This window comes from Beta vulgaris, chromosome 9, assembly GCF_026745355.1.
Source record: "Beta vulgaris subsp. vulgaris cultivar EL10 chromosome 9, EL10.2, whole genome shotgun sequence".
Taxonomy (NCBI): Eukaryota; Viridiplantae; Streptophyta; class Magnoliopsida; order Caryophyllales; family Amaranthaceae; genus Beta; species Beta vulgaris.
The window spans coordinates 47,241,488-47,363,959 of record NC_079210.1 but is presented as its reverse complement, the minus strand read 5'-3'; the positions used below and the strand labels follow the sequence as shown (position 1 = coordinate 47,363,959).

The 122,472-nt window shown below is 34.0% G+C and overlaps 9 protein-coding genes and 4 non-coding genes across 19 annotated transcripts; 10 read left to right on the top strand and 3 right to left on the bottom strand.

Annotated features, from left to right (window-relative positions):
- The first annotated feature begins 9,592 nt into the window (after positions 1-9,592).
- TRNAE-CUC (transfer RNA glutamic acid (anticodon CUC)) lies at positions 9,593-9,665 on the top strand. The gene has a single exon. It is a non-coding gene; the product is annotated as a tRNA-Glu (tRNA).
- Positions 9,666-9,674: 9 nt separating this feature from the next.
- On the top strand, positions 9,675-13,034 carry LOC104904259 (hypothetical protein). Of its 2 annotated transcripts, XR_007269466.2 has the most exons (4): positions 9,675-9,879; positions 10,966-11,860; positions 12,151-12,262; positions 12,749-13,034. XR_007269466.2 is itself a non-coding variant. In XM_010692462.4 (2 exons), exon 2 carries the CDS (start codon positions 11,037-11,039, stop codon positions 11,778-11,780), a length of 744 nt encoding a protein of 247 aa, XP_010690764.1. In that variant the 5' UTR covers positions 9,676-9,879; positions 10,966-11,036; the 3' UTR covers positions 11,781-12,003. The 2 variants fall into 2 exon arrangements, 1 of the variants encoding a protein (XP_010690764.1); XM_010692462.4 differs by lacking the exons at positions 12,151-12,262; positions 12,749-13,034 and having other exon boundaries at positions 9,676-9,879; positions 10,966-12,003.
- On the top strand, positions 12,913-16,940 carry LOC104904258 (fructose-bisphosphate aldolase 1, chloroplastic). Its single transcript, XM_010692461.4, has 6 exons — positions 12,913-13,214; positions 14,420-14,689; positions 14,795-14,904; positions 15,345-15,435; positions 15,537-15,806; positions 16,440-16,940. Exons 1-6 carry the CDS (start codon positions 13,047-13,049, stop codon positions 16,716-16,718), a joined length of 1,188 nt encoding a protein of 395 aa, XP_010690763.1. The 5' UTR covers positions 12,913-13,046; the 3' UTR covers positions 16,719-16,940.
- A 1,538-nt stretch (positions 16,941-18,478) lies between these two features.
- Positions 18,479-18,550, top strand: TRNAG-UCC (transfer RNA glycine (anticodon UCC)). The gene has a single exon. It is a non-coding gene; the product is annotated as a tRNA-Gly (tRNA).
- A 981-nt stretch (positions 18,551-19,531) lies between these two features.
- On the top strand, positions 19,532-19,603 carry TRNAG-UCC (transfer RNA glycine (anticodon UCC)). Its single transcript has one exon. It is a non-coding gene; the product is annotated as a tRNA-Gly (tRNA).
- A 1,051-nt stretch (positions 19,604-20,654) lies between these two features.
- TRNAG-UCC (transfer RNA glycine (anticodon UCC)) lies at positions 20,655-20,726 on the top strand. The gene has a single exon. It is a non-coding gene; the product is annotated as a tRNA-Gly (tRNA).
- A 32,897-nt stretch (positions 20,727-53,623) lies between these two features.
- LOC104904254 (B-box zinc finger protein 19) lies at positions 53,624-61,600 on the bottom strand. 3 transcript variants are annotated; one of them, XM_048635988.2, is made up of 6 exons: positions 61,041-61,600; positions 59,797-59,844; positions 57,003-57,099; positions 56,797-56,912; positions 56,427-56,713; positions 53,624-53,951 (listed from the first exon to the last, which is right to left on the bottom strand). In XM_048635988.2, the coding sequence occupies exons 1-5, from the start codon at positions 61,131-61,133 to the stop codon at positions 56,432-56,434; spliced, it is 636 nt and encodes a 211-aa protein (XP_048491945.1). In that variant the 5' UTR covers positions 61,134-61,600; the 3' UTR covers positions 53,624-53,951; positions 56,427-56,431. The 3 variants fall into 3 exon arrangements, with proteins under 3 accessions (XP_048491945.1, XP_019107108.1, XP_010690759.1); XM_019251563.3 differs by having other exon boundaries at positions 53,624-53,944; positions 61,041-61,592; XM_010692457.4 differs by lacking the exon at positions 59,797-59,844 and having other exon boundaries at positions 53,624-53,944; positions 61,041-61,586.
- An 8,752-nt stretch (positions 61,601-70,352) lies between these two features.
- Positions 70,353-76,546, top strand: LOC104904253 (kinesin-like protein KIN-7F). 3 transcript variants are annotated; one of them, XM_010692455.4, is made up of 15 exons: positions 70,354-70,538; positions 71,371-71,501; positions 71,612-71,835; positions 72,097-72,186; positions 72,266-72,366; positions 72,458-72,571; positions 72,644-72,725; positions 72,843-72,910; positions 73,003-73,068; positions 73,200-73,324; positions 73,583-73,919; positions 74,317-74,421; positions 74,603-75,355; positions 75,528-75,829; positions 75,979-76,546. In XM_010692455.4, the coding sequence occupies exons 3-15, from the start codon at positions 71,625-71,627 to the stop codon at positions 76,307-76,309; spliced, it is 2,685 nt and encodes an 894-aa protein (XP_010690757.2). In that variant the 5' UTR covers positions 70,354-70,538; positions 71,371-71,501; positions 71,612-71,624; the 3' UTR covers positions 76,310-76,546. The 3 variants fall into 3 exon arrangements, with proteins under 3 accessions (XP_010690758.2, XP_010690757.2, XP_048492337.1); XM_010692456.4 differs by lacking the exon at positions 71,371-71,501 and having other exon boundaries at positions 70,353-70,538; XM_048636380.2 differs by lacking the exon at positions 70,354-70,538 and having other exon boundaries at positions 70,863-71,501.
- A 1,176-nt stretch (positions 76,547-77,722) lies between these two features.
- On the top strand, positions 77,723-83,066 carry LOC104904252 (NADH dehydrogenase [ubiquinone] 1 beta subcomplex subunit 9). Its single transcript, XM_010692454.4, has 6 exons — positions 77,723-77,954; positions 78,058-78,099; positions 78,530-78,611; positions 79,401-79,456; positions 82,614-82,688; positions 82,861-83,066. The coding sequence occupies exons 1-5, from the start codon at positions 77,826-77,828 to the stop codon at positions 82,659-82,661; spliced, it is 357 nt and encodes a 118-aa protein (XP_010690756.1). The 5' UTR covers positions 77,723-77,825; the 3' UTR covers positions 82,662-82,688; positions 82,861-83,066.
- A 227-nt stretch (positions 83,067-83,293) lies between these two features.
- On the top strand, positions 83,294-88,012 carry LOC104904251 (hypothetical protein). The gene is made up of 2 exons (XM_010692453.4): positions 83,294-86,614; positions 87,148-88,012. The coding sequence occupies exons 1-2, from the start codon at positions 86,314-86,316 to the stop codon at positions 87,453-87,455; spliced, it is 609 nt and encodes a 202-aa protein (XP_010690755.1). The 5' UTR covers positions 83,294-86,313; the 3' UTR covers positions 87,456-88,012.
- Positions 88,013-88,826: 814 nt separating this feature from the next.
- Positions 88,827-89,329, bottom strand: LOC104904250 (30S ribosomal protein S31, mitochondrial). The gene has a single exon (XM_010692452.4). It carries the CDS (start codon positions 89,226-89,228, stop codon positions 88,947-88,949), a length of 282 nt encoding a protein of 93 aa, XP_010690754.1. The 5' UTR covers positions 89,229-89,329; the 3' UTR covers positions 88,827-88,946.
- A 5,818-nt stretch (positions 89,330-95,147) lies between these two features.
- On the bottom strand, positions 95,148-95,558 carry LOC104904997 (glutaredoxin-C9). The gene has a single exon (XM_010693438.2). It carries the CDS (start codon positions 95,556-95,558, stop codon positions 95,148-95,150), a length of 411 nt encoding a protein of 136 aa, XP_010691740.2.
- A 5,915-nt stretch (positions 95,559-101,473) lies between these two features.
- Positions 101,474-107,382, top strand: LOC104904249 (epimerase family protein SDR39U1 homolog, chloroplastic). Of its 2 annotated transcripts, none has more exons than XM_010692450.4 (14): positions 101,474-101,721; positions 101,804-101,872; positions 102,391-102,466; positions 103,213-103,272; positions 103,456-103,574; positions 104,489-104,533; positions 104,691-104,769; positions 104,877-104,938; positions 105,821-105,923; positions 106,308-106,368; positions 106,467-106,537; positions 106,633-106,772; positions 107,023-107,129; positions 107,233-107,382. In XM_010692450.4, the coding sequence occupies exons 1-13, from the start codon at positions 101,635-101,637 to the stop codon at positions 107,125-107,127; spliced, it is 1,077 nt and encodes a 358-aa protein (XP_010690752.1). In that variant the 5' UTR covers positions 101,474-101,634; the 3' UTR covers positions 107,128-107,129; positions 107,233-107,382. The 2 variants fall into 2 exon arrangements, with proteins under 2 accessions (XP_010690752.1, XP_019107102.1); XM_019251557.3 differs by having other exon boundaries at positions 107,228-107,382.
- The last annotated feature ends 15,090 nt before the right edge of the window (positions 107,383-122,472 follow it).

Here is a 122,472-nt window from a genome sequence, read left to right as displayed (position 1 = left end):
AAATTGATACATTATTCATGACATTTAAGTTCAAAGACGTGCGTTGGAAGATGTGTACAGGAAAGTGAGAAAGATAAAAAAAAAAACTAAGGGTATATCTTTTAATATTTTACTATATCAATTACAACTACTGTAACAACTGATCTACTAATTGCTGGTCGAATACAATAAAGTAATAAACCATATAAAGCGGTGATTATATTTATGTCTATTTATGATTATGGGCTACGGGCCAATGCAACTTTATGCTATTGCTATCTTTCGTACACATTTCATTGTAGTAGGCCATGGTAAGATTATCTTCCAGCAAGTTTTCCTACTTAAAGTGAGAGATTGCTAGTTTATGATTTTGGACAATGGAGCCACTAAAGTCATACATTGATCATATAAAAGAGATAAGTGGGACATTTCTAATAATATTATGTTCATAGAATTCAGAAAGCATGCATATTAAATGAGAAGTGAAGCGATTAAATGAGCGAAAAATTGACAAATAGGTCTACTAATTACATCGGTGGCCGGGGGTTTCTGTGTAGATATATGGATCAACAAATAAGCATCAATGGACCATTCAAGTCCTAGTAAGACAATATTTTAAGATGATTGAATATGACCCAATAAATAGTAATTCTAGATACCATCAAAAGAATGGTATTAGATGTATCCGTCATTATTAAGTAAAAAAAATTATATTAACCTAGTTCACACTAAATTAGCGTGGATTTAATGTTAATTCATTTGATATATGAAAAAAAAAGGTTTACTATGTCAAAAGAATGACTATATTAAAAAAGAATGATCCTATAGACTATATATAGTAGATCGTAACGTCTTGAGTGGGCGCGATTAATAGTAATTTATTGTGTACTCAAATTAACTTTATCACACAAAACTGACTATTAAAAAAAAAACAACTATATCATACAAAACATTATACGTTAAAAAATTTGACTATATCATACAAAAAATGACTAATATAAGAGGTGATTGTATCAGGAGTCGTTTGGTTACCGTTGAAACTTAATTTTCATGGGAAGTAAATTCCCTTGTCTATTTCTTAGGAAGTGGCTTTGGGTGTTTAGTTAAGCATAAAAATTTGTAATTGATACAGGAATTTATAATCACCAGGGGGGTGGTGATTAATTTTCTACACTTCATAGGAATTTCCATTTCCTTGAAAATTCTATTTTCCATGAATCCCCTATTTCCTGCCTACCAAACAACTACCCTACTTTTATAATTTCTAGGAAATCCAAATTCTAGTAGAATTTAAGGTTAACCAAACGACCTTTGAATATACATATATTTTTGTTGTACAATAAGTTATTGTGCACGCATTCTATTTAATTTTTTTTCCATTTGTATAGGCAGGCATAGTGACACGTGGCTTATGACCACACCAACAAAATAACAATTCAAACAATTTACCAACTTTATAATGAAGTGAGTAAGTTACCAACTCTATTAATGAAGGGAATATTATTAAGTTAGAAAAAAGATGAGTAATTAAATGCATTGCTAAACATTAGAGTGAGAAAATGAAGTCACATGATAACGCTTCATTTGCCAGCCCAAATCTATAACTTGAGACGCGTTTAAATTGCAGTTTGCCAGCCCAATAGTCCAAGATATTGCGTGAGATATCAAATTCTCAAAGATCCTATACATAATAAAAAGGTAACACACTAACACGTGGTCCAATCAGATTACTTAAAAGTGATTACCTGTTTAGATGACTCAGCTGTTAATACAGGTAAGCTACCACTTATCCTACGTGGACAAATCAAAATTAGCCAAATTTGCTTCATGTAAGCATCATAGTTTAACTGAAAAATCTCATAAATGAAAGAAGAACAAGAAAATCTTGTAAATGAGGGAAATTTCTTCTCACCTTAATAATGAGTTGTTAGTTATTTTTGTTAGTTAAGTGTCATCTCTTATAATTGTTATCTGTAACATATCTTTTACTTAATTGTCATCAATATCTTTGAAATATGTTAGATACTTCGACTAGATCTAGATGTCAAGAATCTAAGCATTTGAGTTTGGGTTGACTCAACAAGTTTGTGATATACTTCTATAGTCAAAGCATACAACTAACTACTCCCTCCGTCTTTTATTAGTTTACCTCTTTCTTTGGGGCACATTTGCCGAGATACTAATTTGAACCTTAATATCTCTAATTTTCGATAAGCAAAAATTACAAAAAGTTGATATTTGGATAATACACATTGAGACGAATCCAACAAGATCTCACATGACTATATTTTTACTTAAATACAAATTACAAAAGATAGTCAAAGTCATGTATGTGAATAGTGTCAAAAGTCAAAAGGGGTAAACTAATAAAAGACGGAGGAAGTATGTCTCAAAAAAATCTAGGTTTATTATATAATACAACTAACTATGTCTCAATTTTTTTTAGGTATGTAGATGAAATTTAAGTTTATTATGCATAGTCATAATAAGAATTATCATGCAACTATAGTAAAGCCAATTGCATATTTTTTTTTAAATTCAAAAACAAAAACTTCTTAAAATCCAACGATAGTAAAAACTTCATTTTTTTAGAGATCAGTGAACATATTTCTAAATACAATGGTTTCTGGGTTAGGCGGGTTTAAAAACAGGTCAAGTTTGATCCCAAAATCTATTAGTTTTTTAGTCAGATAAAGACGAGTTTTAAATTACAAAAAATCGATCCTTACTTCTCCAGGTCAAAATGAAGAAAGATTTTGGTCTAGCCAATTTGACACGTTTAATTCTACGTACATTTTCATCCCATTTCACTAGATCTACAATTAGCTTGACAATTGACAAAGAGTTTTGTGATACTTTTTTTTTCACTTTTGTAATAAGTTACAATTTTTTTTACGTCTTTAAAAATAATAGATATCTAGTGAAATAATGAAATCTTTTTCTAGAGTTTGAATGATTCATCTACGGAAATAAATTAGCTTACAAACGAAGATTGACAAGTTGTTTATGAGAGTTTACGTCCAAATAGAACCAATCAAATATAAAAGTGTTTGAGTTCAGTTAATCTGTTATGTTTAACGTTTTCTTTATATATCTAATTAACGAGTTTCGACAACTTCCATCTCTAAATTGTACGTTCGTTCGCAAACATAATAGCGGATTTACATTTCAATCTTAGGTAAGACCCTTTCAATTGAATGAAAATGTCAAATATCTCAATTAATTGATCTACCATGCATGGCTCAATTTCAAAGACGTTGACAAAACAAATTAAACTTAGAGAGTGGGGGTGGGATATTTGTAGGAATAGTATTAAGAGTGACTCATAGTAATGGAAAACACGGGCAAGATCTTGTCTACGTTGTCAAAAAAGCTAAACTTAGATCTACCTTACTTTCACTCACCAACTATCGCAAGTAGTAAGTATAGTACGTACTAGATCTATTAGTGACTCTGCATGCTTTACTCAGTCAAGTTATGACTTATGAGCTGGTGTTTTGTTGTAACTCACAGGTCTATTTAAGTCCCTTTTTCTTATCTTCACCCTCTTAAAAAGGTTACACACATTAACATTTAACACAATACAATATAGGAAAAATTCACATGAATAATCCGAACTATGAGCGATCTTCCAATAATAATCCCAACTATGGATTATTATAGTATAATCTAAACTAATTGCAACTCTTCCAATTTTGATCCCACTTGACCTGCAACCTGTTAATCAAGTTAATCAAATGATTAAACTTAAGTTTTTTTTATTATTATATTTAACAAATTTAATTTAGTAAAAATTAAAAAATCAGAAATTAAAAATAAAAACAAAAATCAGAAAAAAAAGATCAAAATCTAATTAAACCCCAACCCTCTTCCCCCTCACTCTTTCTCCTCACCGTCTCTCTTTCCCCCAACCCCTCCGCCACCACCACCAAACCGGCAGTCCTCCCACTCTCTCTCCTCCCTCGCGTCACCACCGGCACCACCACAGACCTCCTCTCTTCTTCTTCTTTTTTTTTCTGGATGGGTTTGAATGGGTTTTGGGGTTGGGGTTCGAATGGGTTTTTGAATGGGTTCGACGGTGGGCGGATCGGGGTTCGAATGGGTTCGACGGTGGGCGGGGTGGGGGTGCGATTTGACGGATGAGGTGGCGGTTTGTGGGTTCGATGCGGGTGTGGTGGTTTGAAGGTGGAGGTGGTGCAATTTGAATGGGTTGGTTGTTTGGGGTTGATTTGGGTCGATTAGAGGTGGTGGTTCAAAATCGCCGGAAACCGCTACCCAAAAACCCACTCAGAACCCCTGCTTTTTTTTCGCAACCCTCTCTCTCACCCCTCTGCTTTCGTTCACCACCACAGCACCACCACCCTACACCGACGTCCATCACCACTACCACCTGTGATGCCGCCTGCTTCTGTGCTAACCAACAACCACCGACCGCCAACCAAGTCGTGTTCCTTCTCGTCGCTCAGCCTCCTCTCTCTCTCGCCCAGTTCTTTCTCTTCCTCTGCTTGGCCTGCGCTACCCGCGTGCACCGCCGACCATCGCCGTCGCCACCCTCGCCTCGCCTTCTGTCGCCGGAGCTCCGAATCCTCCGCCACTGTCTGCTCCTTGGTATGAAGCAGAGGTATGTTAAAACATACTCTACCCTTTATATACTTAATCCTTAGTTTGATGGTGCTAGGGGGTTCGAAGGGTTGGCGGCGGGTGGTGTCGTGTGTGTTCTGGTGGTGTCGGTGTGTGGTGTGCGGTGGTTGCGTGTGTGGTGTTGTGTGCTAGTGGTGGTGTTGGTGCGGGTTGGTGTGTGATGCGGTGGTGGTGCTGGTGCGTGCATGGTGTTGGTTGGGGTGGAGCCGTGGTGTGGTGGTGGTGACTGGTGATGATGATTTATGATTGATGATGATGATTTATGATGATTGAATAATTAGATAAAAAGAAAAGAAAAAAAAAGGAAAATGAATTTAACCTGTTATAACAAGTTACAATAGGTAAATGGAGTGATATGGGAAGGTAAATGCTTTAGTTAGGATTATACTAGAATAACTCATAGTTAGGATTATTATTGGAAGATGCTCAATAGTTAGGATTATTCATGTGAATTTTTCCTACAATATATAAACACTAAAACACACATACTAAAATCCTTCATCTCTCATTTTTTTTGCCACTCTTTTAACAAACACCAATTCCTCCCTTCAACCTCCCAACAAAAATGACAATAACATTTCTCATCCTATTCCTCCTCCTCTCCTCTCCTTCTTCGCCAAATTCGAGGCTTGTCGCGGCCACAAGGCCGCTTGGCTCGAGTTTTAAGGACGATTTCGTGTCATTAATTCCTCGTCCGATTGGGCTACCGGGGCCAACAACTCGATACACGGGTAAGGAGTTGGATGATTGTCTACCGAAGCGATTTCGACGTAATTCGGCCCCTAGCCGTTACATCAATTACCACACCTTGGATGAAACATTGTGTACAAATGATAGGAGGATAGCACCAAGTACTCCATGAAGATGTATGTGATTGCTCAAAGTGATCGATGACATTATTAATTCCACCAGAAACCATGCAATAGATAGACAAATTAAATGTTGTTTATAATTGACTAATCGTTCATATATTTATACAACCAACAAATATATATATTCACATATATATGCATAATATTCTATATGTTCTGAGTTTTTAATGGAACGATATATGAAGCTTTAGTATCTGTTGTACATAGTTATATTAATGTGACTTTTTACGTAATGATTCAATTATACATACGTAAATATTACAATTCTATATGAATATTCTTTTTATTACCTTTGAATTAGGAATTTTGCTTTTGGTACAACATTGAGATAGATTTGAGTTAACCATGTCTGATGGAGAGGGTGATGATTGATCAATAACTGCATTAGATAGATAGAACATAGTGGATAAGATTGAGATACTGTGAATCATAGGTTATAGATTCGAATCCCCTTCTTTTTTTTTTTATACTTTGCACTTTCGTGGTTAATATGGATTAAAAAAAAGAGAGAGGTCAACAAAAGAAAGAAGCTTTGAAAAGTTTACTTCTTTAGTCAATCTCCCTCAAAGAAAGCCAATCTCGCAATGTACAATAGTTATTCGATTGATTTTCTATATTGAGGTTGTTAATTAATCATAATTAGTTTAGATAGGTAGAATGTTAAGTGTAAAAGATTTATATTTAGAGTTGGGGTAATTTTCTTAATTATCATTTTAAATGTGTTCATTATTTTTAATGTCTTACAAGAATTTAACATCATAAATTCGCCTCATATTTTCTCATATAAAAAGCTGTACGTTTCAAATTTAAGGGGATTATTGTAATTTGGACCACTTTGTCCATTCCTAGAGGCTAGAAGCATCAATTAATCAAGAGATTGTTACTACAAATTAGACCATGATGAGGCTTCTCCGGTTCTCCCACAAAAGCATGACCCAATAGCAATACGAGACAGTTATAAGCTAATTATATTAGTTGATAGTTGATTATATAAGATGATTTATATAAAAGGTGTGTTTGGTATGTAGTTGATAGTTGATTGCTACTTAATTGTGTAAAATGACCAATAATGACATGAAAATCACTTATTATTGTGTTTATTAATGTAATTTTCAAAAAATTTAGTGCATAAATTTATTTTACACGCACCAATCTCTTCAATTTTTTGTGGCCGATAAGCTATTTCAAACCTCTCTTTTACAAACACTCAAACTAGAAGATTGGCTAGTTAAATTCTCTAATATGAGTTCAATCCTCTAATTTTTCCCGTAAACAATATAAAAAATAAGGACATTGTTAATGAGATAGCCGTGAGTTAAAATGTTCCATTCTTTGAACATAAGACTAGTATCTACCAGGACCGGGCGATTCCCCAGAGTTTCTTTGTGCTACAATTTAGTACTCCCTCCATTTCATTTTAATCTACACATTTACACTTTTTACGCATGTCAATGCAAAACTTTGAGGACATATATCTTTAGTTTTGTATATGTAAAAATTATAAAAAGTAAATATTAATAAAATACTTGTTATGATGAATCTAACAAGATCCCACATGACTATATTTTCATTCGCGTATAAATTACAAATGATGGTCAAAGTGACATTTGTGAATAGTGTAAAATATCAAAGTGTATGTATTAACAATTAAAATGAAATGGAGGGAGTAGTATTTAAATAAACCATCTCAAACTCATTTAAAAAAGTCATCTAATTCATTATATGGATTTCAAAAATTTTCCATTCATATATCATTATTAATTCTGATTAAATAAGAAATAATAATAGTGAAAGTATTGGGTCAGACCGTCTGACCCAATATTCTCGTCAGACGGGCTGAGCCCAGTTCTCTCCTCTCATCCTGCTACTTACTCTTTTTTTACGGGCATCCTGCTACTACCTTACTCCCACAATCAATTCAATTTCCACTTTCTTTGACGGCCATGGAAATATCCACTTTCTTTGCAATTCCTGGGTTTATCCTGCTGATGTTTATCAGAAAGATCGCATATTCTTCACCAATAAGGTTATTTCCTATGATTGTCAATCTTTTTTTGTTAATAAAAGAGCTGTAAAGCCAAGCTACATCATTTATATGCTTCAGTCTTAATATGAATGATTATAGTAGCTTCCTTAGTAGTTGTGAATGTTTAACATGGCAGACGTATCTCCCTCATGAAACACCTGCACCATTAAGCAAGTACCGAGAAGAAGAGCTAGAGATCTTGAGAGGAAAAGGAAAAGAAAATAAAATGCTAGAGGAATGATAGAGAATCCATAATCCCATGATGATTGATGCTATCATGCTATCATGCTACTTTGTTACTTTTCATAATCCGAAGCATGCGATGCGATGCTACTATTGCTGGGGTATTTGGACGTTCTCAGGGACGCGTCGAACACTCAGACCAACAGACGATGATAGATGAAAGTGAGTGAGCATATGAAAACACTAAATTTGGAGGAAAACCAGGGCTTTGAATTTTTCCAGTTCTAAGAGGAATGAAGAAGAAGGAGAAAGTGAGAGAAAGCAGAGGTTAGTTTTTGTTTTCTTTTCAGTTGGTCTTTATTTTCTTTCAGTTGGACTTTCTTTTCTTTCAGTTAGACTTTCTTTTCTTTCAGTTAGACCTTTCTTTTCTTTCAGTTAGACTTTGTTTTCTTTCAGTTGGACTTTTTCTTTCAGTTAGACTTTCTTTTCTTTCAGTTAGACTTTCTTTTCTTTCAGTTGGACCAACTGTAAGAAATAATGGACTAACTGAAACAAAATGAAGACTACCCGAAGAAAAATGTAGACTACCTGAAAAAGAATAAAGACCAACTGAAACCCAAGTAAGTCTAACTGAAGCACAAAAACCCACTGAAAAACAAAGAAGACTAACTGAAAACAAAATGAAGACTACCTGAAAAAAATTGGAACCACCTGAAAAAAAATGAAGACTACCTGAAAAAAAATTGGAACCACCTGAAAGTCGTCCGACCAAGATTATGGTCGGACGAGTCCGACACAATACGTTCTCATAATAATATGGTGGAGTCATACTTATTGAGGTTGTGGGTTCAAATCTTCACGTAAGCCATGCTTCTTTTTTTTTACTATATGAAAAAGAAATGTGACACACGATTTTGAATACGAAGAGAAATTTCAAGAAATGGCAGATCTACTCACTCTAGAGATGGCAATATCCAGTGGACCACCCGGTCACCCGGTCCATCCGTCTTAATGGACGGGTGAAAAACCCGGTTTAAACGGATGGTTAACGGGTGACGGATTAACGGATGCGGGTGATGGATCGGATTCGGGTTGACACTTTTCATCCATCACCCGACCCGTTAATCCGACCCATCACCCGTTTATTAAAAAAAAAACTTTTTTTTAGGTCCAATCCTCAAGGCCCAACTAAATGTCCAAATCTAAAAGCCCAATGCCCAACCTAATTTTCCTAATATCTGTATGCGAATTATTGTGGTTTTGAACTTAAGTTGAATTGTGGTTGTGGATCTATGGTTTTATTGTTGAAACTTTATTTTTCTGAAATTTTATGGTTAGCATTATTTTGAGGTAATTTCACCCGATTATAACCCGATCCATCCGTTCACCCGAAAGTAAATGGATGGACGGATTCGGGTGGTGATTTTTCCGGGTGATGGATGGATCGGGTGGTGTGGATGGTAGCGGGTGATGGATGCGGGTGATGCTCCACCCGCCCCGAACCCGATCCATTTACATCTCTAACTCACTCTATCAATAACCGAGTCGGATCTAGTGTATCATAAGGTATTTGCCTTTTCTATTGATTCAAATACGGTTTTAGGGTGCGTTCTCTTCTCCTTAATAAATTAAGTTTCAGGTCCAATAAGTTCAAATAATTTCAGATAAGTTTCAATCAAGGCAATAAGTTTCAATCAGATCTAATAAGGTCCAATAAGTTTCAATCAGGTGCAATAAGTTCCAAATAAGTGAAATAAGTTTCAATCAATTCTAATAAGGTCTAATTGCTAAAAGTTAATAAGGTCTAATAAATTTCAATTAAATCCAATAAGGTTTATAAGAACGCACCCGTAACTATTTTAAAATATTAGTATAGAGATTTATCAACAACTCCGTTGTAGTCTAGTTGGTCAGGATACTCGGCTCTCACCCGAGAGACCCGGGTTCAAGTCCCGGCAACGGAAAACTTTTAGGTCACTTTTTAATTTTATCATCTTCCCCATTTACGCCTCTAAACCCCCCCTTTTTCTTTCCCATAACAAATCCCTAGCGTAATAGAAAAGTCTCGAATCCAACAATTTTCTATTCATCTATTTTTTTTCTTCTTTCAGTCTTCAACAATCTTTAATAATTCACAAATTCAGCAGATTTTTCACTTTCTCGTCCACAAATTCAAAGGTTAATGCTCAATCTTTTCTTTTCGTTTTTTTAGTTTGATAATATTCTCTGTTTAGCTTAGATTTATCTCAAATTTAAGCTATTATTTTAGTTCATTAATTGATCATTTTGATGTAATATCTTTTTGTTAAACTGAAATTGTATGATTGAAGGTTTTAATTTAAGTTGTTGACTTACTTTAGAATTGATGATGATGATCATTTTCATGTATAAAATCATGTGTTGCTGTTGCATGATTTTGTGCTATATATCGTAGAAATATCCATCAACTAGTTAAAGTAGAGTTATGTATTGAATGTTCAATGATTGAACTGAATTTAGTAAATAGAGGTTCAAGCTAAGCTTTCTTTACTGTGTGCTGGCACATTGCGGATTGATGAATTTCATGGAAAAAACATTGTTTCTTAGATACGTGCTGCGCTGCGATTGCGTCTGAATTCGTGCAGGATGAGTAGTCTAATTCGTTTATGGAGAATCGGAGATTAGAATGTGTTATGGTTTTGATGTTGAAATGAGGTTCTTAAAAGATTTTATAAGCTTTGTTGTGTTTGTAGCTACTAGCTAGTATCACTACTGTTGTGGAATCGATCCATTCGATTTGTCATCTATGCAGTTGATGTGTTTTTCGTTTGGAAGCGATCATATGGGAATGATATTGTGAACAATGTACATTGTTGTCTTATTGATCTTTCTGGTAATCGGTTCTTTTGTTATTGTTCTTCATGGTGGCAAAGAGCGTTTTCAGGCTCAGAGAATTTGAGCTTTAAGTCTTTGTGGTTTGAACTGGTTGTGGTGGCAATTACTGCTAGGTTCTTCATATGTTACGAGTGTCGGTCCTGGTCGTGATATTTTCAATATTTGTAAGGAACTTTAGTGGGAGGATTGGGAGAGATCAATTGTGTATTTCACTTCATACTTAATCTACCATGAATTAATGCCACATTGCTGGATGTTTTGCTTTCATGTCCTGTGTGTTTCCCCAGAGCCGTTCATATCTGCGTCTACTTCCTGAGATCCTGGGTTTTGATTCACTTGACTAAGTGATTGAACTTGTTACTCATTTTTTATTGCGACTGTTTGTTTCAGGAGTGACAGTTCTGTTCTTAATACTTTCACGTACTGTTGCCGGACTTTGTACAAGGCTTATTTTGTAGCCAATGGCCACAGTAAATTATGACATGAAGGAAGACTCAATGCATTCTGTCTTTCTAGATTCCGTAATATCCAACCTGGATGATGATGCTCTGTCTCCTGAAGATTTAGCATGGGCTGATTCTTGCCTGAACAAAGAGGTGGATGCTTCTGATGCCGACTGGAGTTCTATTAAAGATGCCTTGCTGGAGATTATTAGCTCTCAATCAGAATCACCGGCTAATTTTTCTGCAGCGCAGAGCAGTATGGAAGTGATTGCTAATGAGGCTTTTCGTTCTAGAGAAAATCTGAGTAGTGGTGAATTTGGCAGAGGATCTGATGAAGATGAGGATCTCTTGGATGAAGATGATGATTTTGGAGAAGTTGAAAGCATTGATATATCTGAAGATGATGGGGACGATTTTGTATCTAGAAATATGAGACTTCGGATGAGAGGAAAAAACCTTAATAATGTTTTCCGGCCAAATTATTCTGAAGATGTGAAAGTGGAGGACCTTGATTCTGGTTTGAGCTCGAGTTTATATGAGGTGGATACTTCACTGCAATCCATCTTCCAAGTTTGGGATCTCGGGGTTTCTGACGAACAAGACGATTTTACCAAACAATTGAACAAAGCCATTGATGATGGTCCTTCACAGATTCAATCAATTTCTTTTGATTCAGCAGCGTCGAAAGATCAAATGCATGTGTCCATGGATGATCTCATTGCTGGCATTGATGGTCTTTCTCTGAAGCAAAATACAAAATGAGTCATTTGTTTGCTGTAATATTCTCATTTAGTTCCTGGTCATTTATAAAATTTTCATTCTCGCCTTCTAGCCTCTGAAAGGTGAGTTTATGTAAAGTTGTATTTGGATTCTAATTTTCCTAGATACTAAAACATGTGTCATTTGAATTTGCTCATCTCTAGAAGTTACAATTAGTTTCAATGAAGTGTAGAACTCTTTGTTAAGTAATCATGTTAGTTTGATATGTTTGCAAGGATATGAATTAGATATAGTATATAGTATAACCGAATTTATTTTCTTCACTTGAATTTCACATATATGAACTTATTGGACCTTGTATAAATCTTACATGAATTTATTCACCCTTATCCGAACTTATTGGCCTTGATAGGAACTTATCCTACCTTAATCCAGCAGCAATAACAGAAGCGGCAGAAATCAGAGAGCCTTAACTCTCAGCTCATCAAATGGCATTGAATGACAGATTTCGACATCAAAATCGTGTGAGGAATCATATGATTACTTCAACATTTTACTTTATGTCATGTTTCTGTGCTTTTAAAGCTTGTATTTCTTGAATGGCTTTTGATATGAGTGTAAATATGTATGTCACAACCTAGACATGCATTTTATTGTGATAATAATGCTGCTGATATCATTTTTAGTCTCTATTCTTCAATTGGAAAGAAAAAGACGAGGATAATGTGGCTTATAAGGGTGGGTCCCTTAGCCATTGATGAACGAAGATACTTCATCCACATAGCATTTAAGCATATTCTCTAATTTGACCTGGCATTTTATTAACCGTCAAATGAAGGAAATCACACCATACCCTCAAAATCCAGTGATTAACCATAACCATTAATTCATAACATACTAAAAGACAATACAAAGAAGATAACAGCCTCATATTCACCTTTCATAAAAACACAACAAATTCTTCTTCATTTGTCAAGATTTATCTTCTTTTAATTTATATTTTTCTTAAGGTGGGCAGAAACCAGACCTCGTTTACCGAGCCGGGGCCATGCCAAGTCAGCAGGTTATCATCCACATGGCGAAACGTGAGTGGATGAAGCATAAGAGCCTCAAGTGAGACATCTTATGATAACATGCATAAAACTAGAGTTATATATATTTGAAGTACTGATGCATTGGTTGTATAGCCTGTGTGTGTGGTAGAGCTTGCTAAGAGGAAGGATAAGACTTATAGAGCTATTCAGCTTCTTAGCATATCTTTTGGTTAAGTCTTTCCTGCTTCTTTAGCACACAATTCATTAAAGAAAAATGGCTTCAGCTTCTCTTCTGAAGACTTCCCCTGTGCTTGACAAGTCTGAGTTTGTCAAGGGCCAGACTCTGCGCCTTCCTTCTGTTGCTGGTGTCAGGTTCGCCTCCTCGGCTTCCTCTTCTCTGACTGTCCGTGCCTCCTATGCCGATGAACTTGTTAAGACCGCGGTATGTTTATAAACTCAGAGCCTTTTTAGTATTGTTACTGAATTAAGTTTGTTCATGTTATTCTGGTAGAACATATTAATGCATAGTTGTTTTTAGATTATAGGTTCAATTATTTGAAGGGGAATATCTAGTAATGATAATAAGTATCTAGTAGTAATTACTCATGTTGCAAACAGGCCGTCTCAATAAATTTGGCAACCGTGTGCTAGTCTTATATTTTCCACAAATATGAGAATGACCCATTATTAGAAGAAAAACATTGTAAATAGTCTTTACAAGTCAAAACGGTTTAATGAAAACTAAGCAACATATTGTGAGATACTGAGATGAAGAGAAAAGTAATGAGTTTGCTTTTTTTTTTTTTCTTTACTGGACTACTAGAAAATTTTAGAGCCCTCCACTGAGGGGCGCCTTAAATATAGTGGGGGCCATGTAAAATATAAATACCACCTCCGTTTTATAATATATGCACAATTTATATATGATACACAAACCAAGGTTGAGGAGAGAAGGGGGTTGCGATTGCATTCAAACCCATGTGATGATGTTTTGAAGGAAGAGAACATCCAAAAGAGGAAATGGTGCATGTATTGTGAAACATTCAAAAGAAGAAAATGATACATGTATTGTGAAACGGAGGTAGTATTATGCATGCTTTTATGATATAAACATGAATAATGTTATCATGTCAACCGTTAAGGTATATTTTTTCTTGCATACTAAAGCACCTAAAGTATGGGGATTAGAAATTTAGAACAATGTGACTAAAACAAATGGTAGTTCAAGTTTTTATGCCACTTTCCACATCCTCTTAGGGTACTCTTGACCTGAATTTTGAAGAAACGCGCTTATTGAAACTTAAGTTTATAAGGTGAAGAGGCGCACCCTGAGATGGCCTTCCTCTACTTATGGGGATCCTGTTTTGTGGATCTATTTAAATACCAAGTGCAATGTAAAAGCTACCATCTTGATGAAGATTACAAGTCAGTAGATTAAGTGTAGTATTTGTGATACTGTGACACTTATGTCAATGACTTTGATTATTCAAAGTTTCATCTTAGTGAGAATCCTGATGAATACTGTAGTTTTTAACAAACTTATACTAGCTCTAAGATAATACTAGTAACACTTATCCCTTGTGCACGAAGTATGACAGCAAAATTCTGAAGACTAAATTTGTTTGTTTATGGTGGGTGTGAATGCAGAAAAGCGTTGCATCACCAGGGCGTGGAATTTTGGCTATGGATGAGTCGAATGCCACCTGTGGGAAACGTCTTGCCTCAATCGGGTTAGAGAACACTGAGGCTAACCGCCAAGCCTACCGTACCCTTCTTATATCTGCCCCAGGCCTTGGTCAGTACATCTCTGGTGCTATCCTCTTTGAGGAGACTCTCTACCAATCCACTGTTGACGGCAAGAAGATGGTTGATGTCCTCGTTGAGCAGGGCATTATTCCTGGTATCAAAGTCGATAAGGTTCGATATCTTACTACTAACTCTCTTTCATGTTAAATCAAGTTTGGGCAAATAATGTTTTGTAATATGGTTAAATGAGCTTGGAAAATGTACTATTTTTTACAGGGTTTGGTTCCACTTGCTGGCTCAAACGACGAGTCATGGTGCCAAGGTCTTGATGGTCTTGCTTCACGCTCTGCTGCTTACTACCAGCAGGGTGCTCGCTTTGCCAAATGGTACATACATGATTTTACGCCCAGAATATACAAGTAGATGTTTTCTTATTGGAATAACTGATAAGAATATACTGAACTATGGTCCATCATATAATATGGTTTGGAGTAAGACATTATACAAAGTAGGCTGGACTATAAACTATGTGTATACAACCAATTTTAGTGATGTCAAAGTTAGAAATTCAGGCATGTTCACTTAGGAATGTTACTTTTACATTCCTACTGATGTTTCATATGCCTGAAATTTCAAACATACTAGTTAAGTTTTGTTAGCATGGTTCATAGTTGGTACTGTTTTTTTTTAGGTGAATTCATTAGTTCAGACTTCAGTCTAATATTGTTAGATGATCTATGTTTGAGTCTAATGTTGTCAACATTTCATTGTTTAATTAATGGAACTCAATGTTCACAATAAATTCTTTATCTTCGGTCTTATATAGGCGTACTGTTGTGAGCATTCCCAATGGTCCATCTGCTCTGGCAGTGAAGGAAGCAGCTTGGGGTCTTGCTCGCTATGCTGCTATCACCCAAGTAAGCAAAAAAACCAACACCCAAGCAAAAAAACTTTTTTCTTTATTATTTTTCCAAACTAGTTCATGTGCTTCTTGCTATTAATTATCTGGTGTATTCAGGACAACGGATTGGTCCCAATTGTTGAGCCAGAGATTCTTCTTGATGGTGAGCATGGAATCGACAGGACATTCGAGGTGGCTCAGCAGGTTTGGGCAGAGGTGTTCTACTACTTGGCAGAGAACAATGTGCTGTTTGAGGGTATCCTTCTTAAGCCTAGCATGGTTACCCCAGGTGCTGAGTGCAAGGAAAGGGCCACCCCTGAACAAGTTGCTGACTACACCCTTAAGCTCCTCCACAGGAGAATCCCCCCTGCTGTCCCTGGAATCATGGCAAGTTCCTATCCCTTTTAACACTCTACACAGATATAATGCTTAATTCGTTATGTGTCCTTAAATAATAGGCTTCTATTAATTGACGGTCATTTCTAAAGAATTCAGTTTACTGGCTCTCGTTATCTAAATTTTACATCTAGATGTGTTAAGAGTCCGCCTTTCTTTTGAACTCTTTGTTATGAGTAAGGGTGATATGAAAAAGTTCAAAGTTTAACTTACTAAATTGAGAAATGAGCAGTTATGTTGGAACAATCTGAACAGAAAGTGGCTTGTTATGTTAAAACATCAACTACCTTAGTTGGTAAAGTCATGTTGAGGTAGTACATCACCTAAGATCGAATCATGTCTACTTCACTATCATCGTGACAACCTTACACCAAATAAAAGTGGGTTGCTATGTAGGAGCGAGGGAAGTTGGTATTCTTTCCGAGTTAATGTCACATGATATGGGAAAATTTATGTTCTGAATTCTGATGAGTTCCATAGAGCTAGTGCATGATAGTGTGAACTATGAATCAGATCAAATTACCAAGTAAAAGAATGTCTACTAGTTTGGATCATTTTGGTGATTTTCCTCTTTGATTAATTCCAAAGAATCTTGTGGTGATTATGATTTACTTCTGTTGGCAGTTCTTGTCTGGTGGGCAATCTGAGGTAGAGGCAACCCTGAACTTGAATGCCATGAACCAGAGCCCAAACCCATGGCACGTATCATTCTCCTACGCAAGAGCCCTCCAAAACACCTGCTTGAAGACCTGGGGAGGAAGGCCCGAGAATGTGAAGGCAGCACAAGATGCCCTGTTGCTTCGTGCCAAGTCCAACTCCGCGGCCCAGCTGGGTAAGTACACTGGTGAGGGTGAGTCCGAGGAGGCCAAGAAGGATATGTTCGTCAAGGGCTACACTTACTAAGAAGATCTTAAGAAGTGGGAGATCCAAGTAGATTAAGTTTGTCAATTATTTGGGGGCTGATCAAGGACTGATATTTCAGATTTGTGTTTTGAAGTTTGAAGGTCCTAGTGATGTGATCAATGGAAATTAAACAAACTTATTTTTGGTAATTACTTGAAATGTACGTATGTACCTTATACTCAAGCTTAATAAGATGTCTAGCTACTAATGAGATTTACTTTAGCTTTGTTGAGCCTTGTGTATCTGTACTTTTTGTCAATACTATGTATCTCATATTCAAGTTGATTGAAATTGTCACTTCTAATATGGTTTGAATGTTTTTTCAGGTCACCTAATAAGATTCACTTCTATGTTTGATTACATGTAGATTTGACAAATCCTGTAATCTGTGCTCAAATTACAGATAGATTTGACAAAAAATCATCAAATCTGAAAACCAATAGTCTGTTTAGCTTTACGTCAGTTTTTAGTTTTTGGTTTTATGAATATAAAAGTCATATGATATAAGGAGTACAATAAACTTAAACTGACAACAGAAACTGAAAACTACGTTCTATGATTTCCAAATTGAAAACTTGAAATAAACAACGATAGTAAACGAGCCCTACTAGAATGTGCTTGAAATATTAGGATTTTGAACATAATTCTCGACTTGAAGTAATCTATGATCAAGGAGCAAAGCCTGGAAAAATTGAAGAAACAAAAATAAAAAGCAGGAAACCGTGGTCTGTGACATAGCCACACCTCTAGCATCTTCGTTTAAAATTCTAATGAGCCAAGATAAATATAGTTTGGAGTGTTTGAGCTATATTACATGAGTTTTGATTGTTTGAGTAGCTAAGCTCAAGGTTCTAAATCTCTTGTTCTCAACTTATCAAGCAACAACGGGCTAGCTTGGGTATACTTAACCTTGTTCATTCATATATCAAGCTGAATTTTAAGCACAAACATGCTCAAAACAAGTTTAATTTAATTAAGAGACTAAGCTGTGTATACCTTTTACAAAGTGTGGATTATGCATTAGGGTGCACAATGCTCATTGTGCACCCAAAAAGAACATATCATTTGTATTAAAGAACACAAACTCTTTTCAACAACTTTTCTACTTTTCACAGACAACTTAAAATTAAAGAACATGTAAATCTATATCAATAAAAAAGAACATAGGTTATAATGAAAAAAGCATATAGTAAATGAACACCTACGCTTAAGGTAAAAGAACATATATCTTTTAAATTCAAATTTGAAAAAAGAATCTCTAATGCGCTATACATCACAAATTCAACAGAAACGCATTATTTGTGCACACAATCGTTGAGAGGTAATAAACAAACTTAAACAACCTACTTACATATATACATACATACATTACTGAGTAAAAATATAGTAAACTAGCTTTAAAAAAAGCTGTTCAAACATGTTCATTTATGAATACATAACAAGTGGGTTTTATTCACTGCAAATTAAGCTTGTTTGTTAGTAGTTCTAGAATGTATTAGTCTGTCTGGAGTCGTAAGTAAACTCAACCCTCTTAAAAATAAGCCGATTTTAACCCAGCCCTTTTTATATTTTATACTTCACTCAGATCAAAATATGGTGCATAAAAACCCAAATCAACCCTCTTAAAAGCGGGCCTGATCCGGGTTCTAAATGAGGACCCGGCCCATTGAACACCCCTACTAGTGACCTATATATGAGATTTCGACTCAATTGTGAAGTATTTATATCTGTTTATTTTAAACAAATTTATCAAATAGAAAGCGTTTGTAGTCCAACGGTTAGGATAATTGCCTTCCAAGCAATAGACCCGGGTTCGACTCCCGGCAGACGCAAATAACTTTTTCTTGGAAATATATGTTTTGCTTCAAAATTGGCAGATTCACCGTTTGTATACATAATCTGTGATTCCTTTTTATAGATGTTGAGTGTTGTATAACCAAATAAGAGCATCTATTTCACACAATGCCACCAGATATCGCTTGATCACCTGGATAAATGGTGGCCAACTACATTGATTACTCACCATTCTTGTACTATTCAGTCTAACTTTTAGGATTGGAAACTTGATAGGCGTATGTTGCGAAAATGTCATGTGTGAAATTTTGCTTTGTTCATATTATGGGATTTTTGATGCACTGGGGATATAGGTGAGGTATATACCAACTTCGTTTCATAATACATGCAAATTGCAGCATTAGTTCTTTCACGTATGTACTCCAACATGTTTTCTCAAGTAGCATTAGGTTTAATTGAGGAACTCTAACCTGTTTTCTCAAGTAGAATTAGGTTTATTGAGAAACTCTAACTAGTTCCTTTTGATTGAACAGAGAATGTAACTCTAATCAAAGGTGGATTTATGATTTTAATTCTAGGGAACATGCACCCCTTAGTACAACCTTTGGCTTAGAGACATCTTCGAAAACAGAGACTTGTGAAAATAGGTCGAATTCTTATTTGATCGCTATCTCATCCTTTAAAGTTTTAGCCTATATGCCAGCTCCTCTTGCTAGACCGTTCTTCACTTGCTCGATTATGCAACCAATGTAATAACACAATGCTCATATTGAATTTGTTGAACTTGCGCAAATATGATCAAAAATATACATATAATGTAAGAAAATAACTACAAATAAACATTGATATATGCATAATCTTAAAATTGATTTTGTAGCTAACTAGGGCCAACTAATATTTATCTAGAAAAGGGTCCATCCTTGAATTTTTGTCACGGACCAATAGAGAAGCTCGTGTTTCGAATATTCTTGTTATAGCAAGATTAAGATGAGTTACTATGCACAAGTTTACAATGTAATGCGTCTGTAGTCCAACGGTTAGGATAATTGCCTTCCAAGCAATAGACCCGGGTTCGACTCCCGGCAGACGCAATGTTCCATTTTTTTCCCCATTTTGTTGCATATATTTATTTCTGTTCAAAATCTCATAACCAATTTTAATTTAATTTACTTGTTTTGTGTAGTATGCAATTATGCTAATATATCTTTACCTACAATTTTTATCTATATATATTTTACCTAGTTTTGTATAATTTGCACATCTTAGCTTCTAAACCATTGTACACCGCATTGTATGAAAGACATGTTGGAGTATTTCTTCAAACAACGGTCATTAGATGGTGTTCTGTTAAGAGTAAAGCCCACATGTGAGTTAAGAATAATTGTCCCACCTTAAATACTCCATCCGTCCCATAATATAAGTCCTGTTTCCTTATAAGGTGTCCCAAAATATAAGTCTTATTTCTATTTTCAATCAATGATTATACCCAAAATACCCTCATGAAAATAGTTTAATTCCCAAAATGTCATCATAATTTCAGCTTCCAATGCACCTTATTAATGACAAAATGGAATCTTTTACCTCATTAAACTCCTCTACACATTAAACCATGCAACATTAAATGATAGTTTTTATTTTTTGTTAAAAAGAAAAAAGCAATGTAAGTGTTTATCAATAAAAATAATTTTTTTTATTCAAATAAAACAAGATTCCATTTAACCTTAATTCCCGCGTAAAAACAGAATCAGGACTTATATTATGGGACGGAAGGAGTAGTAGTTTTCAACCTAGGGCCATGCATTGCCTAAACTAATTGTAATCATAATTCTAATAGTGTCGTAAAATGTTTTAAAACTCTTCCCCTACTAAGAATTTTTCCTAATTAGTTCATCAATCCTAATATTTTCAAGGCACTCTAAATATAATGATACTGTTGAGTTTATTTGATAAATAATTTTTTTTAAGTATATATCTTAGATGGATTTTGTTTTAAAGTACTTTTCCAACTAAACCTATAATGAAAGAGATTATACATTTTTGAAGTGTATATCAAAAGCCTTAATTAATTTTCTCTTCATAATCTATCTCTTGTGGTTTATGGTTAAAAGAGCACAGTGTTATTGCTGAATTTCAAAACATAAAGCGTTTGTAGTCCAACGGTTAGGATAATTGCCTTCCAAGCAATAGACCCGGGTTCGACTCCTGGCAGACGCAATTTTTTTTATTTTGTTTTGTCTAGTATATGCAATTTGATGAACAACTTCATTTTGTTTCACATCTTTCTCAATAAAAGTTTATTAAAATATACCCAAAGCTTACAATCATTGACTTAAGGCAAGCCACAAAAGCATATTCTTGACTAATAATCATAATTCATAAGTAGTACGTATAACAACGATAGTACACATTAGTTGTAAACTTGTTACATGGTCTAGAAACCAATGTTGCCAAGTTTAACATCGCCAACAACGCTCTGGCTACCTTGGTTTCCACTGTTGCCTCCAATGCTCTTGATGTTAACACCGCCGGATTTTTGGCTCCGGTTGTTAACTTTGACGGCGCCATTTTTTTGTATGCCGGATCCATTGACACCACTTGAATTATACATGGCATATGGAGGAGGTGCGTAACCATAGTTAGGGTTCGAATTAGCAGGTGGGTTCGAGTTGGGTTGATAATTATTGTTGGGTGGATATTGTGGAGCATAATCAGCGTTATTTTGAGAAACTGGAACAAGATTTTCTAGTGTATCGACGAGACCCATGTTTTATAACTGAATTGCCTGTTTTTTGAGGTTTAGGGTACTTTTGATATGATGATATGTTTGCAACAAATGCAAGTCTCCTCTATATAACAAGTTATAGCTAGCTAATTGTATCAAGTATTGTGCATTTGCTTAGAATATAAGCAGATTACATAGTGATAAGATGCGCGACAAAAGTACGTGGATTACATAAAGACTTATATGCTCTAACATAAGGTTTTTTTTTGGTTGCATTAATACCACATGATAATATTTTATTCCTAAAGATCTTTTTCAATACATGCATGCTCTTTGGTTTATACTAATTGTAAGAATTTGACAACAAGTAGTACTTGGTCCAGTGGTAACTGGTAAGGAGAGCACTTTTCCAACTTCAAGGTTGGGGGTTTAATCCCCACTAGAGGCACTTTGAGAATAGGGATTCCCTTTACCCTTCCCCCTTACTCTCAAGTGTCTGGCCCATTAAGACCCGAGCGGGGTCTGGGCCACTTCTTTTTATAAAAAAAAAAAAGAAAAACTGTAAGAATTTGACTTTCACAATCTCAAATTCTCAAGTAGTCTAGTACTATATACTTTGATCATTGATCACTTTAAATATCAGTAAATCTATTAAAATGTGATAGTATATTTTTAAATATACTACCTTTGTTTTTTTTAGTTTTGATAAATACTTTTTTTACATAAATAATAAAAGAGGGGGAGAGTAAATTTGACCTGTTATCCATATTTTTTATATGTGGGGCTTAAAATTAGATAAAATGATCAATTTTTCCAAAACCTTTACAAAATAAGGAAATATTGCATCTAAATAAAAGTACCTAAAAATGAATATTATTGCAACTAATTTAAAAGCAAACGAAATACATTGAACAAATCTAACAATATCACAAATGACTATGTAAATTCTTAAATATAAGTGAGTCGATCCATCTGATCAAAGTTCAGTAATATTGACATGGAAAGTCAAGAGGGAGAGTTTTATTGAATAAGCAACAAATATTTTTTCGATTGGTTTAAAAAAAGTTCTACAATAACATCACATGTTGTGCTACTAGATTGGGATAAAGTTTGGTTTTGGGTATGATGCTCTAATTAGTAATTAGTTAGTAGATGATAACTTCAACGTATGTATTACGTATGACACACTACATATATAATATATAGTTATTGGCGAAACCTTTGAGCATATCCTTGTATCGTCTGTGAATAAGTCATTCAGCCAATCCTCTTGTTAAAAAAAAGGCAAGGAATGTAACTTTTGTGATTGATGCATGTATGGTGTTTATCATGGACGGTGGCACACTAGTGATGATTCTATACCCACCTAGTTTGAAAAGCATATATCCTAATTTCTCAGGGGACGTTGATGTCTTTTTCAGGAGTAGGCTGCGTATGACAAAAGTTATAATGACTTCAAATTTTAGCATATGCATATTATTGAGATTAGACGACCTTGGACAAACCAGTGATTCTGAGGCCGATCACCATGTTTCAAAAGCATATATCCTCTATGCAAACCGACCCATCTTATCATAACATTCAAAAAATATAATCGAATAAGTCTTGAGGTGAGTTGTTAACTTGTTACGTTGTTCAAGGGTGACTAGTGGTTAAGGTTAAGGTGTTGTGAACGATATGTCATAGGTTCAAATCCTCCATCTCTTTCTTTTTACTTTGTACTGCTTTCGTAGCTCACATGGATCAAAACAAATATAAGGAAATTCTTATTGGTAACCTTATAGTTTTTCGGTTTTCTAATGGTAACCCTGTGGATTTCAAATACCTAAAAATGACCTTGTACTCTTGTTGAATTCTCAAAGGTGACTTTTCTAACTGTTAAATCAATGAACGCAAATTGAGATGTTTCTGGAATGCAAATTGAGGCGAATCTGATCATTTTTTCCAAATTTCGACTTCAAATTTGAAAAATAAAGGACTAAAATGACCCCCAAAACCTTGACAAGGATACTTTTTTTTGGAATAATTTGCATTACAAAACTATCTCGATTTGCGTGCATTATTTCATGAGACGAAAAAAATAGCCCGACCAAGACTTTGGGGCTCAAATTTTCCCTCCATGGTTAAAATTCGAGGTCAAAATTTGCAAAAAAGATTAGATTCCCCTCAATTTGCATTCCACAAATATTTCGATATGCGTTTATTTATTTAACGGTTAGATATAACGGAAATTTAACAGAAAAAGTAATGTTTGGGAATTCAACAAGAGTATAAGGTCATTTTTGATAATTTGAAAACCACAGGGTTATAGCCTTTAATTTAGACCGTTTTAGGGATCCTCCGGGCCCGTCATAGTTTTCACCAAAATCTGCCTATGGGGTGCGGCATGACTTATAATGCGTCCCGGATGCTTCCACCACCTGAATCAACCCATAATGCCATCAAACTACCCATTTATGATTTTGTGGTGCAGTCACGGAATGGCCCTGAAGCGGTCGTAAAAGTTGTTCTTATGCCCGCAAAGTCGTGGAAGTTCTTAATATACATCCCATGTTCCTTCGAGGCATCCCACAACATTTCGGTGCACGAGTCCCGTGGACGTTAACTGTTTTAGGGCTCCTCCGGGCCCGATCATATTTTTTGCCGAAAACCTTTTTATAGGGTGCAGCACAACTTATAATGCATCTCGGGTGCTTCGTACCATTTGAATTACCCCATAATGCCATCAAACCACCCATTTATGATTTTGTAGTACAGTCACGGAATGGCTCTAAAACCGTCGTAAAACTTGTTCTTATTCCCATTCAAAGCCGTGGGAGTTCTAAATATACCATCCCATGTCCCCTCGAGGCATCTCACGAAATTTGGTGCACGGATCCTGTGGACGTCTAAAAGCATGACTTATAGCCTTCAATTTTAACCGTTTTAATGCTCCTTAGGACCCGGTCATATTTTTCGTCGAAAACCTTCTTATGGGGTGCGGCATGACTTATAATGCATCTCGGGTGTTTCGAACCATCTGAATTGCCACAGAATGCAATCAAACTACCTATTTTTGATTTTGTGGTGCAGCCACGGAATTGCCCTGAAATAATTGTAAAAGTTGTTATTTTTCAAAGCCGTAGAAGTTCTTAATATACCATCCCATGTTCCCTCGAGCCATCTCACGACATTTGATGCACGGGTCCTGATGACGTCTAAAAGCGTGACTTATAGCCTTCAATTTTGGCCGTTTTAGTGCTCCTCCGTGCCCGATCATTTTTTTCGCCGAAAACCTTCTTGTGGGCCGTGGGGTGCAGCACGAGTTATAATACATCCCCGGTGCTTCACACCATTTGAATTACCCCTTAATGCCATCAAACCACCCATTTATGATTTTGTGGTGCAACCAGAGAATGACCCCGAAACGGTCGTAAAAGTTGTTGTCAAGTCCGTTCAAAGTCATGGAAATCCTTTATATATACCATCCAATGTCCTCTGGAGGCATCCCACGTCATTCGGTGCACGGCCCTTGGGGATGTCTAAAAGCGTGACTAATAGTCTTCAATTTTAACCGTTTTAGGGCTCCTTCGAACCCGGCTATATTTCTCGAAAACTTCCCTATGGGTGCGGCACGACTTGTAATGCATTTCGGGTGCTTCGCACCATCTGAATTGGCACAGAATGCAATCAAACCACCTATTTATGATTTTGTGGTGCAGCCACGGAATTGCCCCAAAATAGTCGTAAAAGTTGTTATTATTATGTCCCTTCAAAGCCGTGGGAGTTATCCCACGACATTCGGTGCACGGGTCCCGGTGACATCTAAAATCGTGACTTAAAGTCTTCAATTTTGACCGTTATAGGGCTCCTTCGGGCTCGATCATATTTTCCGTTGAAAACCTTCCTATGGGGTGCGGCACGACTTATAATGCATCCTGGGTGCTTTGCACCATCTAAATTGCCCCATAATGCCATCAAACCACCCATTTATGATTTTGAGGTGCAGCGATGGGATTCCGAAACGGTCGTAAAAGTTGTTCCCATGCCCGTTTAAAGTCATGGAAGTCCTTGATATACCATCCAATTCCCCAGGAGGTATCCTACGATATTCGGTGCATGGGTCCCGTGACGTCTAAAACCGTGACTTAGCCTTCAATTTTGACAGTTATTGTGCTACTCTGGTTCCGGTCATATTAGTCACCCAAAATCGTCCTATGGGATGCAGCGTGACTTATAATGCATCCCGGGTATTTTGTACCAACGAAATTACCCCAGAATGATGCGAAACTTACCATTTATTATTTTGTCGTGCAGCCACAAAATGACCCCAAAACGGTAGTAAAAGTTGTTCTTATACCCGTTAAAAGTCATGGGAGTCCTTAACATACCATCACATGTCCCCTCGAAGTGTACCACAACATTCGGTGTACGGGTCCCGTGGACGTCTAAAAGTGTGACTTATAGCCTTCAATTTTGACCGTTTCAGGGATCATCCGGGATCGGACATATTTTTCACCGAAAACCTTCTTATGGGGTGAAGCACGACTTATTATGCATCCCAGGTGTTTCGCACTATCTGAATTGCCCTAGAATGCCATCAAACCACCCATTTATGATTTTATGGTGCAGCCACAGACTGGCCCCGAAACGGTCGTAAAAGTTGTTCTTATGCCCGTTCAAAGCCGTGAGAGTTCTTAATATATCATCTCATGTCCCCTATAGGAAAAATGAAAAACTATAAGGTTACCAATGGAAATTTTCCAAAAAAATATTGTTGAAGAGTGATTTATTTCAAATAGTGAAATTATATACGTGATTCGTTTTGTGTTGTTTGAGGAGTCTTGGCCCACATCATACTTTCCGCTTACCCAATTGTATTATAATTCAATCTGTTTAATAGACAGTAATAAATGATGACAATATATGATCGACAATAAAGTTAGATAATTATATTGTGAAATCTCCTATCAATGTCTATAGTAATTCTTGTCCAACCCCAAACATTTCAACTTCTTCATATATCTTTCAATACAATTCATAACTACTTTAGTGCTAGTTTTGAGTTGTGATGGTAGTTGCTAGTGTATGATAATGAAGTTACTTCATTATCATGAAAATTATCATTACTATATTTGCTAACGATTATGAGACGGGTAGTAGAGACGTAGCATATCTGTCTATCTTATCATAAAAGATAATAGCTAGACTTCGTAAAACTTATTCAAGAACTATGGAATTAAATGATTAGGTATACTACATTACTACTAATATAGCATTCTTTATTCATTAATTAATATTGAACATCGGAAGTTCAGTTTACATGTCCAAAAATAATGACTTAAAAACATAGGGAATAACCAGCTTTTTGCTACTCTTAGCTTGTAGACTTTTCAATTACATAAGTAATATATAGTAATTAACTAATAATAATCCTGCTTAACTATTTAAATGATCGACGTACATAACATTGACTAGTTACGTGATCAACGTACATAAGATAAACAGGCTTATTATATATGCATGTAATAATGGATTAATATTGTTAAGTTTTAGTTGCTATATATTTTGATTGCCAACATTGACACCTCCAGTTGATTGTGAGCCAGAATGATTGACATTAAAGCCGGAATTGTAAACATTTCCTGCAATGGGGATATAGTTACCTGGTCCCCAAGGAAACATAACAGGAATTCCAGGACCTTGATCAATAGGAATTGAAGCTGGATTATTTGGTTGTTTCTCTTGTTTAACCACGGAATGATTTGGATTATCGGATTCGAAACGAGGTGGATAACCGTATTTCTCATATTGTTCAGGAGGATAACCAGGTGGGAAAGGTGGAGGATAGCCATATTTTTTCAGTTCTGATGGATAACCAGGTGGAAATTGTGGAGATTGCATAGTTTTTATATGTAGGGGTTTATTGTGCTGTGAGCTAGGTATTTATGTTTGATATGAATTGACTATAAGAAAACACAAGCCTCTTATATAGAGGATGATTTCTTATGCAGCATTTATGCCACGTGACAATGCAACTCTCTTATGTCCTTAGAATATTAAAGTATAGTCAAAGCGTTAGAGAATATCATCATATTGTTTGATCGGGAATTTGTTGCACCGTGTAGGATATATAATAGTTGCAACGAACTTGCATGTGATATTTTCTGCGTATATAGATGATCATTGTATAATCAATTATTCTAAGGAAATGTACTTCCTTCGTAACATAATAACTCAAACAAATTGATATTATTTGTAAGTTACAAAATATTCATTTATTGTGGTTATTATATTACAGATGAAGTAATTAGTACAAGATTTTTTTTTTTTTAGAAATAACTTCAAACATGTGAATTTCACAATTTTGGGTATGTTTGATATTTAGCCGTAGTAGCCGAAACTTTGCTCCTTGTACAGCGCGCACAACATGCCCAATATGTGGGTGGGCAAATGAAGCGCGGAGAATTAGCATGTAAGGAATTTTGAAGCAATTATTATGCTATGTTTGTTCTACTTTAAGTCTTTAACTATAGTAATTTGACAAGAAATCATAATAATGTGACTAATTAAATAATTAAGTACCATGCATGATTGTTGATCATGCCATGCAAGGTGTTTTATTAAACAGAAACCAAAACTTTAAATCACTGGAGAAATGGCTGCCTCAAGTTATAGGCACAACTTTCCACTGTTTCACATGTAATGATCACGTTAAAGTTACAGATGACTACAATTTGTTGGAGACATAATTAAAAAAAATTAATTATAGCACACAATCATGTATAGTTTTGACTCTTAACAAGCTAGTTAATATCATCAAACTAGCGATATAACTAAAAGCTTAACAAGTAATTGATCAAGTGGTGCGAAACCTACCAAATGAGCTACAAGTACATATATAGTTAATTGACTTATTTAGCTTCACAAGATGAAAAGATCAAGCACCACCAATGTGACCAACAGTAACATCACCAGTTACTTGTTGTCCATCTCTATTGCCGTGATTTCCACCAATTTTGCCGATGTCAACACCTCCTGACTTCTCCTTACTATTCCCAACGCTTACGCCTCCGTTCTCCTGTGTACCGGAGCCATTGGTGTTGCCACCGGAGTTGAAAACACTACCCGGAAACGCGTTGTAAGGTGTAGGGAATCCCCAAGAGTAGTAAGGAGGATAACCACAATTAGAAGGAGGTTGGTAGCATGGTGCGGCATGTGGTGCTTGAGCATAACCATATGGAGGATAGGTTTGAGTTGGAGGAGTAGGATATTGCATGGTTTGTGTTAACTTTGTGTGATTTTTTTTGTGTTAGTAAATTGAAATGTTTGTTAATTGATGCTATTGTTGTGATATTTGCAATGAGCCACTTCTCCTCCTTTATATAGAGAATAGATAGGTCTATACAAAAACAAAGCTGGAGTACCTGATTCAAAGTACTTGCAAAACTATACAATAATTAATTAGTTTGCAACTTGTTTGTGAATGTTAGTGATACACATATATTCTTGAGTTTATCATGACCACTTTTTTTTTATTTGTTCCTAAAGATAAGGTAAAAAGGAACTTTACTTACCTATGATTGGACTAAGATAAAGACTTGAAAATTTATCTCATCCATACATATCAATCAATTAAATTGAATGTTATGATTAATTGATTAAGCTTGTGTGACATATATATATACACCAATAGAGAAAATGAGATATGATTGTGTTGTGTGAGGCTTGTTTGCTTGCACTGTAATAGTCATGACAATAATATAGAACAATATGATTATATGATATGTTGCTTTGATATTAAACCGAAGTTAGAAAACGAAGCTAATGGTCGAGTTATCTGGAGAAAATGCTTTTTTGACATCAGAGAACAAATTTACATGTTATGTGCAGATATTGAGCAATAAAATCGTGTACAGTTATTGTATAGTTTCTCTCGTTAATTCATAGAAAAAATCAAGACCGGTGTTTCTATTAGGTTGTGTCATGTAGCAGCACTACCTTTGTTTCTAAATAAGTAAAATATTTTTTCTTTGTTTGAAGTTTGACGGTAAATTTTTCTCAAAAATATGACATTTTGAAAGTATTTTCAAATATGAATTTTCGCGATGGTAGTTGAAGAATCATTTGTTGTAAAGTTAAATCTTGAAAAGCAAAATATCATTTATTTAGAAATAGGCACAAGAGGAATATATATACATCCAATTCCTAGTTAACAGTTGGATAAGTACTCTTACTAGCTAGTAATAATTCGTCCTCCCATGCAAAATGCATGGGAAAGGAAATTATTCTGTTGATAAATTTTTACAAGTCATATTATTCTACATGACAACATTCTTGTTATTTATGGACCGACTATAAGCTATTAAAGGCATCTCTAATCTCAACTTTAGCATATGTGTTGCTTTGTTAATAATTCCTACATGGACCACTATATGCGTGATTTTATATGTGGTTTACCAATTGAGTCAAAATGTATTATTTACATGTGATGATTTCAACTAATTAGTCGAAGAGAACAAAATCATTTTGTTCTAATATTGTTCATATGAATTCCCCATTATTCCCAAGCTACAAAATTTGATTTCATCCTCATATATCATAAAATTGCAGAAGAATCTAGGTGTACTGTATAGCTTCATTATCATCCATCCAGAAAGTAGGCAGCGATCCCATCCCAAGTTGGCTTGTCCAACTTTCAATCGACCAATTAAAAGTTGGAATGTATTATTTGATTTCATAGGTTAAGGATGTCAAGTTCCTTTTCATCACATAAGTATATAGGATAAGGGCCACGGATGACCACATTGATCCTCAATTTCTAATTAATACAGTATATGTTGGGTATTCATCTTAATCCCCGCATCGGAGAAATAAGGAGTTAACTATTTTATAAGAGTTAACTAACTAAATTAGTATGAGGTTTTTTTGGCTCCATAAAGCAGCAATATCATACTAATGATGAACTCGTGGATCCTACAATATATTCTTATGTTATATTTCTTTGATATCTATATTATATAAGGAAAAGGGAAGGAAGATGGTGTCCCTTTCTGAAAATACTAGATTATCCTTAATGATTTAATGGAATGAAAAAAAAAATTACAAAAAAAAACAATTTAAGAACTCTTTCTCATTTCAACTTGCTATTTTGAACAAGTTAAAATGGTATATGCATCAAATATTTCAATCAAAAATTGAATGGACAAAATATAAGAAAAGATGGTATACATGACGTCCATCTGAAATGTCTAAAACACTCACTACTTTTGCTACTCTTTAATTCAGTAAAACCAATTAATTCGTATTCTTTTTCTTCATAATTCATTTACAAAAAAATAATATTAATAATCACTCACAACCTTTGTTAGTTTTTGCATTAGCGAATTAATATATTTTAGCTCATCTAACTATTAATCCTTCACATATTAAGTGTAATAATAATAACTAGGGTTGTGCAAAGACCAGTGTTGGACCAAAATCTGGACCGGACAGAATACTCCGGTCTGGACCGCTGGGCCGGAATTTCTGATTTTTTAGTAAGAAAAAGGTTTATATATTAAAAAAGATAGAAAGTTAAAAACATACTATTTATTACCTTTAGCAATATTGTCATTAAAACTATTAATTTTTAATGTATCTAATTTATAAATATGTTTAAATCAAATTAGAAAAATTCTACAACAATAGAATCCGATCCAACAGGTCCAAATCGGACCGAAAAAATTCCGGTCCCGTCCAGGTCCAATTTTTTTAAATTCCGGTCCGGTCCTGACCACTGAACACCCCTAATAATAATTATACTATGGATGGAGTATATAATAGAATAAAAAAATTTGAAATTAAAGGACGCATCATGTGCATCAGTGCATATATATAAAACTAATATATATATATATCATATTTTTAAAATGGGTACAACAATGTTACAATGGGTTTTCGAGGCACGGCCGTGAAAAGGTGTACGTTGCATGTTTGTCAAAACTGAGGAGCATATGACAAGACCATGTAGTCTTGTTTTATTTATGGAAAATGTGTTTTTGCTGATTAGATTAATAATCTATTTTTGTGCCATAATGACAATATCAGCGAGTTATGAAAACTTTAAGAGATAGTAATAATAGAATAATTTGAGTGTCTATATGACTATATATACACACTTCAGCTTAGACCTATATGTTCTAGAGAGATGGAGAAATTTTGAGAGCCTTGTATCATCATCTTATTAGTTATTGATTAATAATCTAAGGCACATGAAACACTACGTACGCTCTCCTAAAGACATACTCATTTTAAAGACCTTGCGGTTGTTTTCCTCATTTTCTACTTCATCATAATCTCCAAACTCTACAATAGTCGAAACTATAATAACAGTCACAACTCCTCTCATGTTCTCGACGTGGATAGCACATACCCATTCCCCACCTAGTTCAATATTTTATTTTTGATAGAGTATAATTCTATTCATAGGGTCTCAACCATCAGCTTGAGCTTTTGATTGAGCTGGTCCTTTGACATGGTATATATTAAGAGCCAGTGTGACAAAAAGGTCACGGGTTCGAATCTCATCCACCCCTCCTTTCGCAGTAGAATATTTAGCGTCAGGTATGAGGGAGACTTGTGTTGCATCTACACTTCAAGCCCAAAGGGCTCTTGTATGAGGGGGCGTGATAGAGTATAAATCTATTCATAGGGCCTCAACCATCTGCTTGAGCTTTTGGTTGAGTTGGTCCTTTGACAATTTTTACTTGCTCCATTTATACACTTCTTTCGTTTTTTTGGTTGCTACACTTAAATAGTGAGCAACTATTCATCAACTAATCTTTTCCCTTTTGTTATTCCTTATGCATAAGAAATAATAACATAGTAAAGTTGGATCTTGTTTGATTCATTTTGATGTATATTTTCATAATATTAACTTTTTGTAATTTGTCACTATGCGTAATAAAGGATATTATTAATCGAAGTAATATAAATGATATGAAAATATATAGTAATTAAAAAAAACAGATGACGTACATGGTAACATTTTCTTTTCTATAAGTCTCATGTTCACCCACAAGCTTTTTTTCTTTCAACTTTTCGCTCTTACAAAGGTGGTCATCAAACAACTTACTCCAAGTGCACATTATTTTGAAACAATCTAAGACAGTTAGGTGCAGTACAAGATTGTCACTTACCATTATGTGTACCTCGTAGCTAGATGCTTGATAGATCAAAGAGGAGCAATCAACATTTCCATAAATCAATGATACACATTTGAATAGAGCATTGTTGGAGTAAAGTTTGTCGTTTTGTGGTAATGCTCTCATGTGTTGCTAGCATTCCTCGAACACTATTCGATTTGACATTTTCAATGACAAAATTATGAGTTCGAAACTTATGTCTTATGTCTCATATCTTGTGTATCATTTGTATGTTAATGTTTCCTTTTAATTATATCGATTAAAAGGTTTTTCTATAATTAATTATAAAGTGGTGGGTTACAATAATAACAACCAGTAGAAAAAATGCCAAAATGGTACACAAAAAGTGAGATATTATATTTTAATTTCAAAAATAATAAAAATAAAATTGTTGTAAATCCTACGTTGTAATTTTAATTTCAATAATAAGAAAAATATTATAATTCGGGATCCGAGTTCGGCTTTGGTTCCAACAAAAAATTTAGGGTTTTGGACTAGGATCTGCCGGATCCGACCCAGACCCTACTCATGCTCATCCCTACTCTCGACCAATAACAATTTATTTTAAAAGTTATTTTTGTTTTTCGTTAATTTCCAAAATCCTCCTATTTTTCGGAGGTGTGAGAGAGTTATATATTTACATGACGCAATGGTTAAATCAGAAAATTTTTAAATAAAAAGGGATGACATCAAATAAAAAGGTAAAAGGAAATGACAAATTAAATTTTCTTTTTGAGGTATGCATGGTTCAAAGATGTAATCTGTTTTATAAATTATACCATGCATGAATTAGGTAACAATGATTCTAAGCCTAGTCACGTTGATGAAATCCACCAAATTGAATTATTATTCATGATACATGTACTAACTACCAAGTATTTGAAGAATGAAGAACATTATTTGCAACTAGCAAGACTACTACATCTGCATTATTCTTGGACCACCGTACGCACCAAGTTGAGTGCACGAATGTATCCTCATATTCCTTTTGATACTGATCATATAGGAATAAACAAGCGGTTAATGAATACTTCCTAGTTCATCCATATATTTTTTACTTGCATAATTTTCCATTTTAGAAAATTGCATAAAATTTGTAATATATATTGACAATTCTGACAACGTTTTGGATTTGGATCCAATTTTAAGGATGCAACTTCGGGCAGAGCCTTGATTAGATCTTTTATGTATAGCCTTGTCCAACTATCTCTATTCACCACTTTTGTTAAGTTTACAGGAAGGAGAGAATAATAAGAGTGTTATAACGGATGTGAGGAAGAACAAATAATGAATGCAAAAACAATAAAATCAGACACCAGAATTACGTGGTTCACCAAATTGGCTACGTCCACGGCAGATAGAGAGAATATTTTATTATGAGAAGAAACCAGATTACAGAGAGAACAGATGTTTTTCGTAGTGAAAAGATAGGTTAAAATAACCTATTTATACAACCCGCTCAAAAACGCGTTTTCCGCGTCTTTTCCCGATCCGCCCGGCGCCCGGGGAAATCCGCCCGACCGGGCGTCCCCAGCTCCCTAAAGTGTACACGCGCCCGACCGGGCGAGACCTGCCCGACCAGGCGAAACAAACGTTCTCCAACTTGTCCCGCGCCCGACCGGGCGAGGTTCGCCCGACCGCCCGGGCGAGACGCAGTTTTGCGTCTCTCTGTGCAATTCGTCGAACACTTCTTGAGCACCACAATTCAAGGCATATTCTTACAAATCTCCACCTTGACTTGAATTCTCTCATAATCACCAGAAAACCAGATGCATTGATCACAACGCCCAGAATCTCCCAAACACCAGATTTGTCCCAAAAGACAACCAGACCAGATTAGTCCCTAAGGACTCCAGAATTGCCCCAAGAGGGCAACTAACAATCACGAACATTAAGTAAGTCCAAGCAATGTTGGAACTTACTCTGCGGAACCGGCTTGGTGAACATATCAGCAGGATTATCAGCAGTTCCTACCTTCTTCACCTTAATCCTTGTCTCACTCCTCAGAAAATGATATCTGACATCAATATGTTTAGTCCTCTCATGATGGACTTGATCCTTTGCTAACATATTGCACTTAAGCTGTCACAGAACACAGTTGCTTGATCATGATGTAGACCCAAATCACTGATTAACCCCTTTAACCAGATCCCTCCTTAGCTGCTTCTGTCAAGGCCATGTACTCTGCCTCAGTAGTAGACAAAGTTACAGTAGGTTGTAAAGTTGCTTTCCAACTCACCACAGAACCACCAAGAGTAAACACATATCCAGTCATAGACCTTCTACCATCTACATCTCCAGCATAATCAGAATCAGAATATCCTGCAACTAAGCAAGCCATATCACCTCCATAAATGAGACCAATATCTGACGTACCTCTAAGGTACCGAAAGATCCTCTTGACTGCCTGCCAATGCTCCTTACCAGGATCACCCATGAACCTACTAACCACACTGACTGCATGTGCAAGATCCGGCCTAGTGCAAACCATAGCATACATCAGACTCCCTACTGCACTAGCATACGGAACCCGACTCATGTACTCCTTCTCCTCAGCCGACTTAGGTGCAAAAGCCACAGACAAATGACTATTCGAAGCACTTGGAGTATCTATAGGTTTTGCTGTTGACATGCCAAACCTTGACAATATCTTCTCAATATAACCCTTCTGTGACAAGAAAAGTTTCTTCTGAGTCCTATCCCTATAAATTTCCATCCCCAAAATCTTCCTTGCTGCACCCAAATCCTTCATTTCAAATTCAGCACTGAGAAGTTCCTTCAATTTCTGAACATCTGACTTGTTCCTGGCAGCTATCAACATATCATCCACATATAGCACTAAGTAGATGAAAGACCCATCTGTCAGCTTGTTATGATACACACAACAATCATATGAGCTCCTGTTGTAGCCTAGCTTCATCATATAGCTATCAAACTTCTTGTACCATTGCCTTGGAGACTGCTTTAGCCCATATAAGGACTTCTTCAACTTGCAAACACTGTTTTCTTTTCCTGGAACCTGAAACCCATCTGGTTGAGCCATATATATCTCCTCCTCCAACTCTCCATGTAAGAAAGCTGTTTTTACATCTAGCTGCTCAAGCTCAAAATCCTGATGTGCAACTATCGCTAGTAGCACCCTGATGGAAGTATGTCTGACTACAGGCGAAAAAATCTCATTATAGTCTACACCCTCCCTTTGTGTGAACCCTCTTGCAACCAGTCGAGCCTTATACTTGACCCCTTCTTCAGATGTCATCCCCTCCTTTTTCTTGAAAACCCATTTACAAGTAACAATTTTTCTCCCTGAAGGCTTAGACACAAGCTCCCAAGTCTCGTTCTTATGAAGTGACTCCATCTCTTCCCCCATTGCAGCAAGCCAATGGGTAGACTCCGTACATGTAACTGCCTCCCTATAGGTTGATGGCTCATAGACATCCACCTCTTCAGCGACCTGCAGTGCATAAGCTACCATATCTTCAAACCCATATCTATTGGAGGTTTACCAAAATTTGTCCTTATAGGACGTTCCCGTGCCAGGCTAGGCGCCTCCTCACTGACGTCGAAGATGATGGTTCTTCAGAACCAATGTGTTGATGATCATCACTCTCATCATGAGTGACTTGCTGCTCCACCTGTTTATCAACACTACTACTATTGACACTTCATGGACATCACGTAGGATTAAACATAGAATTTTCATCAAAGACTACATTTCTACTAAGTATAACCCTTCTCTCAGATGGACCAGATTCTATAACCCTTAACTCCATCTCCATACCCACAAACACTCCCCTTTTAGCCCTTGGTTCTAATTTTCCTTCATTCACATGATAGTAACATTACAACCAAAAACTCGCAATTTGAGTAATCTGCAGGCTTACCTGACCACATCTCATATGGTGTTTTGAGATTGATCCCAGAATGAGGTCCACGATTTATCAAATAACATGCTGTATTGACAGCTTCTCCCCAGAACCTTCTTGTCATACCAGCATTAGAGAGCATGCACCGAGCTCTCTCCAGAAGTGTCTGATTCATCCTTTCTGCTACACCATTCTGCTGTGGTGTATTTCTGACAGTGTGATGCCTAGCAATCCCTTAACTTTACAGAACTCTTGAACTCAGACAAACAAAATTCCAGACCATTATCAGTTCGTAGCCTTTTGATCTTCTTCCCAGTTTGATTTTCCACTAATGCCTTCCACTGCTTAAAATATTTGAAAGCTTCACCTTTTGACTTCATGATAATCAACCAAGTCATTCTTGAATAATCATCTATAAAGACAAAATACCTGTGACCTCTCAAAGACTCCACGCGTGAAGGACCCCAACAATCAGATGGATATAATCAAGAGTACCTTTTGTTTTATGAATGCCCTTAGGAAACTTGCTACCATGTAGTTTTCCAAAAACACAATGCTCACAAAACTCCAGGTTTGTGACCTTATGGCCACATAGAAGATCTGCCTTGGAGAGGATTTGCATTCCTCTCTCACTCATATGACCAAGTCTCATGTGCCATAGCTTGGTCATATCCTCCTTCTGAACCTCAGACGATGCAATAGAAGCTGAACCTGAGATAGTAGAACCCTGCAGAACATACAAAGTACTACGCTTGACCCCCTTAAAACCTCCTTTGAACCCTTGCAAACATACACAACTCCACCACTCCCTCTGAAACTGAAACCCTTACTGTCTAGTAGACTAAGTGAAATCAGATTGTTGGTCATCTGTGGAACATGCTTAACATTTTTCAAAGTATAGATAATATCATCATGAGTCCGGATCTTGATAGAGCCTATTCCAACTATCTTACAGACTGCACTGTTAGCCATCGAAATATTTCCCCCATCTACCTGCTCATAAGTAGTAAACCACTCCCTATGAGGACTCATATGATATGACGCTCCAGAATCAAGAACCCACACATCACTATATGTTTTCTCATTTGCCACTAGAGCAAGGTCATCCTCAGAATTCGAATTTTCTGCTGCAACAGCAGCAGAACCAGAACCAGACCCAGATTTGTTCTCCTGATGCTTCTTTTTAGGACATTCCTTCTTCCAATGCCCCTTTTCCTTACAGTAGTTACAGATATCATTAGGTTTAGGACCCCCTTTAGAATTTCCAGATTTCTTAAAATTCTTTTTACCATGTCCTTTACCACCACTACTACTGGCCACTAACCCAGAAGACTGACTTTCTGTACTACTACCAGATGCCTTATGGCGCAATTCCCTAGTATGCAAAGATGATCTAACTTCTTCTAGGGACACAGATGCTTTACCAACAATGAAAGATTGCACAAAATTTTCATACGATATAGGTAAAGAAACAAGCAGAATTAAAGCGGCATCCTCATCCTCCACCTTCACATCAATATTACGCAATTCTAATAAAATTGTATTTAATTGATCAAGATGATCTCTAAGAGGCATACCTTCCTGCATTCGCAGCTGAACAGACGTTGCTTCAAAAGCAACTTGTTGGTTAGAGATTTTGTCATGTACAAACTCTCTAATTTCAACCACAGACCAGATGCGGTTTCCTCCTCCGCGACTTCAGTGATTATGTCATCTGCCAGACACAACATAATCGTTGAATGAGCTTTCTCCTCCAGAACGGCCATCTCAGCGGTGACTAAATCCGTTGCTTTCTTTGCCAACGGTGCCCACAACCCCTGTTGCTTCAGTAACGCCCGCATCTTGATCTGCCACAGACTAAAACTATTCCTCCCAGTAAATTTATCGATTTTGACATTCACCCCAGACATCTTTCTCACGCAGATCGAAAACCAAAGCTCTGATACCAGTTTGTTATAAGGACGTGAGAGAGAAACAAATATCGAATGCAAAAAGCGATAAAAACAGACAACAGATTTACGTGGTTCACCAATTTGGCTACATCCACGGCAGAGAAAGGGAGAATATTTTATTATGTGAGGATTCAAGTCAAGGTGGAGATTTGTAAGAATATGCCTTGAATTGTGGTGCTCAAGAAGTGTTCGACGAATTGCACAAGAGAGACGCAAAACTGCGTCTCGCCCGGGCGGTCGGGCGAACCTCGCCCGGTCGGGCGCGGGAGCAAAGTTGGAGAAGCGTTTGTTTCGCCCGGTCGGGCAGGTCTCGCCCGGTCGGGCGCGTGTACACTTTTAGGAGAGCTGGGGACCGCCCGGTCGGGCGGATTTCGCCCGGGCGCCCGGGCGGATCGGGAAAAGACGCGGAAAAGGTGTCTGATTTTATTGTTTTTGCATTCATTATTTGTTCTTCCTCACATCCGTTATAACAAAGAGTGTATTATATTGATGTGTTCCATAATAAATTATGAGTACATTATATATAGGAGTACAAACGACTCCTTAACATTCTTAACGCAATATTTTCCATAGATAATAACATATTGTACAAATATTATCATATTTTTAGGATATCGTAATATTCTTGTAAGAATAGTGACTTGAATAGTGAATTGAAGGTGTTTGGTAGAATGCGTGAAGAAGGAATGACATAAGGCTGACTTTGAATGCACATATCTCTCAATATATAAATGCTTTTGATGTGATTCAAAATATAGGTGATAGATTGTTCCAAGATCTTTCCAACGATAGGTCAGATGCCCAATTCCGCTGAGAAACGAGAAAGTTATGACAGTTTTACGAAGAACTGACGAAACTATTTTCGTCCTGCGCCCGCCCGGGCAAGTCGGACGGATCTCGCCCGGTCGAGCACGCAAGCTGTTTTGGGAAACTGGGGACCGCCCGGTCGGGCGGATTTAGCCCGGGCCGCCTGGGCGGGTCGGCGAATTATGCGGAAACGCGTTTTTGAGCCACTGGGTTTAAATAGGTCATTTTAACCTAGGTTTTAAACGTCAAATTAGTCTCTATTCTCTCTGTAATCTGGTTTTCCTCACATAATAAAATATTCTCTCCCTCTCTGCCGTGGATGTAACTGCCAGCGACGAAGCCACCCCGCCACCGGCTGGCGCCACCAAAATCACCATAAACTCTCCATTTTTTCACGGCCCACGGGATAGACTAGGGGACTTCATCACTCCCGTGCGTCTCAAATCCGATAACTTCGACTCTTGGGCCCGTGCTATTCGTATTGCCCTTTGCTCTCGCCGGAAATTTGGCTTTCTTGACGGCACTCTCACCACTACGCCGCCGTGTACCGAGGATGACTGGAACACTATTCACTACATGCTCGTCTCGTGGATCACGAATACTATTAATCCCGAGGTAAGTTCGACTCTCTCCTATTATGATAATGCGAAAGTTTTGTGGGATGATCTTCATGAACGTTATTCTGTCGTTAATGGGACTAGAATCCATCAACTTAAATCCGATATTATCCGTTGTGAGCAATCTAAGACTATGCCTGTGGCCACTTATTATGGCAAATTGAAGGTTTTATGGGATGAATTAGCTTTGCTTGAACCTCCCCTTGTTTGTCAGTGTGGTGATCTCGGTCCGGCCCTTCTTAAACGCCGCGACAATGATCAACTTCACCAATTTCTTTTCGGTTTATATTCAGACTACTATGGCACTATTCGTTCCTCTATCTTGTCTCATGATCCGTTACCTACGCTTAATAAAGCTTATCAACAAGTTTCACAAGAGGAACGTGTTCGGGGGTTCACTCGCCTCAAGGATGAAAAACCCGAGGTCCTCGGTTTCGCGGTGCGCACTGATTCTCGCGCGGATGGCCGTGGCCGAGGGGGGGCTGGGTCATCCTCCCGTCCGGACAAATCAGGTCTCACTTGTTCTCATTGCCATAAAACGGGTCATGATGACTCCACATGTTTCTCTCTTCATGGGACTCCTGATTGGTGGTATGAAAGATATGGCAACAAAGCTGAAAATAATCTCTCTCGTGGCCGTGGTCGCAACCCCACACCACCTGCTTCTACTAGCCGCGGTCGCGGTCCTGTTCGTGCTAATGCCACGCCTGCCGAACCTACTCCTGCTCCGGGTCCGAGCAGCCCTATCCCCGCCATCACTCCGGAACAGTGGCAGGCTTTGTTTGCTACCTTTGGTAACTCTTCTACTACTCCGACTAATCGTCTAAGTGGTAAGTTTGCGCTTTCTTCATGGATTATTGATACTGGTTGCTCACATCATGTCACGGGTGATATCTCTCATCTCCGTAATATTGTGTCTATTGTTGATTGTCCTGTGGGTCTCCCTAATGGGGCTACAGTTCTTGCTACGAGCTCCGGCAGTGTTCATTTGAGTGATACTCTTGTCTTACACGATGTATTATATGTTCCTAATCTACAGTGTAATTTGATTTCTGTCACTCAGCTTAGTGATGCGTTATCTTGTTTTGTCACTTTTTCCACTAACATTTGTGCTATTCAGGACCTTCATTCGAGGGCGCTGATTGGAACGGGTGAGAGACGGGATGGACTATATTATTTTCGGCAACAACATTCAGCTCTTGCGGTATCTGTTTCTAGCTCTGAGGCTTCGACTTTGGCTCTGTGGCACTCGCGATTGGGGCACCCTTCTGAGGCTGTGGTGAAGTTACTACCTTTTGTTTCTTCTACCCCTCATTTAGATAAAGGATGTGTTGTTTGTCATAAAGCTAAGCAGCCTAAGTATAGTTTTTCTTTGAGTGACAATAAAGCCTCTCGGTTTTTTGAGATGGTTCATTGTGATTTGTGGGGTCCTTATTCGACACCTTCTTCTTGTGGTTCTCGGTATTTTTTGACTTTGGTTGATGATTATTCCCGTGCTGTATGGATTTATTTAATGGTTGATAAAACTGAAGTTTTGCGTTTATTCATGTCTTTCATTGCTATGATTAAACGTCAATTTTCTCAGGATATTAAGATTGTGCGTAGTGATAATGGCACAGAGTTTTTGTGTCTTGAGCCCTATTTTGAGACTATGGGGATTATTTTTCAGAAATCATGTGTAGGCACCCCTCAACAAAATGGTAGGGTAGAACGCAAGCATCAACATATTCTTAATGTTGCTCGCGCTCTACGCTTCCAAGCTCATCTTCCTATTGATTTTTGGGGTGAATGTACCTTAGCTGCTGCCCATCTTATTAATCGTACCCCCTCCATGTTGCTTAATAAGAAAACCCCTTATGAGCTTCTTTTCGGTGTCTCCCCTCATTTTGATGATTTGAAGGTGTTTGGGTGCTTATGTTTTGCTCACAATCAACGTTCTAAGGGTGATAAGTTTGCTAGCCGTAGTCGGAAATGTGTTTTTGTGGGGTATCCATTTGCTAAAAAAGGTTGGTTATTGTATGATCTGGAGGTTCGTCAGTATTTTGTACATGTCCCGGGATGTGAAATTTATTGAAGATGTTTTTCCCTATTCGGCTCCTACTCCTGAGTCTACTGCTGGTCCTATTGATACCTCGGCTCCTTGCCTTGATTGGGATGCCTATCTTGCTCCCGTTGATGTTGATTCGGGCCCCGACACACCTGCGGCCGAGCCGCCTGCTCCATCTCCGCCCCCAGCTGGGCCACCTGCTGCCACGCCCACAGCTGGGTCCTGCTGCACGCCATGTGGCCCCTGCTGCCTCGCCCTCGGCTGGGCCGCCCGAGTCTTCTTAACCTAATATTTGACATTTACCCACACCTGGCTTGAACTATGACTTGATCCGATGTGTCTGGACAAAAGGTCGAGTTTTTATTTACCATAAGTCTAGTCGTGCTTGTGTCATAGCCCATATAGCTTTTAATCATCTTTTCCTATCACTTGTAACGATCTAATAGATATTAGTAGCTTTTACCGTTTGGAAGCTGAAAATAGAGCATAAACTATTTGAAAACTCAACTCTTTTGCATTTAAAAACGATTCAATAAAAACCACTCTTAGACTAAGAATTATTGTTGATATTAATGGCTTTTGCCATTTGGAAGTCTAAGTATTGATACTATATATTACAGTATTATTATGCATACTTGATACTGCAAAGCTCAAACTAAGCTTAAGATCGAATTACCCTAAGAAAAGGGATACTCGAGATAACATGCAGGATAGATTATCTTAATATCACATTTAACAGTAATACATAGTTCCATACTTCCATTATTAATAATTTCAAACACAACAATACAAACTAACATCATTATATTCACCACTATTGAAGATTATCAAGCTTTATTGTTGATAAAATTGACAGAAACATCTCTAGTTTTGCCAATTTCGGTACGCACACTTATATCCCCATTCGTCTGCGTGCCGGAGCCATTAACATTATGGCCGGCACTATACTGAGAGAAACCACCACCACCACCACCAACTCCAGAGGTGTAGTAGTTAAGCACCACCTGACCCACCTGCCATCCAGTAAGTGAGCTCAGATAACCATCTTTAGTAACTGCAATAGTACTAGAAGTAGTACTATAAGTACTATTAATAGTACCAATTGCTCTGTTTGAATCATTTTTAACATTCTGCTGTTGCTGCTGCTGCGGCTGCTGCTGATGTTGTTGCTGCTGATGAGTTTTTTCTGTTTTCGTTGCGCTTACAGCAACTTGAAACACAATCCAATTATGCAATCGGAATTTACAAGGTGTAAGAAGTTCCATTCTAGGAGTTGCAAACCTATCATAGCTACACATCATAGACTTAGGACCTGCCAATAAGTAGCTCTGATGTTCATACTCTATTATGAGCTGAGCTTCGTGGCCGGCTTCGAGGGAGTGTTGCTTCAAGCTGAGTGACCATTCACCAACAGTGTCTTGATGTGTGGCAGGCCAGCGATCTTGGAACACCCTCAAATAACTCGCTTCGCCTTCGCCTTCACGACGAACAACAAGCACTTTCTTGTGGATGCTGTGTAGGCGGCATTTACCTGTCAAAGCACCAGTTGGCCCTGTTACCCATTTCACTTTCCAATCTGCTGCTCTTGGGAGTTCTCCGGACTTGATGCAATAATTTGTACGAACGAGTTTAATTGTCTTCTTGTCTTCATTGGCTACAAGGTAACAACTAGAGTTTTGTTCAAACAGATTTATCACCTTGATGGACTTTAAAAACTTGTCCATTATCATATCAGGATATATACATATCTCACACACAATTGCACATATGTAGATATATATGATGTATCAGATTTATGCTCTAATAGTGCGTCTGCTATGTCCTACACTCTAAAGCAATGTGCGGATGATGCTATACGTGTACTAATATCTAATAAGATTACAAAGAAGTGAAAGATGTTATTAAATATTTGATGCGCCAGCTCACACAGTATCGTCGTTTTGAGAAAATTTGACTATATATAAGCCTAAGGGTTGTATCCTAAAATCAACTGGCTGTAGAAGTTGAAATAGCCTAAGATTCTTAATTTCACTATATATAATAATTGATCCCGGCCAAGTGCCAACTCACATATATACGAGTACCTCTACACACCGAACCCTTAGAAATATTTTTTTTTCCAATCTAAAAGGTCACAAGTTTGGGACTAAAATCTCATACATGGTCAAATAATTGGTGATTCTATTTAATGGCATTTGTCTTTTTGACTTCTTCCATTATGACTATGAGAAGAAGTAGAAATTTGCGAAATGAAGAAACATATAGCAGAGAAATGAGATATAATTAAAAATAAAGGGTAGTGCGTTACGTTGATGCTTCTATCATAACATTAGTAGGTTCTTGTCAAATAAAAAAAAAATAGTAGGTGCTAATAGCTTAATATTAACGGTTCTATCACTTAGATTCCGATTTCGTTGAACTTTTAGTTATTGGCTATTCTTTATAAATTATACAAACTTATATAGTATAAAACTATTAAAAAAATTCAACCATTAGATTAAGCATTTTGTTGAGTTGATCTTTTGACGCAAACGTCATACCACATCTCAGAAGCTATGTTCTATCACAAGTTGCTTCTCTTAAAATTTTCCTCCGAAAAAGCATTTTTTTTTTTGAAGGGCTCCGAAAAAGCATTTAGATAAGTTTATTAAAAATGACCATGTTTTTTTCAAAATACGAAAAATAGATTAAAATTATCATGTTGTGTAGCATGATATGGCGTATTCATTATGCTATACTGTATGGATGTGAAAATTTTAGATTGGAATCTCAGAGTTGCACAAATTGGAACTTCAACTAGTTAATTTGTATGTCATGATTGACGAATAGTTTTGATGAATATATCCTCTGCCTTTTAAAAGTGGCAAAAGTAAAGGTATCTAAAATTGTGAATTGTGATAGTTCATGTGCTTTGAATGAGGAGCACCTTCGGAATTGCAGTATATAAGACGCTTCACACTCAGCATTTTCCTGTTCGATCAACATCCTCATAACCATACAATTCTCGAAACGACATCTTTGTGATATACTCCAATATATTCACATCTTAATAGAGTCAGGAGATCATAACTCGGTGATTAAGGGTTCAATTCTCATGGAGAGCATGAGGAGTAAAAAAAAGAGGGTTGTTATGGATGAATAGGATAATTGATAGAGTATAAAACTATTTATGGAGCCTTAACCATTTGTTTGAGTTAAGTCCTCTGACATGGTATCAGAGCCACCGTGACAGAAAGGTCACGGGTTCAAATCTCATCCACCACTCAAAATTAAATAGAATAATTAGCTACAAGTATAAGGAACGCCTATGCCACATCCACACTTCAAGTCCAAAGGGCTATCGTGTGAGCAGAAGTGATAGAGTATGAAGTTATTCTTAGGGCCTCAACCATCATGTTAAGATTTTGGTTGAGTTGGTCATTTGACAGTAATGGTTGGCTGATGGCCTTGACAGCCTGACCAGAGCGCCAGAGCCTATATGTACCTCGCAAAATGAAAAAATGATAATATTTCTTCCATTTTGAAAGAAGTGAAACAATCCTCTCAAAAAGCTCTCACATACAAAATAAAAGTGTTTTACTTCTTTCAGAACATATGAAGTAAACGATTCCCACCTCAATCTTTAATTTTGTTTTGCATCACTATTATATATAGCAACATATTGAGGACACCAAAAAAATAAAAATAAAAAGGAAAACAAAAAAAAGAAATAGGGGGATAACTAAGTCTTTCATTTAAACGAAAAAAGGAGGAAAAATACCACTTAAAATAAAACAATAGTTTTTTGGAAAAACAAAATGTGAGTGCAAGTCATCAATATTCAATAATTGTAATGTACGTGAGAGAGATCTTTGAACCAGAGTAGTTATCATCTGAAAATTATAAATCCATATATATATATCTATATTAATATATTAAAAAGTGTTCTTAAGAATGTATATGTGCCACGTGTCACCATCACTCATTCAATAACATTTTATCCATGTCTTTCTCATATAATAAAAAAAATAAGCATTGTTAAAAGATGATTTGAATCCACAACCTCAAATATGAAAGAAAGAGATCCAACCATCACTTTACCATACCACTATTGATTATTTAGTCAAAATGAATGATGATATATGAACGGAAACTTTTGAATGAGATGAGTTATTAAAATGAGTATGAGATGACTTATTCAACTACTACTAAATTGTAGCACAAAGAAACCCCGGAGAATTGCCCGAGCCTAAATACTAGTTTGTTATCAGAAGGTGTAGCCATCGGCCAAGACATTGTGTCATTTATTCTTTCGTTTTTCCTCTGTCCCACAATATAGTGTTTCATTTCCATTTTGAGTGTCCCACATTATAGTGCTTGATTCTATATTTACTTCCACATGTTTCCGTGATTTGCCTAGAATAATCGTGTCACCGTCATTTATTTGCTTCTTGAACTTAATTATTTTGCTTTGTTTATGCAACCCAAGGGTTACATTTAATGATCTTTCACCAATTATTCTTCCTTCTCTGTTTAAAATCACCTTTTTCCATACAAACATTATTTATTGAAATAAATAGAATGCCTTTACTTTCCTCTTAGATTCTATTCACCTTAATTCCTGTAGAAAAATAGAATCAATCACTATATTTTGAGACAGAGGGAGTATAAGGCTCACATAATGGTAGTGCCATATCAATTGTGATATTATATATTTTCTCGGAATTTGCTTTATAAAATGTATTTGTATATAATAGAATAAACAGTATAAATAGTCGTTCTCAAACTCGTAGTATATTGTAATTAGTTTTTTACACATATATAATTTGCATTAAACTAATGGATTTTGAGGTAGTCTTGCGTGGACCTAGTCCATAATAATATTATTGTGGACCAAAACCATATATTTAATATAGTGTCCTTTTTTCTCCATATAGTAACCTTTTCAAAATTTTAAGTTATATTATACTGTGAATATCTACCATAGTGACTGTTTTTTTTTTTAATATAATCACTCTTTTTTACATTAATTTGTCATGATAAAATTTTCACTTTGTGACATATAACCTTTTTTTCACTTAGTCAAATACAATCTATATCTACTCATCTTATATTTATTTTGTTTATAAAATACTTTTTTTTTCATAAATTACATGAATTAACATTAGATCCACACTAATTTAGTGTGGAAGTCCATATAAATTTTTTTACATGTACATACAGGTCATGTGAATATATTTTTCCTATTTCTTCTCCTTGTAGTATTGCAAACAACTCCTATTTTACGAAACTCTACCCAACTCTCGAGTCTCGAGACGAGAACTCATGGATTTGGATACATCTAACCTGCACCCATTTCTCTCATTCTTGTATATATTTTTCTAACCTATACCACATGCATAGGTTAATAACATTAAAATAAGATATAATTATAAAATTATTGCCATTTCAAAATCATATCAAACTAAAAAATCGTATATGATTCTCTATTAGTATATATATGTCATTATTTTATTCTCAAATAAAATCTTGCTTTATATATAGTTTTTTTAATAATATCTTAAAATTCTTAACCTATATCTTAACGTCTTGTAGCATAGGTTAGAAAAGTCCATATAACAAATACAAAAGTCCATATAACAAATATAAGTAACTGGTATGAAATTTGATAAAATAAAACTTGTTGATAGTCAATAATCTCATGATGATATTTTCAGAATCTCTATTAATGGCATTTCAAAATCATATCAAACTAAAAAATCGTATATGATTCTCTATTAGTATATATATGTCATTATTTTATTCTCAAATAAAATCTTGCTTTATATATAGTTTTTTTAATAATATCTTAAAATTCTTAACCTATATCTTGACGTCTTGTAGCATAGGTTAGAAAAGTCCATATAACAAACTAGCTTTCCACCCGTGCAAAAATGCACGGGAGGTTTTATGTAGAAATGGTTTGGAGCCGTGTATAATGTGCGACAACAACATTTTGTATATTAAGTAGTTGTTTTTATTCGAAATATATTGAATCCGTGATTATTAGAATCCATGTATTTAAGATTAAAAGAATATACAATGTAAAATTATATTTAATAATATAAAAATCCTTTGTTATATTATTTAAACTTTAAAAATATTGTAATCGTGATATATACATTTATAATTACGTAAATGAAACCAAAAAACACATTAAAATGTGGGGAATACTTTGTTTATAAATTTAAGATTTTAGGATGTTTCTCCTAAAATCATGATTTGAATAGTAGCTGTTGATTTCAAGTTTTCATAATCATATCGTGTATTAAAAATAAATAACGTATGACCCGTATGTTCAGTGATTGATGTAGCTAATGTCATGATAAAACATGTGACCACCAACTTTTTTTTTTTGCTAGCAAAGGTTTCTTTCTCTTAGTTGTTTTAGGTTGTAACTGTTGCTCTAATTAATATAATTACTTGCTTGCAAAAAAATATTCTTAAAACAAAAAAAGTTAAATGAAGAAGCTTTTGTTCTGCTATCGTTTTATACAAGGCTCATATAAAAACACAATTGTAGCACTTGTCACTCAATCATGCAACAACTTTCACTCCTTGCTTTCTGCATTCCCTCAATCTCTCTCTTATTAAACTATCTTATTACAATTTTATTTTTTAATGATATGATTATCCAAATTGTATTAAAAAACAATCTCAAAGTTTATATAGCATGATTTTCATCAAATGAATGGGGTTATCTCTAAATTTCTAAGTGAAAAAATTAATTTAAAAGAAATCACTCAAGAAAATTATACAAATATGGCATATTTTTTCTTGATTTGCCTTTATTTCTTAATCACCATATGACCTGTTTTTTCCATATTCTTTTCGATTTTTAGAATTGTATTGTAGAACAATTTCAAACTTCTATATTTACATTCCAACATACTCGTGAATGAGGTGTATCTCGTAATTTTAGGTTGAAATATTTATTATGGCCTTGTGATTAAAAAATTTAGAACTTGTAATGAGAATAGTTTAAAACTGGCTTACGACCCTTGTGCTGAAGATTATGACTTGTGAATTATCTATAATTAGTAGTATGATTGTTCTTATTTTCTTAGAATGGGCCTTATAAAAAATGGATCTGCTGAGGGTCATTTATTTAACTTTAACTAACTTTTTAACGGTAAAATTTATCTCATAGATACTTTAAACTCAGTAATTTTATGCCATTGTTCCTTATAGTCAATTTTAAATGTCTATATCAATTTCTTTACACACAAAACAAAGTATAGCCCCCTAATACCATGGTTCTCATGTGTGAGTGGACATAATTTATGCTACTAATAAATTTGATCGAAAATTTTTAGTATAGGTTTTTGACCCCTGCAAATTACATGGGAATGATAATTTAAGATTTTATGATAGTTTCGCCAAAAATATGTTGTAAAGTTCATAAATATTTACCGAAATATTATAATTAAGCCTATGTATTAAATATTATTTAATCAAAGTAAAGAGTGATTACGTTTTCCATCATTTTTTAAAAAAAACATGTGAGTTAATTTATCAAATAGACAATATATTTCATTTATATATCTTTCATTAAGATGTCCTTATGAAATTGAGATCTAGATTTCGAGCACCAAGTCAATAACTCTTATATATTTTATACTGAAATTATGATTGGTCGTACTGTTAGATATATCCAATAAAGGGCTCTTATGAGTTAACAGTATAATTTTTTTTCTTATTGTTATGTGCACAGTCCACAAAAATATTCTTCAACTATATAAAAAGCATACATCATATATCAAGTACGTACATTATGCATCAAAAAAGAAAAACCAATTTTTTGACCTGATAATTAGTTATGTATACATCAAAAAATAAAACCATATTATAAAAATTGTATTTGTTATATACCTTAATATCAACTTATACAATAAGATATCAGCTTTATTTTCAACTCTTTATATCAAGCTTTATATACAATACTTTATAAGTTGTTACACTTTATAGCAAACTTATATATGTTTGTATTCAGATTATTCAGGGAACTTAAATGAGATAGATTCTTTCTTCATCTTCCTTATATTGATGTACCTATATTAAACTTCTTTATGAACAATTATCCATTACCAACCGCCATTCTTCTTCCTCTTCGATTTTCCATCAAAACCCTCCAAAAATTAAGTCCAAAAAATACGCCTACTCATCTTCTAAAATCTAGAGACTTCAAGCAAATCAAATTACAATCTTCATTTATAAGTAGCTACATTTTTATACTTTAAAGCCACAAATTATCGATCAAAATTATACTCCAACATCTTGAATTGTTATCTTCTCAAGTCATCGATTTTTGCAACAAACAATTATAAAACTCACGCATGTGGGTTTTGTGAAGAAATTAAGCCTTTGATTATCTTTATGTTTTTTGCATTTGAAGCATGGTTACTATAATCCCTTAATGCAACCAAGGTGTACATCATTCGATCTACAAAGTGAAGAAGATTTAAAGACCGCATGCAAAATCAAAATCTTGAAGGAGTTGGATTAATGGAGTTCGAAGAATTTTCTAAATGGGTCATATGTGTTGGAATTATTTGGTAAGTTTATTTTAAAAAAATGATTTTTGACTATTATGATGAAATTTCCATGATTTTATGTTTGCATGTAGTTTTTAGCAATTAATATATCTTATAATTATAATACTAAAATGAGTCATATAATTCCTAAAATTGATAACAGTGAGTGAGAGAATCAAGATTCAAATTATTTGAAACAATAACATGAGGTTGAAATGAAATAGTGAATATGCCAATCTATAGAAAATATTCTAATTTATTACAGTTAGTGAGTGAGAATATATTGAAAAAATCAAGATTCAAGTTTTAACAGTTAGTGAAAATTAATTTAATATATTAGTAGTATAACTGTCATTTAGGAATTTAGAATTGAAATTGAAATTAGGATGAATGCACATTTTAATTTTCTGGACAATCAGTTTATATTAGGGTGTGATTACATGAACATCTTATATAATAACATTTTTTACCTTTATTTTTCCGCAACTATAATAACAATTCTTGGTGGGTGAATTTTGAATTTTAAATAAAAAACATTAATTATATTTGATGGCTAGCTATAATTTAGGCAGTTGTTTAAAACTTCCCACACTAATATCATTGTTTGATTTCAAGGTAGTTTTTTTTGGAAGGAAATTATCACGCCATGTGACATCAGAATTTTTGTGAATATATAATAGAGTGTCGAATTTGGCGATGACACGTGGCAGATGTAGTAGTAGCGTGACACGTAGGCGAAGTGAACATTGAATAATGCTGGCTTGACACGTAAGCAAAATGAACCTTAGCTTGTTTTATATATATATAGATACAAAAGTCCATATAACAAATATAAGTAACTGGTATGAAATTTGATAAAATAAAACTTGTTGATAGTCAATAATCTCATGATGATATTTTCAGAATCTCTATTAATGGCACGATATTATATATGACAATATATGCACCATTCAGAATTTTACTAAACTATTAGGTTTTCAGCGATATTATTTACGAAAATCGTATCTTTTTGCTATCATATATATACTCCATATTTATCGAAGGAAGGAGATCAACTCAATTTATTACTACAGTGAAATTTCAATCCAAATAAATCTTCACCTTCCAAAATAATATACTTACTACTTAGCTAATATCATAAAGAAACTATACTCATTTCCTTATCAGTCTAGGATTTTGATATAATATAGTTACCATAACTCTAATACAAAGTCACCAAATATATTATGGCTATAAGAGTATAAATAACATGGTAATTGAGTCCATGATGTATTCAACTATTCACTAATACTCTAATTCATCAGTCATTAGTCAATTAACTAATTAATAGCAATGGAGGCTAAATCTGCATGTACCATTCTGTCCGTTATCGTATTGTTCTCCCTCCTAGTCATGGCAAACTGTAAGTTATGCAATCAAATTTGTGTTTTTTTTTGTCTGTATATCTTCAATATATATGTGTATTTGGAACTTTATAGTTTGTATAAGGTGTACTGTAGTATATTCGGTGATTTTATGTTCCTCATATTTAGTTTATTCAGCTTTTAACTCAACATATAAAACCATAATGATAATAATTATTCTTAATTCTCAAATAATTGTCATGTTTACTAATGATGTCTTGATCCAATGGTTAAGATTTGACGTGCAGTGAATGATAGGTCACCGTTCAAATCCCCTTCCCCTTCTTTGTACTTGTACTTGATGATGTAGGTGAAACTTATATAGCATTGCTTTTAAATTCTCACTAATATAAATGTCAAAGTATTTACATAAATTTAGCTATAACTAGATATTTTTTCAATGTACAATTTCAAGACGTCAAAATTTGATCATCTTTTATGTAATTAGAAATAGTATGGTTGAAATTGTGTATTTAATCCATAAGAAATTATTTAATAGCAAAATGAGTCTTCATATAGCTTTATAAATTCCCATTAAAGTACATCAACAGTCTCCAATTATATCTACCTTTAGGACATAATAATAAGCAACGGTTTATTTATATTATGATGATAAATAAATATTTATGAGTGTTAGTTCTATACTCCATATGTCATTTCATTTACTATAAGATTAACGCATTTGGTTCGGTCCACTCTATATGAAAATCCTAGATTCGTCCTTGAATACTTATATCTATTATTTACGTCAAAATTCCTATAAAAAAGTTTCTTTCCTCTAATATATATGTGTGTGTAGGTGATGTTTATGAAGGAAAAAATTATGAAATATTGAAGACAAAAGAGCAAAGCAAGGAAAGGTGGAATGGTGAAATAAATAGAGTTGAAACAATGAAGATGGCGAAGAAAATATATATACCACGTTGCGTTCCTGATAAGTGTGTTGGAAATATCGATTGCTTTTGTTGCGTGGTACTTCATAAATGTTATACAACTCTTGCAGGTTGCGAACAACTGTGTTAAGGGAAAACTACTTTGATCCTTCCTAGTATAAAATTATTAGGAATATTACGGATAATAAAGATATGATAATAGTAAGAATTATTTTTAAATTGTATGTAAGATGAAAGCCTCCTTATGCAATAAAAATTAGTTTACATGCAGAAATTACCTTAATGAGTTTCTTTTCATAGTATATTTCCTCTGTTTACAAATAATTATTAAGTAATGCTTATGAGATATGACATTGTTAATAATGAGAGATTGAAGCCAAAAGAATAAAGCAAGAATGGTGAAATAATGCAGAAAACATAATGGAAATGATGAAGATGGGCATGAAAACATGTATTTCTTCCGTTTCGTTTTAAATGCAACAAATAAATATTTTATATCTTACAAATAATACCTATTTGTTGCATTTAAAGCGAAAAGGGGGAAGTATAGCACATTGCGAGCAAACTAAAGGAGCTCGAAGATTTCTTGGGAGGAAAATTAATTAAGTACAGTTCTGATCCTTCGAGTATAGTTTAACTCAGTTGCTCCATGTTCAACAAAGTAATTTAATTAATTTCATAATTACTAGGAGTATGTTAATATGTTATTATGGCTTTAAGATAAATAAAGTTCCATTCAACATTTTATGGTGTTTTGGACATAAAAATGTTCTTTGCAGTTTGTTTATCTGAAGTTTTGAGAAATCAAACCAGACCGCAAAGAGTAGATTGTCTATAAACATCAAACCAAATCGCAATTTTGAAACCGCAATCAAGTCACGCCATAAAAATAACTCGATTTGAAATTTACCACAATTTAGACCGCACCTTAAACCATTACCATGTTAAATTTCAAAAGGAGGCTCAACCACTTGTAAGCTCAAGAAAGTTTTTATCCCAAAAGGCAATTGACGATAAAAGAGTAACTCCATTAGCTTATCAAGTAGCCATCTTCTCTCATTTTTTCCGAAATGAAACAATTCACATGTATACACATAAAAGTTGAACCTGTGCAATATCGACTGTACTTGAACACCATCATTTATACAGTTGCTTCCATTATGGCAACAATGGCCGCAGTTTATAGCCCATGATTCTTACAATAGGCTATATTATGGACTTTGTCCTCAAGGGCATTGCAGATATGGGACTTCAAGATATGATCATTGTCTTTTAAAGCCTATGATTTTGGTGTTTTACATGCAAGAATAAGCTTTCAACTCTCAAGCACCAAAGTATGAAGCATTTGGCTTGGAAGTTGTAATCAATCCACCAGATTTATGGGATCTCCAATTTGCAGATCTGCACTCTGCAACCTCAACAAAAAGAAGGATCAGAAAATTAGATTACACTTCGAATTTACAGGGAAACTGCAAGTCTGTTAGATGGAGCAGACTATGAAGTGAAAGACAACGCTCGGCTATAGCAGAAATATTAAACCATAACAATAATTAATAGCAAGGGCGAAAAACTCAAACAGAATGTTAAGTTCTACGTATCTGCTCGAGGCAAAAAAAAAGTCCCTACATGAAGAAGGATCGAGATCCTTAATACTTCCTTCATTCTCTTTTACTTGCCACACTTCCATTTTATGGCAATATCAAATTACTTGCAACACTAATACTTTTGGCATAGAGTTCTCTTTGCTCATCACATGGGTCCTATCTCTTCTCCGAATGTTGCAAGTAAAAGTGAACAGAGGAAGTAGATTCTATGTGTTTGCGAGAGGGGATAGATAATGTTAAAGAACTAGCATCCGAGAGTGTATAAGGATATCGTGAAAGTCAAACTTTGTAAATTTAAGGTATGAGAGGTAACATTTTGCCTTGGAAATCTTCTTAGCAGTTTCAAAACACTACCTGTCTACCTCGACGTATAAAAGTTATCTCAGAGCACTACTTTATCAAGCACAGCATTTCACCTTAAACTGAGTTTTGTGTTGGCCAAACCACTAAATTCCTACTTGTATATCCGCTGTTGAGTACACCCTCAATATTTCTACTCCCTCCATTCCATATTAGTTTGAACATTTTCCTTTTCCATCGTCCCACATTTGTTCGAACTTTGAACACTTTTTATTTAGAAAAGAACCCATTATTTTTCTATTACTTATTACGTACACTATTACCCACCCCTGGTACTTCTCCATCCGCACTCACTTTCTATCAATCTTAAATGGCTCGGAATCTCTGATCACATCTAATTCATTGAAATAACAATTGATAAGTCACCAAACACTTATCTCCATTTGTCCAAATAAGTGTTCAAACTAATGTGGGATGGAGAGAGTATATATTTCTTTTGGTAATAGAAGCTCTCTCCACTTACGGAAGGTCTTCTTTACAATCTCTCATAGTTAAACTATGAAGATCATTAGAGCCCCTAGGAAAAGGTTGTATGAAGAGAATTCGTCAAATAAATCACTTTTACTTGGGGTTGTTTAGAGTATAGTCGGAACCACACCAAATCGCAACCCTGTTAGATTGGTTTGCGGTTTCAAAATTGTGGGTTGATTTCAAGCAAATCGTAGTTGACGGTTTGTGTTGGATTTATATCTTTGTAAGACCAAATCGCACCATAAACCGCAAAAATATTTAGATTAATTTTTTATTTTACATTGGACATTTGGATTCTTTATCTTATTATCAAGTTTTAGAGAACTATCAACTATGTATTGGGTTTTCAACAACTTTGTACCGCATATTTTAGTCATTTATAAGTTACTTTTCCAACAATTTGTAGCTACTTAACTATTTTTTAGCAAGAAGTTTAAAAAACTTTACCATAGTCTACAAATATATAAAAAAAATGGTTAAAACTGCACAGCACCAAACGGTCAACAAATATAAAAACAATGGTTACAAAACTTATATAGCGGATGAAAAAATGGTTAAATCGCACCGCACCAAGCGTTCACGTTCGGATTGGGTTGGATTGGGTAAAAGTGCGGTGCGGGTTGGCTTGGAAAAATCTCAAACAACATATTTGCGATTTGGTTTGGGTTATATCCCAAAGCACACCAATCAAACCCACGAACTTTTACTGTAGGCGTTGTATAACTTCTAACCAAACAGCTTATTCCTCAATTCAGACAAAGTCCTCAATTCCAACCATTCATCAAAGCTGTAAAGTCTGTAACAAGTAGAGCTCATGACAGCAAAACAGGGAAGTACATTGCCACCCTTACACAGGGTGGAAATTTATATCAATAAGAGATGTATGAATGGCTCTTATATGTCATAAGGCTGAAATAGCTTTCAAAGGCCTCTTATGTCGGGGATACTATCCCACAAGACTGAAGGAGCACAGCAACGTTTTTACGAGTTCAAATAATTTTGTCTATAGGAACCTGGTTTTGGGTTGTAAGACACCCTCTATTGCTGCTCAAAACAGACTCTGGATGTGGTTGATGCATCGATATGCAGGAAAGCAATTAATCTGTCAAGAAGTGTTATTGAAAATCTAATTCTGTTTTGAGATGATGAAAAATCTCATGATCTCATAACAGACAACATGGCGACCATTTGGCGAAAATACAAGGGAAATTATATAGGCTCGGTAACCCTGTAAACTTTTTTCCAGAATGAACCTCACTTATTGGGCATTGTCTAAAATAACAATAAACATCAGAAAACAAGTATCTAGTTATTTATGATAACCCCGAAAGATCTCCTTGTTGTAAAGTAAGGTTGTTTTTGGAAAAATCTCTGAAGTACCAGGTTACCATAGATAATTATTTAAAATAAAATTGTAAAAGAACACCGTTATAAGTATCTAGTTAACAAATCTACCTTGCTCATTTTTCTGGCTCGCTTTTGAAAGATCTAACAGGAACAATGCTTGCCGAATCACCATTAGCCCTAGAAACATCATCCATTCCCTGATTGTTAGGAGACTGATTGGCGGTCCTTTGGGGTCTAGCATTGAGATCAATCATATTGGTATCCATTTGAGCATCAGGAACAGTATTACCATCTACAAATATTACATGATTTTGCTCTTTCTCCCTTCTACCTTCCGTTCGGTCAGCCTGCTGTGAATTCATGTCCTCAGCATTCCCATATTTATCCCCTGGAAACTACACACGCATACGCATCACCACAAAAATCAATAAACATTACGCAAAAATTATAACAGCATTTATCTGCATTAGGAACAGACCTCCGCTCTCTGCCTCAACAAGAGATATCTTCTGTGAGTTCTTTTACCGCCAACATGAACAACCATGTCGCATTGCAGGCAAAGCGAACTCCCATCAATCTCGCAATAAAAGAAAGCTGCATATATATATGGAACTAATAAATAATTGCAAAATATAAGGAGAATACAAGCATTAACCTTTTACTCTGATGTAGAAAACCACCCACCAGGTGCATTTTCACAAATGTCGCATTTTGGTACAGCATTAGGGGCAGCAAGTCCGACCCGTATATGCCGACTAGCAAGCTTATTACACATATGGACCTGCCACTCAAATTCATTAGAAACTGGATCAGTTACTGGTACATATTCCACAGATGGAAAGTAATTCCTTGCATACAACAAATAGTGGTCCCATAGTATAAGATGCATAGTAAAATCCCAAATTTCTTAAGTATCTCAATTCAAGGTACTACTAATAAAATTGAAAATTGAATAACAATAATAAACAATGAGAGAGATAAGAGAGTTAATAGAAATCGTATATTAGGTTAGCTCAACTTTCTCAACACAAAGTTGGCTATAAGGACTTGTTTGTAATCGGTTTTTTTCAGTTTTCAATTTTTTTAAAAACCAAAAACAAAGATATGAAAACCAGAAAAAGTAATTTCTAGTTTCTATTGTCAGTTATCAAAATTGACATGCTTAATATAGATATGACTAATTTTATGTTTATTAGACCCGTTACATCATACTCCCTCCGTTTCTTTTTAATTTACTCACTTCATTTTGGAGGAGAACCAAGGAGGAAATACAAAAGTATGAAAGAAAAACTGAAAAGGTGGAGAGAAAAACGGAGGGAGTATGACTTTTACATTCAGAAAACCAAAAACTAAAAACTAATAGTAAGGTAGAACGGGACCAGTGAATGGAAATAACTCCAACCGACTAAGTCAAATTTTCAATGAGCGCAAGCAACTCATGGGCTCATCGACTAGATATCAATCACGCAGTAAATGGCAAATGTGGCCTGTGAGAGGGGACATAAGAAAGCTACCACTTACACCCCTACCCCTTCACACACAACTAGATACACATAGAATATACAGTTACCCACTCTTCCCTATCCAAAGAAACATCATTTCTCGCTAAGCCACAATCTCTCTAGGTGAATGATTGGCCACCTAAGGCATCAAAGGGAGGCCTAAGTAATTATTGGGTTCAGATCCCTTTGAGAGAAATCGAAAGAAGTGCTCGCCGAACATATCCTGCTGCTCACCTTCCTCATCTACCCCACTATTATTTTATACTGTAATATTAAATTTCATATATCAATTATAATCTGACGAGCAATTAACCATTTCTTCCTTCTTTTCATAACACTTACTACCCTTGGATGAAAATGTCACAATCATTGCAACCAAGTCATTAATAGATTCTTTTTCATGGAAAAATTGTCTGTACTAATCACTTTCTCTCTCTTCACACCTTCTGTCTCCTCTTTCTTAATTTCTGCACTGACCTAATTGGTTGAAAAGAAAAATAAACAGAAAAAGTATTTATCAATGCATTACAAGTCACTTGCAAAGAGATCCTGTCATGAGCAATTTGGCATCCTCAAGATTCAATCTTACTCTAGCGGCCCGTTTGGCTACCAGTACTAAATGGTAGTAATGGCAATTACTTCGTGTACAAACTTGTGCAGGCATTCCCATGTTAACATCCATGGTAATGCTACTCTACACTAGGATTCGCGAAAAAACTGGGGAAAAAGCTGAGAATACAGGTCAATAGATAAGGTTAAAAACAAAAGACATAATAAATGAAACATATGTATCAGTGTGGCTGAGCTGTAATTCCGTGTGACAATTCTATGTTCTTGCCGTCAGATTCGAACAGAATCTGATGAGGTTGAAATTTTGTCCTCTTTTTCCATTTTTCTATCCTCCCTTTATTTGTTATAATTACCATTTATGTTTTTTTGGTCATCCTATCTTATTCTTTTTCTCCCTCCCTTTAATTTTCTATGACTACAGCTTACATAGGTATTGGTTTAGTTTATATCCCATTCTCTTCAAATGCTCTTGCTTAAACAATCAATTATTCAAGCCTTTAGACTTTAGTAATATTTCTCACTAAAAATTTAACATAGGTAATTAACTTCATCTATAATTTTCATAAAATCATATAAAGTAAAATAAGGTATATTTCGTCTAAAAGGTAGAAATATAGTGTTCTTGATATATTTGTATTGGATTCAAACTTACAAAAAATTATTCTGGTCGAGTTGGACTAGACTAATGAGAAGTTTGTTTATAAGAAAAAATGATCGTCTTTTGATAGCACAAGAATTAAATTAGTCATTTATTATGATGTAATTAGGAAAGAAAACTCCAGTAAGTATGATTGTTAAATGCTTCCATTTTCTATAAAAATTGTAACTTGAGATAGTAAAATGCTGATCGAGTTTGTCGTGTGTGTTCGTGTCAAACAGATTACATAAACGCGTAAAATCCTTTGATTTATATCCAAACCCGAGTACATAAATTGGAATAAGATTTAATTTTATTCTTACGTTTGAACAATTCCGAACCCACGTGGCTCAATTCCTAGATTCGCCACTGATCCCAAAGCACAACTTTTGGGTGGTAATGGAATTTAGAAAGGAAATCATATGTTTTCACATCAAGTTTCATTACCATGGATGCTAATGTAAGAAATTATTAACATATTTACACTAAAAAGCATTTCCATTAGACCATCACTACCGTTTAGTACCACTAACCAAACGGACCAGACCGTAATGTGTTTGCTACAAAGGTTCAAGCTCCTCATTACAGTAAATTTTTAATATATGCAATTCAGAGTGCATTCATCAACGATCAAACTAGCCACTTCTCTTATTCTAGTTACAAGTCATCTAGAAGTAATGACAAAGACATCTACTCATCGTTTGAACTTAAAACTAGTTCAACTTTTCAAACAGGTAATTACAATACAGAAACAACACAAGTCTCTTACCTCCTCCTTTCTCTTTGTGAATACTGTTAGTATTTGCCAAATCTCACACTTCAAAAAAAAAAATGCTTCCATAAACGATAGCAGGGAAAGAAAATAAAAAAGTTGGGAGAAGGAAAAACAAAGTAAAATGAAATACAATGAAATGATGGAAACCAGAGAGAGTAGGATAAGGCTGACTTAAAAGATGTAAGGACTAAGGAAGGACCCAACTCTTAAGAATCTATTCAAACCAATCCTACTTTACATCTATAGATTTCTACTTGAAGCTATCACACAAAGTAAACATCAATGTAACAAGTTTCAGAAAGATAAAGGAATCCAAGTTATATGGATAGACCTTACAAAGAAATCAAACACCGGTAGCGACTATAAGTTCAAACGCCAGCAGATATGTTTCTCGGCTAACCTTTGAGGAGATAAGAAACAAAGCATATGTAATTTAAGACCATCAAGCAAAGTTGGTAGGAGACATGTGATACATACATCGGTCTTTAGCGAGAATAAACAAGAACATACCAAATGAAGGCACCCACCCCAACCCCACCATAAACACGCTACCTCCGCGCCACATCTTTTACCTGAAAACAGACAGCTTGTTTGGAACCCTCTACCATTTGCAGCTAGTTACATTCAAGATTTCCCCACCATCCAACTTCAAGCAGTCTACAAGATTCCAACATGTGCAACCACATGTCACATTCACTTCAAACTGCCCCCATTACCACAAAGGCCACTAACTAGCTAGAGCAACCTCACTGCACTCAAATGCTGTCCAACCTCACTGCCTCTGCCCCACTACTTTGTTTTACTTGACAAATTCTCATTATAAGTTTATAATGATCTCTGCCCAACCAAATTTAAATCTTTATTTTACACCAGAAATCCTCATCCAACTATAGAACATAAATTGTAGACCCAACTCATAATTATAACTTTTTTTTGGTACCAAACAAAATAATTTTTACATTGTAATGATTTTTCCACACTTTCCAAATTACTTTCTAGTTTCTCACAATTGATTTAGGTTCGGTTTTGAAATTCAAACACAAACCCCCAAAATAAAGTACCACAATGAGCTAACTTTTCTGAATCTAAGTAACATATGAAATTGGAAATCAACAAAACTCTCTACAAATCAAAATCCCAGATGAAAAAAGCAACAAACATGCAAATTAAAACCAATTGATCACAAATTACTAAATAAAAATAGAAAATCAAAAGTACCCAAAAAAAAAAAAAAATACCTTCTCATCACAAGCACGGCAAAGAGCAGCTTCATCAGCAGCACAAAAGAAGATTGCAGCAGCACCCTCACAAACATCACAAAGAGTCCTCATTTTTCTCTATTTTACTTGCAATCAACTAACCTCTCTTTTTCTCTGTATGTTTCTAATTCTACAAAAAATTAGTTTTGAATGAAAAATCCATGGATTCTCAATAATGGGTAATTCAATAAAATCAATGGAGATCACAAAGAATGAATCTTTAAGGAGAAGAAAAAAAAAAGGGGGGGACTTTTTTTTTACTGTAAATGGAGATTTAAGAAGGTCCAATTTTTTTGGTAGGTTTGTGAAAAAGAAAGTAAAGAAATGAAGGTTGGTAATTATATACTACTAATAATAAAAATAGAAGATTGAAGAAGAAAGAGATGGGTTAGTTTGGATGAAAAGAGATGGTGATCGTACACAAGCTTGTTTGTAGTTGGTTGCCTGTTTCAGCATCCACTACTAGAAGACTACTCTATAAAACTTACTATTTTTTTCTCCGACTTTTCTGTCTCTTTGAGTCTTTGTTGTATTTTATTTGGCTTCTTTTTTGAAGGATCAACATAGAGGGTAATGAATAATGATAGATACATCTCCAATATGGGGGAAGAATATCCAATCCTAATTATTTAGGGTTCGCTGAAGTGTACATAGACCTCATTTTTTTAAGACAGATATGAATTAAATTGAATTGGATTAAAATGAATGGGATTAAACTGAGATAAACAAAATTATAAAGAAAAGTTGAACTGAACTGAATTGAACTCACAAGTGTAAAAGGATAGGGCTTATGAAAACTTAATATGATACCTAAAATCAAATTAAATTTATTATTCAACTCCTTTTATCCTAATAAGTGTTTACTCTATTTGTGTTTAAGTCCATATTAGTGGTTATCACCTCATCTATACAAATATATTAAAAGGCGTGCACAAACAAGAAATTTAGAAATTGCATAGTATAGAGTTTGATCCCGAGACCTCAAGTACATACATATACTAAAGTCTTAACTATTAGACTAAGTTGTATTTAGTGTTATTATTATAAAGTATTATATAAATAAATGAATTTTTTTCTTACTTGGGGCATAGTCTGGGCCTAATAACTAATTTAATAATTTTATATATCATTATCTTTAGAAGACTTTGCTTTTTGGTATCATTTTCTTTAGATACACAAACTAGAAATATTATTAAAAATGGTATCAATTATAAAAATGGCTTCTAAAATCATTTTCTTTAGAAGACTTTGCTTTTTGGTATTATAAAAATGGTATATAAAATTATTAAAAATGGTATCAATTATAAGAGACTTTGTTTTAGAAGATTTTCTTCGGAAAACGGTTCCACCCATACTTTTATTCTCCACAAAAAATATTATTTGTGGAATATACTTCCTCTGTTTCTTTTTACTTGCAATGGTTTGACTTTTACACTATTCACCAACTCTACTTAGTTTATGTTTGGTGATTTATAGTTAAGAAAAAACATATTCATGTGGGATCTTGTTAGATTCGTCTGAATGTATATTTTTCGAATATATACTTTTTATAATATTTATTTATAGGTACTTAAATTTAATGATGGTTGAAATTATGCATTGGCAAGCGTGAAAGTCAAACTGTTGCAAGTAAAAAGAAACAAAGGAAGTATATATTAGACGAGAACACAAAATATATCTCTTTTGAAAAAATAATTTTTTAATCATAAATGTCAAAGAGTTAACCCCATCTAACATTTCATCAGGTTAATAACAACATATAAATTTAGGATTATCCGTAATAAAGGTGAAAATATCAAGATCATCTAATATAATAATATTCCAAAATAAATTGCATATGAAGCTGAGACCGTACAAATTAAGGCTGAAATGAGAGAAATTGGAAATGTGGGTAATGGGCTTAAAAATGGAAAAGTGTTGCTGGCTTTGAAACGGATTGATTGACCTGTATGTCACATGGATTTATGTAATCTAAAATAATGGCCACAAATTAGTTTAAGAAAAGTGGGTCAGCTGTTTTGTGTATTTTCAGCCACTAATTTCATAAACCTTGATGGCCCACATACCTCATTGTGAACCACAAACATTTCCTCCCTGCTTTTTGTCTACTTCGTGGCAGCAAAGTCAATCATTCCAATAATTTAGGCTATGTTTAGTTCACCTGAAATTTTCTGATCTGAACTTATCTGATCTGATCTGAATTTATTTTTTCTGATCTGATCTGATCTGATCTGATCTTATTACAAAATCTTATCTTTTAGATATTTCTCAATATATAAGAAAAAATATAGTCATGTGGGGTCTTGTTTGATTCGTCTCAATGAGTACTTTATTAATATTCAATTATCTTAATTTTTACTAATATGTAATGAAAGATATAACGATTTTTAAATATACGCATGATCTGAACTGATCTGATCTGAACTTATTTTTTCTGATCTGATCTGATCTGATCTGATTAGATCTGAAATAAGCAAAAATAAGGTGAACTAAACATAGCCTTAATTCTCGTAAAAAATTTTATTTATCAATAAATTACTTCTCTTATGTAATTCGTAGGAAATGACCTAAATTTGTTTAGTTGACATTAAAAGAGGGTGCGTAATTAAATTTCCACATTTTATGGGAATTTCAGTTTCCTAAGGAATTTTCATTGATCCCATTTCCTCAACTTTTAAATGAGAAAATCATGGGAATTTTTATTATCTACATAAATTCTTGTCAATCAAACGAGCACGAATATGAGTACCGAGTAATTTATTTGATAAAGAAAATAAAAGAGAGAAACTATTAATTAAATAGGGTTTTGCAATTAAATTACCTAAATTTCAAAAATAAATAAATAGAGTATCTTTTATATGATTCTGTAATAAATAATTTGTCATCTAGTATGGTCTTAAATATAAACAAAAAGAAAAACTATACTCCTCTTAGCCATTGTTGAGAGTTTTAGTTCAAAAGATAAGGCAGTGTGGCTTTATATGTGTGATTAAACTTTATCTTTACTTTTTAGTTATTAGTTTAAAAGTTTGGAAATACTATTATCTAGCATGTCAATGTTTTCGTTTTTTGTGCTTAGGGATGTAGATTAGATGGTCTATCACCTCATTAGGTTTGTGTCTTTTGCATGGAAGAATATTAGGAACGTTATCGCCCTATTAAAATTTCTCATTTGCTAAATCACGCCCTAAAATATCCTGGTAACGCCCTGTATTTTTATAAAATACTGTATTTTTGTATTTTTCTTTTGACACTTGTGTACTTATGGATATGATGTTATCCATCATTAATTAATGAGATGCACAAACATTCTTACTTATGGTGCATTATTTTATTCACCTTTAAAACACAATTAGATCTAATAAGTGTAGAAATATTTAGTTAAATTCAGACTAGTTTTGACACCTTATACAATGAATTTCAATAAGTTCAGTTAATTAAGTTCAAATATATATATGTTCAAATAAGTTTAATTTTTTTTTTGGAGATATACGAATTTAAATTTAAGTTTTGTTAAAAAATACCAAACACACTATTTTCGACGAGAAAGTCAAATTTTCGGTTTTTGAGTTGGTAACTTAACCCTAATTTATACCCTATAGCACAAATCAAACCACGCAGTACAATTGAAGAATACAAGAAGTAAATTTAAATTAAAGCTAAAATAAGACATCATACCTTGTAATTAATGATTTTGGGTTGCCCTTTCTTACTGAATTGAAGAGTGTTATTCTTTTCCAAGGTTTAAGGAGAGGAAAATATTAGAGGGGTTGGTGATTACGGGAGGGAATTCTTAAAAAAATGTAAAAAAAAAATAATAAAAAATAGTATGCGTGTGGTTGAAGGGAGTAAAACATTTTGTGGCTCATTGGCGAGCTCCTACCAAGTTAAAGGTCGAAAATTTGACTTTCTCGCCGGAAGTAGTGTTTTTGGTAACTTTTAACAAAACTTAAATTCAAATTGGTATATCCCCACAAAATTTAGTAAGGTATATCCTAACAAAATGCCCTAATATCTTGATATATCCCCCCAAAAAACTCAAAATACTATAAATTATTATATGGTATATGAATTTATTATGTTGGGGTTACTATTTTTTTAAAAAAAATTATTATGTTAATTCTGTAACAAAAGAAAATATGTTATCTTTTTGTCTTTACTAATTCAACAACTTTACTTCTCCTTGTATTATAAAAAAAAATATATAATTGAACAACTAATTATATCGAACATTAACTATTGTTAGCAAACCAACTACCCTGAGTAACTACTAGCTACCGCAATAGATAAGGGTTTGTTCTCCCCATTTTATTTTCAATTTGGTTCAGTTCAACTCTAGACAATACTTTTACTCTTACATATCACTATTCATTTCAGTTCGGTTCAATTCAGTTCAGTTCAATTCAATTCTGTTCGATTGTTTTACGCCAAAGAGAACAAACCCTAACACTCCTTATTTTTTCACAATAAGATTAATAGTTTCCATGGCATACAAAATTGGAAAGAGAAGAGAGATAGAACGGGAAAATAAAAGGTGAATTCATTACTCAATTTAGGGGTGTTCATTTCGGATTGAAAAAAATTGCGACATCCGAAATTTTGGGCCCGTGGTATATCCAAAGGCTAACAAAAGAAATTTTCAAAGAAAAAGTTCAAAAAATAAGTTTTGAAACGGAACGAATCATCGAATTTCTGGAAAAAAAATCCATGTTTCGAATATCTGAAAACTAAAAAATCAGATCAAATATTCGAAAAATCGGATCGGATATTTATAAACATTATACTCCTGTGTTGGGAGAAAGAAGGAGAGCATAGAAACAAACCCAAAAGTAAAATTCAAGTGTTAAATTTATGTTGAAATGTCTTTTTGTATCTAAACTTATTAAGAAACGAGGAGTTAATAAATTTACCAAAAATTTATACTTTCCTATAAATTAATTATTAAAGATGATCAAGAAGTAAATTATTTTTCCCTTTTGTGCTTGCTGCCTCATTCTAAATGGGCCTAGAAGGTATAATGGTGATTCTCAACGAACCTCACGGCCCAAATCTGCGTTCGATGCCTCGAAGTTGTTAATAGGCATGGGTGGTCACTGGTCAGTAAATCAAGCTGCCTTAGGGCCGGGAGTCCTTTGAATTTTGTAATATTGCACTTATATGTCTTGTGTGTGGACTATTTGTGAAGTAGTAACATGTTTTTTGGTATACATTTTTAGGTGTTTTGGTAATTGGTAAGTACTTAAAATTATATGCTTCCAAACATATTATTCTATACTTTTTTGCATATTTTATTTAAACGAGCAAAATATTAAATGTGGAAAAAATGTTGGAGGCGAGCAATTAGTTCTAGATGCTCCAAGAATAAATATGAATACTTTGGTTTTATGGGGATTAAATATTATCAAAGATACAATATACATGAAACAAATAAGTTAAGGTCCTAGTAAAATTTTGCAATAGTTGATATGTCCACTTAAACGAAGTATTATCCACAACAGTTAGTCTATTATGTTCATTTTATTTTCAGTTATTAGCATAAAAAATAAGTTAAGGATTAATAATATTTAACAAGTTCAGGTAAATATCAGCTAAGCAAAAAAAAGATCTGATATTCTCATAAATTAAATTGAGATAAGGTCAATAATGACCAGTAAGGTTTAATAAATTCAAATACGCAAAAATATGTTAAAATAGAACACACCCTTTATAATATCTCCCAAATGCCCTGCTCTAGCACGTATTGGAACTTTGTTAAACAAAGTAAATGTTTGTTAGTTAAGCCCACCAACTTGCAGTTAAGTGAAGGAAAAGGGAAATTATTGATCTTTTACCTCTTAATCATGACTTGAAGAATGTTTCAAATAGTGGGTCGTGAGTCGTGACTGGTGGATATTGTTAGTCTCTTATGTGTTTATACGTTACAGCCTAATAATATTTTTATGGTGAATATTGTTAGTCTCTTATGTGTTTATACGTTACAGTCTAACAACATTGTTCTGGTTTTTCTGTGAGTTGTGAAGCATTCTTTTATCATTTTTTCTTAAGAGTACATGAGCCCTATTTCAATCATTAGTAAGAAATCCCCTTTTCATACAAGATTATGAGTTATTTTCTTGTTGTGAATTTTTTTTTTTAAATGGATATAATTGACAATTCTAAGGCGAATTTTGGTCAAATATTATGAGGGACAAGTGCACTCAATCTTATATGTCAAATACTTTTTATGTATGTTATAACTCGTATAAAAACTAATCCCTTCTATTAGTTTATCCTTTTACTTTTTTTTATGGTTTCTAAGACATCTCTTCAACTAGTAATATCTTCAATTATGAATAGATAAAAAAAATTAAAAAATAATAACTTAAATCTCATATTAAAATAAATCTAACAAGATTTTATATGATAACTAATATTTGGACCCGAGCATTGTCCCGACTTGGTATTGTTTTTCGAACTTGATAAGTATTTTTTTCCATTCCCATTAAAATATAAAGAAAAACCCAATATTCAAAAGGTACAAATATAATAATGTGAACACTTAAAGCCTGATTAAAGTTAGTTGAGATGGTAAATGTGTTATGTATAATAGCAAGAGGTCATCAGTTCAAATCTTATTCCAAACTAATTTTACTTTTGTTAATATTTGTATAAATATCTAGTGTCAAATTATGATCAACGATATTGAACTGTCACGTTGAATAGATAAAGGAAAAAACTAAAAAAGTAATTTTGAAAAATATTCATGCCAAGCTCCAACTATAAGGAACTAAGGACTTTACAAATTACATATTGAAGACTTTGGGTTGGCATAGTTCCGACACAATTCAACATAAAAAATAGTCAATGCTCAAAGGAGTAGCTTCCATCACTGCTAAGATCACGGCTTCATTTCATCTTTATTTCAAGTTAATAATAATTTTTGGAGGTAAAAGATGCCCTTTTTCCTTTTGATCTGTTCCACATAGATTATCTAGGTCTTTTTAATTTGTTGCATAAGAATAAGATAGTAGTTGCAACCTACACATGAAGCTTAATCATGATTTGACACGCTTTTCACTTGATTGAAATTTTAATTGGTACTTTTGTCATTTGTTGAATCACTTTTACCATGGGTAATTTTGGGAGGAGTAATTAAATAAGTAATTATTCAAATTATTACATTTTCTTCACCAACTAGCTTTTTATTGAATGTCAATTAGATTGATTGGTAAAAGTTTTAGGAGATGTTGTCCAAGACCTTGGATCAAATCACGTCTACATCATTTGTCTTTGTGACTCTCTCTATACTAAAAATAAAAATAAAAATTTGCCTTACAAAAAACAATGCATACTATTTACAACAAATGTCGAATTGTAAAATAACTCAAACTCATCAATTATTATATACAAAACCAACTAATTTGATTATATTGAATCGCCTGATCACATCTTCATCAATTTTGGTGAGGTTTATGTGCCCTCTCTAGTGATACATCTCCTTGCAAGCCTAAGGCTTACAAATGGAAAAAAAAATGACCCAAATATGAACGTCAATATGAAGCTTAACTAATATGTTTTTTGAGTAAAACAAACTTATTTTTGCTCAATTTATATTTGTTAATTTTTTTTTACTTAATCAATATTTTCTCTCTTATTTTATTGCAACATTTGCATTTTCGTACTTGTCAAGGCACAATTTTAACCACTAATAACTTTAGTTATGTATCTATAAAAATCATGCAAATGATATATAGAAAACTACACCTTGAGATGAGTCAAATAAGATCTCATGGAAAAAACATTATCTATCCAGTGATCAACAACCCACTACAAATAGAAACATATAAATAGTTGATTCAAACTCATCAATTGCAATAGTTTTATAATTCTCTATTTTCAGTGGGTTAATCACCCATCGGATAGATGTAACATTCAAATATCATATGACTATATTTATCCTTTGTGTATAGATATATATTTTTTTTTTGATACATTGAGGGGAAGCTATCCTTGTGTTAGAGGTGATCATTTTGGCCCGACCCGACCCATTTTGGGTAGAATTTTTCGGCCCGCGAGCGGGGCCCGGTCGTATTTTTTTGGCTTTGGGTAAGCCAAAAACGACTTTTTAGTCTATTTTTCGGCCCAGTCCGTTTTGGCCCGCAAAGCCCGCTAATTTAGGTCCGGAATAGCGGGCTTCGGACACAAAAATTTTGCCCGAATTTAGGCCAGGCTCGACAAATGGGCAAAAATTGTTGGCCGCAACCCGGCCCGAACCCGGCCCGGCCCATGATCACCTCTACCTTGTGTATAGATCACTATACACACTCAAAGTCTAAACTATGAATATTAGAAAAGTCAAAATATTGTAATTTCTTAAAAATAGAGAAAATACTTTTTAAATTTATCATTTTTACCGAACTCAATGTTTTTTAAAGGAGAAATTAACAAGAATAATCCTAATTATAATTACCATAGATTATTTTAAAATATTTACAACGTTAGGGGTTACTCCATTGACAAAAGCTTAAAACGCCATTAATTGACTTAAAAAATCGGCTATTTCAGATTTCTGAATCATTTTGATAAAACACAACTCGAAAATTGGGATTAATATAATCCTAATATTTGACATTATTATGGAAAGACCAGTCCTAGTTGAATTTGTTCATATCAATTTGACGTTTCAATTATTTTTTATTAATCATCTAACTTCAAATTTATTTATTTTTTATTGTTGGGCAATAAAACCGGTCATAAAAATTCTATTTTGGCAACCGTCCAAGCAGGAAAAGACGATTTTGACCCTAACCTATTGTATGTAACGGTAACATGCAACATTCATTAAAACACACCACTCACAATTCACATTCCTCCACACACGAGTCATCTCCTTCCAACACTTCACTAAATTCACATTTCATCGAAGTTTTCAAGAAATAATCACCTACAAACAAACACATATAAAAATCAAACAAATCGACCCCACAAAACTAAATCAACGGATAATAACTAACAACAAATTAAATCAACGGCCAAAATCATAAACATAACTATAATATTAACTAACCACGTTGATCAACGTTACACCTTATATACCCCCATCTTTATCCTGCCACGTGACAGTTTCTCATTTCATGGTACCAAAAAGCAGGGGCAATTTTGTCTTTTCATATAAACGGCAAGACGTTGACATCCTTGAAATATAAACCATTGATGAAATTTGGTGGTTAATTTTCACTTATGTTTCCGAAAATACCCTTCTGTTCTTTTTCTGCTTTTTAGGCCGGCATTTTTCAGTACAGTTTTTTTTTTCCTTCATACTATGAAATTTCGCGTTTTTGGATTTTTTCAAACTCAGTGTGAAAGTGTGAGGAGAGGAGAGAGAAAATAAAATGAATTTGAGAGAAATTTTTTAACTTTAGTTTACAAAAAAAAAGGGAGAAAATCAAGTTCGGAGGATCCGGTAATTTAGTTAGATTTTTCGGAGATATTAATGAGGTACATTATCTTACTTGTATGATTTATTTTAATGATTTTGAAGTTTTGACTGTCAAAAAAGATATGGGCATTGTTTATTTTTACTAATTATGGGTGATTAATTATGAAAGTTTTGATCTTGATTTAATTTAGTTTGTGGGTGATCTTAATTTGTTTTTTATTTTATTTTGAAGTTTTAACTGTCGAAAAAAATATGGGCATTGGTTATTATTACAAATTATGGGTGATTAATGATAAAAGTTTTGATCTTGATTTAATATTTTAATTTAGTTAATGGGTGATTTTAATTTGGTGTATTTTGAAAATTTTGGGAGCTGTTTCATTGACTTTTTAAAATTTTTTAAACGTTAGGATCTTAGAAATTTAAGACCGGAAATATTGGTCTTTTAGGTTTAAATGTCAAAAAATGTTTTAAGAAAAAATCACAGGATTTTAGAGAGAGAAAGTGATTTTGCAAAAAAAAAAAAAAAAAAAAAAAAGTTGAATGTGTAAGCTTTGGTGGGTTGCTTTAGAGTGATTTACTTAACATGAAAGCATAGCTGGTAGAGAGAAAAAGGGAAAAGCTTTAATATTAAGTTTTCATTTTTTTGATGTGGGAATATTGTTGGGTTTCTTTTATAGAAGCTTGAATGTTAAGATTAAGCAATCATATTTTTGATTTCTAATCATAAACCTAATCCCATGATTATAATTTCTATGACCCTTGTTTTTCTCTTTCCTTTTTGATTAATATTTATTTTCAGTTGATTAAAACCAGTTTAATTGTTAAATACTATAATTAGCTTTTTTTTTGTTTTTGTTTTTGTGTTTCTTTTGGTTCTGTTTTTTGCAGGATTTAAGGTGAAAAGGTATTGTTTTTGCTTTTTTTGAGGTGTTGAGACAACCTATTTTCATGATGGACAGTGGTTTTGCTGAGTAATTAACTGAGTTTGTTGATTTGGGAAATCAGAGGAAAAAATTAGAGTGAGTTGTTAATGTTGTGATTGTGTTGATTGTTTCTATTTTTAGGGGTTTTGTGGGTAAGTTATGTTGTAATAACTGTTGTTTTTTTGTTGTATGGAAATGTTATATAGCTTTGGGTGTTGAATGGGGGCTATTGTTGCTGAGGAGTTGAAGAAGTCGGAAGTAATGGCGGGGCGAGAGGAGAAGATCTTGGTTTTAGTGAGGTTGAGGCCATTGAATGAGAAGGAGATTTCTAAGAATGAAGTAGCTGATTGGGAATGTATCAATCAGAGTACTATCTTGTACAGAAATAGTCTTCAGGAACGGTCCGGACTTCCCACGGCTTATTCTTTTGGTAAGCAATAATTAGCCATTAGACTGCATGATTTCAAATGATCAAATGTCGAGCTTCAGGCATTATGAGATGTAATGTTTTTATGGGTATATATGACTTGGGACAAGAGAATGCATTGTGATTGACATGGTTGTTCTTCTGAAGAACCATTGATTTAGCGAATCTGTAAAAAGGAAGATGCGAGTTCTTAAGAATTATGTTTGTGTGCAAATAAAATTCAAGGTCTCATGTTTTTCTTCTTTTTTCTTTCTTGGTGGATAGACAGGGTATATTCAGGCGACTGCTCCTCGAAGCAGGTGTATGAGGAGGGAACAAAGGAAATTGCTCTTTCTGTTGTTAGTGGGATTAATTGTAAGTAACATATGAAGGTATTTGTTTGTCTTAAGATAGAGTGTACGACATATTCATTAAAACTATTATTTCTTCTCAGCAAGCATTTTTGCTTATGGACAAACGAGCAGTGGAAAAACATACACGATGAATGCAATTACCGAGTTTACTGTGGCAGATATATATGACTATATACAAAGGGTAATAAAAGAATTGTTTTTTCAAAAAAGTTTGGATTCCCTAGTCAATCATCATAATAAGGTTACTAATATAAGCTCCTGTGATTCTTCAGCATGAAGAACGAGCTTTTGCTCTTAAGTTCTCTGCCATGGAGATTTACAATGAAAATGTGAGAGACCTTCTCAGCTCAGACAATACTCCTCTGAGGCTAATGGATGATCCTGAGGTAAATTTCATTTGCTTGAATATAATTACATGGTAAAATTGCAGATTTGCTGATATGTTTATATCTTAACAGAAAGGAACTATTGTCGAAAAGCTGACCGAGGAAAAATTAAATGATTGGGGCCATTTAAAGAAGCTTCTGGCAATTTGTGAAGGTAAATCATAAAGACTATCGTTTTGGATATCTTATTCAGGGAGATAATATCGTTTTGGATACCTTATTCAGGGAGATAAATTTCTACTTTATTCACTGTTTATTTTTTTAATCTCAGCTCAAAGGAAGATAGGAGAGACCTCCTTGAATGAACAAAGCTCAAGATCACATCAAATTCTTAAACTGGTATGAGACCTTTTTTTTGGTTTTTGTTTAACCCCTTAATTTCTACCTCTTTAATTATTCATCTCTTCATGCCTTTGGTTGATACTTTGCAGACAATTGAGAGTTCTGCTCGTGAGTTCATAGGCAAGGGAAACTCAAGTACCCTTTCAGCTAGTGTGGTAAGGATCTCTAACTCCATTTTGTTTGGTCACTGAAAGATTGATGCGAATCAAGTATTCTGATTTCTTTTTGGATTCATCCTCCTTCTGGTTAATAAACCCCACATCACCTAGTCTGTGTTCGTATGTAGTTTTTTATTGATCTGGCTGGAAGCGAGCGTGCATCTCAGGCAATGTCAGCTGGGACGCGGTTAAAGGAAGGATGTCACATAAACCGAAGTTTACTAACACTAGGAAATGTTATCCGCAAGCTTAGGTTCGTCCTGAATTACTTCCTTTTTTGTTCTTCTTGGATGCTGAGATCTACTATGAAATATTTGGATTTTTTCTTTTATACTATGAAATATTTGGATTCACTCTTTGATGGGTCCTGAATTACTTCCTTTTTTGTTCTTCAAAGAGTAAGGTGGCTTTTATTGTGAGTTTGCATATCTGAAAGTAAATGATTTGCAAATAATTCTGAGATTGCCATTATGTTGACAACTTATCAATTAGTTACTCTGACTTGCTGCAGTAATGGGAGACAAGGACACATCAATTATAGGGACTCTAAATTGACCCGCATCCTGCAACCCTGCTTGGGAGGCAATGCTAGAACTACCATCATCTGTACTCTTAGCCCTGCACGCATCCATGTGGAGCAGTCGAGGAACACCTTGTTGTTTGCTAGTTGTGCTAAAGAGGTGACTACCAATGCACAGGTGAATGTTGTCATGTCCGACAAAGCCTTGGTCAAACACTTGCAGAAAGAATTGGCCAGACTGGAAAATGAGTTAAGAAGTCCGGCCCCCACTTCATCTTCGTGTCATTGTTCAGTGATAATCAGAAAGAAAGATCTTCAACTTGAGAAGGTAATTATATTCCTCCTGTGATATTTAAGAATGTTACTAATCAGGGCAGCTGTAGCTAAGTGGACACTCACTTGGCTGTTCTGTTGAGTGCAAATTCAAAACTGTTAGGGAGATTATAGGATTCTTTTCTGAAAGACTGATAGAGTGTATCTCTTTACTAATGTCCTGCTAATATGTGAACTTTCTTCGATATAACAACTACAAACATTATCTTGGATGTCTGGTAAAAAGTTGTGACTTTCTAAAATTTGAAGATTCTACATGATGATGGGATGGGGACTGGGGAGAGTGTGTGAGTTGTCCAACCATTGGCAGAACATATGCTACCTAGTGTTGATTTTCCAAAATTATTTTGAAAGCATTGGATTAATATTACCTTTATTGCAAATAATTGCAGATGGAGAAGGAGATCAGGGAGCTAACTAAGCAACGAGATCTTGCTCAATCTCGGGTTGAGGATTTATTGCAAATAATTGGAAATGATCAATCATCTAATAAACAGGTATTTAGAAAGTAATTTATTCATCTCATTTCTTTTAATCACCTGTGCAAGCTGAACATGATAGTATTTTTCGATTAGTAAGAAATCTCCAGTCATCAGAAGCAAACTGAAAACATCTTGGAACTGAAGACTGAAGTTACCGCTTTGATTATTAACACCTCTTTTTTTCTCTCATCACCAGCAACGGCATAAACACCATCCAAAGTGGAAATTACAGGACAAATGGGAAGATGAAGGTTCTATATCAGACTCGAGTGTGAATGGTGTCCAAGATGAAGATGGTGAAAGTTATATTGAGGATCCATCTTCACGGGGTTTGAAGCATGAAGAAGAATGCACATCGGACGACCAATGTAGAGAAGTTCGTTGTATTGAGATGGAAGGATCTGAAGCTAGTGGAAATGGGCATGTTGTAGATCATGGCAGTATAGGCCGGAGCTCCCATCAAAATGGTTTCATGTATGATTCACTAGAACAACGTATCCAGGAAGTTCAAAGATCGATTGATTCCCTTGTCAGTCCTCAACCTGAAAATCCATCCATATGGGATGGTGCTGCTGATGCATCAAGTTCCAAGAGCCTAAATTATTTCAATAAGACTCGAAATCCAAAGGCAAACTTTACAAATGGTGGATCATTTCCTACAAGTAATGAAGAAGAGTATTCAGAGAGAACCCCTCCTAGTGAAGTTGAGTCTGAGTTCACCGGGAGACCAGGAGGATTGAGAAAGCTTGCTGTAATAGATTATGGTGTAAACTCTGGAAAGTTATCGCGTGAAGGCTCTCAGTCGTCTGTTGGGACAGAAATTGTTGACGATGTAAGATCACAGAGTGGGAACAATGTTGCAGAAGAGGAGATTACTAGTGTGCAGACTTTTGTAGCTGGCCTCAAGGATGCTAAGCTACAATATGAGAAACAGTTTGGAGACAGCCAGGTTAGCTTTTATGGTTACTCTCAGTTTCAGAATTGGTATAAGAAAAGATCTATATCTATCTGCGTCTAGGAGAACTATAAATCACTACCATATTTGCTAATTAAACAAAGTTTTTGGTGAGAGATGACACGCTGAGAGATTCTCACATTCGTTTTTTTGTTGTTATGTTTAGGTACCATCTGAAATGAGAAAGACCTTGAGAGATGTGGGTTTGGATCCTATGCTTGATGGAGAAGCCACTACATTGGATTGGAGACTGCAGTTCGAAAAGCTTCAAAAAGCTATAATTGAGCTTTGGCAAACTTGCAATGTTTCATTGGTTCACAGGACCTACTTCTTCCTTCTCTTTACTGGTGACCCTACAGATTCCATTTACCTGGAGGTAGAGCTAAGGAGACTCACTTTCCTCAAGGATACATTTTCTCATGGTAATCGTTCCGTAGATGGTGGACATGCTCAGAAATTGGTTTCAAGGTTCTCTCTTTTTTCCTTCTACTTTTTTATTAATGAAGCTTGCCAAGTTGCCAACATAGTTCCTTTTGTTCTTTGTTCTCAACTTTTAGTGCCATTGCTTTTCTTATAACTATTTGCTGTTGAAGTAATATGTGTTTGTGGTGAAACAGTGAGAAGGCAATACGAAAAGAGAAGGAGGCGTTGAGCAAGCTGATTAACAAAAGGTTCTCAAGTAAGGAGAGGAAGAAACTGTACTCGAACTGGGGTATCAAGTTGGATTCAAAGCGTAGGCGGCTACAGCTTGTATCTCAGTTATGGGCTGATACTGAGAATATGGATCATGTCAGTGAGAGTGCAGCCATAATTTCTAAACTAGTCAAGTTCTCGGAGCAAGGAAAGGCACTTAAAGGGATGTTCGGACTTAGCTTCTCACCTCCAAGCTTAAGGAGGAGGTCATATGGTTGGATGAACAGCAGGGCATCATCATTTGTTAGCCTGTAAGACCTATCTATATCGATATAGTTAAAAGTTAGCCATAGAAATGTTCCATTTGACTACAGTATTACCCATTCTTTCCACTAATGTAGGTGAAGAGAAAAGTATCTCAAATTTCATGTAAAAATTGGGGATGTTCCTTAGCGTTAGGAAATATTTGTTTGTTGTGGTTTGTGGTGCTGGTGAATGTATTTAACTGATTAATGAATGGGAAGTTTTCACTCCATAATTTGTAGTCCTTCACCTTTTACCTCTACTTCACACGGTTGGTTAGCCTAGTAATACATAGTTTGCGCCCCTCCCACCCAACTATGTTTCAGTTCGCTCGTTCCCGAATGTGGTTCGTTCACACGCCAAATCGTTGGGGGGTATGCGATCCAATTTGGCGAAATTGGCGTACGACGTACCGAATCCAAATCGTCAATATCTGTTTGTTGAAAGATCTATAACCACATAAGCATTTAATAAGTATTACTACAAAAAAGTACAAATTTGAAAGAAAGTTTGAACTAATTTAATCCATACTTGATAAACCTTAATTTTGAAGTAAAAAGAACGTTTATGAACAAGCAATTGAATCCTTGCAATTGAATCCTTATGTGTTGATCCGTAGTAGGCCAAAATCCAAATTAATCAGAAAAAATATCCTTTGACTTAATATTGATAATTGGAAGTCATGAAGAAATTTGAAGTTGGATTGATTACTTGAAAATCCAATCATATCTAGGAACTTATAACAAATATTTTGGGAAAGAAGGAACGTTTAAATAAAGCAAATAACAAATTTCACCTAGGTGTATTAACGAGTCGGAGTTCATTCATCATAAACCTATGTGTACCATGTACATGGTACACCCAAGACTAATTTATGCTCATTTGCTCATCTGAAACTCTCATTTTTAGCATATTTTGCTCATTTAGATGATTTCAAACGAGTAATGAACAATAAAAACATCTATACAAATATATTAAAAGGCATGCGAAAACAAGAAACTGTGCCACGTGGCGCTCTCCCTAGGGAGGTTTAGTTCATGTAATCTATGTACAATAAAAATACTAAGAAATCGCATAGTGTAGGATTTGATCCCGAGACCTCAAATACATATACTAAAATTTTAACCACTAGGCTAAGTTGTATTTAGTGTTATTATCATAAAGTACTATACTAATAAATGGATTTTTTTTCTTACCCGGGCCTAAAAACTAGTTCTTGAGTATATCATGCTCACGGTACACCTAGATGTATCATAAAATTTAGATAATGAATCGAATCAAGATTAAAATTAAGTAAATTCGACTTAGCCGAACTATTAATTTGATAATGCTCGACTCGACTATTAGTTTAACCTCGGCTCAAGCTCGAATCCATATATTTAGGCTCGGCTCGAGCTCGTCAGTCTCGAATACCGAGACGACGTCGTGAAGCTCGTACTCTCCTCTCCCCATTGTTGCATAAGAAAATCCTTTCACTAGAAAAAAAAACGCAGAGCAAAGGTGAAAAAAAGAGTAGAGGAGAGAGAAAATGAGCTTGTCGACGGCGTCGTATTTGGCAAGAAGAGCAGCTCAGAAGCAGAGAGTTCGCATTCTCTACCGTAAAGCTCTACGAGAAACCCTCAATTGGGCTGTTCATCGTCATCTCTTTTACGAAGATGTATTATCATTTTCCCCCAATCTCAAACCCTAATTTTATCCCAATTTTTAGGGTTTTCTTTGATCTGATTCTATTACTTTCTTCCGATCTTCTTGTTTTGCAGGCTGATGAGCTCCGGAAAAAGTTCGAAGTCAACAAAAATCTGGTACTTTTTTTTTTTATCTTTGATAAATTTTTTTGATGTAATGTAGGAATAAAGTTACCTTGTTTCAGTCGGGAGTTTGCATTTCTTAGTCAATGCTATGTATCTATTATGATATGAGATAGATTGGGAGGATTTCTGACTTGGTATATGCTGTATGATGGTTTGAATTGTCGTGTTTTCGATCGATTGCTCTAAGTAAGACGCAATTTATTTGATTAGATAGTTAAATGGATTGATTAACTGAATTTTATTAGTGTGGAATTTGAGATTTATGATCCTTTTATCATGCCATTAAGATGAAGATAGTGTTGTTGGTATCAGTTTCAGGAATGTGAGTGAAATAATCTGTTGCGTGCTGAACAGGTTTTGTTATCGTTGTTTTAGTTTATGTCGTCTGTTTCTTACGAATATCTTTTTTATGGTGTTGCAGCAAGACCTTGATGCAATTGATAGAATGATTGCTGCTGGTGAAGCTGAGCACAATAAGTGGCGACACCCTGATCCTTATATTGGTAAGCAATGACTTAACTATTGTTGCAGAATTATAGTGGGTGGGTTAGATTATAGCTCATTATCTTTTTAGAACAAGCCTTTATCAGTGATCGATTGGTATGCAAGTTTTATTTCTATCTCGAAGTGGGATGCTTCATTCAATTGTTTAATAAAACAGATTTTGCCTTTGTTTCCTTCTACGTGAAATGCTTACTTCAAATATGGTTTCCAAGTGCTATTCCTTTATGTTAGCTGCAATGGCTATAACAAAATTAAGAAAATGTTTCCTCTTCGCTCTATCCCTCCATTGATGCAATGCATTCGAAGAAGATGATAGCAGAAATACCTTTGGTCTTCATTTGGTTCTGCATTCAAGATCGTTTGAGATGCTTGAATATGGCTGCTGTAGAAAATTCCGTCTTAACAGATACTAGGTGTGAAGTATGTCAAAGCACGGTTAGACTAGTGATTTCTTGGAAATCCGTCAACGTAATTGATGGATAGCATTCTACAATGTAGTTTTTGATGTAAACCTTATTGCTTACGTGTCTTTTGAGTTACTATCCAGTCTCCATTTTATTCTTTCCCTAATCTGTTCAATTAAGGTGCAGTGTGGATTCTGTTAATATATTACATGTTTGACAAGTTCTATAAAGTGGGTCAATGTTGAAAAGTTTTCTAGTTTCTATCAACTAATATGTCAATGCCCTATTGCACCTGCAAGAGAAGTTAATGAACTCATACAGTTCTGTTTGTCATATAGAGTTATAGACACTATGTATCTCATATCTTTTTTAACCACTCTGCAGTTCCATGGGCACCTGGCGGTTCAAAGTTCTGCAGAAACCCAGAGCCACCTAAAGGGGTATGTGCTGTCTTTGTGCTGGTAGCAGAGTGTTTAATTTTTTTCTTTAGCACAATTATTCTGTTTTTATACCTACATTTTCTGATTCTTTAGTATGTTCATTTAGCAATGTGGCCTACTGAAGTGGAAAGAGAGAAATGCATTACATTGTATATCAACATTGACATTTTGGCAAACTGGTAGAGTTTAGGTTGTAGTCCTTGATAGTCACTGTAGTTCATCATTTTGAACCACTGTCTCTTGTTTATGACCTATGAAAAGTTTTAAGAGTTTCTTGTTGAAGCTCCAGTGTTTTCATGATGTGATTGATCACCTACGAATACTGTCAAGCTCCTTTCATTAAATTTAATAATTAGTGTTATTCTATTGTGAATTGCATGCTTCTTTTTATGAATTTTTAGTAGTACACGGAGCTCAAGTCATACTGCATTTTTCGGTGAAAAAAACTTATTGTAGACACTTGCATTTGCCAATTACTAGCCATGGACACCATATAGTTGTTTAACCTTGTGGTGTTGGTTGTTCTCTTTGTATATAGAAAAAGTTCAGCTTGTGGCCTGATATATTGCATAATTACGTACTGATGGCTGATAACAAAAACTTAAGTGAATATCTAACTGGAGATACAAGTTGATAAAGACACCTACAACTAATACATGAATAACGTAAAGAAGGTTAATATTGATTTATTGAAGGATAAATAGGATACTGCAATATTGTAAAAAGGCCCTCGATGCTGTTTGTAAGAACAAAGAAGATACCCGAGACTGATCAAATTTTCGAGGGATAAAGCTTATGAGTTATACCATGAAATTGTGGGAGAGTGTGATAGGGTATATATGGAGGAAATGTAGAAGCCTTTTATAGATAGTTTGATATAGTGTGATAAGCCATACATCTGATGAGACAGATGATGAGCATGATAGGGCAAGGAAGAATGATACATGTTTATGATTTTCATTGTCTTGGGGATGGCTTATGAGTTATGATGTGGTATCGAGTGACGTGCTTTAGTAGGCAATGTACAATAAGGGTATACCATCTAGATACATCGACTTAGTTCATGATTTGTATGGGGACATAAATGAAGTGCTAGAACATGGGAGGACTAGTAGAGGATTGCCCTATTATGGTATGACTACACTAGGTTCTTCTACATTAAGACTTTTCCCTTTTGCACCAGTACTAGATGAATTATCCAAGGTGAGATATTGTAGCTCAATGTATTTTACGTACGGCTTTGTATTGTGGATGAGACTAAAGTTGAAATTCATGTTAAATTGGAGCAATAGAGATGAAGGCTAGAATTTTGAGGGTTTAGGCTAGGTCGGAGTATGACTGAGTACATAGAGTGCAATTTGAAGTAATGGGAGGGAGTCAAGCTAGGATGTAGTAATATTGGATGGTAAGGAGCTGTCCCATAAAGGAGCCTTTTAAAATGCTTGAGACAATTTTACAGAGTAATAGTGATATTGACCAAGATGTGACCCACAGGATCCAATTATAATGATTAAATTAGTGTAGGTTAATATATATGATCTTGTGCGATTGTAGCGTATATCTTATTTAAGGTGAAAAGTATAATTCTGCAATAAGGTTAGACCAGTGATAAGAGTGTTAGCATTTAGGAAGGATTATGTCGAGAGGATGGGGGTAGCAGAGAATAGAGATGCGTATGTTGAGATGGTTGTGTGGCAACACCTTGATAGATAGAATCTGGATTGAAGATACTGTAGATATGGAAATAAGATAAGAGACAGTTGCATATGTTAGTTTAGAAATGTGAGACATGGACTAGATGACGGACATCTAAGAGATGTAGAGGCGTGAAATTCTGGAGATTTTAAAAGAAGTCCTGGGGGGGGGGGGTATTTGGAGTTGGCGCTAAGAATGATATAGAAAATTGGTCTTGTGGGAGTGTATAACACTTGGTAGAAGGGAATAAAGGCAATGAAGCTATCTGGACGACCACCAAATTTTGATTTATGCAGTGGAATCATCCTAGTTTGAGATGCTACTTAGAGTCTTGGACCAAATTTTGCTTTGGCTTCTTGTAATAAATTAATAACCTAAATTTACCCCCCGGAGGGCTGAGAGGCTACTTTGACTAATCTTTTTTGTGTACAACATTCGCTTAGCAAGGAATTATTTCATAGGCTTCATATCGTGCTAGTGAAGGCGGAGATCTGTCTGAGTCATCAGAATCATGGATTGCTATTATCAGAAAAGGCATCCATAATTTGAATCATAGGACAGGGAGGTGTTGGTGCAAGTCTAAAACATTCCTTCTCTAAGGATTGGATTAATCTTCTGAAGCAATAGTCTGATAAAGCATATACTTTCATGGAAGGCTAACAGCACTTGAAGTGTGTGCTCATGGTCAATTTCGAGAGGCAGTAACCAGTGCAGTTCTCTTCAGAGTTATATTGGGATGTACTGAGTTTGAAAGAGATCTTTATAGGATGGGGCATTTTATTTAAAGATCAATCACTCTAGAACCAGTAAAAACTTCACTTGAAAACTAGAAGAAATTAAATTGTGAAAGCCGATGCCAATTGCTAACATTCGAGTCACTTTTCATTGAACAGATTATTGTCTGTTAGCCATTGCCAGCAGTTGGGAACTTTGGTGATATCTTCCATTCCTAGAAACTAACATCATCATTTCTTCAAAAAAAGAACTAACATCATCAAGAATATACTCTTTGTTACAAGCCACCCCTCTGTAATTATACTATCGGCAGGCTACATCTCTGTAATTATGCAGTACCTCAATCCACTCGACTGAAACTTCTTCTTGCTCTGATTTCCTTCAAACAGCAGACTAGGCTGTTAAATAGTTTTAATGAGTAATTTATATCGATATGAATCGAACTGAATACTGCTATGCCAGCTCTCATTACTTTTCTACTATCTTGAGCTCTAGTTTGTGCTGATACAACTATGTTGCTTGTAAGTGTGGATCATTTACATTGGAGCTTGATTCCTGTGGGCTTTTTTTTTTTTTTTTTTTTTTTTTTTTTTTTTTTTAAACTTTTTCTTCTTGCTCTGATGCAAAGATCTTGATTATATGATGGTGATTTGATTGGTCCTATACTCTTATTTTTGAGTTCTGATTTCTATTTCCCTTGCTGGTTTCCAAAACTTGCCTATTGCAGATTGAGATTATTTACAACTATGGCCAGGAAGAGGCTGAGCTAAAGTAGCTACATATCCTTAATGCATTTAATAAGGTTTCTTGTGCTCCATTTGTTTTTCTCGGTATTAAATCCTTTACAAGTGGGTACATGGGGAAAATATGGAGAATCAAATTGATACTTGAGTATATTTTGCCCAAGTCTGGGTGAAATATGCTTTTGCTTCCAGTAATCTTTGTCTTATTTGTTTTTTGACTGGCTGATGCAGATGAGATTACCCTGTCTGTGATGGGAAGATAGCGATGAAGAGTCTTTCCCTGTTTTGCATTTAACTGCACTTCAAACAGTTTGAGATGTTACAGTTTCCTGTTTTGTAATTTACTTAGGTTCTCTGCAGTTTATGTTCACTATTTGGAAAATTTGCACAGAGGAATTGTTGATTTTCTAAATAATATACTCTTTTGCATTTGTAAACCAAGTTTTCTACTCTCTTAAAGGCGTAACCGGATAATATGAGAACACAGTTTGTGAGGGCTCTCTGTCAGGCTCGCGTCTGTTGTTGCCACCATGACTCACAATCGAGTTGGGGTTTGACAAACCATTGATAGATTGAAAGCCAAAGCTTACTGTCGCGCAGCACTAGGATTATGGATCCAGGATGAAGTAGAGTTTATGAAGCCAATATCAAAAGGTTAGTCTAAGCTCTACTTCGCTCAAAGTTCTACACTTCTACCCATACGTGCGCACAATTGACCTTGTGAGAATTTCACCAATAGCTAGATGCCTATTATGCGTAATCATGTAAATCATAATTTAAGGCTTATGAAATAAAAGGACCCCTCATAAAACTAGTTACCAACTTACCATTACCTTAAATTATTGACAAGTTTAGGATATAAGAATTGTGATGCTATCAGTTGTCGACTTGTCGTAGACTCAGTGGCATTGACATTAAGTACACAAATTCTTAATTCGTCACACTGTTAGTTAATAATATCCCCCTCGGACCTCGGTACATAGAGTCTAAATGTCTAAGTTGTGTCTAAGTCTAACTGTACTTTGAGAGGTGGTTACTAAGTCTCATAATTATTTTTTTTTGGATCCATATATAGGGTCGGGTCGGGTCGGGTCGGGTCCAGCTGGACCCTAGACCCGGACCCTAAATTTTTTTGCGGACCCGGACCCGGACCCTAAGGGTCTGAAAAATTGGACCCTGACCCAGACCCTAAGGGTCTGGAGGGTCTAGAGGGTCTGGAGGGTCCAGGTCTTTATTTTGCCAAATTTTTAGCATTATTAATATCAATAATCATTTGAAATTCGTATGAAACAAACACAAAAAAATCGCATGAATCAAACACAAGAATTCGCATGAAACAAACACAAACATATAAATTGAAAAAAACGAAACAAACACAAACTTACAAACGAAAAAAAAAAGAAACAAACACAATTCCAAACATATAAACTGAAAAAAAACGAAACAAACACCAATATACAAACTGAAAAAAAAAAGAAGAAACAAACACAACTTACATAAGAGTTCAGAATGGGTGTTTTAGTTTATGTTTTAGTCATTTAGAAAATCAATTTGTTTTTTTTAAAGTTAAAATGTATATATTAAATAAGTTTTGGGGTCTAATGGTCGGGTCTGGGTCCAAAATTTTAAGACCCGGACCCGAACCCTAAAAAATTCACTTGGACACAAACTCGGACCCGGACCCTTAGGGTCTGAAAAAGTTGGACCCAGACCCTTAAATTAGGGTCGGGTCCAACAGGGTCTGGGTAGGGTCCTGGACCCATGCCCATCCCTATATATGAGTCATGAAGGCAGTACAAAGTACAAAGAAAAGGGAGGAGAATTTGAACATGTTCACAGCACCTCAATCTTAACAATTAGGTCAAGACATCCTTGGTACTAAGTTGCATAATAAGGTTTACAGATAATACATATATGTATCACAGGTAAGTATTATTTAGGTTGTCATAAGATTATTACTAATGTATATACGAGAATATGTTCTTATGTCTCTTATAAAGCTTTCAGCGTTGTGTTTGGATAGAGAAAAAGGAAGGAAAGGAAAAAAAACTTAGAAAGAGTAATGAAATTTCTTTCCAAACCTTTCTATTATTGGGAAGGTTTGTTTCTCACAAAATGTTTATCCAAATGGAGGAAAATCCAAACAAGTTGTTAGCGAGATTATCGAAATGTGTTACCAAACCACTACTATATCATAGTAACACATGAGCAAGTGAATAGTGCAAAAAGTGAATTGCTGTAATTTTTAGCAAACAGAAATATGTTTTATTTTTAGGAATATTTGCTTCTAAAATACAACCTTTTGGTCATTCGTAAATAATAATACAACTTTTTGATTATTCGTGAATAATGAAACTTTTATACCCTATTTTCTTTGAGTAGGATAAAACCTATAAAATCGATAAATTTGAACACTTGACGGTGCACAATTGGTGAAAATGTTACATATAAAGATTGCTTAGAACCTACAAAAGAAAATAAATTACCAATTTTTTAAGTAAAATTTCATTTTATCCTACTCAAAGAAAATTGAGTATAAAAATTGCATTGTTCCAAAATAATCAAAAAATGAAAAGATTGTTATTATTATTTACAAATGCGCAAAATGTTGCAATATTAGAAGCTATTATTCCATCATTTTATAGGAGCACTATATTTAATGTAATGTCACCAACATTAATTGGACAAAGTTCAAAAGTGGCTTTTCCATGCTCAACTAAGGTCTCCTTTCACCAACCCAAAAATTAATGGTGGAATTTCCCCCTAATCAAGTAGGAAGCTTAACAAATAAAAACCCTTCAAAAGATATGACAAGCGTTAGAGTTCAATTGGGTTCAAGTGGAACTAGTCAATTGTAGCAATTTAAGTTTTGGGGTTTGACTTATCTTTAGGCACCAACGCATTTTCTCCCCCAGAAAGTATTCTCACATTTCCGATATTAGACAACTTGTCCCATATTGTAACATTTTTGTAATTTTATTAGCAACTTAATTCAATACAATATAGTATAACATTCACTTAATATGATAAAATGCAACCAAAATATGATATAATAGTCAAGCGACATGATAAGATGGTGTCAAACTGTCAAGATATGATATACTAATCATCTAATATATCAACTAAATTTTAAATAACAAACCCAAATAAGCATATATACAAAATAAATATTTATAATTATAATTTTTTCATATTAATATTTGTCATAAAAATTACATAAATGCTATGATATTGGACAAAATTGTCCAATATCAGATATGGGAATATCGGTGCTCTTTTCTCTCCCCCTTCAAATACGCATTTTCTCTCTCCTCTGTATGAATTTATGTGGTTCTCTTATTACCAGATCAGTCAAAATAAACGAAGGAATAGTAGTAATGTAACAGAAATAGTCACCTCATTTTATAAACAAGAGAACAAGTCATCTTACTCCATCTAACAAGCCTATAATGACTCCTATTAAATATTAACCCACTTCATACGAATGGCCAAGTCAGTGGAAGTAAAGCTGATTATGACATCTAAATCTCAGATTTTAGTTCTTCTTCTTCAATTATAACCATTGACTATAAACCTAGTTCAGTAACAGAACTTAATACATCAACATTCCTTTCCTCCTGTCATTCTCTCCTACATATTTCTCTGAAGTTTTTACACCTCGTTTCGACATCAAAATCTGGGTGAATGGATGATGAAGTGGCTAAGGCAGAGAGAAGAGGCTGTAAAGATACTGTTCGGGTTATTGGGTTCGTGGTTTCGTTGCTCTTGCTCGTATGGTTAGTCCATATGGGATATAGATTGACAACGGAAACACGAGATATTGGAAGTGGTGATGCTGAGGGTGGCTATGTAGCTCTTGTTTTCGGAGTTGTCACGGTGGTGTTCGGTTTGATATATTTCATCATTGGGTTGACTATTGTTGTAGAGTTAGCTATGGAGTTGATAGCTTGGTTGAAACAGGAAGATACAAGAACTATCAACCGAGGTAACAACACATTCAACTTATAGTTCATTGCTTGCAACATCCTGGAAAGAGTAATTACTCAATAATTTGGCAACTAACAAAGGCTAAAAGTCTATCATGTCCTTAGTAATATCTTCTTCCTTGACCAACAGCTAACTCTAGTTCGGTTCATTAATTCACCAAGTAGTACTTGATGTAGTTAGTAGAGCTCACCTTGTGATCACGAGGTCACATATTTGCTTCCTTATCGCCCACTCCCAAGAGTCCGACCTGCAAACAAGAATTCCTAATCCACTAGGGTCTTTATCCTTATAATACATCAATAAGAAAAAGTGTGGTCACATTTGCCAAAAGTATTAGTTGCCTAATATCGTTATGCAAACAGAATTTTCTCTGCAGACAATCCTCTTGAAATAGAAAGTTACAAGAGACAAACATAGCAGGGAAAAACAATGTACTGAGCTAAATCACATATTAACTATTATTGCACACTTACATGCATCAGATTTTGCTTACTTATTTGTTACCGGCTAACAGTATGTATATGTTAACAGAAAAGGAGCAGAAGACAATTTTTCAGATCTTCATGCAAGTTTCGGCCACCATGATTTCGATGTTCATGCTCATGTGGACAATATACTATGGGTATAAGCTAGCAGCAGAAGCTCAAAATGTTATTGTATACAACCGCTTGGCATTCTTGATAGGAGTTATTACCATGGCTTTTGGGTTCACATATTTTATAATTGGGATTGCCCTAGTAGCAGATTCTGCACTACATCTCACAGGTCGACTACAACAGGATGTCACTGAAAGTGATCCACTCTTAGACAGAGACCTTAATACAAGTCTTCTGGTGTAATAAAATAAATAACCAAAGCAGCAACCACTGACTCCAGTTTTTGGTTCAGACTGCTAACAAGCTGATACAGTACAACCTGAATCTTGTACAGCATTATGTCTACCGTGCATGAATAAACAAGGCCCGGACTTTACAATCCTGCAGCAGGATTAAGTGCTTGCTAAAGGCTGGAGTATTGGGGGAGACGAAGATACTGAACGTGCAACCTATTTCGATCAAGAATTCAAGACACAGACACTAGAGATGCATTTAAGAAGAACGCTTGTCCTGAGCGTGTTCCATTGGACTACATAAGATCACAACCAACTGATCGCAACCTGACTCTTGAATGATGATTTAGATCACTAGAGCAGGACAGACGGCTAACTAGTGCCACTCAATTACATCAGTAAATATTCTTATTTTGTAGAGGCAAATCCATTTGCTTCCAGTTAAATCACAAGTGCTACTAGGGAAAATATTTTTGTATTCAAACATGTTTCTCCATTGTAAGCTAGCCCTACTCCAAAAGATGAGCTAGTCAGATTCTTTTGAGTAATTGTGTAATTTTCTAACCAGCAATTGTATCTAATTCTGAATTGATTCACTTGATCAAATGAAATTAAGTGTCCAAACGCTTATAAATCATCCCTAAACGCGAACCTTCCATTGAACCAATAAAGAAATTTCAAAATGTTCCTCAAAGCACACTATAAGATACATCTAATATATCTCACAGAGCACATTCCAACCAATGAAGGCCTGCATATAACTCTCAATACAATGATTAGTGCTACGTACCTCCCAAGATGGTGTAAAGAGAGTTCTATTCTAAGAAATAAACCACTCTTTGACACAAAACACCTCCACCACTCATCGTCATCGACCACATTACATTCCTATCGGCAACTTGTACCGTTAAATCTGAGGTACAATCGTCCTACAAACCCCCTGGGACCGAACACATTGTGTTGTATGCCTCCTGGCGATAAACAGTGAACATAGAATCCCTCTAATTCAATATAGCCAATGGAAAAACAGTACACTAGCTAATCTAGGTATGTAACTCTAACCTTACTGCTTACATTATCCAATTCAACAAACTTCTGTTTCATCCTTCACAACATATGGGAAATAGATTGTCCTCAACTCAGAAAAGAGAAACACTCAGTCTTTTCTACCAGAGAAACCCTAATTTCACCTCAGCAACATACCTTCCCAAAACAATAAAAATCTCCCCTTTACAGGAATAACCACAAAACCCCATTAAAACAAACAAAACAAGTAATTTGAACGAAATTCACATCAACAAACAACCCAATTATAACTCATATTCCAAGCATAGAAATAAAACTACCCAATATTCAAAATCAAAAATTGATACCAACCCAATTCAAAATTCAAACATAGAAATATATTATTGATAAAAAAAAGCTCATATAGCATCCAAAACATCAATTTTCAGCAACTATCAGCTGAACTTAAACGAAAAAAAAATGAGGAGAGAGAAAATTAAATGAGCTTGAAAGGTAGAGGCCATGGAGTAGAACTTGGAACCTCAACTTTGTCTTTAATTCTCTGAATCATATCTTTCTTCTTGGGTCTAGAATTACCATAAGACCCTTTAAATCTCTTCCCTCTTTTGGTTCTCTTGTCCCCTCTTCCGCAAACTATTGCATCTGAAAATGATGATGAAGAAGACACCATTGATGATGAAGAAATTGGAAGCGCTGGATTTTGATGGGTTGACATCATTCTTCTTGCAAATGAGCTGCAAATACGCATCATCGCCATTTTTTGTTGCGTTTTTGCTGGAAAGTTTAAGAGGGTGTTTTCAATTGAATTGGGGTTTTAGGAGATTTTGATTGAGTAAAATAGTTTTTTTTGCGTTTTGGGTTATTTGGGGAAGAAGAAGTGTGAGATCGGATTTGTTGATGCTGAAATTGTGAACTTCACTTAGGGCCCAATTAGCCCATGGTAGCAAACCTCATATCAAGCTTGTTTATTTTTACAATAAATCATAATTGGTAGAAAAAATAGCTTTAAAATTTATTTCGTCACAAAACAATGACATTTTTTAACGATCTATATATTAATTACATAAGTATTCGCTTATAGAATAGAGATATATTGGTTGAGGTGATGCTCCAAATTGAGAGTCCCAAATTCAAATAGAACAAATTACAGCAAAATAAATTGTTGCAATGAAAAAAAAAAGGAGAAAAACATTATATATATAATCTCTATTACATAAGGGAAGGGGGGGACCTATGGTGTCCTCTTTTGAACTGACTATTTTGCCCCCCTTTTCCTTACTTAATTACAAAAATAATATCAATACCAAAATGGGGATTCAAACAAAGCTATCGGAAATTAAATTTCAACATCATTCCCAAATCACTTATGTTAGGAAACTTTACAAATCTCTTTCTAAATCACGTCCAAGAAATCCCGCAAATCACTAAACTTTACAAAAAATTAAAAATTAACTGACAAACCAAAACTAATATAGTAGCGCGTAAATACATAAAAAAAAAACATTCACAAAATTCACTTACAAATCATTGTTCTCAAGAACTCACAAATTTCACTTACAAATTATTCTTTACCTATACACGCTATGCATAAAAATCTGTAAAAAAAAAACATTAAATTTCGACGGGGATATCACACATTTGTCCATCAGCGATTTGCAAACTTCCAAAAAGGTACATAATTGTTTTAATCTTCCAAGTTATTTCAAATTAGTTGAAAAAACAATAGCAATTGTTATTGTAGCGACTAACAAAAAAAGGGAGATGATAGCAATTAGTTAAAAAGGACTTAAATTTAACCCTTTATTTTCACATGAAATGAGAGAACAAGATAAAAGTAACAAATTTAGTTTTTTTTTTAAATTCCAATATTAAAAATTTTGCTCATAACTTTTGCAAAAAAACCATTTTCACAAATAAATTTTGAAAAAAAAAAACAAAATCAAAGTTTTCGCGAACGGTTTTTGCAAAAATCAATTTTCAGAAAAAAAAAATTAAATTAATTTGCTAAAACCATTTTCAGAAAAAAATTACATTATTTTGTGAAAACAAATAGTGAAATTAAGCACCAAGACAACTATAAAATTTTGAAATGGAAAAAAAGGGCTTTTATACAATTTAAAATTTAATTCTTTTTCATGTTAAATCAGAAAACAAGATAAAAGAAACAATTTTTGTTTTTAAAAGAAAATTCTAATATCAAATTGTGTATGAAAATTTACAATTTTATCTCAAATATAGTTGTAAATATGAGACTGATGAAAATTTTAAATATAAATTTGTGAAATCATAATTTAGATGTTAGGCAAGGGAAAAAAAACTGAAATTGATTCATACTTTTCGGATTAAATTTTGGATGATAGAAAAATGAACAAAAAAAACTAAAGTTGATTTAAGAAATTACCTTTCTTTGTTAAATCGACCGTAAAAAAACTGAAGTTGGTTTGCTTCCTTCAAAAGTGGTTGATACGGCTGTGGTTAGATGCTTACTGCTTTGTTTAATACTTGAAAAGGCTTATTTTCTTATTGTATAGTGTATAGTTTGATGAACTAGGTTCCTTGAAAATATAATTCGTAGATTTGTAGTGAGAGGAGAGAGAAAATGAATAGCAAAAGTAGTGGAATTATACTGATGTTGCCAAGTAGTGGAAAAGGTAGTGAAATTTTTTTGTTGAAATTCTAGAAGGATGTGCCTACAGGCTACAGCACGTCACTCAAAATTTTGGATTTCAAATACAAGTGTGGATCAAAGTATAAATTAGCCAAATTTAAATATAATGGGTTTTCAAATACAAGTGTAGATCAAAGTATAAATTAGCCAAATTATAATATTGTTGCATTGGAAATTCAACATAACAGATAATATGGACTCAATTTTTCTTTTGTTCAATAGAGATAAGTTTAACTAAGGGAGTAATACTGTAATGCTACTTAAATGCAAGAGTTAATGACTCAAAAGTAACAAAATGTAGAAGGAGTACTATTTGATTGTGTTTCAAAGAATCTTATTCACAAAATGGATGTGACCGTAAAATACTAACTTGCATTTTCTTTTTGTTTACTAATTAGTAATAATTAGGCCTAAAAATATCATCGCACGCATCGCGTGCATAAAAAGCTAGTATGGCTATATTACTACATCCAGTACTCTGTTTTCTCCTCATCTAGAGCTCTCCCGAAAGAGCAATGAGTTAAATAAATAGCATTAATAAATGTACATCTATGTGTATAGAAAAAAATTATACATCTATAAACAATGAGGCTAGGATAGTATATTATAGTTTATTAATGGCTTACTTCATTTTGAGGTCAGTCTCATACATTACAACAATTTCAATGACTAAAAGTTATGGTCTCAAAAAGAAACAGTTATAATTTGATACATCTCCTAGTATATATCTGTATTTATTATGATTTGGTAACTGAATTAGGTTTAATGATAAAAAAATTGATAATTGTTATTAAGGGTACATCCGTACATGGTGAATTATCAAGAAATTGAAGAGTATATGGTGAATTTTGAAAATATCCAGGGTATATGGTGGAAGAAAAAATTTGTCGGGAGTAATATGACGAAAAATCCATTATTTTATTTGCAGAGCAGTTAAGATCTCATATTTCACTTAATTATCCACCCATTTAAAACTCTATAAATAAGCATAAAATTTAACATTGGATACACTATGTGCTATTCAACTTATACAAATTATTATAATAGACGGTCTAATTTTGATATAAAATCAGACAACTTAAGTCTACATTCTCTTAACAAACTCATTCTATTTCTCTCTAACCCAACACTATTTCTAGGTATCTTGCACCATCGTAGTCATATCTTCTCTTCTCCTTCCTTTATTTTAGGGTTGACAATCGGTTCGGGTCGGGTCAGTTTCAAGCTGACCTAATTTATATTTCAGGCTACTTACCCCTGACCCAAACCCGACCTGGGTTATATTTCAGGTCGAAAACCTCAACCCAAACCGGACCTTATATTTTCCGGATTGACACTAAACCAACCAAAAATAACCTGAAATAAAAATCTAAATATCCAATGATAAAAAAACTACCAACTTAATTCAGAAAGATATTGTACATGTAACATGTTTAAGTTTCAACATTCAAAGGTGGAATTTTCGGGTTGAAGTGAGTTGGGATTGGCCCAATATTATAACCCAACCAACTAAGGGCTAACCTAACATAATATAAGTTATTTTTAAATCTCATTTCAGTTTATTTTCAGGTTCAAAATGTCAACCTGAATCTAACCCATTATATTTTCAGGTCGGGTTGGGTCGACCCATTTTTTTTTCAGGTCGAAAATTTGAACCCGAACCCGGAATTTTCAGGTCAGTTTTTGCCAGCCTTACTTTATTTCCCTTTTGAATCTCGAGTTACAACAAATATTTTTAGAAATAGTCTGACAGTTTTACGAAATGGATCAAACTAGTCACTAAATGGATTAAACTAGTCACTAAATAAATTAAAGAATATGATTACTGAATATATTAAATTGGTTCCAAAATGAATTAAAATAGTCACTAAATAAATTAAAGTAGTCATTATGTTCAAAAAGGTATCTGTTATCTTCTTAATATTGGTCTTGAGCCGTACCTATTCTTAAATTAAAAGTAGACAATCTCTTATAAAACCTGTTAAACTTATACACCAATAACTATCATGAACATTCATGAATCATGACCATAAGTTCCAAGAAATTGTTCATGATCATGTCCAATCGTCACTATGCAATTCCATAAAAATAGCTGTTGTCTATATATCTCATTATTTTCTCATTATTCATCATTTCCAAATAAAACAAGGTGAATAAGATAAATTCAATTAATCAAAGCATCATGAAATTTCCATGTCCAGTCAAAAGAGTCCTCCTTTTACACCAATGAGGTCAAACAATATCATCCCATCAAATCTCAATTATGCAAATTCTCTACAACATACAAATATAGACTAGGAAAGATCTGCTATAACAGATCACATGTTTTTACTGTCTGTGTAATTTTAGCAAAACTGAAGAATTTTCTCTTTTCCCTCTTTTCTTTTATAAATGGTCAAAAATTACCTTCTTTTACTTCCTTACATCACCATTTATCTTCTCCCCAATTTTAATTTTTACCTGCTATTTAGTAATAAATAATTTCAAACAATATGAAATATGATACATTCTGACATTATAGTCTGCTATATTATCATGAGCTAATATAATTTTGGATCAGCAACAATAGCAGATATTACCAGAAAAATTCTCCAGAACTTGTTGGCCAATTTTGTGCAAAAAAATTCTCTTTTTGTTCTTCTTCATGTTCAAATTTTCTCTCTCTTACACAATTTTTTTATTTTTTCATATTTCTGCTTCTTATCAATAGCATGCTATTTTGAATTTAGTACGACCTCTTTGTGTGTATGACGTCTCTCTCTTTATTCTCTCTCCTTGTCCATGTTCATTGACTGAAAATTACTGTTACAAATACTTAAGCTAATCTTATACTAATTAATAATTTGATAAAATAACAAAGCAAAGTTTAAATTTGTATTAGTGATAGTTTTTTTTGAGCAGGTATTCACCACCGATAAGGGTAAAGGGCGCGGTCACTAATCTCTTTCCATTCCTAAAGGTCGAGGATCGAACCCCCGACCAATTGGTCAAGGGTTGTGAGCAACCACTATGCCAAGACCACTTGGTTTTGTATTACTAATAGGACATAATCATCTAGAACATACAAGTAAAAGAATGAGATTTCTTTTTTAAAAAAAGAATCCTCTACCAAAAAAATATAGTTTTAGAATTTGGTGTTGTAACATAAGATATATTTGACCTAAATAGTAAATATTGATATTTGATCATTGTTTGATCTCTCTCAAGCCTATTATATATGATTGGTGTCTTCGAATTTTTGTTGGGTTGGAGTAATTTATTACGAATTTCATGCGTTTCTAAATATATGCAATGTCTACATACTATTCATTGTGCTGCTTTATTTGTTCTTTATTATCTTTAATTATGTAAATGTAAAAATTACAAAAAGTTCATATTATGAAAGTATGCATTATTAAGACGAATCACATAAGACAATATTTGATTACATTTTTTTTCTTGTACATTTATGAGAGAATATGAAATAAGGTCGATGGATGAATAATATCGTGTTATTACTATGCAAATGTTGCATGTTTTTAGATACGGATTAAGGAATTAATTATTTGAAAACATCTATACTCTTTTTCCAACTTTTAACAATAAATGAACAAGATTGACATGATGAATTATTACACTATAATATACATTAACTAATACAATGTAAGATAGATAACAAGAAATTAAGTTACATTTAACCTTAAAGAGATCAAACATACAATATAATTATTCTCAGAAAGAGTTAATTAGTTACATATCATAATAATATGCTCATCATCATAATTCATATATATATAAAGAAGAAACATATTACCACAAACTATATTAAAACTCATCTAAAGTACTAAAAAAACGACAATAATATTAGTACGTAGTATATATGATCAACATACTCTTATATATAGATATATGATTATCCATGGTATAACATTTGAAGGTTAGTAATACTTGCCTAATAAGTATAATTAGTTTAATAAGTAGTACTAAAATAGTGTGCAATAATATCTCGGTCTAACTTTTTCCCTTAAATTAGAGCCAAAGTGCACCAGCCTCTTTAAGGAGAGGAACAAGGGATCCATTTATGTGAGAAGCCATAAGAGATTCAATCCCTCCTAAAAACTTGCCTCCAACATATATGGCTGGCAGCGGCTGATGCTGACCGGAAAGCTGGTATAGCACAGCCTGAATCTCGCCATTACTGCCGCTTTTCGAGTCGAGTTCGATGACAGTTGGCCCTACGCCGAGGCTAAACAGAAGGCGTTTCGCGACGTGACACATACAACAATCGTTTAAGCTGAATACCACCACTGCACTTCCGCCTACAACCGCCTTCACTTTGTCGTACATCATCATCATCATTTCATTGTCTTCATTATTCCCATTCTTGTTATTTGCATTCTCATCTTCTTTGTCTTTGTTCATTCCTATTTCACTCACCATTTTCATCATGTTATTTACTGTTTTTCTCTCTTTAAATTATCTCTCTTGTTGGGTGATGAATGAAGACACAATAGGGCTTTTTATAGAGAACATAAACAGTAGGTTTTTTTTTTTTTTGGTTAAAAGGCAAGTATCTCATAACATAATTAGGCCCAGTTAGGGTTTAAAGTACCCATTACAATCCAAGATAAATAATTCATTACAGACATTAGGGGGAAGGGGTAAGCTTCTCAATACATTAACCTCGCTATCACTCGTTCGACACTTTTTTGCAAGACAATCCGCAACTTGATTTTCCTCACGCTTCACGAACACGAACCGGACATCCATGAACATCTGCTTGTACTCCCTACATGCACTCATAGCATAAGCATATAAATCAGAAGTTTCTTTCTCATGGTTTAATAATGTAACAATCTCCTGACAATCCGAACAGATCATGATATGTCTACAGTTAGTACCAGCGGCCATTTCCATACCATGAAGTATTGCAAGCAATTCAGACATTTTGGCATCTAAGGAATAAATTCTTTTTTGGTACCCAGCCACCCAGTTACCCGTTCTCGTACGTAAACAGCCTGCAATTCCTGCAGGAACCTTAGGGGAGATAAATGAAGCGTCAGTGTGAAGTACCATCCAGTTATGTGGAAGGGAGGCAATTGGGGAGGGAGAATGGGTGAGACTTGTTGTTTTGGCCAAATTAGGCACCAGGGCCCTGAATTCATGTGCCGCAGCACATGCTCTTTGCAGTATTTGTGCGGGAGGAGGGATGGGGGTGCTTTCGAATAAGAATTTGTTGCGGGTCGTCCAAGCACCATAACATATGAAGGAGAAGAGAGTGTTCCAAGGAATACCTCTGAACAGTTCAGGATTGGACAGGTTCTTAGAAAACCACTCTTCAGTTTCAGTGTTCTCTAGGAATGTTTCAAAGGGGATTAAATTCCAAACCTCTCTAATGTTGTCACAATCTCTCAAGACATGTAGAATATCTTCTTCAGAGGAGTCACACAAATTACAAATCGGGTTGGGGACAATTTTCCTATTAAACAGAAGTTTCTGCGTGGGGATTCTATCATGCCAGATTAACCAATGAAAGATTTTTATTTTGGGAGGATGGTGGTTACCCCAGACCCAAGCCGTACTTCTTTTAGTGACATTTTGTTTTACGACCACATTTTGGAAAGCCCGCTTTAAAGAGAAGTTATCATTTACCACAAGGGAGGAGAAGGGAGTATCTGTATCATTCGATGGACGCCACTGAAAACTTTGGATGTTATTTATAACAAAGTCGGGGAGGTCTAATGTGAATGTGACACCGTCCCACTCCCCCGTATTCCAAACTCTTCTAACACTGACATCAGATTCCTTTTCAGACAAGGGCCCAACAACATACTGACGTAAAGGACCAAGACCAAGCCAATCATCTTCCCAAAAGGCTGCTACTAGACCATTTCCTAGCTTCCATTGACAACTACCCTCAAGGATATGCCATCCTTTCCCAATACTCTGCCATACATGAGACCCATTTTTAAATTTTGTGATTCCGGTATTCTTGACGTATTTTGATGAGATACATTCCTGTGCAAGGTTGGAGGGGCCTTGACACATTTTCCAGCCTAATTTAGCCATCAGGGAATAATTCAGTGTACGGTGATTCCTGATTCCGAGCCCCCCTAGCTTTTTGGGTAAGAAGGTGTCCTCTTTGGAAACCAGATGCATGCGATTTCTCCCCTCAGTCTCTCCCCACAGGAAGTTGTTACAAATCCTATCTAGTTCAGCCAGGCTAGCTACGGGAAACATGGTAGCCTGCATATAGTAGCTAGGGATTGTATTCAAGGTTGAAGAGATAAGAATTAGTCTTCCCGCCCTAGATAAGAAATTCGTTTTCCAAGAGGCTAGCCTTTGCCTCACTTTGTCAACTACAAATTGCACATCTCTTTTCTTTGGACGTTTGTAGTATGTCAACATAAACAGTAGGTGTGTAGTATGTACTTCTATTTGTTGGTAAGACTTAAGGGTTTGTCAATATGTTATGTTATTAATCTTAGGGGTAGAGAGGTAATTTCATATATTATCTAATTTTTTTTAGGTAAGATGAATATCAATTGCACAGGTGGGGGAAATTAGGGATCTTGCTTTGCAAGTTGCAAGAACTGAAGTCTTGTCATAAGGATGGAAGGAGGACCTCTAACCAAATACGTCAATCTTGATTTTTATTTCATAAGTTTTAAATGATTGACCAATTATTATTATTTTTCATTAACTTTTACAAGTAATTGAACTTACGCATATCTTTGTCCAACTTTTTGTACCACTTATATGTGTCTCTCAATATTATTGGTCCAGATCATTATTAGAGGTAAATAAATTTCTAAATTTAAGAAAATAAATAAGACAAAGAATAATTAACGTCGACAAATAAAATTAACATAGGTAATGATATAAAAAAGTAGAACATAGAATTTAGACTCATTCTTTCGAGTTTAAATAGACAAATGCAATAACTATCTAGTCCTTTGATGATCCATTACAAGTTGAATGAAATAATTTGACTTCTAGTCTTCTACAATATTCATTTACTTAATAAAATTAATTATACAATTTTTTTACCAACATATATATATAAAAGCAAATGTTTGTATATTCATTTTTTCTGGTAAGAAAGAATAGTTGCATAAAAGCATAGATTGACAACCTAGATTTATTATATTTTAAAATATCAACTTTTTATAATTTTGCCAATATACTATATTTTTCAAGTCGTGGAGTTGCAATTTTGAAAGTCAAATTATGGTGATTAAATTGGGAAAAGAGGGTGTCTGGATTTAGTAAAACAAAATTAAAATCCTACTATTATAACCACACGAATAAGAAGTTAAATATTACATCAATCTGTTCCTTTTTAATAGTTACACTTACACTTTTTACGCGTGCCAATGCACTACTTTGAGCCTTTATATCTCTAATTTTGTATTTGTAAAAAATATAAAAAGTCGATATTCTAAAAATACACATCGAAACAAATCAAACAAGACTCGCATGACTATATTTTCTCTTAACCATAAATAACAATTGATAGTCAAAGGAAAATTTGTGAATAATATCAAAAGTGAAAATATAACTATTAAAAAAGAAACGGAGATAGTACTGCGTTATAATTATTCTATATTTAGTAGCTAGTATAGCATTCAACGACGTACTTTTGACAGTCTCAAATGATTTTGCTTATACTACTTGTTGAACAACTTTTTAAATAAATAGACTTTTGATCTCTAGGTAATACGAACACATTATACAATTTATAGAAAAGAGTTTTTTTTTTTATAAAGAAAGAAAATTAGGGTAGCCCCTAACATAGGACCAACCTAACGATGATCATGGAGTTCAAACCAACGATGAGGAGACCGCATCGAGTGACGACCCTTGTTAGCCAGAAAGTCCGCAGCTTAATTTGCTTCATGGAAACAGAAAGGAAATAGAAATAGAATGGAAAGCCCTACTAACCATCCCTGCATCAGAAATACTATACTTATTATTTATTCGTCATATACATTTAATTTACTAAATTAATTAGAGGCCAATAGGTCATGTAGTACGGAGATAAGGAGTGATGAGCAAAAATAGCAGCAGCTTCTTTAAAAGCAAAGCATGCCTTTTGCAGCCCAGGCTACTTCTGTGGCTTCAGGTTTCCTACATGCAGTTGTACTACTACTACATATGGTGCTTGTCTTTCTCTCTCTTTCTTTGCAGTTTGCAGTACATAAAAGAAAGAAGAGATGCATCATCCACATATCATGACCTTTGTCCCTTACTCCACTCATCTCGACACTTGGAACTTTTAATAACTAATCTCCCGGCCAACCTCTTTTATGGGGTCCACTTTTTTTATGTTTTAACTGTATCTCGGAAACGGTACAAAGTGCAAAGAAGGGGAGAGTTAGAGGAGGAGATTCGAACCTGTTGTGATGTTCATTTACTCACCTTAAAACAATTCTTTTAGTTTTTTTTATCATTTCCTAAAACACTTGGACTTTGATTTGAACCCAACCTTTGATTGGAAATTGCTATGGGTAATTGGTGTGTTGCATTAATTACCCTTTGTTAGACCTTGACATGGACCGAACCTGTTTACGGGCTCGTCCCGCGGGCTTGGGAAAATGACGGGTCGGGCTCGAGGTCGTGAGTGGCGGTCGTGTCGTGACGGGATTGAGATTTCCAAATTTTGTCAACGGTCCGTCCCAGGTCCACGGCCCAATGAGACATTAAACAATAAAAATGTGTGCTTCAAGACTCGAACACATAACCTCTCATTTGATATGCTAATGCAATAACCAACTACACTACATTACTCCGGTGATCTTTAATGCACGTTGGTAAATAATTTGGGCCATAAAACTAACCTAGTCGTCCCTTATTTTCCCCTTAGAATCTATAACTAATACATATAAATTTAGAAAATAACTCGTCAATCTTGTCGAATGGATAAAACTAATCACTAAATAGATTAAATTAGTCACTAAATCGTCTAAATGGAGTAAAGAATGTGAGAATTAAATAAATTAAAATATTAACAATGTGTATAGGATTCAAACACATGACCTTTGAAATGAAATGTGAAAGTTTTACCACTAATCCACTACAATGTCAATGCTTAATGTTTCAAAGGAACATATAATAAATTAAAGTCTTATAATTAAATGTAATTATAATAAAGACATATACAAGTTTTTTGATTTCTAACACTTTTATTAGTTAAGTAATAATATTATCTTACTCCAATTCTATTGATATTGTTATTCTTATCCCAATTTCTGTTTTTTTTTTATAAATAACTTATTATGTCATAACGTCAAATTTTCCAACTTTGCACCCGGCAAAATATTACGAAAAACTAATAAAACTGATTAAGAATTATAATATATTTGATAATTGTAATTGACCTTGGCATCGTCCGATCGAAAATACTAGTCTTCTTTTTAATATAGGGTCTAGACTAGAGATGGCAGTGGCGTGGGTAATGAACCCTATCCGGATCCGTGGATCCATATCCATTTTTGACGGATGTGGATCCTCAAACTTTGGACCCTATGGATCCGGGTAGGATTTAGATCTTCCTTGAAAAAAACAGATGTGGATCGGGTCCTAAATTATTACCCAGATCCAGATCCGTTTACCCATTTTTATAATATTATTATAATTTAGTATTATATTTTGATAATGTTATAATATTTGTTATTACATGTAAAACGGATTTTCATTTGAATTTCAGATTATTATCCTAATTATGTGTGATTTTTGTGCGAATTTACAGGATAATTAAGTTCGAAAATTGGGTTGATAACTGAACAGTTTGATAATTGAATAGTTGCAATGATTAATTATTTTTCAAAATTTAAATAATTTTTTTGATTGATATTAGATGACTTTATTATTTAAAATCTTTAATTATTGTGAAAATTAACCTAGTTTGAAGACAATAGGCAAGGATTTGTTTAGGACCCGGATCCATAGAATCCATACGGATCTGGAACCTCGTTTTTATTACCCAGTGGATCCCGGTAGGATATGGATTCTTGCCTAAAAAACGAATCTGGATCTAGATAATAGAGGACCCTGTGCAGATCCTACTCATTGCCATCTATAGTCTAAACTATTAGCTAATTCTAAATTAGAAGGACTTAAGTAGGCAATTTATCACAAAATTAAATGTTTTATTTTTAATTCTGGGTGCAAAAGAGGGAAAGACCAACAGGAGATAGTGCTAGATAGAACTAGCAAACTTGTTCACAACCAAAATCAAGTTTGGGAGAACCATGCTCCGTCGGAGGTGGCTCCTTATGTGCTTATGGACAATTTGTCCCTACATTAATATAGCTTGGCTTTTCCCCTCAAAAAAAAAAAAAAAAGATAGAACTAGCAAAAGCGGCTGTGGCTCAAATTCTTACACGAGGAACAATGAACACGCATCGTTTTGATAATCCCACAAAATTCCCACAAAATTCTAAGTATAACGAACCCAAAAAATAAAATAAAACATATAAAGTTTCAAGCTTTTTTCGCTGTTGAAGGTTCATCAATGGAGGTTTTTAGAGCCACTAATCCTTTGTCTTGGACTACTTCCATCTCTAAACCCCCTTCCTTTCAATTCTCCCCCAATTCCCAGGTTTAATTTTTTTTTGTACTCTCTTTAAATTTCATACAATTTCAACCCTTTTCTTGGTTTAATTTTTGTCAAACTTTTACAGGGTTTTGAGGCCAGAAAATTTAGTCTAGTATGTCTCAGCAAAGAAAATGGGTCTGACCCTTCTTCTAAGGTGCTGCATTTCTCATAAATCTTCAATTACAAGTTAATAGTTTTCACTGATTTTGGTTGCTTTTGCTTCATGATTTGTGATAGATATTGTATTGGCTTACGTTTTGTGTTCAAATGATGTGAATTGTGATGTTTCTTACTTTCTTCATATATGGTTATTGTACATTGTGGTAATTTAAACCTATTAGGACTAGATTTTATTTAAGATGACATTTTGATTGTATATTAACATGACATTTTACTTTCACTGATTTTGGTTGCTTTTGCTTCATGATTTTTGATAGATATGGTATTGGCTTATGTTTTGTGTTCGAATGATGTGAATTTATGATGTTTCTTTCTTTCTTCATCTATGGTTTCTGTACATTGTGGTAGTTTCAACTTAATAGGACTACATTTTGGTTTAAGGTGATATTTTTTTAGACGAAACTTTGTATGAATTTTGGTAAGGAGTAGTTTTTATAGCTTATGTTTTGCAGATAAATTTCATTGGTTTTTCTTTTTGTTTTACCGTTATAGGACAATCAGATGGTTGTATCAATAACGGGGGCTACTGGGTTTATTGGTAGGCGTTTGGTTCAAAGATTACACGCAGGTAATCAAGTGAATTCGAGTTTATTCGTTGATACTTGTGATGATGCTTGTATTATAACTTCTAACATGTTTGAGTTGAATTTAATTGTTTAGGGTGTTATAGTTGGACATTTCATTGTTTGATATTTTTGGAAGTAGGGTGTTATTATTGTCATTTTTGCATGACTAATGAGTGTCAATAAAATGGAGCAAGTTTAGGTTTGGCATTAATATATGTTTGCAGTAGTGATTATTTCGATAAGTAGACCTTGACTATGGATTATTTACCTTAAACACACAAGTAAGTGACTATATTCTAGTATCGTGTAGAATTATATTCACAGTGCATAGAGTTTAGTAAGCACAACTATGAACTATGTATTATCGATTTTTTATGACGATTTAGAACTCATATGATGTTAATGTTCTCAAAGGTGTCAGATATAGACATATTATGCTGGGTGATGGTGACAGATTCTGTAATCTAGCAACTGATCTCAGAGAAAGATGAGGGAAAGAGAAAGAGAGATTTAGTGAGAGAATCAGAAAGTATTTCTCGTTTCTTAGAATGAATCATTACAATGAAAGAGAAGAACAGAATTTATACAAGGGATAGTTAGAGTTCTGAGCCGACTAGAATCTGTAAGATTGTAACTAACTACTGCTGATGCGGCAAGCTACAGCCCATCAGCATCAGTCTGCAATAGATGGTTATGAGTTGTACACCTGTACTTGTTGGGCCTGAATTCTTCTCTGTTTTTACTTCAGATAAACATCAAATTCGTGTCTTGACGCGATCCAGATCTCAAGCTCAGCTTATATTTCCCGGTAAGAAGGTAATGTGAGTACTTATATCATATACTAAATGCATCTTCACAGCTTTTGAATATGAATCTTAGAATTTCCTTCAGTTATAAATAGCATAATTTGTACATCTTAATCTAATTAAATATAACTGATCAAATTCTGACGGTTTACATTTAACCCTGTTTTTCATGTTTCCGTCTACAGTCAACAAGTTCCCAGGCATTGTGGTTGCAGAGGAATCAGAGTGGAAAGACAACATTCGAGGTTCAAATGCTGTCGTAAACTTGGCTGGAACGCCTATCAGTACAAGGTGGTCATCAGAGGTACTATTGCTAGCTTTGGTGCACCCTAAAATGCTTCTGTTTCAGAGTCCTCTCATTTGCAAGTATGATATGAATTCATATGATACAATGATATTCCTCTTCATAATGGAATACCTTTATATTTCTTCAATTATAAAAGTGAAAAGAGGATTTTAAAAAAAATATTTCATCAGTGTATGAGTTGTCACCCCGAAAGTCTTGAATTGAGTTTTATGATCGCGTGTTTTTTGTTAAATGCAACATAAAATCTGTTTCCAGAATCTTGCCAAGTAGTGCCCCTACTGGGCCTAATCCATATGGCTATAAAACCAGTAACTGTGAGAGAATGCTCCCAGGGAAAATATATGCTGATTCAAAGCCAAAAAATAATCTCTGGCTTCGTCCAGAGTAATACATGGTGGCCACAAATATTATTATCTTGGATGATCAGTTGCTGTTGGGTCAAGCAATAAGCTGTTTTTCGTTCTAAGTGCTTGTTTGGTAACATGAAAAGTGTAGATACAGGGGTAGTGGAAAACTGTAGAGCTGCTTGGTTGACATACACAAAAGAAGTTACACTTCCTAGGAAGTTCTACGTCCCACAAGATGGAGGAATTGACTTACCTAGCTCCCCCCTCCCCAGTGGGTACGTAGAACTTCCGATATGAATTTTACTCCCCACACTCAACCAAAGAACTTTTACACTTTCATGAAATGAAACTTCCTAAGAAGTTACATGTCCTACATTGAAACGAACACTAAATCTCAGCTAAGTGTTCGTTTGTAATTTTAAATGAGCAATTTATGCTTCTAGTTGGGCTAACCAAGCACCAGATTTATGCAGTAATGCGATCTTCTTGTTACTAATAATTTGGTTATTGTTGTCTTCAGAACCCAAAATTGTTGATTGCAGTTTAATTTCCATTCTATGACAGATTAAAAAAGATATCAAGGAAAGCAGAATCAAGGTCACTTCTAAGGTTATTCTCAATTCTTCATGAGTATCAATAGCTTCATATTGTGATTACTTTTCTCTTGATAATCGACAGAGAAAGAACTTTTCAGAGTGCCTTCTGTTCAGGTGTCTGATAGATTATTTACTTCCACTGACTAGTGGCATTCACTTTTTTTATGAAGGTTGTTGAGCTAATAAATGACTTGCAAGCTGACACTCGGCCTTCTGTTCTGATCAGTGCAACAGCAGTTGGTTATTATGGTCAGTCTAATGAGCCTTACTTGGCATGCCCGTAAATTTAGCATCTTCACTGTGCTTCATATAGTGTGTTAATTATTTTTTTACTCTAAATACTTTTAAATTTCCAGGTACAAGTGAGACGCGAGTGTTTGATGAGAAAAGTCCGTCAGGAAATGATTACTTGGCTGAGGTGAATATTAGAACATTCATTTAGCTCATGCCCTTAAGTATAGATTTAGATTTTTCAAAATGCAGCTGATCCTATCCATTTGGCGTCTTGATTCTTGAAGCATGATATTTTAATTGTCTTTTGATTATTCGTGCTTTGTCCTTTGGTTGTTCAATGACACAGGCACACAGCCTAGGATCCCATGGGTTGGTTCTAGCCATCTTCAGATGTTGCAGTATATTATGATTCTGAAAGCACGTGACTGCTTTCTGAATCCCTTTTCCATTATAACAAAATTCAACATAAGTTGAACCACCCTAAGAATAACCTGATTGTTGGCAGTATTCCAGGTCCAGCATAGCTGGTTCTCGAGTCTTTTAGGGTCGATCCTTAAAGGCTTTCCTACACTTAAACAAGAATTCGCCATGCTACTCAATTATATTTTATAAGTGTGAGCTAAACCTATTTGATTGAGCTCCTGTCATGAGGCAAGCAAGAGAAGCTTCTCTGAGCATCTGGCTGTGGGGGTTTAAGTGTTTTTTTGTGCTTCTAGTATAGGTTGCCATGTCTATGTTCTATGTGTGCGTGTGCGTGCGTGTGTGTGTAGTGCGTGCGCAGGCGGGAGGGAGTGCGGGCATGCGTGCGTGGGTGTGTGTGTGGGTGTGTGTGAGGGGGGGGGGGTTAGAAGCCTTTTTTAATTATAAAAATATCTGAGCACCTCATGGTGCTTGTTAACCTCAGGATAATGAAAGTGCATCCTCCTCTGTAATTTTCATGCTACTTTGTGTATGCAGTAAATGTATGTGTGTGAAAAGACCTTTCAGCCCCCTCTTGTAATCCTCAGGATGTGTTGGTTATTCTTTTTGACATAATAGTTCCTAATCTTGATAAACTATTCTTCAGGTTTGTCGAGAATGGGAAGCCTCAGCAGTGAAAGTCAGCAAAGATGTAAGACTATTACGTATTCGCATTGGCGTGGTTCTTGGGAAAGATGGAGGTGCTCTAGGTACTCGTTGGTTGCAAACTCATAGTGCCATGTTTTGCTTCTAATTGAAATCTTAAAAGCCTCCTTACGTGTCCAACTTCGAGATGTCAACAGTATTAAGTCATTTAATCTGATTTTTTCAATTGGAAGAGTTACAATTTATACTATGAGTTACATCACTCAAACTTAGGTATTTTTGGCAAGAACAAGTATTGTCCAAGTGTCCGAATCTTATATTTATGTAAAATTTTATGAAGAGTTTGAGTAACGTAGGCTCTAGGCTCTGAGTCCTTCATAAACTTAAAGAGCATTGTTCTAGTCTATCTTTTCACTTTGCATCAAGCCTTAGTAAATTGTTGATGTAATACTCATCCCCATTTATGTCTTTTCTTGTGTTCTCTGCAGCCAAGATGATCCCCCTATTTATGATGTTTGCTGGTGGACCTATAGGGACTGGAAAACAATGGTATTAAGCTAATATCTTCTGTCTTCACTCCCTTGGCTTTATTTTCACTTTTTAGAGGGCTATATCCTCATTAGTCTGTTTTCTATCTTTTGTTTTAGGTTTTCCTGGATACACTTAGATGACATTGTAAATCTGATATACGAAGCTCTCCTAAATCCGGCTTATGAAGGTATAATTCTTTGGTAGCTACTCTTACCTTATGTGCTGTAAGAATTAAAACTTTTTTAAATATCAAAATAATGAATGTTGTCAATTAAACTTCAGGCGTTATCAATGGAACTGCTCCGAACCCTGTTAGACTGGGAGAAATGTGTGAAAATCTGGGAAATGCCATGGGCCGACCCTCATGGCTGCCAGTGCCAGACTTCGCACTCAAGGCAGTTCTTGGAGAAGGAGCTATCGTGGTAAGTATTTGCTTCCTAGTGTTGTGTGTTCGTCTGTAAAGAAATAACTTTGCTTCCTCCTTTCTAGTGGCTGGTGTTTATTCATGAAGAAAAAAGCTAAAAACAGAGAAAATGTTTTAACACTGAACAAGAGAGAAAAATTGGTCTGGGATCACACCGCGTGATTTGTTCTTCATTTAGCCTTTTGCGTCTGTAAAGAAAAAGGACAAGAACTAATAACTCATCATATTGCTTGTGGCCCTTCTCACAGGTTTTGGAAGGGCAGAAGGTGCTTCCAACTAGAGCCAAGGAGTTAGGCTTCCGATTCAAGTATCCATACATAAAGGATGCTCTAAAAACTATTTTATCATCATAGAAGTATGAAAAATTCCTGATTAGAAACTGGTTATTCTTTAAATTTTTTTCTTTTTGGTGAATGTGCAAGAACCATGAAGAATTTTGCTTCACTTGTATAGTACAGGCAGAGAATTGGGTGTCTATGATGTAGTTCGCCTCGTCGTTGATTGATGAACACTTGATATGGGGGCCAAGTGCTGTGTCAAGCAGAAAACTTTTTGCCAGTAATTGAAGGAGGAAGTGTGAATTGATTTTTGCTCCTTCCTTTTGAGCAGCCTTGTTTCTCATAACTTATCTACATTGGGGTTACTTGTTTGAAATATCACCTCTACTTGAAAGATATATTCTTATTGGTAAGCTTGATTGAACAGGCATATAATTTTGTATTGCAAGATGACAAATCTACAATGATGCTAAATGATTGAGAATGAAGATGGCATCTTACATCTCTTTTCTGACATGTTGTTTACAAGAATAATTCATGTACATTTTTTTTTACTTTCTTTAATAAGATAAGAATAATCCACATTGGTAAGTTAATTATCAAAAAAGAAAAAAAACCATATGGGTAAGTCTTCTCTAAACCTTATAAAAATTGACTTGATATAATTATATGAACTAGCCTTTTGACCCGTGCATTAGTTTTTTATTTATTAGATATAATAAAAAATATTGCTTGAGTATTTTGTTTCCCGAGTACAAATTCTTGAATGAGACTTTTGTACAATAAATTGTTGTAAGGTGGATGAAACATTTTGTGTTAAATGACCATTTTAAGGTATAATTAGAAGTGAGCATTTAGTATATTAACAATTTTTATCTAAGACGATAGAAGCGTAAATAAATTATCCAATTGGGTAATTGATTTCAAAGTATTACTTATACCCATCCAATTAAGTAAATGTACTACAATAAACGATTTCCTATGTATTTATTTTATCTTACTTGCTTTCCTTGTCAAGATGTATTTTTTTTTATCTTCCTACTTTGTGTAAGTTCTATTGACTATCAATCTAGAAATAATAGCAAACAATAATAGAACAACAAATAACAAAGCATGAAAGAACACACAAGAACTTTTACGTGGAAACTCAAGAACTGGGAGGAAAAAACCACGAATATGCACTAGGAATCGATGAATATTCAAGAAAGATTACAAAAGCGCTCAAGAACTCTCTCTATAGCTTTTTCTCTCTCTAATATGTGAATAATGATGAATAATACAATAAAAGGCGTATTAGGGCACCTAATTATACCCCCCTCGAGAAAACCGCGTTTTCGGAACGAAAACCGCGTAAAAACAGCCCCACCCGATCGGGTCGGGCGACCCACGGCCGGTCGGGCACTTAAAGTCAAAGTAAAATGTGCCTCGGGCCCAACCGGTCGAAGACACGCCCGAGTCGTAATACGGTGTCTCGCCCGTTCAGGCGAACTGGCCCGATTACATCGGGTGATGCTCAAAACAGGCTGCTGATGATTTTGTTGCGGCCCCGATCGGGCAAAAATCCCAGCCTTCGTTAAAACAACCATAACTTTCTCGTTTCTCAGCGTAATTGGGCATATGACCTATCATTGGAAAGCTCTCGGAACAAGTTATCACCTTCAATTTGAATCACCTCAAAATCATTTATATATTGAAAGATATGTGAATTCAAAGTCAGCCTTATGTCCCAAATGACGTTTTCCTTCTACGCAACCTCATCTCCACACCCATACACCTCCATGAGCTCCATATCACGCCATATACCCAACACTTTGAATATTTGCTTTTTGAATATAATTATATCCCACTTTTATCCTCTTACTAGTATTATGACCCGTGCATAACGCACGGGAGTATTTATTGTTTTATTACATATTTAAAGGAAGTCACATAATAACATTGACTCAACTTCCCATATTACACAAAATCATAAAACATAAAGTATGAATGGTGATGAACAAAAATTACAAATGAAATTTCCAAATCAATTTATATGTATGTGAACACTTCCTTGTAAACTACATTTAGCGTATTTGCACGCAAACAATGTTCTTCATCCAACAAAAAGATCTTGAGACCTTTTTTGCTTGTAACTCTGGAAACGACAATATAAAATTGTCCATGGCTGAAAACAGGTATCGAAAGATACATGCCTACATGAGACAGAGTTTGTCCTTGACTTTTATTTTTGGTCATAGTAAAAAAATCATTAATTAAAAGAAATAGTCCTCTTGAAATCCGACAGAAAATTTAGTGAAGTCAGACGGGATTAGTGTCATTCTTTGGATAAATATTTTTTCTCCGACATTGCTTCCGAAAATAATAGTAACTTCCCGTGCATCGTGCATACTGCACGGGAAATGTTTTTCTTATAAATTGAAAATTTTAAGAAGTTTGTCCTAAAGTCATGGTGGTGAATACTAACTTGTGATTTAAGATTTCATAATCATGTATTGAGATTATTTTAGAAAATGACTTATAACCCGTGTCCTTAGGCTGATGTAGTTAATGTCATGTTGGATCACATGACCCACCTATATTTTTTTAAGAAAGTTGATAGAATTAGTATATGCTCTGTCTATTGCTTTCCATATAGTCTAAGATAAAATCACAATTCACACCACCAATAACACTCAGCCATACGTCGGTTTCAGCAACCACTTATGGAAGTCTTATTCTACCTTCTTGCACACCGATGCATCATATTTGGCCACCCACTGGTAGCTGCCCACTTAGTCATGATTTTAAATTTATACCCGTGCAACTGCATGGGGATTTTTTATTTTTATAAATTTAGATTTTATGTTATTTCCCCCAAAATCAGGGTGAAAATATTTAACTCGTTCATCTATCAAATAGATGATAAAAAGTTAGTTAGGAATAAAAAATAAGTATATACATAAATGTAAATTTTAATTTGCTATTAGACCTGTGCAAATTAACGGGAAATTTTGTTCCATAAATTTAAGATTTATGTTGTTTTTCCTAAATCGTTGTAGAAATAGTATCTTGTGATTAAAAGTTTTATAATCATGTATTTATTTACTTTTAAAATGGCTTATGACCCGTGTGTTTATAGTTGATGTAGTTAATATCATTGTGGATCACATGACCCATTATTAATCTTATAAAAAAATTGATTGAATTTTTTCGTTTATGGCCTACTACTTCATTTAAAGAATAGATTAGATCACACAATTTGACCATATCTCGTACTCAACCATTGAGCCACTTTTGTTCTCGCTACCTACAATCCCTCTCACCTCCATATCTTGCTGCCTTGCACCACCATTACATTAGGCCACCCATTGGACACCATTGTTTGCAATAATATGCATTTGTCTTTTTTCCATTCACTTTGCATACATTTTTTTAGTTGATTTTGTAATTTGTTGATGGATTTTTGTTAATTTGCAAGGAGGTAATGTATTCTACTGAGTCTAATTGATAAAATTAATTAGAAAAGTTTATATGGGTGTGGTGAAGAACTTCAAGTTGTGGTACCAATGTACCCATTGGCTTAAAATTAGCTAATCTGTAATTTTATATTTGAAAACTCGTATTTTGAGTATCTTGTATTAGTTCGACTTTGTGGTTTTTTAAATAACAAATTTTTTTATGAATATGGTTTAAATCTCGAAAAATTGGATCGGAGTATTACTTCTAGAGTGAAATTTTTATGAAGTTTTGAATCATGCATAAATCATTGATTGACATTTTGTGGTGGACGGTGGTTACCACCAGCTGTAAAATCCTGGATCCGCCATTAAATATGTTATACAATTTTGACTTATGACTTATTTCGAATAATAAGTACAATACTCTCACATATTATTTTCTTAATATATATTATTTAACTGATCACCTAATTAGGTCCTAACTTTATTTAGCTTAATTGTTGCCTATCTTTTCTCTTGTTGAGATTCAAAGAGTTCCCAATAATATTGTTTAGCTGACATGGCATATATGTGGCAAAGAAATCAAGCTGCATGAAAAATATCTTTTTTTTTTTTTTTGCAAAATGGCTCGTGATCACGTATCAACATATGATAGATCCTTATAAGTTTTAATTCCTGTAAATGAATTATTCAGAAATATAAGTTATATTTTAAAAAATAAAGTTGATATGTAAAATCAACTCCCTAAAACACATACATAAATTATATTATCGTACTGATTGTTTCCTTTTTAGTCAATAAGCAATACGTCAATTATATCATGTATGCAAATTATTTCCTTGATTGACAGAAGCTGCATAAGCAAGTTATGATTTTTTTTTTTTGCATAATTTGGAACTTGGCTTTGCTCAATAAACGAAGTTCAATCTATATGATGATACATCCTTTCCTGGCTTTGCTCATTATATCATATAGATTGAACTTCATATATACATCCTTCTAGAGTTGAATTCTCCCGTTAAGTAGTACATTTTGATTTTCGAACATTATAGTAAAATTTATTATTAACTAATATGTTACGTCCCAATCATCATATAGATTATAACATAATTTTGGATAATATAAAATCCTTGGTACTAAAAAGGCAAGATCGCGTGTACAATAATATAATCGAGATTATTATTTTTGTTAGATTTAGTTTATAATCACATAAGTAGGAATTATATGCTTTCCTAATGCCTCATATGGATAAAGGCCAATTTTAAAATATTATTATACTTTATTTATGATAAAGATAAATATCATAGAATATCGTATAAATGTACCGATTAAATTATACTCAATTGTTTTTACATTATTCTATCATGACTTCAAAATAATTATTTTGAGTTCATATGTAATACAAATAATTTACTCAAAGGATCTCCTTGTGTCTCTCTTACTTTATCTACAGTTTCTGCCAATCTCTATAACTATACGAAACACATAGAATATCTGTAAGAAAACTGACATATATGTGGTAAATTGTTCCTTCCTTGCTAGCAATCAAAGGAATTTGAAAACCTTTCACGTTATTTTGTCAATATAAGCTTCATTTTTTCCTAGTAGGACGTTGAGATATTTATTTTGACAATACCTCATTTAGTTTTACACATAATGCCGCAAGAAGAGAAAAGTTTATAGTTAATACGTCGAACCATTTATTAGATTCTCTAACATTATAGTTCAACCTATCTAATGAAAAAATACTGGCTTAACCCATTGCTTCATTAAGAGTTGAGGACTGAGGTTCAGATAAAATGACAATTTGCACTATTACATGCACTCAATCTTAATCGAATTTATTTGAACAAAATTATCCGAATTGATTAGACCTTATTTTATGAGTCTTTTTCTGAACTGACTTTTTCTGAACTTACCCAGACTTATTAATTTTCATTAGATTTTATGTGAACTTATATGAATTTGACTGAATTTATTAATTTTTTTTGTTTTTAATAAGGAATAAAAAAAATAGAATGGTACTCTATCGTATTGTGTACCACTTTGGCTGTTTTTTATTTTAGTTTGTCGAACAATTTATTAGATTCTCTAACACTCTAGTTCAACTTATCTAATGAAAAAATATTCGCTTAACCCATTACTACATTAAGGGCCTGTTCTCCCCAGCTTATTTTCAGTTCAGTTCAGTTCAGCTCAGCTCCAATAAGGGCCTGTTCTCTTCGGCATAAAACAGCTGAACTGAACTGAACTGAACTTATCAAAGCTGAACTGAACTGAACTGAACTTATCGGAGCTGAACTGAACTGAACTGAACTTATCAGAGCTGAACTGAACTGAACTGAACTGAACTGAACTGAACTGAACTGAATTGAATTGAATTGAATTGAATTAAATTGAATTGAATTATATTACATTGAAATAAATTGAATGTAATAAATATATAAATAATATTTTAAACAATAATAATATGAATATTAAATAATAATTATAATGATAAGTAATAATAATGAATAATAATATAGTATTTTGAATATTTTTAAATGATAGTTATAAATAAATAATATTAATAATCATAAATTAATAATAATAATAATAATAATAATTAATGATAGTAATGATAATTAATAATAATTATTTTATATTATTTGTATTAATATATTAATACTTGACGATGATATATAATAACAATAATATCTAAGAAGTAAATTAATATTACTATTTTAATAATTAGATTTAATAATTTAAAAATATTTAGTAATAAAAATAATGATTGGGTTGGATCGCGAAAATTACATCATAAACCGTCTTGACGCGATTTGATTGGTTTATGGGCTAAAAAAAGTGGTTTATTTGTGCTTTGACCTAAACCATGTTCCTCCTAATAATAATAGTAATAATAATTAGTAAAGCTACAATAAAAAAATATATAGAAACAACAACAATAATAATAATAATAATAATAATAATAATACTTAATAGTAATGATATATATTTAAATAATAATAATAATAATAGTAATTAGTAAAATAAATTATACCAACATAATAATAATAATATTTAACAAAATGGTTATAAAAGAATAGAGCTGAACTGAACTGAACTGATCTGAACTGAACTGAACTGATCTGAACTGAACTGAACTTATTGGAGCTGAACTGAACTGAACTGAACTTATTGGAGCTGAACTGAACTGAACTGAACTTATTAGAGCTGAACTGAACTGAAAATAAGCTGGGGAGAACAGGCCCTAAGTTCAGTTCAGCTCCAATCAGTTTAATTCAGTTCAGTTCAGTTCAGTTCAGCTCCATTCTTTTATAACCATTTTGTTAAATATTATTAATATGTTGGTAAAATTTATTTTACTAATTACTCTTATTATTATTACTACTACTATTATTATTATTATTATTATTATTATTATTATTATTATTATTATTATTTATTTTTATATCAATACTATTAATTATTATTATTATTATTATTATTATTATTTATTTTTATATCAATACTATTAATTATTATTATTATTATTTATTATTTATTATTATTATTATTATTATTATTATTATTATTATTATTATTATTATTATTATTATTACTACTACTACTACTATTGTTGTTGTTGTTGTTTTTGTTTCTATATATTATTTTGTTTACTATAGCTTTACTCATTCTTATTACTATTATTATTAGGAGGAACATGGTTTAGGTCAAAGCACAAATAAACCCACGTTTTTTAGCCCATAAACCAATCAAATCGCGTCAAAACGATTTATGATGTAGTTTTCGCAATCCAACCCAATCATTATTTTTATTACTAAATGTTATAATATTATTAAATCTAATTATTAAAATAGTAATATTAATTTACTTCTTAGATATTATTGTTATTATATATCATCATCATGTATTAATATATTAATACAAATAATATAAAATAATTATTATGACTTAGGAATTATTTATAATAATTGGTATTATACCCTATTTGTTTGAAAATACTTGCTATACACTTTCCGAAAATTAAAGATGGTCCTTAGGGTGTCTCATCACAGCCCATGCATGTTGAGCCGTCCACTCGTCTTGAAAAATTAACCGGGGCAATTCGTATAAGCCAACTTCACATTCCACCCAACCCAAGTATTAAGATGGTGAGTCACTCGCTGGTTTTTTTTATTCAAAAAAGAGGTGGCCTAATCTGGTCCTTGCTTTCTCTCTCTACCTTTCTTAAAGCTCCGTATTTTCTATATGTAGCATTTAAATTGAAACGGATGAAATATTTATTGATATCCTAGAACTCACACTATAATGAACAAAACTAAAGGTAAGTTAATTAACTTTAAATTGATAACATCTTAATGCTCAAACTTATCCCATACTCACTTCTCAAACTAATGTAAACGAAAACTCATGTAATGCTATCCATCACATTAATTTTAGATCTTCTAGAAATGTGATTGTTTCTAGTAATTGTATCTTTTATTTCATTTGAATATGAGAGTGTGTAGGATGACCTTAATTTATTAGTAGTGAGAATAATATTTATTAAAATAGAAGGTTGTTTTTAAAACAACAGTGTAGATTTAATTGTACTATAGGAAATATAAAACACAAAAGTGTCTTATTAAAAAAAGGGAGTAATAATTTTTTTTATCTATGAATAGTTAGAGTTGGGGACGTTGGTTACTTGGTACATTATTATGGCCTTTTATCTCCTTCCACATCCTTGTCACTCCCAGCCTAATTTTGCATGTTCACATTGCTTTCATCCTATAATTATATGTGGTGAGATTTGATCATAACCAGAATATATTCAAGTTATTGATAATGAAAATTATATTGGCATGCAATCTTTTGTATAACATAATCCACATTGTTAGTAGTTTGAGCATCATCGGTCATGTTAACCACATTATGTGAATTAATTAACACGTGATCCTAGTATTTTGATTGAGGGAGGTATAATATTGCATAATTAAGAGTGTATGTGTAACATGATTAGAACTTATTTTAATATAAATAGAGTGTCGCTCATTCCTAAGAGAGTGAGTGTCACATTATATGTACATTTTGATTTTCTTTATATTTGTTTTTTTCACCTTCTTATTATGAGACTTTCTAAATTTGGTTTCCCTCTTTTGTGGTGCTTGTTATATAAGAACTTAAAAATAATGTGCAGATATGTTTAGAAACCAAAACTTAGTGGTACCAATTTATATACTATAAAAAAAATAGACTTATCATTTCATGGATTGTTTTTATTAGACAAAACATTTTACCTACAATATTAACATCCCCATTGTGTTAGCTACATTAGAATAATCACCCGTTCCTTTATATCTTCTAGAACCATTGTTCGATGGTCCATATCCATACTTATTAAACCCATTCTATTCTCAACCATCTTAGGAAAAAGAAACTCATGCTCTCCTTTCCTAAAATTTATAACGATTCCATCTTCAAAATGCCAAAAGTTTCACTTCAATCATTTAACTTCCACACCAAACCGATTCTAATTTACCCTATCTAAATTCTTCAAAAAATAATGTCATCAAATAGATACTCAAATTAAAGACATCGATTATTTATCTTCTCAAATAATCGATTTTTGTCATCAACACAAAACGCGAGGTTGATAAATATGTGTTAAAAAGTGTTATTCTGACATATAAACATCAAAGATGCAATTTTTCATGTTCAAATTTAGAGGGTTCCTAAAAAAAGTTTAGATAATTTCCAAAATCAATATGGAATTGCATGTATGTGAAGGAGACAGATTTAAATGGAGTTCGGCAGGAGTATTTCAATGGATAATTAATGTGCTACATTATCATGAATCATTATTCTATTCCATCAATTTTTTTTTGAAATCTCATAGTAAGTTTTTCTAAATCAAACATCAAACTCCAACAAATTATCGTTCTTCCTTCCAATTTTTTATTACTATAAGATAAAATGGTTAAAAAGTTATACAAAACACTTTAAATTATGAGAAATTTAAATATATGAATGATAACTAAGTTTCATCTATAGTTTTGTTAGATAACTAAGTTTCATCTATAGTTTTGTCAGATGACTAACAGACTAAGCTTCATCCTAGCTATTATTCATAATACTACTTCATGATATTTTGGTGCTTTTTTTCATAATTAGTACACCATTTTAGAGGTGGTGTAGAGAAATAATGAATAATATTAATCATGAAAAACAATTAAACAAAGAGATATTGTGAATAGAAAATAGTCTTAATATTGACACGTGTTTTTCTTTGCAAAATTACATGTGTTATTACCTTGACAGTCATTCATCAACGTGTAGATTTGAAGTAACCATTTGCCAGATGATTTCATCTGCCATATACTATGTTATACATATATACAACCAACATATATCAAGTCCACATAATTCAAATCATCAACTAAACTCTTTTGACATATTATATGAAAAATGATACACATATAGTTCTTGCTAATTCTTTTTTCTGATTTCATATAGTTCTTGCTTGCTTATACGCAGGCCTGTTCTCCTCAACTTATTTTCAGTTCAGCTCTGGACGATAATTTTTTTACTCTCACATATAACTATTTAGTTCAGTTCAGTTTAGTTCAGTTCAGTTGGGAGTTTGGGACCCGTGGCATATGCGGGCTGGATGTATCAAATATTTTCCATAAAGTTAATACAAATATACAACAACCCAAAAAAATCAGGGATAGTAGTGTTAATTCCGGTGTGATTATCACTTTTCAACAGTAACATATTGTGTTCAATATTGATATTTCAAGGGCACTTTATTAGATTATTAAGAAGGGTTTGTATCTAGCTATCGATCTGTTGTTTTTCGAATTGATGAGCCGGGCAAATTACAGGACAATAGTTACTCTTAATATGACACATTTGAGACCTTCAGTTGGTGTATCTAGCTAAACCTTGGTCTTGTAACTCTTGTTTTTGATCCAGCATGTTGTTCTTCAACTCAATTGATGCGGTGACCCTTATATCCGTGGTAACCACTGTATGACAACTCAGGTATCTAATCTTATTAACTGAATGGTGAATGTTACTAAAAATATTTTAAAAGATGAATAGTTGCTCCCATAATTTTTTTGTATTAATCTGAAATCGTGTTAGGACTTCTGGCACCATCAACCATCATATTAAAGCTTCATCATTTCAAAGCATTTATTTGATACTTGATTAAAAAGTGATGGTTGGTTCTGGTCAAGGATGGATGAACCTGCTAAGGTTTTCATCCTCTTTTTGAATGAAATGTTAAAAACCACTTAGCTCAAATGGGGCATTCCGAGAATTGAATGTTAGACATCCACATCTGCTAGTTTGGGCATGTAATAATAATAAAAACTGTAAATTCTTTAGCTTGTCGTTTACATTATTTCATACAAATTAACTATGAGTCTATGACCATAATATCTTTCCAAAAAAATAAAACTATTACCATAATATATATTAATATAAAAAAAAATGATATAGAAGAAACTAATGACAAATTGTGTTACAATCACGACAAAAATAAATGACAAATAATATTAAACATTGTTACAAAAAATTCTAATGCAATCTCATGCAAAAATGTAAAGCAATCACGTGAGATATGATACACTATTTCATTCACGCAAGCCATGAATAACGAATTGATATTCCCATTTGATGTTGCGACGAATTCACCTTCTACAGAAATTGGATGTTGTTGCCAACCGTGAATGATGCTTGACGTAATTTTTTTCTCAAATGATGTATGAAAACGTATTTAGGGTTTATGAATTTTGATGTTGTAGTGAAATGCAAATATGATAAGGATATTTATAGTGCAAATTAAAGGTTGTTTTTTACTCGATTTTTTTTAAAAATTTAATAAAATATTATTAAATCACGAATTTCCATATTAAAGCTTGATTGAATCAATCCCTAAAATCACGTCATTCAAATTAGGAATGATTTTGATTTAGGTGATCAACTTGCACATGATTGAATATTATAATTGCTTATTTTCATGTGGAGTGAATCTCCAAAATTTTCGGCCAATTACAAAATTAAAATTTTCGGCATATTTACGTTATTTAGGTAGTTAGTATCCAAAATTATGGTTGATTGACAATCAGAATAACTATTGATTAATTGATTGGTAATTTAATTTCGGATAGTATAAATTTAAAATAACTGATTGATTGACAATTACCATTAAGGGAGGCAATAATTAAGATTGATTGATAATTTTAATTACTTCCCGTATTTAGTTGGTTAGTAAAATTTTCGTACATACCCAATATGGCAATTAAAATTTTCGGCCAAACTAATATTAATTTGAATTTTGAATTACGTAATTGTAACCATAATTAACATCAATCACATATAAATGGAATATTCTTGATTTCCGGAAATCTCTTATGAGATCATGATATTAATTGCCTAAATTAAAAAATGAATCATTTAATTTCCGAAATCATTTGCATTTTTCATTAATTTTTCGGCCAAAAAAACATGCATTGCCACGTGGACACTCTCATTGAGCGTATAATTGTGAGGAGCTCTAGAATTGCTCGGTTAATGTGAGCTTGACACGTCAGCTTTTGTCTTCTGATTTAGATAATAGTATAGATTTTTCTTAAGTTGGCGCATTTTCACATTAAAATATTCATTCCACTATCACTTTTTATTTTTAAACATCCATGTGTTGCCAAAATGATACACAACACCTTGCTGATTATACTCCAAAATGATTACATAAAATCTCGCCGATTATGGCAATAATCATGGGGCCGCATATGTGATTAGGAGGAAGAAATAAACACCAATTTATAAAAAATAATGGATGGTATTGGCAAGCTAAGTATGTTTAGAGGCAAATACACGTGGCAAAAATTTAACAGGTTTTACAAAAGCTAGCTTAATACATCAACAATTGAATATGCTCATGACACTTAGCAAAACCTTGTTGCTTTATAGTATTATATTGATATTGATATTGATATTGATATTGATATGATATTGATATTAATATTGATTACATCAATCGTCCAACTTATAGTCAAAACTAAACAACTGGATTACTTGCTAAAATTTATCCGAAAGGCTTCATATGTTACCATATACAAAAACATGTTTTAAAGGTTCTTTTAGAAGATGCCTTATATGATTGCTTTTTTTTTAATATTGAATTATATACCTTGTTGAATTGTAGCTTAAAGGTCAAAGTTTGTGGCTAGTGAACCATCCCTTTTATCCTCCATTGTGCAACGATAGGCCATGCATATAGTTGCTGCAACGCAAAAGTAGTGGAAGCTATAGATAATTGCAAGTTTGGAACCCAAATTAAAAGTTGAAGTGTCTTTTAGAGAATCATGCATGATTCATGGCATAGAGTAAGCGACGAGCGAGGACGAGGAGGGGGTCCATGAACAAGTTGTAACACGAGATACCCACTTGAAAGTTGAACCTCGTGATAATAGAATATCAGAATCAACAAGTTTTTTCTTTCAAAGATGCCCACTTTATAATACAAAGTGCAAGTTGATTCTTCCCCTTTTATGAAATAAATATGTGTTTGGCTGTTTGCTAATAAGTGGTCGAATTCTGGAAGTTTGAATAAGTAATTCATTGGAAACTACTTCCTTCGTTCTTTTTCTATTGTAATAATTGACTATTGATGCTTGTCAATACGCATCTTCAATTATCAATATCTTTAATTATTTTGTAGTAAAAATTATAAAAATTTGATATATACTCCATCGATCCCATAATATAAGTCATGATTCTGTTTTTACGCAGAAATTAAGGCAAATTAAATATCGAGACGAATCTAGAAAAGATCCCACATGAAAAATATTAAGGTCAAACTTAGCTCTTAAAACTCTTTATATGAAGAATATTTTGGGATAGAGGAGTGTTTTTGAAGAGCCATTCCGAGAATAATACTTCCTCCATTATTGATCTTTTGTTTTTGATTTATCTTTTCCTAGTGCTTTGGACAAGTGGAAGCACCACCCAAAATTTTGAATTTTATAACTCGACCAAAGAACATTTTCTTACTTTGTTGTTTAGTTATACACTTGCTTTTGTATAATTGCTATTTTTTAAATTACTAACTATTTTTTTAAAACAATTTCTTGATCGAGTTATATTCCTAATGAGATAACAAAAAACAGAATAGTAATTTATTCATATGATATTATGATATATGCATACAAAATATATCATAGCTAGTTTAACTCTTAATTTTCATATTATTATTATTATTATTATTATTATTATTATTATTATTATTATTATTATTATTATTATTATATCTTTTTCTTTCCTTTTTTTAAAAAATAATCGAAGCAACAAGAGGATAGTGGAGTGTTGGATAAATCTCTACCTTTAATACTTGATGTTGAGGCCTTGTGGGTATGATATTAATATTGGCAATATTTAAAATTTCATAATTGTAAGATAATCTAATAATGACATGAATATGTTAATGACATGAATATATTACATGTCACGTCGTAATATTATCAATTTTTATACTTGCTCTTTAAAAATAATACTAGCATTTGGGTCCAAACGTTGCCCCGGGTTGGTATTATGTTTTCGAACTTGATACGCATTTTTTTCCATTCTCACTAAAATATATTTAGGAAAACTCAACATTTAAAATATACAAATATAATAATGTGGACACTTAAAGCATGATTAGAAGTTGATTGAGATGGTAAGTGTGTCATGTTATAATAGCAAGAGGTCACGGGTTCAAATCTTGTTGCAAGGTAATTTTACTTTTGTTAATCGACATAGCTTATAATATTCACTGTATTCAAAAAGTGGTATGTTCTCTTCTTAATATTGAACTTGAATAATTGCCTAATTGATGTTGAGGTGGTGGAGTAGTGGTATCGCTTCCCATCTATTATCCTTGAGGTATAGAGATCAAACCTCATAGGACTCATTTGAGTAATTTCCCATATCTCTCCTCAAGTGAGTCCCTTTCATCTTACAAAAAAAAAATGCCTAGTTTTAAATTAAAAAATTAGATGGTCTCTTATATGATCTACTCTCTTTGCACATAGGTCACAATTTTTTTTGTTTCTATCTCTTTGCTTTCTTTAATTCCACAGTCTCCATCAACATCTTACTTATTTTAGATTAGATGATGTATGGTAGTATTAAATGGTACATCACTAAATCTCCTATAATACATAAAATCTCACATATTATAGATTCGTACATGAGACGAGGTTACAATATACTTCCTCCGTATTACAATAATTACAATTTTGGGTAGTTTCACATCTATTGCAACAATTCCAATTTTGGTAAAACAACTTTAATTGACAATATTACCCTTACTTTATCTTATTAAAATCATCATTAATTACTTGTCTTATCTAAGGATAATTTCTCTCCTACTCTAGTTAATTAAAGAGTTACTTTTATGCTAAACTATTCATTTGTTCAAAATTCTTAAAAATTGTCCAAACACAGCGTTATAATAGAAAAAGAACGGAGGTAGTATTACTTCGACAAAATTTTAATCGGATTGGTCACCTTTACTTTTCAGTACTTATAACCTTCAATTTTGGCTGCTTTTCGGGACATTTTTGGACTTCTCCAGGTCTGGTCATATTTTCTCCCGAAACATTCCTAGGAAAGTCCACATGATTTGTGACGTAGCGAAGGTGCTTAACACCTTTTGTATTGCCTCGAAAAGCCTCTGAACACCCCATTTGTTCGTTTATCGTGAAACCCAAAATTGCCTCGAAATGAATGTAAAGGCATCCACATATTTGTTCCAAGCCACAAGACTCCTTCCAATGACCTCCCATGTCCTTAGGAGGCATCCGGTGGCGTTCGGAGCTCGAGCCCCGAAATAGTCTGAAAACGTGTATTACCTTCAATTTTGGCTGTTTTTGCGACTTTTTTGGACTTCTCCATGCGTGTCATATTTTCTCCCGAAAACATTCCTAGGAGTGCCGATGTCACTTGT

Bases quoted from the DNA above. Each gene is read 5' to 3' on its own strand.
- LOC104904259 (XM_010692462.4), top strand. From the start codon at position 11,037: ATGGCCACAGTAAATTATGACATGAAGGAAGACTCAATGCATTCTGTC.
- LOC104904258 (XM_010692461.4), top strand. From the start codon at position 13,047: ATGGCTTCAGCTTCTCTTCTGAAGACTTCCCCTGTGCTTGACAAGTCT. The intron at 13,215-14,419 runs GTATGTTTATAA...GTGTGAATGCAG, and splicing joins ATGAACTTGTTAAGACCGCG to AAAAGCGTTGCATCACCAGG. The intron at 14,905-15,344 runs GTACATACATGA...GGTCTTATATAG, and splicing joins GGTGCTCGCTTTGCCAAATG to GCGTACTGTTGTGAGCATTC.
- LOC104904254 (XM_048635988.2), bottom strand. From the start codon at position 61,133: ATGAGGACTCTTTGTGATGTTTGTGAGGGTGCTGCTGCAATCTTCTTT. The intron at 57,100-59,796 runs GTAAGAGACTTG...TTTGAGTGGCAG, and splicing joins TCACAAAGAGAAAGGAGGAG to GTCCATATGTGTAATAAGCT. The intron at 56,714-56,796 runs GTCTGTTCCTAA...ATGCGTGTGTAG, and splicing joins TGTTGAGGCAGAGAGCGGAG to TTTCCAGGGGATAAATATGG.
- LOC104904253 (XM_010692456.4), top strand. From the start codon at position 71,625: ATGGGGGCTATTGTTGCTGAGGAGTTGAAGAAGTCGGAAGTAATGGCG. The intron at 73,069-73,199 runs GTAAGGATCTCT...GTTCGTATGTAG, and splicing joins GTACCCTTTCAGCTAGTGTG to TTTTTTATTGATCTGGCTGG. The intron at 75,356-75,527 runs GTTAGCTTTTAT...TGTTATGTTTAG, and splicing joins AACAGTTTGGAGACAGCCAG to GTACCATCTGAAATGAGAAA.
- LOC104904252 (XM_010692454.4), top strand. From the start codon at position 77,826: ATGAGCTTGTCGACGGCGTCGTATTTGGCAAGAAGAGCAGCTCAGAAG. The intron at 77,955-78,057 runs GTATTATCATTT...CTTGTTTTGCAG, and splicing joins GTCATCTCTTTTACGAAGAT to GCTGATGAGCTCCGGAAAAA. The intron at 79,457-82,613 runs GTATGTGCTGTC...TGCCTATTGCAG, and splicing joins ACCCAGAGCCACCTAAAGGG to ATTGAGATTATTTACAACTA.
- LOC104904251 (XM_010692453.4), top strand. From the start codon at position 86,314: ATGGATGATGAAGTGGCTAAGGCAGAGAGAAGAGGCTGTAAAGATACT. The intron at 86,615-87,147 runs GTAACAACACAT...ATATGTTAACAG, and splicing joins TACAAGAACTATCAACCGAG to AAAAGGAGCAGAAGACAATT.
- LOC104904250 (XM_010692452.4), bottom strand. From the start codon at position 89,228: ATGGCGATGATGCGTATTTGCAGCTCATTTGCAAGAAGAATGATGTCA.
- LOC104904997 (XM_010693438.2), bottom strand. From the start codon at position 95,558: ATGGTGAGTGAAATAGGAATGAACAAAGACAAAGAAGATGAGAATGCA.
- LOC104904249 (XM_010692450.4), top strand. From the start codon at position 101,635: ATGGAGGTTTTTAGAGCCACTAATCCTTTGTCTTGGACTACTTCCATC. The intron at 101,722-101,803 runs GTTTAATTTTTT...AAACTTTTACAG, and splicing joins AATTCTCCCCCAATTCCCAG to GGTTTTGAGGCCAGAAAATT. The intron at 104,939-105,820 runs GTGAATATTAGA...ACTATTCTTCAG, and splicing joins GAAATGATTACTTGGCTGAG to GTTTGTCGAGAATGGGAAGC.